Here is a 101,065-nt window from a genome sequence, read left to right as displayed (position 1 = left end):
TTTGAATTTAACATGTGAATAAAAAAATCGCAACGACTTATAAGATAAAATGGTTTAAATCCAAGATATAGATTCATGATGTGACACAAAGATGCTAAAAGAACTGATATAATTTAAGAAAAAATTTCAACTATATACATATTAATTCCCTCAAAAAAACTATATACATATTAGAAACTTATCGAGGTGGAACACAAAGATGAAATACATATAGAGTAATTGGTAATATAGATTACAAAGTATCTAAATATATATTGCGTGGGAAATGGATACTGAGAGTAAAAATAATCAATTTCGATTACTTATATAACTGAATTTATCTAAAATTGAAAAACTCAACTCAATATCGCCAAGTAACAAACTTCTGTTAGTGCATAGAAACTCCACGCCATTGCAATCCTGATTTGGTCAGATGAAAACCACCTTTATTTTGCCCTTCTCCCCTCATGATTGAACTGCTTCTGTAGAGCGTACAAGTTTGTTGATCACATCCAACCAGCTGAGCATCGTGAACAGATCGAAGCAGGGCAGACAAGGATGTACTGAAAGAGATGTCCACGATGAGCCACCAGCACCTAGCTAGCGTATAGTGCCTAGTCAATCGATCGGTCGTGCGTGACTTTCAGAGTCTCCAGCTGTTGCCAAAAGACGCCATCGCACTAACGGCCGCCGGCATCACAGTGCTCACTGGGTCACTGGTGGCAGCAAATTATAAGTGAGAGAATAATATAATCGGACGATAGGACTGACAAAGCCATATGTAAGAGGTTGATTTGCGTCTTCTTTCGCTACCTAAAACGTACGAGATTATCAGACAATTGACTATTCAATGCTGTTAACTTGGTCTTCTTTAATTTTGATTTTGTTATTGTTACTAATCTCTCTTAGCTCGCATGCCACACGTGCAAAAAACAAAAAACTTTTGTTCTTACCTATTGTAGTCCACGTGGCATGCCAAACTAGTGGTTCTTTCTTGAGAATGTATCCGTGTGCTCCCACCTCCTTAGGTGCTCCTATAGACCATTCTCAAAAATACATCAAAACATTATTTAAAAAATTCAAAAAAAATACTGATGGATAAATAATGAAAAGATGCATTTGAGACGACAAAATTATGTGCAAGGAGGAAACAAGAAAACTCAGCTTGCAAGCGGGTCAGATTTACTCTTGGTGTGGATCCACAACCACACCAAGTAACAAGCTGCATCTCTCTTTTGTAAATCGTAGATTTTGCATGAGCATTCATTTTTGCATGATCTATCCATCCATATTTCATTGAAATTTTCAAGCACTTTCTATTGTATTTTTTAAAATAGCAGCATGGGACCACCTAACAAAGTGAGAGCGACGATACCTTCTCATGCTTACTTGTTAGTTTAAAAAAAGAGTAAATTGCATGTCTGGTCTTAAATATTATGCGATTCTCGTTTGGGCCCCAAAACTATGAAACCGTCCCTTTAGCTCTCTATTCTGAACTACTAATCTACCCTTATTTTTATCGTTAAGTCTACCCTATAAGCCTCTCCCACTGAGATATCCCACATCCGCACAAAAACAGTACCCAGAAAAAATATCATAGAAATCAACCGTCTAGATTGCTTGAGTCTACTTTCTTGTTATTCACTCAAATCTAATGGATAGGATCATGTGTAGTGTCCTCGGTATAGTGGCAGAGAGAGGGAGGGGATGAGGGGGCCTACACACTAACACACCACCAACATGTGAGTGCCTCCACAGTGCTCCTTCCTTAATTAGCTAGTTTTTTAAAAGCAATCATTAAATTAGCAAGGTAATAATGCTAATTAGTACTTAAATTGGTTATTTTTTCTAATAATCTAGGATTAGTCTTTTTATTTGTTTTTATTTTTCCTATATGGTACAATTCAATAGCTAGTTAACAAATATAGTTAATACTTTACTTGTTTGTTCTTTCTTCATGTACCTCCAACTGCATCTATATTATTTAGGACTAGTCTTTATATTCTCTTTCGTATCTTCTTTGTTTCTATTATTGCCGTGATATTTTTCTAAAGTTAGAGACCAAGTGCTAATTAAATTTTGTTCCCTTTATCTTTGTAATATTCAATGATTTTTTAGCTTTTATGTATATTGTAAAATAAAATTTTGTTTATACTATCTATGCTATTGTGTTATATGTATTTCATCATGTATGATCATTGTGGGATTAAATAGGCCCTCTATTCCTCTATGCTCAAATTCTGGCTCCGCCCCTGCCTCGGCCTCTCATCGTATTGCATCCTCTCCCCACGCGCAGCTCCTCCTCTCCTCAAGTGTGACCCTCTCCTTACATCTAACCCTCAGCCATGATCCTCCCTGCCTCCAACGTGTGATTGTCTCCCCCATACGCAGCTCTAGCCGACAGGACAATGGCTACTGTTGCAGCGCTCCCGCCAGGACAAGGCGGGGCATCGCCTTTGTGGCCCTAGAGGACACGAGCTCCGCCACTACAAGTGGGAAGGCCAAGACGCATGAACACCCTTACGGTAGCCCATGGCCACGCTGCCACCACACGGACCCAATGCGCCAAACCCTAGAGGTGCATAATGATAATTTCTCAGGTGTGATCTTTTTTGATAATAGTGTTTTTACGGTTCTTGGACTAGATATTCACCTGGTTGCTTATTCTTTTTAATCATTGTCTTAGCCAACGGGTTCTAAATAATAATCAATGCTCAAAGAAGCTATTGATCCAAACTGCCTAAGTATCATTAACATAATGGTATTGCCATACTTTCTCACACACACGCAATTTTTCTCACACACACGCAATGTAATGCTTACATTGTTTTGATTCCCTATTACTTGTAATGGCTAATCCCATATTGTAATGATTATATCCTTTGGTTTATTTTTCTATTAATGACTAATCATCATTGCTTTGATCATAACATAGTGAATTAAAAAATGTTTGAAGAGAGCATCCTTATTTTCTAACTAGACAAACCTATAAGGTCATATAAAATTGGTGATTTGTTTTTGCTTAAAAAGCAAGCCTACAAGGTCATATAAAATTGGTGATTTGTTTTTGCTTAAAAAGCATCATTCTACTGTGGTTGTATGGTGGAGAGGTTTCTCTTTAGCTTCAACTAAATTCATCTTGCCTTCTGCCTTCTGAGGGGGTGTCTTTGCTTTTTATAGGCCGGTGGGATGAACCGTGACCCTTAGATCAAACCGATTTAAAAGGATTGTGGAGATTGAAAACTTAGGTTAGTGGAACATTGTGAGAGGAGGCCGCTGCCATGTGGGGCCAGGCTAGGGCGGTGGACCTGGGTGGCTTCCAGGTGAGCCCTGCCTTTAGGGGTCGTATTCTGGTCCCTTCTAGAATATTCTCCTTCCCACGCTGTCGTGGAATATGCTTTTTGCATCGACATTGTCCATTTATTTCGTTATTTTCTGGATAACACTCTACATAACACAGATTCACCAAAACCTGTGAAACTCTGTCAGCTAAACAACTATTACTACATTGTATTTCATTATTTATCCTTTTTCTTGGTTGATTGTTGGTTTGAAATGGATGGTTGACAACCATCAACAGCGATCCGGACACTTATAGAAGATACGATCCTTGTTGGGAATTGGGATACTTCTTCCTCACTTGATACTCCTGCACAATCTTCCCACACTTACTGGCACCGCACCCAATGAGAGCGAGGTCTGGCCTTAGTCGCTTTGGAACCCGATGAGAGGCCAAGGATCCAGAAGCAGTTGCCATCTTCCCTCTATATATATACTCATTTTTGTAAACTACTGTAAATTTCTCTTTTTTTCTCTATTTCCTCGAAACCATGAAATGTGCAATGCATACAAGCAATGAAAGCTGATTACTAGTTTTGATGAACTACTTTAAGCTTCCTTTCATCCAAATATGCAACTAATTGTCTTAGACATTGTCTTAGACTTTGTGATACAGTTTGCATACTGAATTACACCATCTGTGCTTGATGCCACCGTATCTTTGCTTTTGCACCCGCCGATGCAGGCGCGTACAATCCAGCAGGCCAACCAAACGGCTTGCTCTGCGCCTGCCTTGGTGTGGCCAGCGAAGCTCTGTGGCCTGTTCATGGGTTGGTCTCTTGGATGCCCAGTAGTGCCTAAACCTTGTAATTTGGGCCCAATACGAGCTTTTGGCCTTGTAGCACCTATTTGTGTCTTTGTTTCATGGTCCGACAGCAACATAGCCAATTTTTCTCAATGGCTAGCACTATCCTTTTTTATGGTTGAGAGCTTGCTTAAAAGAAATCAGGGTTAAAATCTGGTTACCCTATTGGTCATTTAGCTTGGCTTTTGCATTGATTGGAATCTCAGGTTTTGTTTGAGTGAATTTATCAAAACTAATTTAATTTGCACGGAACGAAACATAACTGCTAAAAGAAAAACACACACACATATAGAGGCTCACATGTATTCCCTAATATAAAAATAATAAGGACACACATATACTTACTTTGTGCAGACATCAAAGAGACTGGACCAGTAGATTTTGCAATTAATAGGATTAATTCAAAGAACAGTTACTCCCTCTATATAGAATTTAGAAGTCGTTTTGGACAATGTTTAGATCAAACGTTGTGAATATAAATCATCAATAATTTCTAAACTGTTGAGTTTGTAAATATAAAAATTATATGAATAGATTGTTTTGAAAATACTTTCATAAAAATATACATATATCATTTTTTCTAAATATTTTTATAAAAATAAGAGGTCAAAGTTGTGTTTTGAAGATCTTGTCGCTGTCCTAAACGTCTTCTAAATCTTATACGGAGAGAAGCAAATAATATTAATGTGAACACCATTACCGAATCAACAACTCTAACCTAGGTCGTTTTTACCAGAAGGAACGTAACCTCAGCTTGCAAGAATTGATCACATTTGGATGGAGAACAAACAAATCTGGATTTACCTCTTCTAACACAGGCATTCGAGAAGTTGAGACTTCAAACTGATGTGGGAGGAGAAAATCAATATCAATTGATTGTGGTGTCTCCAGTCTCCTGCAGAACTTCTCCACTACGTCGGGGACTTACCGCCAATCTGTCACAGTGCCAATCCCCTCTTTCACGTTAGCGTGATACTGAAATGGTCACACTGGCATCACCTTGAACATCAGCACCAGGCCTTGTTTACTTCCCGAAAATTTTTACAAAATGTTCAAAATTTTCCGTCACATCAAATTTTGCGGCACATACATAAAACATTAAATATAGATAAAATAAAATAACTAATTATATAGTTCGCATGTAATTTGCTAGACGGATCTTTTAAGACTAGTTAATCTATAATTCGATAATAATTATCAAATACAAACGAAAATATTATAATAGTATTTTGTAAAATTTTTCAAGAAGTAAACAAGACCCAACTAGTAGTCACACCATAATGGTTTTGTTTCTTGGACCAGCGAGAAAGAGGCTCAAATTCACCGAGGCACCAAGGCCGTGTTTTATTCGTGAAGAGAAAAATTTCGTCACACTATAACAGTTTCGTTTGTTTATGGTAATTATTATTCAACCATGGACTAACTAGGCTCAAATAATTTGTCTCGTAAATTTTGACCAAATTATGTAATTAGTTTTTATTTTTATCTATATTTAATACTCCATGCATGTGTTTAAAGATTTAATATGATAAGAAATTTTGAAAAATTTAGATTTTGAGGTGGAAGTAAACAAGACCCAAGGAGACCGGACACTGGAGACCTCACTTCTGACTTCCCCAGGTCCAGATCCGTGTGTGCACGGTTCTCCTGGTAGGTAAGGAAAAATTCATGGACCCGGGCCAATCTGTTGCTGTTGCTAGTCCAAGCCCAATTCGAAAAGCAACCAGGGCTCCACCACGGGAACTAGTCGCCCATGATGGCGACCGGAGTGGGAGAGAACAAGAGGAATTCCACTCGCCCCCTCCTCCACTACAGAAAAAAGAAACGAGAAATATCACGGCCATGGCCCTCGCAAGTCAAGGGTCCCGACTCCCGAGTCCCGACGAGGACGAAGGCAAGCGGCCGCCCGCGCTTGACGATTCCGCCGCTCAGGACACCAGCCGAACACAGGTGAGGTGACTAGCGCGGCATCCCCGCGCATATATCAACCCACATCGATTTGCAACTTGCTTTAGCCACCAGTCCACCACCACCACCACCAACCCGCGCGTCCCGTGCCGCGCCTATCCACAGCGAAAAGCCACGATGCGGCGGCGGCCGCCGCCGCCAGCGCTGAGGCTGAGCGCGCTGTTGCTGCTGCTGTTCTTCCTCTGCCTGTGCGCGTTCCCCGCGCCGGCGCGGTCGCAGAACACGACCGCGGCCACGGCGGCGCCGGCGTCCGTCGAGGGGTTCAACTGCTCCGCCAACCGCACGTACCCGTGCCAGGCGTACGCGCTCTACCGCGCCGGCTTCGCGAGCGTGCCGCTCGATCTGGCCGCCATCGGCGACCTCTTCGCCGTCAGCCGCTTCATGGTCGCGCACGCCAACAACCTCTCCACCGCCGCCGTGCCGGCCAACGGGGAGCCGCTGCTCGTGCCGCTCCAGTGCGGGTGTCCCTCCGGGTCACCCAACTCGTACGCGCCGATGCAGTACCAGATCGCCCCGGGGGACACCTACTGGATCATCTCCACCACCAAGCTGCAGAACCTCACGCAGTACCAGGCCGTGGAGCGCGTGAACCCCACGCTCGTGCCCACCAACCTCGACGTCGGCACCATGGTCACGTTCCCCATCTTCTGCCAGTGCCCGGCCAAAGACGACAACGCCACCGCGCTCGTCACCTACGTCATGCAGCCCGGGGACACCTACTCGTCCATTGCCGCCGACTTCTCCGTCGACACCCAGTCGCTCGTCTCCCTCAACGGGCCCGAGCCCAGGACGCAGCAGTTCGCCGAGATACTCGTGCCGCTCCGCCGCCAGGTGCCGAATTGGCTGCCCCCAATCGTGCTCCGGAACAACGCCTCCACGACGCCAGCGTCCCCGCCGCCCTCGGCCTCTCCCAACGCGACCGTGGTGAGCGACGACCGGAACGGGGTGGTCACCGGCCTTGCCGTCGGGCTGGGCATCGTCGGCGCGCTCTGGCTGCTGCAGATGCTGCTGCTGGTCTGCTTGTGCAGACGGCTCAAGGCGAAGGGACGACGAGGTGACTCGGTGGCAAGCGGCGACGGCGTCGAGGGCGGCAGGTTCGCTAAGAACTCGTCCGCCGGCGGCGGCGGCGGCGTTGGCGGGGAGAGATTCCTGGTCAGCGACATATCTGAGTGGCTGGACAAGTACAGGGTGTTCAAGGTGGAGGAGCTGGAGCGTGGCACCGGGGGATTCGACGACGCGCACCTCGTCAACGGCAGCGTGTACAAGGCCAACATCGACGGCGTGGTGTTCGCCGTGAAGAAGATGAAGTGGGACGCCTGCGAGGAGCTCAAGATCCTGCAAAAGGTACGTCCCCCTGTTCCTTCCCCAAGTGAATTGCTAGCTTCGGCTTCAGTGCTGTCACAACTCATAATACAAAATTGCTTTGAATTATGTCTGTTCTCACTAACTAAGAAACTGCTAATCGCTAAGGCTTGCTGACCTATTGATTATTGGTCTGATGACCATTACAATTTGTGTGTTTCTGATTGGGACAGTATGATTTAAAGAACGTTTGTGCTGATATCTATTTTTTTGGTAAATGCACGCACTTCTATAAATATTCTCTTCCAAATTATGGATCGCAGTGGTTAGTTAAGTGAACTAACAACAGCCAACAGAACTAGTCGAAGTAGTGATGTAGCAGTATTTTGAAGTCCTGTTTGTGCCTGAGTTTCCCTTTCTAAGGCATGGGTCGTTGGTTTGGAATCTTGCTACTGACACTGACATCAACTAGCAAGAGTGCATCTCTCTATTGGTTGATGCGTCTTTGTTTTGGTTGATTGAAGACATAAGCCAAATTATTGATGGTAGTGCCGCAGTGGGTTTAGGAAATTCAATTTTAGATTTGTAGCTGAGAGTGTCATCAGATGCCTTGCACTGAAACCGTTCTGCAGGGCAGCACATGGCAGCGGTGGTACTAAAGGATCGACGAGCCATACAAAAGTACAAGAACATCCAACCATACATCAGCAAACAACTTGATAAGAGTATTTGTTTGATTATCCTTATCCCTTTAATGGAGAGGTCCAGTTGTTGTTGTTTTTCCTGAGCGGCAGGTCCATTTGTTTTGGTTATGGTCTTCTCATAATACTATCCTAATGGACCTACAACCTGTAGACGTATAGTGTAGGGTCACGACGTATGAATGGGATGGTGCAGACTGCAGATGGTTGACTGCCAAGCGTGGGCGGGTCTCGATCACCACCTCCGTCTCAAAAAGATATCATTACAACTTAGTGTTAATTCTCTTAATTTAATCTTAGATCAAACTAGGGCCCTGTTTGGTTCCCCTTGCTAAATTTTAGTTAGCTAAACTTTAGTCACTTTAGTAGCTAAAGTTCCAAACACATTGACTAAAAGGAGCTAAAATAGTTTAGTTCCATTAGTCATTCAAAAGTAGCTAAAATAATTTTAACTAGCTAAAATTTAACAAGGGGAACAAACAGGCCCTAAATCTACATCTTTTTGAGACGGGTGTATTATTTCTCACGTTTCCTATAGTCCAGATGCTTGAAATCAAGGATTGAGATAGATCGAGAGAGGAAGAGAAAGAAGATGTATAGTGCATTAGTGCTAGTAGTTTTCTAGATAGAGAGATTAAGATCTAATTGGTACTGTTCATCGTCTGAAAATAACATAAAATCCATTTGAGAAATAGCAGCCTCCATTATTTCTTTTTTTTAAAAAAAAAGATAATTCGATAGATTGATCACCATCCTCGCAAGTAATAATATTGCTCGTCACTTCATCAGTCACCACCCACCAGCCAGCCACCCTAGGGCAAGCCACGACATAGTCAAGTACATTGCGTTTGGTTGGCGTTTTTGCTCTGCCCCTCGATCACATGCGCGACTAATGACGCCGAGCACCTACACGGTAGCATCACTACATGAGTCTTCTCACGCTGATGTACGACGTTGAACTATTCTCCAATTTTCAACGAAGTCTGCTGTCCTGACAGAGCGGACACGTAGAGGTGCAGTGACTAGGTTGTTGAATTTTTCTTCGAATCAGCATCATCACCAACTCGTCAACCCTTGACGGTTTGTGGCAAACATGGATGAGTGGCATGCGTCTGTGTGAACATTTTGCCATAGATGCAAACACTGCAGGATTTTTTTGTTTTTTTGCAACATGTTTAATTGTATATTTCGTTCGCAGGTGAACCACAGCAACCTGGTGAAGCTAGAGGGGTTCTGCATCAACTCGGCGACGGGCGACTGCTACCTGGTGTACGAATACGTGGAGAACGGGTCGCTTGACCTGTGGCTGCTGGACCGCGACCGCGCGCAGCGCCTGAACTGGCGCGCGCGCCTGCACATCGCGCTCGACCTCGCCCACGGCCTGCAGTACATCCACGAGCACACCTGGCCGCGCGTGGTGCACAAGGACATCAAGAGCAGCAACGTCCTCCTGGACGCCCGCATGCGCGCCAAGATCGCCAACTTCGGCCTCGCCAAGACGGGCCACAACGCCGTCACCACACACATCGTGGGCACCCAGGGGTACATCGCGCCCGAGTACCTCGCCGACGGCCTCGTCACCACCAAGATGGACGTGTTCGCCTACGGGGTCGTCCTGCTGGAGCTGGTGTCCGGGCGCGAGGCCGCGGACGAGAGCGGCGAGCCGCTGTGGGCGGACGCCGAGGACAGGGTGTTCCGGGGCCGCGACGAGAGGCTGGAGGCCCGCGTCGCGGCGTGGATGGACCCGGCGCTCGCGGAGCAGACGTGCCCGCCGGGGAGCGTGGCCAGCGTGGTCAGCGTGGCCAGGGCGTGCCTGCACAAGGACCCGTCCAAGCGCCCCAGCATGGTGGACGTAGCCTACACGCTGTCCAAGGCGGACGAGCACTTCGCCGACTACTCCGGTGAGAGCGTGTCGGTTGACGGCAGCGGCGACATCGCTGCTCGGTGAACCATCCTTCGTTTGGCTAGCACTCCTACTCACTAGTAATAGGTTTCTTAGTCATCAGTTCGCGTTGTACAGTAAATGTTAAAGGTCTAGCGTCTAGCGAGCGGGGGACGAGTCAGCAGTGAGTATATTGAATAATAACGCCGGCATTCTGCGAGCCTGCGAGGTTCGTGAAATCTATCGACTTGATGTGTATATATACTCTTATATAGTACTATTATGTAAATGAGGATTAATCCGTGTCTTTTTTTTGCGATTAGGATGAATCCGTGTGTCTGTGTGTGTAACAAAATGGGTTACCGACGAAACCAACCGATGCCTTGGTGTCGTACTGTCGTATGTCATGTTTTAGGTGTTTACCGTTTTATAAACCATAATTAGCGTACTTTAGTGGCAAAATAGCGACAAAATTATGCATGAACGTAAATAGCGGCACAATTTTTTTCAAGCTATTTCGGGCTATAGCGACAAAAATAGCGGGCTATTTTTTTTTTATGGTCGTATGTTACATTGGCGACGGATGGTGTTTGGGAAGCGAACATCGTCGCTCGTGGACGTCTAGCCCATTTTTCCGGATTCCTGAATTGGGCCGTCCGAAAGCAGCTACCAGCATTGCAGCCCACTTCCTCACAAAAAAAATAAAGGAAAAAGTCACTTTTCCTCCCTTTAACTTTCATCAAAGTCCACTTTTCCTACCTCAACTCTAAAACCGAACAAATCATCTTTCTCAACTTTTCAAACCGTGTATTTTACCTCCCTAGAGTGGTTTCAAAGACGGTTGTCCTATAGTGAATAGTGGTTTTGCTATAGTGATAGTAGTTTTGTCTTTTTGTTTTAAAATTATTTTGGCTAAATCTTTGAAAAATTATAATAAATCACAAAAAATCTTAAAATCCAATTTTGTTGGATTCTACATAAGTAGATCTACACAATGAACATATAATATGGTATGCTTTAATACAAAGTTTTTACTATAAAGGTTTTGTCTTTTTCTTTTTTATTTATTTCGGCTAAATATTTGAAAAATCATAGTAAATTACAGAAAAATCATAAAATATAAATTATAATTTTGTTAGACTCCACATGAGCATATCTACACATTAATATATAATATAGTATGCTTTAGTATAATTTTTTTGTAGCTTTTAGATCTATGCTTTTCTGTAATTAATTGAAATAATTCATAGTTGCAGCTTATATAATTATTTTATGTACTAAAACATACATATATTATATGTTCATTGTGTATATATACTCATATGGAGTCTAAAAAATTAGATTTTCTATTTTATTATTTCATCCAAAGGTCGTGCCTTGGACCGAAGGCCAGACACGAAGCCCGTAGAAACACGGACCGCTAGGCACGATGGCCCGTAGCGGTCCAACGACCTGTGGCACGGCACAACGTTGGGCCATGCCAACCCAGCCCGGCTCGTTGGACATATATAAGTACGGAGGTTTTACACGTAGGTACTAAAATTTAGTAGATGTTTGGATAGGGTATTGCGTGGGGTATTTGGATAGTAATAAAAAACACATCATAGAAGTTCTCAGTTATCCACGAGATGAATTTATAACTTTAATTAAGCCATCAATAGTATATGTTTATTATAGCACCACATTATCAAATTATAGACTAATTAGTTTTAAAATTTCATCTTTGCAAATTAGTCTCAGTGTGTGCATTTGGTTTCATAAATACTAATCTATATTTTATACTCCATGCATATTTTAAATATCTGATAAGACAACGACTAAAGTTTAGAAGGTGTAATGTGAAACACCCTCTTACATGACAGTGCCAGTGGAGCACTGAACTAGTGCAACAGCAAGGTCGGTCAGCTCACTCTTCAGCTGTTGCTCTACTCCAACTTTTATGTGGGGCTCAATTAACGCGCTCGCGTTGACAAACTTTTTTGCCTTTGCGTTGCTCGGTGCATAACTGGGTGCCCACGCATGCGCCGCCGATCAGCAAATTAAGAAACGATTGTCAGGCGCCTATCATACTATTTGTGTTGATCTTGTACATGTCCATACAAATTCGCTCGATCTGGCAAACGAGACGCAGCACAGCAACCAGCTAGGACTACCAGCCTATACCGCAGAGATCATGTCAACGTCCCTTTTTGAGACATCACGCATGCTCCGGTGGTGCTGCATCGTCGACGAAGATTTTAAGATTTTTTTTTCAACTTAAACGAAGAATTTAAGATTCGACACGATCGATTTGAAATCACCAATGGGTGATCTAGGCGGTGTCCTTTCTTGATTCGAGGAGGAACCAGAGGAGCATATATAATTCCCGTCGGTTAGGTTCGACCGTGAAGTAGGCAGGCTGCGGCCTTTAGACGAACCGCTAGGTCCAAAAGAACACGTTAAAAACGTTTTTCTGAGAAAAAGAGTTTTGGGCACGTCGTAAATGCATTTTGCTGCCTCGCTCGCTCACGCTACATTCGCTGGCGGTCTTCCTTGTGCTCTTGAAAAAAGAGCATTCGCTCACGGAGGGAAAACGTGTCAGCTAGCGCGCTGATTCCGCGTTTTACACGTTATCACCCTTGCGCCCCCCGCGCATATGCCCACCGTGTTTTCGAGCCTCACCACGAGACGGCCGGGTAGTGTTTTGCACAAACATGAGGAGGCAACCCCCAGTAACTCATAAGCACGGATGCTGTCCGAGCTGTGTCCAGGCGGGCTAAGGCACATCGGCGAGGTGCAAAGAAACTAATAAAAATAAATATTATATTTTAGGTAAATATATTGTATAATAAAATTTAACCAAGTTGATAACCTCGTCATTGTTTTTTTAATTAAGTAATAACTAGTAAAAGTTTGACACGAATTTAAAAATTGAAGTCTTCAAGACAGAGGGAGTATATAAGAAACATTGTTCTCTATATATAAGAAATACTTTTCTTCTAATCTGCACTCAAGGATTGGGGAAGAGCTGAAGAGGTATGGAGCTGCGTTGTCACCATACACGCTTTGAGAAGCTGCGTGGCAGTGCCATCCCAGTCACATATTCCCCACCATTGTCGCCTTGGATTGTCAGTGGTAATTTTTTCTTACCCTGTTGCATGGGCACTAGGGAAGCTCAACGTAGCTTCGCCCCTGCGTAGATCTGCAGCTCTGGTCTAATCCATCACATGAAACCAACCTAGGCGTAAATACGTTCTCACTCTGAGAGTCTAATGTTTTTAACTTTAATCAAATACATACAAGAAAAAAATTAATACTATATAAACTTATTTGGTGTTGTTGAATTTTTCTATAAATTTAGTTAAACTAAAAAAACATTGACTGATACAAATACCATAACGACATTTATTTTGGTAGGGAGAGAGTAGAAAAGAATACAAAACGGTGGCACTAAATGTGAGAAAGTCGTGACTTGTAGAGCTATGCTGATGTGGTCATATACTCCTATGTGTCTGCAATGATTGAATTTATGACTTGATTGAAGTTTTCGCCCATTGCACTTAAACTTCTCAGCCCGGGTTATTAGCCATGGTAGAATGTTTTTGTCTCACAACAAAATAGCATGATCAGACTTATCAACGTTTAATGGTTTTGAAAATTTTGAATTGTTATTGAGATTCGAGATATTCATCGAGTGAAATTTTGCGCCCAACGACTTTTGATCCCAAACAGCCCCGTCGGGCGACCCTAGGGCTTGAGACTGAGGACGAGTTTAGTTTCTGAAGTGAAAATTTTCGTGACATTGTAGCACTTTCGTTTGTTTATGGTAATTATTGTCCAACTATGAACTAACTAGGCTCAAAAGATTTGTCTCGTAAATTTTGACCAAACTATACAATTAGTTTTTATTTTCATCTATATTTAATACTCCATGCATGCGTATAAATATTCAATGTGACAAAAATTTTTGAAAATTTTTGGATTTTTGGGTGGAACTAAACAAGGCCTGAGATACTGTAGGAGAGAGTGCTGAGATCCGGCGAGCTAGTCAGTGCTCACGTCTAAGCACGCCGGGGTACGAGGTTACATTTTTTTTTTTTGACAAGGTAACGACGTTAGTTGGATAGTCCGACAAGATATGAAGGGACTTGTCACCAAAAGCGCCCATACCATGGGCCTGCATGTCAGGAAACCACAGGTCAAGGGACGCGGTCGCAGTGTTTAGGACCTGAACTGCTAGTACAGTAGAGAAACTCAGCGTTGAGAGCAAAGGATCGTTCATCTCTTGAATATCCTGATGTATTTTTCGTGTGTGGAACACGCGATATATCCCATTCAATCAGCGTCAGCAGTGATGTTACCTAACTATTTACGTTAACAAGGAAACAAAGCTATTCAGTATTCTACTTTGTGGTACCTAAGATCACAGTTAGGTTTAAGCAGGTGAGAACGCCTGAAGGAAAGCGAGCGCCCGATACGCGATTGCCAGGCTCTGTTGCCGGGCGCGCTACAGGCGCGAGACCGATGGGAGGTTGACTGGATTGTTTAACAGAAAACAACACCAGCAAGGCAGCAGCCAGCAGCATGGCAACAAGTAGCCACGCATCCAAATCGAGCCCACAGTGTTGTCAAAAAGGATTAAAAAAAAAAATCGAGCCCACAGCCACAGGAGAGAGATTCGGATAGAACCACGAATGATGCAAACAATTACTACTACAATATTCAACTACCATTGGCCGTAAAGAATTTAGAGAGATTATTACAAGGTCTTGGATGCACAACGGCTGTTCCTGATGTACTCTGATGGACTGGTGGTGGTAACAATGCTGTAACCGGGAGCTGATGAGCTCATCGTCACCAGGCGTGCTACGCTTAACGCCAGGCGGAGGCGACGGTGACCACGCGCCCCTTCCAGCCGACCCCGAGCCGGCCGCTGTCGAGCTTCACGTCGAACCCCGGACGTAGCCGTGCCTTGACGCGGTCGGCGATGCCCTGCCCAATCGCCACGGGCCGCAGCCCCGCCATGCCGAACCGTGCGCGCCACTTGCCGAACACCTCGCACCGCTCCACCCGGTCGGGGCCCTCCCGCGCCACGGCGTTGGCCGCCTTGTTCGCCAGGGCCGCCTCGCCGCGGGCCCTCTGCGCGCTGTCACGGGCCAGGGTCGCGTCCAGCGACTCCAGCACCGCGCCGTAGTGCGCGCACGCGTCGGCGAACCGCGCCGCCAGAGGCGCCGTGTTGGCGTTGAGCTCCTGCTCTACGAGCGTCACCACGCGCGGGCACAGCGCGCGCACGCCGCGGAGGAGCTCGTCGCGCGGGTTCGCCGGGGACACGCTCTCGTCCGGGACGCGCGAGAGAACGAACGCCAGGTTCACCACCAGCGCCTCCCCTCCTCCTGGCTCGCACCCGAGCCTCGACGCCTCAATCTCTCCAGCGACGCAGCTGACTGCTTTGAACCGGAACTCCAGTCCTGCCTGCTGGGCGTGCCTCTTGAGCCGCTGCTCCGTGGCCGGGAGCGCCTGCGCTAGAGCCGGCGTGAACGGCGACGTGGGGTCGGCGACGGCCGTGACCTTGAGACATGTGCCGGCAACGCGGCGGCTGGAGAGGGCTTCGATGAGGGCGAGATGCTGCGCGATGCTTACGTCGAAGTCGATCAGGTGGATGACGCGCTGGTCCGCCACGGCGTCGAGGATGGCGAGGTTTGCACCGTGGAGGGCGAGGTCGAAGCAGGGGGAGACGGCGTGCAGCAGCTGCCACGCCGCACGCTGCTCAGCGCCGCATAGGCCCGCGAGGTGGTGTTGAGGCGCGGGCGGTCGTCCGATGCGGGAGGACAGGGCGGACGCCATCATGGCCACCAGCCTCTGTTCCGCGTCCCCGCGCGGGTTCGCGGCAGTCTTCAGGACCGCGAGCTGAGCGGCCCCCGCTGCGTGGTTGCCGTCGGCGATGGCGGCGGCCGCCTCGGAGAGCAGCTGCCGCGACGAGGCTGTCGAGGTCGGCGGCGAGCTGGACGCTGCCGACGAAGCCGTGGACGACGAGGAGTTCGACGGAGACCTTATTGACACGGCAGGCGCGGTGTTGTGGTTGTTGGGAAGAGACGCCAGAGGCGCGGCGGTGATGGAATTGAGCTCCTGTATCGTGTCCCCCCACGCAGAGCTGGTGACCGTGGAGCCGCATGCACTCCCCGTCGCATCTGCCTCGCCATCGTCGTCGTCGCCGAGTAGGTGCTTCTCCAGCTCCTGCAACAGCACCAGCTCTCTGGCCGCGGAGCGACCCGCAGCCGGCACCCTGGCCACGGCCTGCGGAGGCGCGGACGGCGCGGCCACCATCTGCCGCTGCAACAGCGGCAGCATATGCGACGGCGGCGTCTCCAAGTGCGACGCGGTGGTGAGCGACGACAGCGTCGACGACGGCTGCGGCGAGAGGCCGGCAAAGCTCGACGAAGGCGGCCTGGAGGAACCCGGGGCCCGCGAGACGACGGCCCCCGCCAGGACGGACCCGATGTCGATCGGCGGGTGCGCGATCTGCGACTGCGCCGCGACGCGCTGCCTCACCTCGCGCAGGTACAGCGCCTGCTGCCACCTCTCCACCTCGCCATGGCTCCTCTTAAGCACCCCGCCGCTCGCCACGGCCGCAACGTCCTGTCGCGGCGGCAGCAGCGGCCGCGGTTGCCTCTTCAGCGCCGGCGCCTGCGCGGCCGATCCGGCGCCGTAGGCGTAGGCGTACCCACGGCGAGGGTCGCACCACGGCGCGCCAGCGGGGTCCATGCCGCCGGAGAAGCCCAGAGCAAAGCAAGAGCTGCGTAGACACCGCCGCACGGGAGCAGGCAGGGAAAGCGCGAGACGAGAGAGAAGGATGACAAGAGGATGGGACGAATCTACCGTGCAGGAGGAGGAAATAAGGCCTTGTTTAGTTCTCAAAAACTACCAAAAATTTTCAAGATTCCCCGTCACATCGAATCTTAGGACACATGCATGAAGCATTAAATATGGATAAAAATATAAACTAATTACACAGTTTACCTGTAAATCGCGAGAAGAATCTTTTGACCCTAGTTAGTCTATGATTGGAGAATATTTGCCACAAACAAACGAAAGTGCTACGGTACTCGAAGCCAAAATTTTTCGCAAACTGAACAAGGCCTAATATGGAATCCCGGGTAGCGAAAACCCGGCCGTGCACATTCAATTCCTTGCTCCGCTAATAAAGCGCCTGCCTTTCGCAGCCCACACCTGACGACGGTATACTTTCCCCCGGTGCGAACCAGAGCGGACTCTGCGCTTTGCTTGGGATCCGACGCCAACGCAACGCCGGTGCGGCAGTAGTCAGTGACGCTGACGGCGCGACCGTGGCCGTGGCCGTGGCAGCGTGCGCCTGCGCGGTTGGGGGAATTGACCGATCGGTGGGTCTGGGGCGGGCCAGGCTTTTACCATGGACGAGGAGGAATCGAATCGTCGGTCGACGCGGTCATCAATCCGTGTTTGGGCCAGGTTTTGATGCGAAAATACGGTCGGGGATGCTGAGGCTGCCGGTTACGCATGTATGTAGCAATGACGCGGTGCGTTTCATCTCAAGGGGAAAAAAATGACGAGGACGTGGCAGGTGATGAGGTGGTGCGGTGAAGGGATGTGGAAACGGGGAGCGAGAGAGAGAGAGAGACGTCGCATCAAGCCATGATCCCCGTCGGGACGCCGCCGTCTCTACGGGCGCCCACAACACCTGCCGGTGACGGTGCTCTAAAGTCCAAACGCCACGCCACCGGCTAAGGTTGGAGAAAACTTGATTAGAGACACAGACGACACACACTAAGAAGGTTATTATCAGATAACCTTCCTTACGTCTCGTCTGGATCTTTTTATTTTGGCTAAATTAAAATCTACTCCCCAAATTAATCAAGCTATTGGCTTAGGATTTAACATTCTAAAAATTTATAAACTTTACCTATGAGTCTATCTTAAATTCATGAGGTTGGAGATTCTGTAGCCCACACACTCTATTTTCGCTCACCAGCTTGTACCATGTTATTTAGCTTGCTCATTTATAACAACAATTCAGCAAACAAGTATTTCCCCCCATATGGCCACTAGCAACACACAAGTACGTTCCGCATGTGTCCATGTTAACTTGATGGATACTCCCTCTGTCATGTAATATAATATAATGTATTTTAGAATTTTAAGACAAATTAAGAGAGAACATAAAAAACACATTGTCTGGGTACCTTGATCAAGAGAATAAAAAGGCCAAAGCTTACCGCCTAAAAGCCAGGTTGGGCCGGGACTGTTCCTTCTTGGCCCAACAACCAAATCTAGTAGGGTAATGCGTCACCCACGACTCGCTCGAGTCTTGGCCCAGACGATTACTCTAACTCGCCCGAGCCCAGGTCTCGGTTCGTTGCTCCGACCCATCTGAGCCCAGGTCTCGGTTTGTTGCTCCGACTCGCCCAAGCCCTGGCCTCGGGCGAAATCTACGCCTCGCCCGAGCCCAAGCCTCGGCTCGGGCCACCTGTTCCCCGGCTTCCTGCGCACGATATCTACGTCGCGGATGGGACGCCAAAGCACGCCTTCACCCATGATGCAGCAGGGAATAGTGCCCACTATGCTACCTGCCCCCTCTCCTATTACGCCTTACCTCCATTACTGTGTGTACGACCAGTCAAGGGGACGATGGGAGATGTCAAATCCCGACACTGCCGCCATGAGAAAGTATTGCTACCCCGTAACGCAGGTCCGGACGAGAGGCCTCAGAAAAGATGGCCACGCCTCCAAACAGGATCTAGCAAGGGGAAAATAGGACAGGCGTCAGATCCACTACATCAGGGATGGCTCTGCACGATCAACAAGGAGGACCACACTGTGATCGTCACTCTGAGGGTAGAATGCCCTGCTGTTATAGTCACACACCGCCTATGTATACTAGGAGTAAAAAATAGCATTTACACACGTAAAACCCCACCTTCTCTTGAGACTATAAAACGGGAGGCGGGGCACCAGCGAACACAACAGTCACACTAGAACTCACTTGAGCACTCATCCACCTCCAAGGTCGAGACCTAGGACTCCTTCTCTCTGTCGTAGCCTGCTTGTAACCCCTACTATGAGCACTTTGGGTGCAAGATAATATAAGATATGACCCTCACACTGGACGTATGACATCGTTGGCCCGAACCAGTATAAATCTATTGTGTGCTTCTTGCATCACCATCTGGGTCTAGGGGCATGCAGACTCACACTCACTTGTTTGTGCTTGGATCACGAGTCCAGACAGCGACACACATGTACCCATATTTTATTTCCTAATTAGATGCTATCATTAACGTGATTAATGGTGATTGGTTGATAAATAGAAAGTATTTAATATAAAATTTGGGTTTTGACCTCTAGAATGTATTATATTTGAGAACAAATTTTGAATGTCAGAATGCTTAATTATGATGTGAAATAGTTATTTCATAGTTCTAAATTTTTGTTCATGAGGGGTTTGCTTTGTAAAACAACCATCTCTTTCTCTCAGCTTTCTCTCTCTCCTTCATATCATAAATAAAATACCGGCTATTGCATGAGATGACCTTTTGTGACGACTGATATTTAGCAATATACTTGTCCTTATTATATGAGGGTATAGTCATTATATTCTTTTGCGTGGGACACCTGTGAACTGTGATAAAAAAATACTATTAGTCTATAACCATTAGTATTAACAAATTTTGAGTGACGGTCTGTGCATTCAATTGGCATAATCTAGGTCCGCTCTTGAGTCTAATTGCTTGTTTTAATTCTCCAAAATAGCACTCACTGGTCACTTTCACTGCTAGTATGAAGAACTAAAGACGTGGTAGAACAATAACTTAGTCAATGCAAAATAATATTCTTTTGGGCGAGTTAATCCCCTCTGGAGGTTGCTTGTTGTGTTGGATGTATTGGACTTACTTTCCAACTACCTATCAGACTGTCTCCCTTTCGAATTCCTCGAGTGTCATTCCACGTAATACATTTGACACGGCTATGTTTTTACAAAATAACATGTTGTTTTCACGTAATCAGCTAAGATTCATAAGCTATATTTTGGAGGGGAAAGCGTATCAAGCATAATATATATTAGCATCTTTTGTTATTTAAGTCGAATCCAAAGAGCTCTAAAATATTAAAGAGTACGTTGTGAATGTCATTGTCCATGTGTTCTCTACAAGACGACTGGTGCATGGACTATCTGGATGACAATGTTCTGATCCGATGCTTTGGCACACCACTTGTGTATAATATGTGTTAGGAATAAAAATGGACACATTAATTTCTTGAGTGTTACAACTAAGTAAGGGTATATTTGGATAACATGTATTGGTTTGTTAGTCTAACTAAAGCTTAGGTCAAAGTTTGATGGCTAAAGTTTAGAAGATTGAAATTGAGTCTTATGTTGTTTGGATACATGGACTACTAAGAGAAACTAACAATTAGTTACTTTAAACTAAAAACTTAGCCCATCCTTTTCGCACCCGTTTGGATTGTATAGGACTAAACTTTAATTTAATCCAGTGATTACAAACTCTAATGTTAGTTCTATAGTACTTCTTCTTAAGCTTACAATTCTCGAGAGTATCACTGCTTTATGGAAGAATCCAAACAAGCCATCTAATTCTCTTGCATTCGTGCATGGTGGTTTATATTGACATCATTGGTGACCTATATTTGACATATTAAATTAATATGTCCACTATTCTCACCAGAAACTTCATACGAGTCTACACTCGTCTAGTGTGGATTTAGGTTGTGTATCCATACATAATTATCTAACACACGAGAGAGTTTGTCTCTCTTTATAATTTTATGAAGCACTCTCATATGTCGTGAATTTGCGGCAAACATCCATTACTACCATAGAGGGGCTGCACCGACAAAAAAAAAATTCCTCAAAAAACTAGCGACGAGTGAGGGTCTATTTGATAGAACTTCTCTTCGATTCTAGCTCCTGCCAAACATTTTGCCATAGAAACCGTTTTTCAGCGAACAAGCATTATGCATCTGAACTTTCCCCACACAAGGCGTGTCGTTGCTACGTAAGCCGCCAATGACTTGTGGGTCCCTATATTATTGGACCTGAGTCGCGAACGGCGTGTATTTTTCTGGACAACGAGAACGGCGTGTACTCCCTCCATATCATAAAAGTAGACGTTTAGGACATGATTGTGGTAACCAAGGAGTGATTAGTTAGAGATTAATTTTCCATCTTTACCCTTATTAAATAGCAGTGTGCGTGCTATCTAAACAACAAACTATCCTAGCTCAGTTGGCTTGCATTGCGTAGCTCGAGGCTGGTGTCCCTGGTTCGAACCCCTTGGGCAACATAATTTTTTGCATGCATTATGCATGGCACTGTAGCTCGTGCACTCGGCCGTTCACAGGCGCTGTTGCTGCTGGTTTTTGCTTCCCGTGCTGCTGCTTTCACTTTCGCGCGCGGCGCTGCTGCTCTTTGCTTTGCCGCCGGCGCATGCATTATGCATGGCACTGTAGCTCGTGCACTTGGCCGTTCACAGGCGCTGTTGCTGCTGGTTTTTGCTTCGCGCGCTGCTGCTTTCACTTTCGCGCGCGGCGCTGCTGCTCTTTGCTTTGCCGCCGGCGCTCGCCATTTTCAATTTAGAATTTCGGCTTTGAGTAGCGTGCGGCGAGCGGCCATCGCGCGGCGAGCAGCCAGCACGCGGCGAGCGCGATCACAGGCAAGGGAGCCATCAGTGGACCACCAAGAATAGCAGAGGAAGATGGAGAGCGCGCGCGAGCAGCCAGCGTGCGGCGAGCGGCGTGCTTAGCTTTGAATGCTGGGCAAGAACCGATGAGTGCATGCATGTATTAATGCTGCGTCGAAGCTGAACAGCCGGGGGCAAACAAGTCCGGTTTTGATCTCCCACACTCAGAACGTCAACTAACGTGAAATTAGCACCAAAGCCTAAAACGTCTACCTTCATGATATGGAGGGAGTATTGATCGGGCGAGTGGTCAACGCCTCCAATTCTGTGGCACCGGCCCGGTGGCCCCACCTCGAGCGCGCATGTATGCTGGGTCCTGGAATCCATCGCTGGCTGGCTAGGCTTTGTTGCTTGTCGTATTCGGTTTTCGTTTTGCCCTTCCCTCGTTGGCGTGGCGCTACCACTATGGACGGGTTCAGTTTGTGAAATTTTTTGGATTTTGCTATTGTAGCACTTTCGTTTGTTTGTGGTAATATTATCCAATCATAGACTAACTAGGGTCAAAAGATTCGTCTCGCGATTTACAGGTAAACTGTGTAATTAGTTTTTGTTTTCGTCTATATTTAATGCTTCATGCATGTGCCGGAAGATTCGATGTGACGGGAAATCTTGAAAATTTTTGGAAACTAAACAAGGCCTATTTTAGTTCTCAGAAAATTTTGCAAAATTTTTCAGATTCTCCGTCACATCGAATCTTTAGATGCATACATGGAGTATTAAACATAGACGAAAATAAAAACTAATTGCACAGTTTGGTCGAAATTGACGAGACGAATCTTTTAATTCTAGTTAATCCATGATTGAACGAAATTTGTCAAATACAAACGAAAGTACTACAGTGCCGATTTCCCAAAAAATTTTGGAGAAGTGCCATCAACAGAGCCGAGTAGCTGACCACACACGCACCAAGACAACCAGGTCGCAACGTACGTGTCGTCCATGGATGATTCCTACCACGCACGTAGTACAGCTGCTAGTTTTGGTCTGAAACGATGAAACGAAGACACTTCATACTTGGACAAAACGCACAGGCACGGCTGTGGTTTTGGTCCAGCTCCAGCAGGAAGCTGATCGTAGTTACCAGTGATCCTTCCCCTTACAAAAGGTGCTGACAACAAGAAGAAACAAACGTAACGCCTCCGGTCACCGCGTGGCGGCAGCGCTGCTCCCGTTCGGCTGCGGCCTGCGGGCGGTTCGTCAACATGAAATCTGAAGTCGGTGGGTGCCCGAGCACGAGCAGAGTGGTCAGCTGCAACCTGCAAGCCTCAGCCACCGTTGCCCTGCATGTTCTCTACCTTTCCAGGCGTCGGTACTACCTATCGACACCGTTGGATTTGGACTACTAGGTTTCCCTTATTGTTATTATTGTTGTTGTTATTGTTGCTGTTATTATTGCTGTTATTGTTATTATTATTATTGTTATTATTATTTCCTTTTTTTGAGTGGTGAGTTCTGGCTTTATGGCGTGTGCAAGATACGTTGCTTTCGCTTGGGTCAGACGGCAGCCAGTTCGCATGCAAAAATGAACAAGCAGCAATATGAACACAAAGTCAACTCAAGCTCCAACTACAGTCTACGTACAGGCCTTGGTCTGGGTAATAATGGTTACTGCTAGTACATCACGCAATAAATCCTTGTGGTTTCGGGTCATTTTGGTGGAGAACAGAGCAACCTCGGTGTGGTGGTGAGTTCAGTTTGCAGAAAGCATCCTATACGTACATATATAAGACAAGGTAGACGACAGCGTCGCATCCACCGTCGTCGGAGAGGAGAACAAGGAATCCTCCGCATGTGGACGGCTCTTTTGCAGGCCGTGTGTCCCTAGTGTCGGACGATGTTACGTCGCCACTCGCGCAGCCAAGTGCTCGCTGAGGCAACCCACACTGCATGAACCCTGAGAAGCTGGCGCCAAACAAAGCAAGAGAGAATCCCATCTGACTATATGAGCCACAGCCCACAGCCACTTCGTAATCCATGATGCTTGTGCTACTTGGTTGGCTTAGGTGGCCTGCCACAACTAGCAGCTCGTACCTGATCGATCGTCCTGATCCTGTGTAGGAGCACCGTATACGTTTGTACTATTTATTAATTTGCTGTGAAAACACTGCTGACTGGTACAAAGATGATAGACGAATTGAATTCCACTTGCATGCCCAGCCGCCTCCAAAGAATCCAAATGCGAATCTGCGGAGGATGACGGCAGGGTTACCGTCCCCAGTGTGCGGCGGCGGAGGCGATAGACGATAGTAATGAGCTGCTAGTTTCGGCCGGCAGCACCTGGGCCTTGGCTGCTAGTTTCGACCGGCAGCACCTGGGCCTTGTTTAAGGTCCTGAAAACCGAAAACTTTTCAAGATTTCCCGTCACATCAAATCTCAAATCTTGGACCACATGCATGAAGCATTAGATATAGACGAAAATAAAAACTAATTGCACAGTTTACCTGTAAATCATGAGATGAATCTTTTGAGCCTAGTTAATTCGTGATTGGATAACATTTGTCAAATAAAAACAAAAATGATACAGTGCCGAAATCTGAAATTTTTTTGGAACTAAACAAGGCCTAAGCCAAGCTTAGCAGTCGTTAGCTAGCTAGCTTATGATCAAGGCCGATGCTTTGCTGCATAAGGCGCGTCAATTATCAGTGGCAAAGCACAACTCGATCGCTACCACCGTTCTCTAATGACGAGCGAGGTAAAAACAAAAGCCGCGCCCGACGAGTGGCATCGCACCCGGCGGCGGCGGTACTCGCTAGTGGCTTTGCCTTGCCTGGAATTCAATGGATTTTCTAGCTGGAGCCTGGAAACCTGGCGCCGCAGTCCACGGAGGAGAAAATCCTCTTCTGTTAGCCCGCGGGCACAGGCAAAATTAACGGCAGAAGCGAGGCGAAATTGTGGTGCCGGCCGTCTGAATAATGACAGGCAAACTACGCAAGGCGAGGCGAGGTCAAAGCCCGGTCATTCCGTCTGTAACTTCAGGCCGCTAGTGGAGTGCATGTCCACGACCACAGTAATTTGGTTATCAACCATTCAGCAGTGTTTTTCTTTTACAATAAATTAGCCAACAGTAATTTCTGTCATGATTTATCAGCCAAACGAACAAAGCTGTATGGTCGTGTTTTGCTTTGCAATTGCAAAGTCCGGGTGACGTCACGTGCCACTCTGGCGATCGTTTGCATTGCAGAGACCTGATAAGATTAGGCGGCTAGAGAGGTTAGAGATGCGACAACGCACCCGGAATTTTACGATTTTTCTCCCCTTTATTGTTTTGCCTGTCCGCCGCCGTTGCACGACGACGAAGACAGGAAGTTAACAAAACGCAGAGACAGACAAGTAGCATCGATGTGCATAGACGAATGAACGAAGGATAGTGCAGTGCTGCAGTGGTCCAGTCCAGTACTGCACTAGACCACTAGTAATTGTGTAGTGCCTACCATTAGTTTAAGGTTGTATTTGGAATGCGTGACTGCCAAAACACCGAATAGAAAAAAAAATATAGAATTATGATAGGAATCCATATGCAAGATAGAGAATTAGAAAATGTAGGAATTCCGATCCGTTGGAGAATCTACCTCGATCCTAACACAAGAGAGAGAAAGATCTTAAAGTGGATTCTTTTTTTTTTGCCCCTGTACTTTCCCTCTTATGTCTGTTCCAAATCCCAATCCTATAAATCAAAAAAAAATGACGAACAGTATATTATCTCTACTATAATTGAAATCTTCTCCAGGCAAATCCCACCTGCAAGATCAACGACTCACAACATATGTCCTACAGATTTGACGGTCCAGATTAGAAGTATGATCACGACTTACACACGCAGTATGTCCAGGCCGTCGCCACACTGGGGCTCGCCGCAGCGGAAGCGATCGGGCAGTCGGGAGAGGAGCGGTACCGGGAGCGAGAGCCGGAGGGCCAGCCGGTCCCCCGGGAGACGCGCGGATGGCGCTGCGACTTCTGTGGCCACGGCGGGCTCCGGCGGCGGTGACCGCGCGAGGCAGCAGCAGCCCGAGAAGATGGTGTCCGTGCCCGCGAGGGAGAAGGCGCGCACGTCGTCGGCCGTGGCCGCGTCGTGGAAGAGGTGCACATCGCCGAGATCGAGCTCTCCCGCAAGGATGGCCGCGTCCGGGAATGAGAATGCTGGTGCGGCGGGGCTGACGCCGGTGCTCAGCCGGAGCTCGTCCAGGAAGAACGAGCAGTCTCCGTACAGGCGCAACCCCATGGCCGAGCTCGATGAGAACTCTCTCCGTAACAACAGCAACCACAGTGCCAGGCCGTAGAAGGTAAACATCAGACATAACTCGAATTTTACCCCAGTAATTAGTGCAATTGTATCGTACCACTCGCTGAAACGTTTACTGTGACTCTAGAAATCCACTCAGACTACCGTCGCCGCCACTCCCAAGAAGGCTACGGGGCGTGGAAAGGAGCCGACGGAGGTGCCAAGCAGCTACTCCGGGAAGGAAAAGCCGAAGATCGCAGAGGAGGCCGCCGTTGCCGTTGCTAGGGCGCGATGCCGGAGCGCGGCCATTCGCGTCACAAGCGGCCAAGGCACGACGTCCGAGAGCGCCAGGGTGTGACGCCGGATCACGAACATACCAGACGAAGAACGCCGTGACAAACGCAGTAAGTATACTTGCTTCTCGATTCTATTGCTGACCATCTGCACATGGAGTGTATTCTAGGTTATATTATATGAATGATCATATGCAATTGTGTGAGACTAAACACTATGAAAATATTATCATTGTTTCATGGAAAGGTTTTTAAGTACATCCTTAGAATGAATCCGTAGCGTTAGTACGGGCACTATACTAGTACTATATAGGAATCTAATTCTTGTGAATTTCCTACGTTTCTCCTATAATCTCCATCAAGGTGTACCGGACTGATCTGCATCTTGCACATGATGAGTGGCTGACAGATCATCCCTAACTCTATCTGTCAACTTGTGCAATCATAATTTTATCACCGTCTCCTTGTTTTCTTCTCTCACCGATTAGGTCCAACTCCGGTTCAGTCAAATGCCGTCGCTTCAGTTCGAAGAGAACGGTGCGCGAGAGCAAGGCGCGCGTCCATGCATGATCGTCAGCCGTCGCGACTCACGTCACGTGATACGACGACGCCGGCCTATACTACATCCGACGGATGCTGCTACACGTTTGGACTGAAAGGAGAAGCCCAGGAAGCAAGGCCCATGTCGTCGTAATCTGCTGGGCCTCGCTGAGAAGTACTCGGTCCTGCTTTTCCGTAAACATTCCATGGCAGATATTTTAGCTCCCAATGGCCAGCCCAAAACTCGCAACGAAACCGTACGTGCAGAGCCTCCCTGACCCGGATGAACCAACAGCTGCTGGGCTCCATCTCTATGCTATGACGCTACTATCACCAAATAGGAGCTATGCCAACTCCGGCGAGGCATGGCTTTTACTGGGATGTCGACGCGACGCATTTCCTTCCGGCCAACTGTGCGTGCACCAGCAAAAGATTAGAGTGGTTGTGGACTGTGGTGTGGCTCAACAGGCACGGACTATGGCCAATAGGGCGCGCACACATGAACCCATCGTACGGGTATGTTGCTTCAGCGATCGCGTTGAATTACCAACAGTGCCAGTACGTGCCATGTATAATTGGACAGCCCCGACTCTCAAGGAAGCTAGTACTAAGCGCTTGCAGGCTTTATTATCTTGTAACGAGCTAGCACGTGCACCTGATCGATCTACTAGCTAGCTTGTGCGTGCCTTGCTTTTACACAGGGACTGATGGTGTTTTTCTTACTATCTTATATAATATATCTTGCTTAGCTTGGGGGCAAAATTCGAAATGAATAACAAGCAAATCATGCATGATCCAAGCAAAAGACCGTGCATGCAACTGGCATCTGAACATATATTGTGAAACTGGAGATATATGCACATGCACCGAAGGAAAAGGTGGTTGTATGCAGTATGCTAAGAAAATATCAATTTTCACTTGGTAGTAATTGGTTATGAATCCTTTTGCAAGACCATCTCCATTAGGCCATCATGAGGAATAGAGATGTCGCATGATGGAGACTGTGGCTATGGAAATTTTCGCCAAGCATGGATGATCGTCGCTGAAAAGACTTAGCTCTTAGCGCTCAATCAATTTTACTTTGTTTGGTTTTGCTTTTTGAGAGGTTGATTCTGTAATAAGAATTGGTTGTGTACAAAACTCTTGCAGAGACCGGAATAAAATTTCCTTTTTCTAAAAAACGTGGGTTAGGGCTAGGTGCAACTTCCATGAACATGCTTATTATCTGCACCCTAAGCTTGAGAAGAAAACATGCCCTAGGTGGAATGCGTGCGAATCTAGTGGAAATCATCACTCATCTCCAAACTCGATGCATGCCCCCTAAACCCAAAGCAAAAAAAGTTTTTGGTTAACTCCAATCCGAGGAGATTAAGAGTGGATTGAGGGGGATTTACCTTGTAAGTCAAAAAAAACATCCTCACTCTCCTCTGAACCCCTTGGATTATTGACTAACTGAACAAGCCTATAGGGAGTTGAGGTCGTGACTCTTGGTTGTGGTAGATGAGGTCGAGGGCTTGCAACATGTCAGCATCATCAACATCACCTACATTAGGTCAGATCTTGGCGACAATGACTGAGATCAAGCAATGATGAACGGAGTCTACGTGTCAAATCCTAGTACACGAGGCTAAGATAAGCGAAGTTAGCATGCAAGATTCTCATGGACGATGCCAAGCGCGGCAGGCAACAAGCAGAGTTAGCATTACAAGAATATCAAGGACTAGGTCGAGTGCTAGTAGGGAAGCTTCATAAAGTAGCGGATCATCACAAAGGTGCTAGAGTGGTTGGGAGGTAGGGGGAAGAGGAAAGGCCGAAGGGGAATGGGGGCTTGGTTTGGAGGAGGATCAACAATGACTGAGCAAGAGTTAGTTGCTAGTGCGTAAGAAAGGAAAAGAGGTGGGGACAACAAAAGGGGCTGAGAAGTTGACTAGGTGTCGGCTTAGAGAGAAGATAAAGCGAGGTGGGCTAGTGATTAGCTTTAGGCTCCCATGGCTATATTTATTAAGAGAAAGTAACCAATGTGGATAAATCGGATCCTGTAAGCACCTGCAAGGGTTATGAAAACAAACTGTCAACACCGGGTCCAAAACCTACGGGCCTTAGCCCTTAGTGTCTGTTTGGATCACAATTGGATTATTATAATTTGGATTCATAGTATTATTATAATCATGATTATGAATTATAATAATCAGAGTGTATGATAATCATGGTTCTAGTAATCATCTATCATATAATTAATCCTCTTTAAATTAAAATTTGATTATATAATCTGATTATAATAATTAGAGGTATCTAAACAGGGTCTTAGAGTTATATATATATACACACACACGGTAGCGCTATTCTACACCCTAGGCAAGTCAAAACTGAGCAGAAAAAATACTGAGCAATACTGAACAACGTTCAGTATCATCCAGTTATACACCCAGGACAACAAAATACTGAATAATACTACAACACGGGTACTGAACAATACTAAATTCTGTTCAGTATAACACTTTAGTGTAGAATAGTATTCTACACCTGGGGTGTGGTAGCGCTATTCTACATAGGTGTAGAATATTATTCTATATCGCAAGTCAAAACTAAATAGAAAAAATACTGAGCAGTACTGGAGAGTGTTTAGTATATGTAACATCCCAGATTTTTACGTAAACCAAAAATGCGAGATTTTTAAAAAATTTTCCTGTAATCGTGTGAAGCATATAGCTTTTAGGTCTAACTCGATCCTAACCCGCTAACAAATCGTGGCATACATACAGATCTGTTTCTAGGCGAGTGTTTTTGTCGTGAGTCGGTTTGGAGTTTAGTCTTGTTTAGGGTTTTGAGTTTCTTTTGGAGTGCACAAATCCGTAGCAGAGTCTTCTCGAATCTTCGCTGAGCCTATCTCAAAGGCGAAGCGAATCCCTTCTCAACCTTTTCGTTGGAGTATGTCTCAAACTCCTTTGAATTCTTTTGAACTCTTCCCGGAATTCCCCTCTCAATCCCCTCTTTAAAAATCCTTTGAACCTAATCACAGATTCCTTTATCCATAAATAGGAAACCCTTTTTCCTTTTCCCTTTGGGCCAGCCTCCCTCTCTCTTGGCCCAGCTCGCAGATAGGAGCCAGTCGGCCCGCTTCCCTTCCCCGCCCGCGCGGCCCAAGCTCCCTAACCGGCCCAGCGACACAGCACCTCGGCCCGCAGCGCGTTCCCTCCCCCCCTTTGCCGCGGCCCAGCCAGGTCGGCCCGCTCGCTCCCCCTGCCTTCCCTCCCAGGCCCAGCTGCGAAGCCTCCTCGCGGCCCACCCTAACGCCTGGCCCAAGACCCCTACCCGTGGAACCCTACACGCGAACCCCGCCTGCTGGACAGAGCCGCCGCCGCCGCTCCGAGTCAGGAGATCGCGCCTCGCGCCCTGGACGTCTGTGCCCCCCCCCCCCCCCCCGCAATCCGCGCCGCGTGCCCCGTCCTCGACACGGACGCCGAGGATGGACGGGCATCCCCAAAACCCTAGCCCGCGCCCCTATAAAGGAGGAGCCGCGCGCGCCCCTGCTCCATCCCCAGCCGCCGCCGTCTCCCTCCCCATCTACAGCCTCGTCGAGCCCCGACGCGTCCGCGCCCTCGACCTCGCCGCGCCAAGACGCCGTGCGCCCTCGCCCTCGCCCTCGACCCCGGGAACCCGCCGCGACGCCGAGCAGGAGCTCCGCGCCCTCGCCGCGCCGAGCCCCGACCCCGCGACGCCGTCGTGCGCAAGCCGCCACCGCGCCGTGGAAACTGCGTCCATGCCGACCGTGGTGACCGCGACCGCGACCCCGATGTCGGTCTGCGCCACCACGACGACGCCATGCTCGTGCCCCGTCGCCCCCGCGTCGACCTCGTCCCCGGAGCGCGTCCTCGTCAACAACGCGAGCGCCGAGCCATCCACGACGCCGGCAGCAGCAGAACCGCGACCCTGTCCGGCGTCCACGGCCCCGTCCTCGCCGTGAAGCTGAGCCACCGCGACGCCGTGTCCTCACCGTGTTCTGCTCCGAGCCGACCACCGCGACCTGCACCTGGACGTGCCCTGCTCCAAGCCACAGACGCCGTGCTGCCCACGACGACGCTGCACCAGAGCCACCCGCCACGTCAAGCTTCGCCCTGCTTCGACCCCTGCAGCCGCGACGCCACCCGGTGCTCCATCGACCTCATCCACGTTCATGCCTTGCCGCGGTCGCCACCTCCGCCCGACTCCAGGGAGCCCCCACATCGACACGTGCGCCTGTTTCTGCCTCGACGACGAGCATAGCACAACGAGCAGCGACCGTGACCCAAAGCCTGCCAACTGCAAGGTCGAAACCCCCCTAAACCCTAGTCGACATATATCTGTTCTTACATCATTTTGTTATCTATACTTGTCGATGCATGATCTATCTATTCTATGCCTGTGCCGTGCCTTCGCGCCGGTCTACTATATCTTCTCTTGGTGCTATGGAAATGTGCAACTCTAATTTGTCATCGTTGTCAAGTTGTGGTACTTGCGGTTTGTGTGTGGTTCTTGTCGCTGTGGACCGTGCCTTCGAGCCGGTCGAGGGAATCGTGGTACGTTCGAACATTCGGTCGTGGGATTCTTCCCGCCATGGCTATGATGTTGTACGTAGCTCGAACTCTCGTTCTAGTTGACTTCGTAGTGCCATGTCCGCTGCCCTCCCGAACGGCTCTAGGATGTGGTCACCTTAGGCTTGATATTAGTGTGCTTCCTACCCACACGTGACAAGCCTATCTTGACCTAGTCTGTAGAGACGAGCTAGGGGACAACTCTCGTGGGGCAGTTGAAAGCCAACTCGTAGGTGGAGCTCATGGTCGCGAGTTTGCCTCGCCATGGCCATCGGGCTTAACCCATTTTCTTGTGCATTTATCTTATCCGTCTTATATGTTTATGCCACCTAGACTCGGGCATTTCCGTAGTTTCCGCGGTGACAACCGCATTGCCAGGAACTATAGAAATGACCTTGTGCCGATTCAGAAGCACCTAGGTCGCGAAATGATATGAGTTGGTGTAGTTCGTGGGGTCGCGTTTATTTCTCCAACTGTCGTTTGTTCCATGGCAAGTTGGTTGAAAGAGTGTGGTTTTGTTCTTCTTCTCTCTTGTCCTTAATCCTCGTCGATCTAGTAAGATGTGGATTAAGCCCCCTTTTTCTTGTTAGATGTTTTGTTTCCAATCCCGCGATTCCCGTCGTTGCTATGGCGAGCGGATCAATGGAAAGTGAAACCCGTGTCTTTTCTTGCCTTTTTGGATTCTTCGTGCTTAAACTCTTGTATGCTTGTACCTATTCGACCGTAGCATTTCTTTGGTTCTTGCGGTGACAACCGCACTGCTAAGAACCCTAGCAATGTCTTAGTGCATTCAGTGTACGTAGGTCGTGGTACCCTACAAGTAGTTTAAGCACTCATGTTCTTGTGTGTCACTCTTTCTGATACCCCATCTCTTACCATGGCAAGTGGATTGGAAGGAGTAGACCACTCCCCTTTTCTTTTCTCTTTGTTCCACCCTCTCTTGGCTCTCGCCAACCTACAATGGCGTATGGATTGAGAGAGACCGGAACTTCTCGTGCTCATAGTCATTTCGATTCCTATCGATCTCTATGACACTTGGATCGAAAGACCGTAAGTTGTGGTGTTTGCTTAGAATGAGTAGAGTCTAAGCCATTTATTAAAGCCGTACAGGTTGACTCAGTTGACCTGGGAAGTACCGGCTAGGCTAAGACTCTGACTTGTACTTAGTGAACAGCCATTCCTATTTCTTCTAGCCCAGGGATCGGACATCCGCCGAGAGGGCTAAGTCGTTATCCTTTCGGTGCTCTTTCACTGTAGTTGTCCTTCAGTGTTTTGTCGCCTCTTTTCACAGTCTTTCTAGGGCTAGTGGTTTGATTGTTTCGTCTTGTTTGTCACTTTCGAGGTAGTTGCTTCGGTTAGCGTGGATCGGATCGGGACCCGTTGAAGAAAGGACATGCGGAAAGGAGGATCTGGGATGAGTACAACTACAAGTGAACTGAGGATCTTGGAAATGTCACTCGACAGGTGCCACGTCCCACCCAACCTCGTAGAATCCTATTAGACATGCAATAATGTAGATGCTAGTGCTTTACTTTTATGCAAATGAATTGAGATAGGTTGCATGGTAGAAATGCTTGTGAGCCATTGCCTTGTTGCAACCTATAACCCTCGCACACCCGCTGTTAGGTTAGACGCTTGCATACTACTTGCTACTGCTTCTACTACGCATTATATCTGTGATGTGATGCATTGTGGAGGATTGGATGTGAGTGGATAAGGCACGTGGTGCTGATAACTGGATAAGAAATGGATAATGGACTTGGGGAGATCTTGGCGTGTGTCTTGGGTGTGTGGTGAGGGTCGAGTCGACCGAGAAGGATCTACGACGAGTCCTGGGGACAAGTCTTGCCGGAGGACGCTACCTGGGCATTCTCCACGAGAGATACCTGTGGCGGGTACATGTGACAGGGAGAGGTCCCGGAGTGGAGTGTCTTCGTGGGACGAAGCACCGGGATGGGAGGTGCTGTATAGCACGGGGTAGCCGGGTGTCCCGTCGAGAGGGGCATCGGCTGGCCCCTCGTGAAGATGTCCTGTTCGGTCACCCTAAGGACTGAGATGTTCTGAGAACCGGTTCGTAGGAAGCCTTACACGCCACTCGCCTTATTATGGTGCGGGACGGATGTTCGACCAGCTAGTGCGGTGCCACTACTACTAGGTTGATAGCGGATAGTGTAGGGAGGTACGGGCATGAGGACCCACACCCTCCTAAGACAGCGTAGTGACCTTTGGGGGCCCGGTACTACGCCTCACAGTCTCAGCATGCCGGTGGTACTCCGGTATGGCCCCAGTCCTGAGTGGTAGGGTGGCATCGTATTTAGTTGGAAGGCAGCCCGGTATCAGCCTAGACGAGCCGGTTCGTCGATGATGGTGATCTTGTGGTTAGTGTAAACCTCTGCAGAGTTTGGTTGATCGATCGATACATATGCCGTCTTCTCGGCTATGGACCTTTCCTATGTCCCGCTTCGCTTGACTAGTGAGAGGAGTCCTTTCTACCTTTCCCTGGGTTTGTGTTGGATCCGGCGTTGGCCGTTGAGGCAAGGCACGAGCGGGAGTCGTACTTGCCGTCTAGAGAGTGAGAGTGTGGCGAGATGTGTATGATGGGATGGATGGATGGATGTGTGGATGAGATGGAATAAAACTTGATGAATTATTATTATAAAATATTGATGAACTTGCATAGGAAAGACTACAGCCATATACATAGGCCTTTGATATACCCTTTGCATTTCCACCTACCACAAAGCTACGCAAAAGCATAGGGTGGGAGCCAGTGGCCAGTACAAATCGTACTGAAAATTGTTTAGCAGGTTTTGAACGTGGTCTATGATGATAACTACGGAGATTAGAAGGATTAGGTGGTCTCGTTCCTGCGCTCAAGTTTGGTTCGGAGATGAAGGCTACGCCCGCTGATAAACTACGCCGACTCTGATGATTGCCCGTGAAGGAGGAGCCTTCACCGTTGACGTGCTATATCGACTCTGATAAAGACCCGTGTGTGTTTCCGTTAGAAAAACGATGTAATAGGCTTGTTGACCAAGAGTTGTAAAGCAAATGTGTTGTAATCTTGTTTCTCACGATGTATGACTACGATAACAGCTGATATATGATAATTTGATGGTTCAATTTTTGAGTTATCATATTATAATTCGAATATGTGGATTTTTCCCTTTGTGGAAAAATCTAGGTCGTTTCAGTATCATTATGTCCAATACCTAGGACCACGAAATACTACGGAGAGAATACATGCATACCATATCAAAATATGACATGTTTTGATAGTTATATGGGTGAGACGGAAGTTTGTGTGCGTGCCTGCACCCAGCGTGCAGTAATACGTTGTTTAGTTCACCCCAAAAAGCAAAAAGTTTTCAAGATTCTCCGTCACATCGAATCTTGCGGCACATGCATGAAGTATTAAATATAGACGAAAGCAAAAACTAATTACACAGTTAAGCTGGAAATCGCGAGACGAATCTTTTGATCCTAGTTAGTCCATAATTGGATAATATTTGTCACAAACAAACGAAAGTGCTACATTACCGAAATCCGAAATCTTTTCGGAACTAAACAAGGCAGTATACTCGGTTTCGTTGGTTAAGTTAGTCCTGGCTGAAGTGAAGACCATGCCCCCAGCTCCAGTCCCTAGAGCTAGCTAGCGAAGACTACATGCACCCATCATCGCCTACGTGAAGAGATATACACGTACACAGCTATATAAAAGAACGACATACAGTATATAGATAGGAGAGATTCGAACAAGGCCTTGTCTAGGTCTTGTTTAGTTCACCTTAAAAACCAAAAACTTTTCAAAAATTTTCGTCATATCGAATTTTGCGATACATACATAGAACACTAAATATAGATGAAAATAAAAACTAATTACACAGTTTGTCTGTAAATAGCGAGACGAATCTTTTAAGCCTAGTTACTCTATAATTGGACAATGTTTGTCAAATAAAAACGAAATTGCTACATCGTCGTTTCCCCCAAAAAAAATTGAACTAAACATGGTGAAAAAGTTTAGGTCATTATATCATTTTCGTTTGTATTTGGTAATTATTGGCTAACCATATGGACTAATAAACTTAAAAGATTCGTCTTGTAAATTAGAGACAAACTGTGCTATTAGTTATTATTTTATCTATATTTAATACTCTATTCATGTGCCGTAAAATTTGACGTGACAGAAAATCTTGAAATTTTTTGGTTTTTGAGTGTAACTAAACAAGGCCTAATTGCACGTGGACCAAACCTTGTCTTTCTCTAGTCTTGTTTGGATGTATGTGTATTCACTTCAATTCACATATATTGGAATGAATTAAAATAAAATTTAGTTTAATTTTTATTTTAACACATATAATTTGAGATGAATACATGTCTATCCAAACAAATACATAGACCTCCATAAATATATCTATACACAAATCGAAACATATCTATCTAGATCGTGCCTATGTGTTCCTCTCTCTCTCTCCACGCCAGCGTTACACTGCTATCTATCAATCAGCAAGTCAAATCGTGAGTGATATAGCTCAGCTAGCCACGGCGGCAACGAAAGGAAATATATGCATGCTAGCTAAGCTAGGGCTTTATTTAGTTCTAAATTTTTTTGAAACATAAACAACATAACATTTTTATTTGTATTTAACAAATATTATTTAATTATATATTAACTAGGCTTAAAGATTCATCTCAAAATTACATTAACTATGCAATTAGTTATTTTTTATTTATATTATTAATACTTTATGTATGTACCATAAGATTTAATATAACGGAGAATTAAAAAAAAATTACAGAATTTTTTGAAAACTGAACAAGGCCGGGATGATGCTGATATTTCGTGCTGCATGCCTACAGTGAGTCGACATATGCATGCATACGCTCACAGACCTGACGTATGTCGCGCAAATTCTGCCCAGGAAATGAGGGATTCGGCCCCTGTCACGCGCCTCCTAGCTACATGCAATTCCAATAGGAGCGAGACACGCTGCTCTCTCCTTAATGTTTGCTTTAAGATTTTTCACAAATCTGATCTGATAATAAATAGAGTAACCTATTTGGCTGACAAACTGACTGATAAGGGCCACAACAGCCTTCATCAAAGGGAGGTAATTTTTGGAAGGGGTTTATTCTGCATAAGGTCTTGTTTAGTTCCCAAAAAATTTGCAAACTTTTTCAGATTTCCTGTCACATCGAATCTTTAGACACATGTATGAAGTATTAAATATAGACAAAAATAAAAACTAATTGCACAGTTTGGTCGAAATTGACGAGACGAATCTTTTAAGCCTAGTTAGTCCATAATTGAACAATATTTGTCAAATACAAACGAAAGAGCTACAATGTCGATTTTGCAAAATATTTTGGAACTAAACAAGGCCTAAGTCGAGAAGGAAGAAACAGAAAGAGGTTATTTTCAAGATTGATTTTGAGAAAGAAGTGACGAGGAGAGAAGGTTTTGAAACCAAATAATTGACTAGATCATGCCAGTTTGACAGTGTCAGGGGAGGAAAGATATGTACCAACATAAATAGGGCATTTGCTTCTATTTTAATATGGGATTGATACATATTAATTTAATAGTCAATTTTTGCCCTAGGACAACGAAAAACATGTAATTGGATAATTCACACTGTCAACATCGAAATTTGCTAGATACTACTACAAAATCACCGCAATTTGCCATAAGACACCACGCTCGATATCTTATTTGTTTCTTAGTTCCAGAGATAGAGAAAAGAGGGATGAAATGACCCTTTTGCCCTTGTCTTCAACCTTTAGATGCTGTCGTTGCCGCAGTTTGTGCTCATGACCCTCTATCTGCATATGCTCATGACCCACTATTGCAGGTGCCTGTCCTCCCCATTGCAGTAGAACTCAACGCGAAAACAACCTCCCCAGGTTGCACTTCACTCCCTCCGGCGTCATGAACATGGCCTCAACTTCGTCCTCAGCTTCGGCAGTGTTGCCTCACCCGAGGATGTAGGGAATCACACCGATAAGAGAAGATGGAGCTCGGTCGTCACTGAAGTCATGCTCGCCCTGTAGGAGAAGACGAAGTTGGGGGCAAGGTGTAGGGTCAGGCCTTAGGGGCCACACCGCTAGGGCCGGTGTGAGGGGGCAAGGGGTCACATCATTAGGGCCGTACCGACGGGGCTGGAGTGCAGGGGCCACGCGCACTAGGGCTGGTGCTACCGAGGCCACGCCACCAGACGGATGAGAAGGACGGTGATGAATCTAGAGCCATAGAAGGACGCAGATGGAGAAGTCATCTGGACCCACGGTTGGACACGTTGCAGCAGCTAACAAGCGCTCGAGAAGGACGATGATGAATTTATAGCGGCGATGTATTACGACATATATTAGGGAAGAGCCGGAGGTTGAATATACAAGGGTAGTTTGGACATCCCCCACCTCCTCGCTCTCCAAAACTAAGAAATAAATAAAATATTGAGCACGGTGTTGTATGGCAAATAGCCACGATTTTAAGTGCTACTCAACAAATTTCGATGTTGGCAGTGTGAATTGGCCATGTCCCAGATCAAAAGTCGCCTTTTTAAGACCACTACTATTGTTATTCACTAATGATGTCCAATATCACTATAAACCTGATCCTGATATACATATAATTAGCATTTTTTTTGTTTTAAAAACTCACGGGGAAAACCTCAGACCAACAGACAAAGGATAGGGATATGCCACGGTAGTATCGGCCGGTGTGGGCTATTGAAATCAGTCGTAGCTTTGGTTCTTCATCTGTATTCATGTTCAGGCTTAAGCTTGGTCTATTGGTAGTGGTTGTTGCATCAGCACATCTTTGGAGAAGTGTCGAATTAAGTTCACTTGCTTACAGAGCAAACATGAGAAAAGAATCACATGATGTTACATTATGAGGTCAGCGTTAGCGCTGAGCATTGGCGTAGGCATGTATTCGGCAAGCTCTGACAGCTGCCGTACCTAAAAATTTTAACAAATACATAATAATTTTTAGCTGGTATATTGGTTCTTATATAAACTCTACCACACCTAAAAATCTTTCCCTGCCTCCGCCACTGGCGCTAAGTGCCAGAAACCTACTTAAAAAAGATAAAATGTTTGTTAAATATTATAATAAGGTTAGTGTAAACAACGCCAATGCAACAATGCTGCTCCCTCTAGATTAGTAAAAAGGTCATTTTGGACAATAAAGCGGTCTCCAAAGCATAACTTTTACTTCTTGTTTTTATAAATATTTATTAAAAAGTGATATGTATATATTTTTATAAAAGTATATTTCAAGATAAATCTATTTATATGGTTTTCACATTTTCAAACTCAACAACTTAAAAATTATTTATGATTTATATCCCAATGTTTGATCCAAATAACTTTTTTACCAACCTAGAGGGAGTATTGCTTAGCTTTCCCTTTAGGTCACCAATTTGCTTATCATAGATAATTTGTAAGAAGTGAAATATCTCGACGTGCCTTGCATCCACAAAAAAGTGAGAACTCACATGTATATATGGCCATGCAGCCCGTGGCCCAGTGGCCTGGAGATTTGGACCGGCCCGAGCATGGCCTGGCTCGAGCCGAGGGATTGGTCGTGCCTAGGCTGCCACTCAGGCACGTGGCATGGCACGGTCATGACCCGTTCCAATGGTCGCCCTAGTAGCAGCCCAATGAAAATAAACTATTGTGTAGCTGTGATTTGTATACATGTGTTGTTAATTATTATACTGATGAAAACAATGAATAATTGTTGAAAATGATGAAATATTTCAGCACTTGATGAAAATAAGCTGTTTTTAGCTTGACAAGCCATGGGCTGGCATGACATGAAAAAATCGCCGTGCTTGACAGGTCGCACGACATGGAAACCGGCCCACGGGTCATGCCTTGGGCTGAAGACCAAAAGCCCTAGAGGCACGACGACCCGTAGTGCCCTGGCGATCTGCGTCATGGCACGACACGACACCGGGCCGGGCCAGCCCGGCCTATTGGACATATATACTCAGATGTTGCAAACTTGCTAACTACTACTGCTACTGCTGACAGGAAAATAGACATATAGACTCTCTCCACACAATGTGCAGCAAAATCGTACCCACCATTAAGTAGCTTTATTTTCATGTAGACCCAGCAACATATGCGCCAAATGTATAGTACTCCTATTAAACTATTAGTCTCTCCATCTCAAATTATAAGTCATTATAAGAATCTTGGAAAGTCAAATTATTTTAGGTTTAACTAAATTTATATTATATAATAAAATAATAATTATTATATTACCAAGTAAGTATCGTTGAATTCTTTCTTAATTATATTTTTAAAGTATACTCACTTTATATTACAAAATTTAGTATTTTTTTAAAAATTTTGGTCAAACTTTAAAATACTTTGATTCTTTAAGATTATTTTAATGATTTATAATTTGGAATGGTGAGAGTAGTACACGTACGCGTCGTCAGCCATTTGCTGGTGTAACTTTCGCGGGTCGGGCCTACCCTAATTGTGCACGAAAAGATCTTGAGTTAATTATATTGCCGGCGACACCGCGCGCTTGCTCTTTTTTTTTTGAGACGCCAGGCCACCGCCACCCACCCAATACGAACGTCTTAATTAATTTCCTACGGAGGCCAGGTGGGTGCATCTCGCCCTCGCTCTAGCAATTCGCTTGGCGGCGGCCCCGGCCGGCCCTTTGCCGCGCGCGCCCGTTTCCGTTTGCAACAAATCTCTATGCGATCTAGCCTTTCCCCATTTGCTCGATCGGCACTCCCTTCTCTTCGGCGGGCGGTGGACTAGCTAGGAGGAGGACTCGTCGTGCAGCCAAGCACGATTCAGGGCACGATTCAAAGCAGCGCAGAGAGCGTGCACATGCGCCCGGCAAAATGGAAGCTGTGCGTGCAGCTAGGGCAAAGGAGTATTGACGCTTTTGGGCCGGGTGCGGCCGGGCATGCAGTATGCCTGCCAGCATGGCAAGGTGGCATTGGCAAATTAAACGCAAATTAAAGCAGGCAGGCCGAGGGCGACGATGCACGCACGGCGCGATTTCCCGTTCTAGCTGGTGGGGGTGGTGGTACCGGCGCGCGGCCGGGCAGATGCAGAGCGTACTACGTGTTTGCCCAATTGCCTGCCCCGGCGACGAGTACGTACGTGACGAGATCATCATAAATATTGCTTTGGTACGTTCTCCGGCACTGCCGGTACGTGGTTCGCGCGATTCGTGTTGGTGTGCCGTGGCGGCCGGATTTGCATATATAGTACTGTGTGGTAGTAGGTAGCTGTGTGCTAGCTACTAGACCGGCCGTTCCCGCCGCCATGCATGGGCATGGGTACGTGCACACACACGGCCGGAACGGAACTACTTGACGCCTTTGCCTCGGGCGCCTCACCAATTCGGATCGATACGACAGTGGACACCCATGTCCTCCAAAGAAAACTCTCGTGCATTTGATATCACTGTATATCGCGGCGACGTCGACGCGCGCATATACACTGTATTACTACCCGGCCGTATACTCGTACTATATATTAGACCGGCGCTGTGCCTGCGCGCGTTGTTGGTGCAAAAATGCTCCATCATGGCTCATGGCTGCCTCGCTATAGCCTACCTCAAAACTGGCCGGCCGGCCGGCTGGTGCGCGCGCGCGTACCCGGTAAATATAATGCGCGTGTCAGCGAGCAGCAGGCAGCAATGGACGAGTGATAGTACCACACGGTCCAGGGGAAGAGAAAACCATTGCCGCCCGGGCGGCCGAGCATGCATCTGCATCATCTGCTGGCTACGCGCGCGACGTGGATGAGGTCCTGCTCCTAGCCACTAGCTAGCCTCTTCTCCCTCCTACTAGCTAGAACGGGTGTCAGGGGGAGTTTATGGCCGGCCCGGCGGAGCCCGGCCGAATCCCCGGCGCGGCCTCTCCATCCACATCTCCTCGCTCGCGCGTTTGCAGGCGCTGCTGCATAGGTGCAGCAGCTCATTTCTCGCGAGGGAAATCCGCGTACTGCCCGTTGCAATTGCGCGCTCGCCCTGCCCCTGACTTCGGCACGGCACGTTCAGGCGTACCACTCCACGTGCCTGCCATGCCGTCGTCTCGATCGCGATCGCGCTGCTGGCCAATGGCCAGGGAGCTAGGTTAAGCTCGCAGTCGCATGTCATGGATGCGTGACTTGCTGGTCCGGTCCGGCGGGCCGGTCGAGTCGTGACTCGTGAGGGAGACCGATCGAAGCGGACGAGGACAGCTGGAAAGGAAAATGTGAGCCGAAATTCATGAAAGGAAGTCCATAGCGCCAGTCCACAGCCGACACGTATCGCACAGCCTATGGTGGTGTCTCACCTATATATGAGGTACGGAATACTGGCCAGGTCCTCTCTCTCTCTCTCTCTCTCTCTCTCTCTCTCTCTCTCTCTCTCTCTCTCTCTCTCTCTCTCTCTTCTGTACTGTATGGCACATTGACAAGTCTCTCTCCTCCCGTTGGTGTGTATGTGACATCCTTGCTGTATCATTAGAAAGCCGCTCTCTTCGGACCAGGTTATGTAAACAATGGAGGAGAATAATTACAGGTGATTATGGATGTCGTGTACTCCTCTGTGTCATGTAAATACTGCATTTTATAAATTTTAAGACAAATAAAAAAAGAATATAATAAAATAATAAAAGATACATGTACTCTCATTTATAAAATCAACCTGATTAATCATGACTCGTTGATAAATGGAAAATACTTAATATAAAATTAGTTTTTTGTCCTTTAAAATGTATTGCATTTAAAAACAAACTTTGAATGGTAGAATGCACTGTATTATGGGAATGAGGGATTGGACACCTTAACATTCAGTCAGTCATGCCCAAAAATGCATCCCTTTGGTCAATATTTGTCACATGTAATTTTGGTGGTGCTCCATTAGTACCTTTGACCAATTTCTATTTTTAGAGACGAAAGAAGAATTATATTAAAATATAGCAACCACACTGGAATACAATGCATATACCCATATACTATTCTTCATTTGTATTGTATCCATGCTTTGTTTTCTTCCAGTTCTTAGACTTTATGAGATTTTGCAAGTATATTTGAATACAAACCACGCATAACTTACATGTTTCTAAACTAAATAATTTTAATGTTACTTCAGTTTGCAGTTTTAAGGTTTGACCATTTTTTGTTCTACACGACATGTTTTTTAGCAGAGGAAGTTAGAGATCACATAAATATTCAAAAGTGAATAGAAAATACAAAGGAACAGTTCTCACAGGAATTGAAAAAGGTCATAATGTATATTTTAGATTTACTATTAATAAACAGTTTTCTTTTGGGTTCATACTTGTACAGTTTATTTCATAAATCTTTTTCCTAATTAAGTCGTGTACAAAAGAAAGATAAATAAACTATATTAAAAAGACAAAACAATCGGCCATCATATTATCACATAGCCTGTTTTTTAGTTCTAGTGCAGCATACTGATTATTATTTACTCATATATATGCCAATGCCTTACGTTGAATATAGTAAAAACACAAGAATGGTCCCTGATCTTGTCCTTCAGTGTCATTTAGGTCCTCAAACTTTCAAAAAACATGAGTAGTCCTTTGTTGACCAAAAACTCTTTGATTTATATAAGTTATTTGTTCCTTGCAAATATTTTGCAGGGACCAACAAATTTGGGAAGGAGACCAAAATAAGAATTTGGGATGTGTTCCCCCATTTCCAAATGGGCCTTTTCAAATTTAATGACACGAGTTCAAAAAAGTTAGTTCTTTCACCATATTTGTTTAAAAATTAAATATAGTTGTTGTATGATGTGCCGACTATACATGGGAAATGAATTAGCAGCCGCACAACTAGAATCTATAGCTTCTCCTAGCTATATGGAATTCTCCCAGTGTGTAGCATTCAATATTGAGTATGAGTTTTTCCCTACCAAATGTCTCATAGAGAGGATTCTCATGTGTTAGGACTGGTGTAGTATTCTTATTAGTACTTAAAACACTAGGAGAACTCTACCATTTTAGTGGTGCTTGCTGTATGTCCTTTTTTTTTCAAAAGAAAGCATAACTATGAATGCTGCCATGCATGAACTAGCTAGTAGCTGGTGGGAGGTCCAACCAAAAAGGCCAACTATATATTGATAGCAATGTTTTTACTAACAAATCAAGTCGATCAGGGAGTCACTAAAGCAGGTTCTAACTCCTGCACCCAAGTTATTAGAATGCTGCCCCAAAATCAAACTGTGACGAAATATGCACAGATTAAAGCGAGAAGCCGAGTCGTCGCCAAAAATGCCACGCCGCTACTTGATCATTCAATTCGCTATCTAAATTTCTCATCTCTCATCTCATATCATGTAATGGCAGCATGCATGGATCTCATGATCTCAATGATGTGTGTTGTCGTCGTCATCGCCGTCCCATACATGCCTACAGAAATCTGGCACAAAGGCGGGCGGCTCACGTACTAGCATATACGCTACAGGCAGCACACATGCAAGTCGTACTAGCATGCAACCAAGGGAAAATTGGCAATTGGGGTTATGGAATCAAACAGGGATCTATATTTTTGGGCAGCCTGCCTCCACCGGTCGGATCGGAGAAGGGTTGGATCATATCGGAGGCGCGCGGCGTGGCCCAAAGCGAAAGCAACGGCGCAGGGCTGCAGGGTTGAGAGCCTGCTGGGACCCAGGAGGTGTGTGAGGTGCATGGCGACCTGCATGGTTTGGGTTAGGCCTAGGAGGTTCTCTCTCCAATGGGTAGCTCGCACCCTTTGGCCGCCGTTCTCGTGTATGCCATATGCCATCATGCTATGCTTCGCGCCGTGTATATTTGTGGCGTGGGAGCCGCCGCATCGGAGCGCCCCCGTTTCGGCACGGGTCTCCCAGTTAGGGTAAACCAGGGGCAGTGGGTAAAACTGCCCAGCTCCACTCCAAATTTACCCTCCGGCCTCTCTCCTTTAATTTAAAGCTAGCTCTGAGAGATAGATGGGAGTGCAGAGTGGGGGAGATAGATGGATGGATGGAGACGCGTGAAAAAGATGCGATGCGAGAGAAGAGACCGGCAGCGTGCTACAGGGCAGCCACACAGTGACGCTGCCCTTTTTCCCGGTTCTCTCCACTGATATTCCGCTCCTGTCCTGCCCCGGCGACCCATTATATCGTCGCGCACAATGCAAAACTTAGCACTTGTGGGCGGCCTTGTTTTGTGGGGAGTCGTCGCCTAGCTAGCAGCGGATAAGCAGGCAGCAGCAGAAGAGCGAGCAGAGAGAGCGGCTGAGTGAGAGAGAGAACAGCGAGCTCTCGGAGGAGAAGGAGATCGTCATGGGGAGGGGACGAGTTGAGCTGAAGCGGATCGAGAACAAGATCAACCGCCAGGTCACCTTCTCCAAGCGCCGCAACGGCCTGCTCAAGAAGGCGTACGAGCTCTCCGTGCTCTGCGACGCCGAGGTCGCGCTCATCATCTTCTCCAGCCGCGGCAAGCTCTACGAGTTCGGCAGCGCCGGGTAGGCGATCCGATCCGATCGATCCATCAACACACGCACAGCCCTCGCGCCGCAGCCACTAATCCATCTTAATTCTCGACTCCTGCAAGCAGCAGATCTGCTAGCAGCTGCTGCCTTTTCCTTGACAAAGAGATCCGCTGATGATGCTTTACTTGCTCAATTGCTGCCTTTATTTTTCCCTTTTATTATCTCCGATCCTGCTGTGTTGGCTTTGTGCCCTTTTTCCTTTCTCTGTGATTTCATGTTTTTTAGCAGAAGCATGGAAGAAAGCCGGTAGCCAAGCTACTAAAAAACTGTAGTTCCTGGCCTTGGCGCGAGGCAGCATGTTATTTTATTCCTGCCTGCTATCCGCGTGTGTATCTGTGCGTGTGTGTAGGGGCATGGCGGTGTTCATATAAACCGGGGGTGGGTGGATGTGGTGTGGATCCCTAACTGGCATGAGACATCCTTTCAGCAGATCTACTAGCCCTACGCTTTGCCTCTTTCTCCCAGCTTCTCCGGGCACTTGAAGTAGTCGCCCGGTCCATCTTCTCGGCCGGGTATCTGGAGTTGGCCATCTTTCGTGTGCTGGGGGCGTGTGCGTGTCAGAGACACGCCCGGTTTGCTCGATTGCTGAGCTAATAGGGGTTCGTCGTCGTTGGGTGGAAGAGGGTAGAGAGTTAACACCGATGTGGTCTGAGAGGGGAAAGGGTGGTATGTTCTTTCCTTTTTTGATCCAGCTCCGGCTTATATGAAAAACCCCTGCTGCCCACAGACTTGTCCTGGCACTTGTTTTGTTCTGGGCTCTGGCTACCTCCATCTTTATTTCCTGACCTCGATCTCTTGTTCGATTATTGCTCCTTATTGCTTCTTCTTCTTCTTTAATTTTCTCTTCCCTTACGATTTCCTGTCACTTTGCTCGACAATACAAATTTAGTTCTTTTATTACGTTTGCTCCATACTTGATTTAGATCTGCTTGAGATTTTCAGGAGGCCTCAACATTTCAAGTTGAAAGCTCAAAGCATGATGAAAAACTTTCTGTTTTGCGGCCCTTGTCTTTTCACCGGCCTCCTCCCTTGTTTCTAGTTGTTTTTGTGTCCCTTTCATTTCCTAACTGGTGTTTGATGTCTAGAGAGAGATTATTCTTTGTTTGTTCTTAAGGTACGGTATATATATGGCCGGAAGACAATTTCTGTTTTGCTCTTTTCTTTGTTCTCATTTTATGCGTATGCATCAGAGTACTACTCAGCCATGAACGGTCACTCATTTGCCTTTATTGATAGTGTATGTTGCTTGCACGCACTTCGTTCATGTATTTCGCACTTCTTGCTTTGACTTCCCCTGCTGCTTAAAGATCTTTTTTTTACCTTACCCCTATTTCTTCATGTGACAGATCTAGACTAATAATTAATAAAACGAAGTTATCTCTTTCTTATGTTTCTACTTCCAAAAAGAAAATTTTCGTAGACTGCAACTACATATGATCATTTTTAATTCTTTTTTGAAGTGTTATCTGTTCAATTCACTTGTAACATGAATTATGAAATTGTTTCCTTTCGTTTGAGAATAAATATCTAAGGTTCGAACTTCCAATATAATTTGCTCTAGGCTTGTATACGTTGTTCATACTTGGAACCTCTCCACTAAACATTGCATTTTTACCATTTTTCTATGATATATGGGAGAGATATCTTATATTATGCATCTTTAATTTGTGTGATGTGGATCTATTTTATGATTGAAGTATAGCATTATTTTGTAGTAGGAAAGTGATCAAATTGCCTTGTGTTTAGGTACTTTGAGTTTAATTTCTTGAAAAAAATGTTTTAGTTTAACGAAGAAAGTGCTAAAACGATTCACCACCAATTTACTAGGGATCTAAACTTCTAATGCATCATAGAACTAGTCTGCTTTCAAGGTATTTACCACTACATATTATAATACCACTACATATTGTAATGGGGATCTGAAAATTTCCATCTTATAATACCACTACATATTGTAATTAATGTTCATACAAGAAATTTAAGTCCAATGGGGATCTGAAAATTTCCATCTTGTACCACTACATATTATAATATGCATGCATGCTTTATTAATTTTCTTCTTTTTATATATTAGTTTCATGACAAAAACATGGATTTAGTAATTATATGACATCTATGGGGCAACAAGTTATTTGCTTTAGATATATTTAGATTTGGTTTTAGTGTTGGAAATAAATTTTCATGCAGTATAAGCACAATACTAAAATATAAAAAGCTTTGTCTACGTCAAGGCAGGAATTAAAGAGCCATAGCTACATCACAAAGGATTCATGTAGTAATTGTAATTCTTATAGGGCATATATGTAGCATAAGTGCATAACTATAAGATAATCATGAATTTCACAAAGTATTTTCAACTTTAGCTTTCTATAGATGGAAGCTCCCAAATAATGTTCTATAAACTACGAGTTCAATCTCATCTATCATGTCACAGGAGCACACGCTCCTACGCTAGTGTGGTTCACTTATAAGCCAAATCCACATGAAATCAGACTTCTTATATAAGAAGGAATATATGTTAATGTTAGTAAATAGCTATGTATGTATATATAAACAGGGCAACCTGTGCATACACCAATACATTCCTCAGCAGCATCTTTGCCATTCTAGATTCTAGAAGTCATTTTCAGCATATTTTGTAGTTAATCAGACAAGTCCCTTTACATATAACTTTCTGTGCAGCATAACTAAAACACTAGAAAGGTATCAACATTGCTGCTACAACGCTCAAGATTCCAATGGTGCACTCTCTGAAACTCAGGTATGGCATCAAATGTAGCTTATGATAACCTCTTCATTAAAATTATTTCTCCTTAAAAACTAAATATGTTCCCTCTTTATATTGTTGGGTGAATTTTTATATTTAGTCTGCTACCATAGTACAACCATAAACGAGAGCAAGAAGAGTGTATACCAATTATCGATCTTATTATGATGGTGATATTACATCGGAGCATAAAAGTTTTTGTTGTGTTCTCAGTGCTTAGCTATATATCATTCAACTTTTCACATATTTTTAATTTACCAACAAAGGAGCCATTTCAAATGAAAATAACTTTTAATGTTTTCTTGGTACAACCATAGACAAGCAAAGAGAGAATTTATTACTGCTGTGAAACTGAATTCATTTTCAGAACCGAAGTCATTGGTGTTTTTTCTTTCTTTTTAAGGAAAGTTTTTTCTTCCTTCTAATTGATCCAACAATATTTTTTTCATATATTAATGCACTTAGCTCTACATTATATCTGCTAAGTGCTATACATATACAATTCCAGGAAGAGGTAGCGTGTGTTGTATATTGTTCATCTGTTGACATGACATACAAGTCGGTACCTATTAGTAATAGTAAAGAAGCTCCTACAACACTGTGATCTTAGGCACTATTTCTAGAATTTAGTAACATTTCTACAGCATAGACCCCCCCCCCCCCCCCTCCCCCCTATTTGACATTGTAAAGTGGCTATTCCTGCTGTTTTTGAATGGTAGCAGGGTACTGTGTGTAATAAAGGTCGATCCCAACATAGGCCGAGGATAACTAACAATAGAATGCAGTGAATTTTCGGCAACCTAGAATGCCTTTTTTTTTTGTGCTAGTCATTTTTAAAAGGTCGTCCCTCATCTCATTGTGTTCTCGAATGCATTAAAACCTGCTGATAAGAGCTCACAGTTGTCATGCAATTGAACTGATGAGGTTGTGCATAATTATATTCTGTTTAGAGCTGGTACCAGGAAATGTCAAAACTGAGGGCAAAATTTGAAGCCTTGCAGCGCACTCAGAGGTTGGTTTGTCATACTTTCACATGTGATAATATAGTATAGTGTCTCTAAAATAAGATTTTTTCTAAAGCATTTAATGCAAATACATACTTTCTACAATATATTTGAATACACTGTACATGTTAATGTGACCACAAAATTGACTTATTACTTTTCTATGTTATATAACTTGGGAAAGCAGGCACTTGCTCGGGGAGGACCTTGGCCCACTGAGTGTTAAGGAATTGCAGCAGCTAGAGAAACAGCTAGAATGTGCTTTGTCACAGGCAAGACAGAGAAAGGTAATTCATATATCCCAGTCTTCCCTTATATGTTATGAAAAGAACCCTTCTGTTTCAGAGCTAATTAAGTAGCTAATAAATACATAGGAATCGTGCAACCATAGAATTTATACAAGCTGTTAGGAAAGGAATACTATGTTGTCTGCAATGGAATGCGCTTGTAATAATATATGCCCACCTGGCCACCTACTAGTGGTAGGACTAGTGACTTACATTAACTTCGTGTAAGATAGCAATAATCAATGTATTTCCTTCTTTTATGGAGATGGATAATTAATTCATTAAACAACAATGCTTCTTCCAAGTATTTGAAAGAAACTGCAGGCAAGGATGATTAAACACTTTAATTAGTAGGTTATAATATGGGTCACCAACAAACGGGGTCATTAAAACTGATCTTATTTTTTATTAGCTTTAAAATGTCAGGCATGTATGAAGTCGTACAACATCTTTTGTAATTACCAATGTTAGCTTCCGTACGAAAGGTCAATATAGCCACCTATAGCATGCTAGCCACAATAAAGCAAGCGCATCCTAGCATTTTTGTTGCCATGCCTGTGAAAATTTTACCTTAAAATATGCTCCCACATTTATTTTTTCTGCTATATCTTTATTTCCTATGAAAGTTAGTAAAAAAATGAAAATAACATCATTACTATCTAATGCATAGAAAGAGGTCGCTAGAAGCTCATATACTACTCCCTTCGTTCCAAACTACAAATCGCTTTGACTTTTTAGGTTTATCCATTTTGCTATGTACTATCTAGACATATTATTTTATTTAAATGCATGAAAAAATAATATAGAAAATTCAAAGCGACTTATAATTGGAACAGATGGAGTAGATGAAATTATTAGCAAAACTCGAACGGTAGTTCCAATGACGATTTAATTAACATATGTGTCAAAACTTCAATACAGTCTGTATTCCCTAAATCACCAACCATATACAGCCCAATATGAGCCAAAGCCAGAAGAAACCATACAGAAAAAAAATAGTGTAACAATATGAAAATCAGCTTAATTTGTTGATTTATTCAGTTTACTTATAAATGAAAAAAATGAAAATATATGTACATACTTCTCTATTTATTTCTTACGACTAATTACGCCTCAAAATTGTTGGCAGACACAACTTATGATGGAGCAAGTGGAAGAGCTTCGCAGAAAGGTACGTATTTTATATACTAGACTTTGTTTACAATAGTAATACTCTACGGCACAGCTCGGGCATATACTCTATCTTATGCACACTAGGGATCCTATGCATGCTCTTTAGCTGAAAAACTAGCTAGAACTGTAGATAGTTATGCATAGGTGTCTTCCTTGTACTCTTTTGTACACGAGTCAACCGTTCATCCATGTCTAAAATATTCTTGGACTGTTGCATGCGCAGGAGCGTCACCTGGGAGAAATGAACAGGCAACTCAAACACAAGGTCCTTATCTGTTTCCTATATATAGTAGAATGACAGCTATATGAATTAGAGCTGTATATACTCCTATATTCATTTGATCTTTTTTGTTTTTTTTTTCGAAAGATCTGATCTTTTTTGTTTTAACATGGACAGTGTTTCTTTGTTTACTATGTTATATGTTGTCCAATTCTACAGCTTGAAGCTGAAGGTTCTAGCAACTACAGAACCTTGCAGCATGCCGCCGCCTGGCCAGCTCCCGGCGGCACCATCGTGGAGCATGACGGCGCCACGTATCATGTTCATCCACCTGCTCACTCAGTTGCTATAGACTGTGAACCCACTCTGCAAATTGGGTATAATACCTGGTCGATCGTAATTCAAGAAAAACAAATGCAGACTCATCATTGCAGTGTACTAACAGAACAAAACTGACTATCTGTTTCCAGGTACCCTCATCACCAGTTTCTGCCTTCTGATCAGGCAGCCAATAATATCCCAAGGAACGCCCCCGGAGGCGAGAACAACTTCATGCTGGGATGGGTTCTTTGAGTTGTTCTCTCAATCCATCCATCAGATGGGCAATCATGTTGAAACAAATAAAAGGCATTCAGTGTTGTATATGCATGCATATTCATGCTCAAGTGCTTGATTTGCTACGATGGGATATCTTTTAAATTTATCGTTCTGGTGTGTAATAACTAATTAAGAACGGCACCTTCATTCTGTGTGGTTGTGGTGTGGCACTTCTATGTTTTTTTTTTTCATTTGGACCATGAATCTTGTAATTTGTAAAAATACATCTATGCTGGTGGTGCATAGGATCCAAAATTATCTGCAACGGTACTTATATGCTGATGCAAGATTCAGCACCATTTGGATCATTTTTCTGCTTCATTTGTCCCTTTCTTCTGGCCCAGGCACATCTTAGGCCTTGTTCAGTTCACAAATTTTTTTGGCTTCAGGTACTATAGCAATTTCGTTTGTATTTGACAAAGATTGTCCAATCATGAACTAACTAGGCTCAAAAGATTCGTCTCGCAAATTACAGACAAACTGTGCAATTAGTATCTATTTTTGTCTATATTTAATGCTCCATGCATGCGCCGTAAGATTCGATGTGACAGGGAATCTTTAAATTTTTTGGCACCTTTTTGGGAACTAAACAAGGCCTTAAGCAAAGAGACAGATATAATAAAAGCTATCATCAATTAATTTGGACCGCAGCAGACCAAAATGCAATATATATATGTACTTTGAGTATACCTATGATTTTAAATTTCTATGACATATCTTTGTTTTGCGAAGACATATCTTCACCTTTCTTTTTCATAACAGAAAATTTAAAGTGCAATGCTGTCATCGCCAGAAGCTGAGAACCTCGTTTCAAGTATAGACAGTCTAGTTGTCCAATGATGAATTGATGACAATGACATGTCACTATGTCAGAGTATGAGCAGCTGGTTTCTTTGCACGAATTTGTGTAGGGCGGCCGGGTCATGGGAGCGAATAATTATGCTGTTTTGCATCATGGAATCTAATCTTGCCAGAATCGGTTGTCAGTTAGAATGTCGTTTGCACTCATTAATTGGTTTACAGGATTTCTGTAGATTGCAAAGAGAGAGTTGTGTGGTTTGCATTATCTTCAGCTTGTACAGGAGTGTAGTAGGGGCTGAACAAGCCATGCATGTGCTTGCCCATCAGGCCATGTCGCTAAGATTCATTATTGGTGGTTTCATATGGGGCCGAAGCACACTTTGCTTTTGCATCACACTACATGATGAAGATGGTACAAAGAGTTGCTTAGCGGTCAATTATTCTGTCGCAGGATTGTGTATTTCTGCAATGCAATGGCTAGTTTTTGGACGTCTACTATGCTTCCCCATTTTTTACAGGTAAAGGTATGATGACCAGTATTTGACATGCTTGACTACTGAAGTACTGATTTGGTGTGTCAATGGGGTCAACATTGCCGACTTTGAATTTTCTAGGTAAGCGCCATTCAATTTAGTGTGGAATATGACAAGTACCTTCAGAACCTTCGCCGTTGCAATTTGACGAAGAACGACAAAAAGGTCTGATCAGATTATGTCAGTACTTTATTGACACCAGCTCATGTTAGCAAACGGTTCCCAAGACGAGACGATCCATCAGCATTCAAGTTGGCTGCTAAATTATTCAGTATCAGTTCCACAAGCTTGCTGCTTACCAAATTTCACAAAAAGTTGATGAACTAATTTGACTTTTTATATGATCGAAAAGAGAGAGAACTTTATGTACAATGAATATGGCTAGCTGTTAGCAGCACTATCAAGCAATTAGCTGCCGTATACTCCTTTAACATCCGTATTAGCTAGTATCTTTACAAAAATATCAACTGTCAGGCGCCGGATGGAGACAATCAGCTGCTCGAATTAAGCCCCCATTGATGAGCAGTTGGCTGATGGCAGAGCAGCTGTTATATACCACCCGGCGGCCCGGTCGCCGTCGTTCACCTGCCCTCGCCATTCCGGCACCACCGCGTTGGGCTTGGAAAAGACAAAACTGCCTCCGAGACGACGGTCCTCACCAAACGCGCGTGAGACGTCTGGCGAGCCGACCCAGCCTGGCCCGGACCGGCGGGCGGGGCAGGAGGTCGGAGCGGCACAGCGGGCACGTCGCCCGGCCGAGGTCGATCCAGCGGTCGATGCAGGCCCGGTGGAAGGCGTGCGCGCAGTTGCCCAGCCGCCGCACCTCGTCCGTCGCCTCCAGCGTCTCCAGGCACACGATGCACGCCGGCGCGTCCTCGCCGCCGCCTTCGTGGTCGCGGCACTGCTGGCACGCCGTGTGGGCGCCGGCGGACGACGACAACGCCGGCTGCTGCTGCTCGGCCAGGAGCTGGGCGTACTCCACGGCGGGGAGCCGGCTCTTCACCTCCTCGGGCTGGTGGTGTGCGGCGTCCGCCGTGCCGCGCCCGCGCGCGGCGGCGTCGACGTGCGGGAAGCGGCAGAGTCCCACGACGGCGAGCATCAGCAGGACGGCGTCCCTGATGGTGCTGAGCACCCTGCAGAAGACGATGATCGGCTTCGGGATCGGGAGGCAGTAGCACACCAGCGGGAACCCCATGATCGATCGGCCGAATGAACGAAGCAGAGAGAGTTGTTGTCTGACACGAAAGCAGGGCGTGGGTGATCTCTTCTTTGTGGATAGATACAACTTTCGCGGGACGAAGACGAAGCAACGAGCGCCCAGGGCGGAGCGAAGAGGATATGGTGGACAAGTCAGAGCGAGCTCTGAAGCGGCCCGCTGGTTATATAGAGGGACTGAGGGAGGGAGCTCAGGGAGGCGGAGAGAGCAGCCGGGACGGACGGGCAGGCGGCGCGCCGCGGCCCGTGGTGTGCGAAGTGCATGCGAAACGGTGGTTGTTTTCACGTGGTATAGTTGGTGGCAGTGGGATGGTGCGATTCGGCCGGTGAGAAAGGTGCGTGCACCTGCCGTGCCCGCTGCCTGTGCGTGTACGCGGGGGTGGAACGGGCCGGCGCGGACGGCAGCCTGTGCCCTGTGGTGTGGAACGTGACGACTGACGACCTGGCTCCCGCTGTCAACGAGGCTGGTCTGGTACCGCCCGTCGCCGCCAGGGGGACTAGCGTGCCGATCGAGGTAAAGTACGTCGTCCGTGCGAGTCCATGGGCGGGGCGGTGGAGCATGCGAGGGTCGGGGGACCAGATCAATGCAACCCGCGTGCGCGTTGTTGACGACTCGGGATGTTCGATCGCCTTGGACTGGTGGACAGGTGAAGACACCGTCTGGCGTCTGCGTCGACGTCGGTCCGGCGCTTTCGTCACCCGGACGTGGAATACAGAATACTAGTAGTAGTAGTAGTTTCGATCGTTAGAGGTGTCGCTTGCATCGTTTACTCCCGCGGCTCAGTACCGCACATTTTCTGCGTGATAAACGTGTGACGAAAGTAACGCGCACTACTACTTCCTCAAAACAAACAAAAAAAAAGTAACGCGCGCTGAGAACGACGCTGCTGCGCGTGTTTTACCTCCTCGGCTATAATGAAGTACTGTAGGAATCTGTAGTACTCCAGGGCTTTAATTAATTTGTGTGATTGTGTCACACACACGTGCTCGATCATGCACGTGGAAACGTTGCCCAGTCTTGAGAGAAAGTTGTATGGGCCCGTTTGCTTGACCCGTATGGTCGAGTAGAGAACTAGAGACAAGCTTAGCGATCTGTACATGTTTGGTTTCCATGGCGGAGGCAATTCAGTTTCTGGTAAAACCCCACTCGCGCCACGAGCGGAAACAGAAAATCAACTACAGTTTTTCAATAGGAGCAGTATACATAGGTAAGGGTGTATCAATGCCCGTATGTACATGTACCACTCCTAGTCCCCAAATCGTGCCACCGTAGTCGGTGCTACTGTGCTAGATGTTGCGTTTGCGACTGACGAACCAATGCGCAAGCCCATGTGATGAGCGCGCGGAGCCACTCCAACGAGTGGTGCGGTGGTGCCCCGTCGCCCGTCGGCATGCCAGATGCTAGTGTGTACTACTACTACTAGCCACTAATCATCGCTTGGCACTTACCCGAAGCCAAGCTTTTCGGTAAGCCATCGGCCGTCACGATGGGGCGCACGTCTCAGTTGGCGCGCGCGGGCACATCGCTTGGGTTAGCCGAGCGGTCCCTTTCGCGGCGTAGCCTCTGTGCAAGTGCGTCCACGTTTGGAGTCGGCTGCTGCCGGCCGTTCGTGTCCGAAACCAAATTGGGTCCTCCGAGTCTCGAATCTCCGGACAGGAAGAGTTTGGCAGCGTCGCCGCGCCGCGCCCATGGATCGGAAGAGTCAGGAGTATGAGCAAGTAATTGGATCGGGTCATGCTTATCCATGAGGGAACGAATGAAACCGTGTTCTGTCAGCTGGGACGCGAGAAAACTCGGAATGGATACGGGACGCGTTCAGGCCCACGGTGTTCAGTAGATGGCAATGCAGGAAGACATGCTGCGTAAGGATACAGGCCGGTGGTTGTTCGGAACTCAAGGACAAGATAACAATACAATTCTGTATATCGCTCAAATCATCTTAAGTCTTTATTATTTTTTAGGCACAAATGTCAACACCAAATACATACAGTATATGCTATAAATACTCATTAAAAATTATAAATATTAGTATTTTTATATAAAAAATAAACTTACTCCAACTTTAGGTCCTGTTAGATTAGCTGGCTAATGGCTCATATTAACTAGCTAATTATTAGCTACCTATTAGGTGAATGATGTTTGGATGCACAGTTAATAAAAAAAGACTAATTGAGATAGTTATTATTTAGAGGTCTAGCTGACAATTAGCTATTTTATTAATTGCACCTGGTTGGATCCAAAAGAGATAACTATTAATAAATAACTATTATTTTATGGCCTGTTTAGTTCTATTTTTTTTTTTTGCAAAATGGTCAATGTAGCATTCTCACTTGTATTTAACAAATATTGTCCGATCATAGACTAATTAGGCTCAAAAGATTCGTCTCGTAAAATACAGGCTAACTGTGCAGTTAGTTATTTTTTGTATATATATTTAATGCTTCATGCATGTGCCACGAGATTCGATGCGACAAGAAATTTTAAAAATTTTGTAAAATTTTTTAGAAACTAAACAAGGCCTATATGGATCCAAACATGCCTTAATATGTAAGGACTTAGGAGAAACTATAATTGAATTCGTTCTACACGGGGAATATATATTTTTACAATTCTTTGTCCTTTTATAGATATAGATAGACTGCAACTATATATATATATATATATATATATATATATATATATATATATATATATCAGTTGATTAGACAATACCTGTTATAACTGTTTAACAAAATCTATTTTCTCTTAAGAAAAATGGGCTAAATGCCGATCGCAAAAAAGAAGATTCGACAATGCGTGGACAAAATCCAGCGTGTTATCTGAAAGTTCGGCGGCCCACCGAAGCAAGCCACGTTTAGTGCGGATTTTCTCCTATATACAAGAATTCCAGTATTACACTGTGGCCTCAGAAAATCCTGTAAAATTCCACAACATTTCTTTCTACATTATTAGTAGAAAATTCCGCCTTTTAAGAAGGTCAGATTTCACCCCATGAGGCTATGATCCGATTACAGTACAGTACTACGCTTCACATGTTACTGCTAACAGGGGGTTTCAGTTTTTCAACAGTTGATCTTCAACATCAAATTTCAGCTTTCAATTACTAGCTTCATAACCGTAATCCATCACAAATTATAAAACATTTGATTTTTTTAACACTAAGTTTAACTACTCGCCTTATTTAAAAAATTATACAAAATATCAATTCTTCTAGCATGCCTTAGTTTATTAATAAAAGCTCTTCAAAAATAACTTAAATTTGACTATATTTACACAAATTTTTTGAACAAGACAAGCGGTCAAACTTGAAGTAAAAAAAGTCAAACATCTTATAATTTGGGATAAAGGGATTTTTTTTTAATTGAAAGGTCTTGCGTACCTCATACATAAGGGCACGTAAAAACAGCTTAAAGATAGACTATGATACATCGGCATTAAATTGTCTCAAGATCAAACCTATGGTACATGACAGTTTATCTCGAAGGGATCGTCTATTAAATCAAGATTACATGAAATTACATGAGGAGAACACTATGATACAAGACCAGTTTACTTGCCCCTAAAACTTAAGGAGTTTCATTCATGGCTATAAACTGAGAAAGTAACGGACCAAACTGGACTACTGGAGAACAGAACAAGGCCAAAACAATGAGAATGGCCAAATTATGTTCTAACCCATTTTGGGCCATTGCGGCAGTGAGTCAAAGCTAGTACCTCTATAAATTTCTACATTCACAGGAAGTTCAGAGATAAATCTGCTAGCACATGTAGATTTTTTGCTGAGATTTAAGACGACTTCATTCGCGAGACAAAGAGGTAGCACCCTAGAACAGATATGGTTCCTTTGCTTGCCGGAGCTCAGCAGAATGGCTGCTTCTGGGGTTTATGGTGTAGCAATTATGTCAAGAGGTTTGTCAACAGACTCAACACAAGATGAATACAAGCAGATGGTTTCCAAGTCCCAGGGCTCCAGATAATCAAGCTTTCTTCAGAAAATTTCTGCATCACAAGAAGGAGCTTTTTCATGTGAAATATATGGGGTATCAATCAGCGACACCATTTCTTTAGGAGCACTAAGGCAAAGGATAGCTCAATATAAGTTCTTAAGAAGAACTATTTAAAATGCCTGGCAGCTGAAAGAACAATGTTCAATCTTGTGAAAGTTGATTGCCATACTATAAATGTCAATAGTGATTGCTGTTTTCAGTGAAACAAATTAAAATGCCAATGGAAACACCTGGTAATACGAAAGTTTGGCAACAGTACAGTAACTATAACTAAAAGGTAAAGAACATGTAAATGCAATATCATATAACAATAATGTGCGATAGAGAAGAACAAGCTAACCTAGGAATTAATAGTAAAAATCTTATGTTCAGAGCAAAGGACACCAGATGATTGAATTCCGTAAGACAACAGAGGACTAGGCTCAGGATTTTGTAATTATAATCTTCTGTAAGAGAAGGAAGATTATAGCCTCAAATGGGACAGTCCTGACAAAACATTTTCATTGCTGGGAAAGTGGGAACTACACTCAGAAATGAAGATGAGAAGGCCAAAGGGAAATGGTTGTTTTTGAAAATTTCCTTTACAATTTCCATAAGTCCCAGAGCTGTAGTTGTATTTTTAGAATGTTTCAGTGTCGTTTATCTAATCTGATCATGAACAGACGCTGGAATTTCAAGTTAACACTAAAAAAGTTTCCACGTTATCCTATCCAGTGTTAAGAGACAGCCATTTTGCTGTAGAAGAAGGGGCAGAGGATAGTGAGACAGCAACAGCTACAGTATGCAATGTGCAAAGGCAGGGTGTCTGTTGAAGTGCTTTCATACTAATTCACATTATGGCTCACCTATTGATGGAACCATTTACCTTCGTTCAGCTAGCACAAAACTAGCCTGGACCTCCTTGGTGAAAACTGGACCTTTTTCTTAAGTCCACAAAAAGAGGGTTCAATTCAGGACTGCATGTTTGTATTGGAAAGTGACAACATAGCTCACCAATTATCTACTATCAATTTGTCTTAAGTTCTAGTTAATTCCCAAATAAAGATGAGCTTATTCTAAATTCCTCATACATGCATTTACTAAATATACTGTATTTAGCACTTATAATCAGCACATAGAGAAAACAGAAGCAGCTTGTGGCCTTGTGGGTAGTTCATGATAAATTGCATGGATGCACAGATATTAGCAACTTCCAGGCTTCATAGGACTAAAAAAATTAGGCTACTTTTAAATATTATATATGGTAACACTGACCGAGTCAGCTCTGTATGATTCTTCAGTTAAATTGAACAATTACACTATCTCGTACCAATGTGTATGATTTTTTAGTTAAGTTGTACAATTACACTACCTCATACCAATGTGCACGATCGTCTTTAGTTAAGTTCCAAACGTATTGGCATAATCAACAGAAACTATATAGAAATAAATAAAAAGCATCAAACCAAAGATCACCATGGTACCAACCTTGTCAGACCCTAAGAAGCTGGACCTTGTTCTCAAAGGCGATGGCCATCCAGTCCGGGTGGGCGGCCGCCCACTGAAGTTGGTTTATTTCGGCACCTGCGTCGTACACTAGCACAGGATCAATCCCCTCGGCGGGCACAGCCGCCGCTGCCCGCCGCCGTCTCGGGCAGTTCCCAGATCAGTGCCTGCCCGTCGTCCCCAGCCGAGCAGAGGTGCCTAGTGGCCTGCGGCGCCCACGCGACTGCGTTGGCGCACGCCCGGTGCCGGTGCAGCTCGGCCACCGGCACCCCGGGCGCACGTATGTCGAGCACGACGACGGCGCTGCTGTCCATGAGCAGCGCGGCCATATAGCGGAGGTCAGAGCGGTTCCACGCCAGCCTGAGGAGCGGCGTGTCGGGGCGGGGGCTCTCGTAGACGATGGTGGAGTGTTCCTTGTCCCGGAGGTCGAAGACGCGGACGGAGCCGTCGGCCGACACGGAGGCGAAGACCCCGGCCTCCCCCCAGGCGATGTCGTGGACGGCCTTGTCGTGCGCGATGAGCTGCGTCTCCACGACGCCGAGATCGATGTCCCAGACGGTGCAGGTGGTGTCGATGGAGGCGGTCCCGATACGGCGGGGCTCGACCTCGTTCCAATCGAAGGAGGTGAGGGGCGCGCAGAACTCGGAGGCGGCCTTGCGGTTGTCGAGAACGGAGCGGAGCTCGGGCGCGGAGGCGGTGGCGGAGAGGTCGTCGAGCGGGGCGTGCCAGATGCGGAGCGTGTCGGCGGAGGAGGCGAGGAGGGACGGCGCGGCGGCGCGCGGGTTGAACTGGAGCTTGGTGGGTGGGTAGGGGTGGTCGAAGGAGAGCGCCGGGAGGGCGCGGAAGGAGGCGGCGGAGGGGCGGACGGGGTCGAAGGAGAGCAGGGAGACGCGGTTGTGGAGGTCCTCGAGGAAGCTGCCGGAGGCGAGGACGGGCGCGCCGGGGGAGAAGGCGAGCGCGTAGATCGAGTGCGGGAGCTCGCAGGTGAAGGCGTGCGGGTTCGGCGTCTCCGCCCCCGACGACGAGGCGGCCGTCGACGGCGGCTTGGGTAGGTCCATGGGGTGGAGAAATCGGGGTGGATAGATTTGGGGGCGGAGCTGCGCTGAGGCCGATCCTGCTGGGACTCGAGAGAGGTGATAAAAGGAGGGAGAGGGACGCGCGCGTGCGAACGGCGGGTAAACGACGGCCGGGCACGGGGGTTGAACGATGCGGGCGGCGCCGACGCCGGCTGAGGTTGGTGGCAGTGGAACGTGGGATGGGGACTTCGTCACTCCCCAGGAGCCCAAGACCCGCGACGGGTCAGCCGTCGAGTGGTCAAAGTTTGTTGCTGTGTGAACTTGCACCAGCGGTTCCGTGGCCCCGTGGATCTGGTCCGTATCAAAAAAAAAAACAAAAATTTTTAGGATTGCTTGTCATGTCAAATTGTTTGACATGCTGGTATTAAATATAGATAAAAAATAACTAATTATAATTTACAATATGAATCTTTAAGTTTAGTTAGTCTATGATTAATAATAGTTACCAAATACAAACGAAAGTGTTACAGTATCAAAATAAAAAAATCTAAACAAGACCTGAGTGTATCAGGACTCTCTTGTTTGGTTCCTTGAACACAGGTAGTCTGGTTCAAAATAAACGTTGTTTGATTGTCCACATAGGTATAAATTATGTAACATAATATATCAAAATAAATACTAAAATTTTAATTATTTATGATATTATGTCATAATAAAATTTAATTTACCTTATACAACCTTAATTTATTTTAAAATCACTTAATATTCACCAACTATGTGCTAATAATGTTATTAGTTATGTTGATTCTGCATGGCGTGAGCCTGACTTGCCACATATGCTCGATTTATGGCTTATTTAGGCCTTGTTTACTTCCCAGAAAATTTTGCAAAATTTTTCACATTCCCCGTCACATCGAATCTTTAGACGCATGCATAGAGTATTAAATATAGACGAAAATAAAAACTAATTGCACAGTTTGGTCGAAATTGACGAGACGAATCTTTTGAGTCTAGTTAGTCCACGATTGGACAATATTTGTCAAATACAAACGAAAGTGATACAGTGTCCGTTTTCCAAAATTTTTCGGAACTAAACAAGGCCTTAGAGCATCCCTAACCGTTTTGCATAATTGGTTTGACAAATGAGAGAGTTTGCCAAGTCTCAAAAAATATGGCAAAGATGAAAAGAGGCAATCTCCAATGGTTTGGCATTAATCACTTCGCGCTAATTTACCAATGCCAAGTGTGAACAGGTTTGGCATATATGCCAATCCTTCCTCTCTTTTTGCCAAGTTAACAAAATTGCAAAGTCTAAATGTCAAACCGTTAGATAAGTGTTTTAAATTTTTTTTACAAATACAGGAATGTAAAGCTTATTTGCAAAACGGTTGGGGATGCTCTTACCTATGACATCTGGACAACCAAATAGGCTCCACCTTGCATGGCGAGTGGCGCCGATCACCGGAAGCGGAGAGCCGGACGATCGTTCGCTTCATGCGTTTGGGAGGGCTTCACGTTCTCTTGCATATGTTTTGAATCTAGATTCTCTCCAGAAATATTTTGAGGCTACGAATTAGAACCACTTCGTGAGAACCACCTAGTAAAACCGCTTGATTAGTAGATTGTTTCTGACTCATAAGAGAAGAGATTCTTTTAGAAAACTTTTAGATGATAAGCCATGGTAGAAAGTACTGTTGGTTGATAAAATACTGCTGAATAACTAGCAGATTCGGCTGATAAACCCAAACGAACAAGGCGGATAATAGAATCACACGAACAAGGCGGATAATAGAATCACTTTGTGAAACCGTTTAGTTTAGTAGACACAGCATTTGGCTTGTAGATTATATTCCAATTTATAAGAGAAGAGAGGTCTATATTCTAATTCATAACTCATAATAGAAGGGACGCCAAGAAACGGAACTAAATCTGGCAAAACTAGCGTACACGGAAATGTTTCCTGCTTTCATCATTGTATGCTGAAATGTTTCATGCTTTCACTGTTTGAAAGTGATGTATCGTTAAGAGAAACTCGTACCATTACGGGTGCTCTAATATCGACGAATAAGACCACATCGCCCGGGACATTTGCGATTGCGAAGGCTTGGGGAACAAACAAGCACAATAAGCATGTATCGTTAAGGGAAACAAACCGCACGATGTAATAACATCTGAGCCACTTAAATTGAGCACGTTTCTCCTTTGCTACTAAAGCAGAGAGGCTTACAAGAAAAGCCCGAGTCTATAAGCGGTCTTCTTTGAAGAATCAAGCACCAAATGTCATTGTATTCTGACAAGTCAAAAATCTCATGGGGTCATCACTCTCACGAGCGATCTTTGAAATCGTCTCTCCTTGTTCATGTGGACTTCAGCGCTGGGAACTGAACAGAGCGCGGCTGACAATACCAGTGGCCTCAATGTAGCGGTCAACACAACGTGATATGCAGCTGCTCTCGCTTCCACTCAAGCTTGATCCTGGCTTGGTCACGCACTTTTCAAAGCACTTGTTCCCGACGGTCTGCAAGACAGATCAACACACCTGTGAGTTTAAGACATACCACTATATGAAATGACAAGGAAATTTCCTTGATTCATCCTTTTGCGCTTTCGTGTGTAATCTTTGTTTCCTTAAGTTTGTTGAGGCAATCAACACCATCCTATCTGCTTAAGAAAAAAATATAGCACCATGTGAAAGACAGGCAATTTCCTAGACACATCGTTTTGGTCTCTCAGGGTTGTGAATCTTCCAAAGCAACTAAATAGCTTTCAAACTCCCTGATGTGACCCCAAAGAAAAACTAGTCAATTGATCGGACTCATTGCACATGACCCAAAGCCAAAGAAATTAATAGTGGTGGCAAAGAAACAAGAAGGTAGAAACTTCCAAGATAATTGGCTAATTGCATATATACTTCTTTAAGTCATATTTAGACTCTAAGTCCACATTGTTCGAGGTAATAAATAACTTTAGACTCTATAATAGAGTCTGCATTGTGAGTGCCCTTAGGGCACTATGCAAGACTCTATCACAGAGTCCAAGACATTTAATTACATTTACTCACAATGCAAGACTCTATCACAGAGTCCAAGACATTTAATCACAATGCAAGACTCTATTATGTCATCCTTTCAGGCTGAAAGTACTGCCTCAAAAAAAATTACATCTACTCCATTATTAAACACATCTCGAAGAAGAATCACCCTTGGCCAAAAAAAGGTAAACAAGTTGAGATCAGAAGGATAAAGGCATACAGAATCAATGAATCATAAATGCCTTCGATTAGGACTGGGAATGAATATCAGGAGCTGACTTGTGGGACAATCGGTTACAGAATAGATTTGGGATCTCATAAAACTTGGGTTTGTTTTTATTTCCAGGTATTGTGTGGGCACTTTGGAAGATGCAGAACAAAATGTCAACTGGAATTGAAAACCTAACACCATGAAAGTTTAGGCTGTTCACCCTGATTTTGGTTATTGCTGTGGCCTTGCCATCCTGTTGACCTTAACTTAGTTTTGACCTAAGTCATCACGCAGGATGCGTTACCCAAATACAAGGATACAGATACACAATCTGGCACTATCGTGACACAGGATTTTAGATACTAGGATATATGTATAATGTATAATGTATAATGTATAATAAAAATCTTAAAAAGACATTGCTTGAAAGGTCACAGCACAACTTTATTTGCTCACTGTTGACTTAATAAGTCTCGAAATATATCTGATTATTTTCTCCTATGTATTGTTGGGAACAAATGGGGTGTTGTGCAGTGGGTGGGTTCATGGAGGTAATAATGGTTCAGGATTCAGAGGTGTGCAATGAATCTAATCTAAGAGTAAGGGGTGTCAACAAAAGTATCAGAAGTATTTTATACTATTATTTATTAAAAAATCATGAAATGTGGTACATGTCTGAGTATCTTTGCCTGACAAGTATTGGAGGAGTATCAATGTGCGAGAGTTTGGAAGTATCCGCATATCATAGATGTTAGTCAAACGGTGAAGGTTCCTAGATTTAGCTAATTTTCTCACTGCAGCACTTCTCTAGTTCTCTTGTACTTCTTGTAACAGCAATCGAAGTGGACAAAAGTTGCCGTTTCTCTGGAATGGAAGTGGCCAAAAGTTGCCGTTTCTCTGGAACAGAAGTGACCAAATGCTGCCGTTTCTCTGGACTGGAAATGGCCAAATGGGGCAAGGTTCGGTTCGGAAAAATGAAGGGTGCCAATTTTTTTTAAAAAAAATTATAATAAACCAATTGATGTTATATTCTCTTGGGTATTGTTTCTGCAGAAGTGGAAGGCACTGCTCAAAATAAGCAAAACATAGGTAAAAAAAGATCATCGTGCCACCACTACACTGGATGAATGATTTTGCGTCAAATGCGAGTTGATGTGTGGCCATCTACCTTAACTTGTTGGTTTTTGTTTTATGCTAATGGGAGCTTCCTAAAATGTCTGATGCTACTAACAAGCTAGTAATCCAAGCAGCATGTAAAAAGGATGTTATAAAACTCCTTATAGGCTTTCAATATAAACCGAGAAATATCATATTCCTAAAACAATGTTGGCATAAAAAACCCAGCATGGTGTAAAAATGATGCTGCAGAACTCTTTATTGCCTTTCAATATAAGCAAGAATTTTAAAAAATGGAGGCACACAGAGGTAGAACAAAACCGTGCGTTTAAGTATGTATTAGAAAACAAACAGCATGCAGAACATCAACATATTTGAGGTACGGCAAGTACATGGATGAAGCACTTGAATGTATGATAAAGCTAAAATATGTAATCTAAATGGTAAGTAAATTTAGTCCAGCCAATTAATCCAGCTTACCTGATGCCAACTGGGTGCTATAATATGTATTTCAACACATGTCTATGGAAAATGGATGATAAGGTATTATTATCGACCCTTACATTTGCAGGTCATGCAGCCACATCCCTCATGCATTATTTGGACTTGGTGCAATCATATATAGGTTGTATCTGAAACTCCAAAAGATTACGGGGCTAATGCAGTGCCAACAATGCTTTGTGCAAAGTGCTGACCTTAAGAGGGTGGTGAGGTGCACCTAGGCATCAACAAGGTTGGTTAGGCAGGGCCCTAGGTTGCTTAGACAATAGACATGAAGGTGACACCATGTGCCTAGGCAAGCTGGGGGATTTAAAAATAATAATAAAGTTTATGTATGACTCTAAGTGCTGTGTTGGGCCTTTTTTTAGCAAGCGCTAGTTGCACTAAGTTCAAAGTTAAATGTTTGTGAGAAAAATGAGAGGAAACTGGAAAATTGACTGGAATTGGACCAGAAACCAGCTGTTACTTGTTCAATTACCAGCTGCCAACCTAGTTCTGGTTACCATCAACAGTCACTATAGCATATAAGCATTGCTTCACCGTTTTTACCCTAAACAAGATCACCCTGTCAATTAGGTTTTCAATCCAATAAAATCACCCCAATTAACATCTTGACTACTTAACTTGAATGAGAGACCCACTGCTCATCAGAAACTTAGAGGTTGAATGTTCTCCCTGCGTGCATAACAGGGTATGTCTTTTTTTTTCATCTCGCTAAACCTCTATCAAGCTCAATCGCTCCATCCAATCTAACAACCTTAAGGTAGTTCAATGTTTGAGCTATCAATTACAGTATAATAATTGTATAAACAAGGAACCCCAAATCGCCCCCCTCAAGCAAAGCAAAGGTAGCATATGCGAAATCAAGAATCACAACCCATCAGTCACCAAGCACAATCTAAGCATCCATTACATATTAGGAGTAGCAAAGTGTCATCAACAGAAGAAAAAGAACGCAAGAGATTTGACCTCAAGAAACTCCTGCGCGTAAGCCTGCGCGAGCTGCGCCTTGATCTGTTCCATAACAGCGTCCGGGTTGGCGCCGGCACCTGACGACGGCAGCGAGGACGAGAAGGAATCCATGGCCAGCCGCTTCGCCTCTGCCTTGCTTGCTCCCCAAGTCTTGCGCGGTCGATCGGTGGCTGGGTTGGTTGGTTACTGCACGCTCGCTCTCCGCCGAGGAGGATTTTTGCCGGGACGGCTGGTTATACTGCGCAGGGGCGGCGGAGGAGCAGCGGTGTAAAACCCTAGCAAGGTGGTCTGGTTTCCTTGTGACAAAAGAAAGGTCCGGCCCATCTTCGCAAAGAAGGCGTGGCCCAATAGATATGCAAGACCACAAGTCCTATGGACTTGGGTACGTTTCAACTATGAGCAGGCCGACTTATTCAGATGTACAATGGGCCGTCCCGTTTGCACGCTGTCAGTCTGTCTCCTTATCTTCTCCTTCTTCAATCAGTCTGAATATTCTGAGGTCTGAGCAGTTTTATAACAAGGGGATTTGTTTTCTCACAAGAAATAAATCAGTACAAGAATTGTAGAGGATGAACAGATTGAAAACAAATCAGCTGAATAAGCTGCTACTAAACTATAATTATCGCCTGCCTTTGGATGGGCTCAATGGTTTATGACGACGGTCTCTACTCTCATCAGTGCCTGTGCCTCGATCCATTGCATCAGCAGGTGCAGTGAAGTACGGAGTAAAAGCGATAAGCAAAGGAAGACACGCAGAAACGCGCGCATGCATGAGTACACACTGGTGGGCTAACACGACGGCTGCAGCCTGTCGATCGCCTGCCTGCGCTCTGCCAACTCGAGCCGGCCAAATGCATCGCTCAAGCGTCCCGTACGTGCAGCTGGGTGTGGTAGGGCGCTAGTAGGCAGATGAGCATATATGCACGGGGACGGACGGAGGACGTCGTCTCCGGCCGGTCCCCTCGTCTCATCATGGGCAGGCACAGGCAGCAAACACGCACCCACCTACGCACGGGTCGCCGTTGCCACTTGCCACCCAGGCGCAGCGCAGCCGGCGACAGTTACACCTCCTCGTCACAGCCATGACCTGCGATTGCGAGACGGCAGCGAGGCGACGAGGACGCTGTGGCGCTGCGCGCCGCGCAGGTCCCAGCGCCAGCGTGGTGGCCTGCTGTGCTGCTGGTGGGCTTCCGCTGCAGCACTGGGCTGGGCCGGCCTGCCCCGCTTCTTCTGCCGATAGGCCCGCCGGATAAATGTCCCATGCTCATTGTCACATCGACGATAGGAGTACGGCCTGGTGGCCCTCCACTCGTGCCACCGCCCGGCGGAGCCGTCGTTGTCGAACGAACCCACGCAATGTCACAAAGGCAAAACGGAAGGGAGCTTCGGTTCGGATCTCTCTCTCTCTCTCTCTCTCTCTCTCAGTCAGTTTTCCACTCGAACGGCCAGCAGCCAGCTTCCTTGGCGCCCAAACCAAACGACCGGATCCCTTTAGCTTTTTCATCTTTCTTCGATTCGACCACCAGCGCGTGACGAGGCGGCCGGCGCCATCATCATGCCGTTCGTGCGCTCGCTCGTAGCTAGGACAGAGACTCTGCAAGTGCACTTGTCAGCATCTCACAGCATGGTCTATCATATGGTGCGCGTGCATGAATGTCCGTGTCGACCATATGCATTGCATGATGGGTTCTGTCTCCTGTTGTGAATGCCGCTATGCAGCTACCACATGTCCAATCAAGGAACGGATGGATGAATCAAAAGGCGACCAAAGCGGACACCGTCCACGTCCCCCCTCCTACCTTCGCCAGCGACTCTTGCCGGCCGGCCCGTCCGGCCACCCGCGCGCCACCAGCCTTCCCCTGCGCCTGCATGCAGTCTGGACTGGATCACTGTGGACGGCACCTCGTAGTGGTAGTAGTACAACGCATCGATGGCATGGGCAAATAAAGTTCGTGGATAGTCTGGGCGTACGTGGAAACAAAAGCATGGGCAGGTTTTTGCATGCATGCGACGTTCTGCAGATCTGCCGCTGCGCGCGCCGGCGCCGCGCGGACAGGCGCAACTGGCTGCTCGCTCTGTAAGGCTGCGCTGCGTGCGAGAGCCTGCGCTCGAGACTACCTGTCGTCGTTGACAAGCACTGACACCCTCCTTCGTTTTTTGCAGCGTTGGTTTCTCCTTTTTCGTTTTATCTTTAAGGGCAACTTCTGGCCAGGCCAGCCGGTTATTATTATTATTATTACTACAAGGTCGATCTGTGTGTTGTAAGGTAAGGACTCCATCGTCAGTGAAAAAAAAGATGTGCTAATCATGCTAACTACTGAAAAGGTGGTAAATGGTCGTCCAGCAGGAATGGAAGTCCTCCCATTGGGGGGCCGAGTGCTTCAACCTCTATGCTCACGGAGAATCAACGTGGTTCCGCAGATCCTCCACCGAAGTCGTTAGATGATCGCACGGAGGTCGTCCGCTCGGTGCGGCTAGTCGTGCTCTGCGAGAGCGCCTACGTCATGCGTCAAACGCACCCGCCGTGGGTGTGTTGCGTCGACTGAAGAAGTCGGGGCTGCCTATGTCACCATGGTCTGATGGGGATGCCGGTGTTTTGTCGATCCAGGACAGACGATGATGCAGCAACTCTTCAAAACTTATTTGAATTTTTTTAAAAAAAAAACAATGGAGTTTTTACATTCAATGGTCCAGCACAAACTTAAGACCTCCTCCTATAGGGTTGGGGTTTAGAGGGGGGTCGAGTGCTTGAACCTTCATGCGCAGGGAATGAACGTCGTTGTGCAAATCCTACACGTGCGTGGAGAAGGGCGCCAATGTTGTTCCGATTGGATTGGACTGGACTGGACGCCAACATAGAAATTGATCGCTTGGAGCGGCTAGTTGTGGTCCGTGACAGTGCCATACCCACCCGACAGAGACCTTTCACCCAGCAGAAGCAGACGAGGCTGCCTGTGTCGCCATGGTCAGATGAGCATGCCGGTGTCTTCTAGACAATTTAGGGCAGAAGTTGCAACAACTCTTCAAAATTTATTTAAATTTCAAGAAAATATCAGTGTAGTTTTCGCATTCATAAGGGGAATGATCCCCTGCTCGCAACCTTCCCACCGCCATTTGTCTCGGTCCTTGTGTGCAGTTGTCTTCAGTTTTGTCTTCTTCATTGTTTTACACAACGACATGAAACTCCCCACTAAGACTAGTCTTATGTCAATTGCTCTAAAAATTGGTGAGTTTTATGGATGAATGACTAAGTCAACCAACCCTAGAAATCTATCTTTTAGGGAAGTCAACTATCCTTGAAATTAGTTGGCAAACAAATAAATTCATAATTTTCAAATAAAGTCTTATAAATACAAATTTTATACCAAAAGTATAGAGACCGGCGTGATCTAAAACTTTATAGCTGATGGATTTTTTGTTTGAGATTGTTTGGAGATTGAGATATATATACCTTTTTAAGTTCTCATAATTTTTTGAAAGCGTCGGCAGGGAGCCCCCTAACTTTTTTTTTGTTTTCATCATTAATAAAAGGAATGACAAACAAATACATATGTACAATGGAAGAACAGAAAAAAGGAAGTGGGGAATAGAAAAAGGCAAAAGTGACACCCCCTACTCCAAGTTATAGTGTTCGATGAGATCTAAACTTTGAAGTTCAAATTATCATTTGAGATCGTTTATGATCCAAAATATTCAATACAATATTTGTATGTGTTTACATAAACTTGTTGCAAGTGATTATGTAGTATGATGGTAGGAGTGGTGCACTTGAATGTCACTTTTGACTATGTAGGTTGATCAGGCAAGAGGGAAATTAATCTATCGACCAAGCACATGAATGTATTTTTCTGGTTTTTTAAGATTTATAAAAAATGATAAACAATCTAAAAAACATTTAGGTAAAATCAATTTTCAGGTAGGTGGAGATTTAGAGGACGGTTACAAAATATAATCTCTAAAAATTCCTTTTATTTCTCTATTGGTTTTAAAAACTATCTAAATATCGATTTTGATCATCTATAAAAATCCCCAATTCCATTCTTACGGTCGTTCAGTAGTTTTCAATTCAGCGAACGATCCGACAGCTAATGCACGCCGGTCTCCTACCCTCCTCCCCCACTTCCCTTTCCCTCTGCTTTTGACGTCATCATAAAAAAAAAGCAAAATATTTATTTTAAATTACTATAACTTTTGAATGATGTATCTATTTTTAATTTCATCTTTACCGGTGTGTTCAACGTGACGAGACGAACAAAATTAGACCCCACTTCTATATGTTTCGAAGATTTTTATTTTTCTAGTAGCAATTTATGTATATTAACTTATAACATATAAGTTATATTGCTAACTTATTCTGCTAAGTTATGCTGCTAACCTATTCTGCTAAGTTGTATTGTATAACTTCTTTTTGTGTATAATAACTGCATAACTTTCTATATACACTGGTGTATTAGTTATGTAACTTATGTACATAAATTGTATTGTGTAACTTATGTCTCCCTCTATTTCAAATTATAAAATGTTTTGATATTTCTACATATATTAATTTTGCTATGTGTATACATATATAGTTGTGTCTGGATACATACTAAATTCAATTTAGAAAAGTCAATTTGAAATAGTGGGAGTAAACTTATGTACATAAGTTATATCCTATAACTTTTTTTTGAGAACGACTAAGTTAGCAATGTTGAGTTATTCCTCGAACTTATGTTATCTAGAAGCACTTCTAAGTTAGTACTGTTAAGTTTATCATGAAAGTTATGCTTTTTAATTCCATTTTATAAGTTATGAGCACATGCTTCTTAAAAAAATATAAAAAATATTAAAGGGCGGGTGATCTAGCAAAAGAAAGTGAAAAGAGAATCAAATGCCTCAAAAGAGAAAGAGAAACGATTCTTGTTCTGTCTAAAAAATAGAAAGTAACGTATGTACTTTCCAAAAAAAAGAAAAAAAAATTGACCGTTGCTTTCGTTTTCACTAAACATTCGTGAAATAGTGGCGTCGATAAAAATCATGTGTACTCCCTCCGTCTTTTTTAAGTGACATATTTGGTTTGTCCTAAGTCCAATAATGTACCTTTGACCAACCATTTTTAAAAATTCTTGTAGTTTGACAATATTTGAATTATATGTTATGATAGTATTTCTCGTGATAAATTTAAAAATATAAATCTTATGATATGAAACTATTTTTTTTAAATCAATGGTCAAAGATACACGTTTGACTTGGGACAAACAAAACGTCACACTTTAAAATATAACAGAGGAAGTATGTGTATACGGTAAGGATGGTTGGTGCGGTGGATGCTTTTTCTGGGCAACAAGAATATTTGCTGCTGGATAATTATTTTGCAAGGAAAAAGGACAAACATTGAATGTGGCAAGGCAAAGGGAAGCATTGCTTTGCATCATGCATAGTTTTAACATATGTACGACGCTTATTCTTGCTTTACTACTCATTGGAATAAAGAAGCTAGCACACTAATGAGACGTCCCCTCTCTAATTAAGTGATCTGGAATAATGCATGTGGTATTATATATGCTTTATGTTCGTGCGTAACAGGAATCGATACCATACCCAGGAACCTGAAAAAAAAAGAATATTGTTTTAAATGTCAATCCACAAAGTACTAGTATTTCGACTAAATTAACACTCAAATACTGAACGCTATTTTAGGACGTCGTATCGATCTACAAGTAGTCATGTATGCATGCTGCTCCTTTACAGCTTTACTTGTGTCCACGGACCACCCGGCGAATAGAAGCTTCAGAAGCTCTTGTCCACGCTAAACAGTACATATATACGTGTCCATATAACGTGATCTATGGACTAAATGTAACTTTTACATATACATCAAATGATCAAAACAATCGTGCTTTGCACATGTTAGTGTGGAATGATAAATGAAGACAAAGTGATATCGGGGACACATCATTAATTATTCAGTCGCCGTGTATACAGTGCTAGAAAGACATTTATATAGTAAGACTGTAAGAGTACTTGGCCTATACAACCATCTATTACCATTTTACCACTCCCCTTGACCAATTTTTACATAGGTTCCTGGCATATTCCAAGTCATTTTAGTCTTCCTAATTGAAAAGCTTTCTAAATGGACAAAAGCTTATCATGTAGTTTAAGTGATTAAGTGCAATGTGAGACTAACCCCATATTTGGTGATCGATGATTTGTTTGATATACCTTGTACTTCTTCTATGTTTATTAAACTAACCTTGTAGAGGAGAATCGAATAAAGAGCTCAAGAATCAGATCAATAAATTGATTGACAAACCGAAAAGATGCTATAATTGATCGAAGAGCTTCGGGGGCTGTTTGCCCTGCGCCTTAGCATGCCGTAACCTAGCAGAGGCATTGCCAAATTTACGACGAGGAAAATATATAGGAGCCGAATATTTGGTGAGAGAAACGAAAGAAATGATCTGAATGACTACGGTGAGCCTGCGGCGTGCTGTAGCTGTAGTACTAAAGCAAACACCTGCGAAAAGTGCGGTGCGATGAGGCGCAGTGTGGCAACCATCCAAACAGGCCCTTGATATGTTAAGTTGTTGAAGAATAATCAAAGAATCCTTGATGATGAAAGTGGACTTGGATTCTATTCCTTGATGAATCTATTCCAAGAAGAAGGAAAATTATCGATTGAAGCACAATAGATGGCCTCGGATCGTTTTACCATCTCAATTTACTTAAACGTTGTCAATTTTGCATTGTCCCTCTAATAAATTCTTTCTTTTTAGTTTCTCTCCTTACGAGAGTTGAGTATGTTAAAAAAACTGTATCGTGATGAACTCATATCATATATCAGAATAATGCTTTACATACATTTTGCTATTTATAGGGTTAAATAAAGTAGCATTAGGCGCTTACGGCCAATGAAAATTTAACAGAAATCCTTATTATTTGTGTAACACTGGTTATGAACATTTTCATACTTGAACTTTAAGCTTAATCTGTATAAAAAAGAGGCATTTCTAGATTTTTTTTCAACATTCTCTGAGTGTTCTTTGTGACCAAATGATGATTTTTGGTGTTCTTTGAAAAATTCTCAATTTTCCAAGGATCTTTTAGTGTAACTGGGACATTTTGGGCATGTTTTTATTCACAATGTTTAACAGTGATCCTTGGTTTGAGGTTATATATGTCCCCTAGGGGATTGCCTAAATTAGACTAGAAAACCATTGGGAATTTGAGAGAAAAATGATTAAGAGGAATAGTAAACCTTTGGCTAATTTTAGGAAAACACTCAAAAAAGCTGCATGTGTTGTATTATTAAGGGGTACATTTGGATCAATTTAACTAGCTAGTTTCGGGGACTTAGATGACCAAACATTTAGAGTGGCAGATAGGAAATTCTTCTGTATTATTTTTTTCAAAAAACTTTCTTGTATTTTAGATACACGCGCAGGGAAGCCATGACCACATATAATCATAATACTATAATGACGATGTGATTAATTGGTCCTATGATCACTGTTTGAAATAACGCCTTGCTTCATTGCACCGCAAACATATATAAAGTTCTCACAGCGCTATATACTACTCCATAAAGATGCTGTCTCACAGCTACTACCAGCAAAGCCCAGTGCGCGCGGCGTCGTTCAGAGAAAATGCCACTGCCCTGGTGCACTGCACTGTTGCTGCAGCAAAAGAGACAACTGCGCAGTGTGCGAGCACAAGCGGCTCACAGTAACTCGGTCGGCTGCACGGGCGAGCGGGGTACAGTGTTTGGTTGCGTTTGGTTGTGTTGTTAAACTTTAATAGATATTATAGTATTTTTGTTTTATTTAATAATTCGTATTTAATTATAAATTAATTAGTTTAAAAAATTCATCTCTCAAATTACTCTATAGTCATATTTTTAGTTTCGTAAATAATCTATATTTAGTACTCCATAGATATGTTTAAACATTCAATATAATGGACGATAAATTTAAATTTTAACTGACACAACCAAACTGGGTCTAAGTAATTCTCTGCACGTTCGCTAGGCAAATAAGACATAAGGAAAAGTATTATTTGTTAGTTTAGTATAAGAAAAAATACTACTGGATGACTTGGTCTGTAAAATTAAACTTAATTAAATTTATAATAAATAATATATTAGTATTTATGCTTTTAAATAAATTTATTATAAAATATATTTATGACTAATTTAATGATGTTTGTTTTGTACCGTAAATGTTATAGGGAGTAGTAGTTCAACTTCAAAGGCGCCGGTCAGATCGAGATACAGAGAGGGATTCGTGTACTAGTCGTCGTACTCGTTCGTCGTATACGTTGTCGTTATACACGCGTTGGCAAGCCGCATCGCATAGTTCCCAAAAATTTTATAAAATTTTTCAGATTTTCCGTCACATCGAATCTTTAGACGTATGCATGGAGTATTAAATATAGATAAAAATAAAAACTAATTACATAGCTTGGTCGAAATTGACGAGACGAATCTTTTGAACCTAGTTAGTCTATAATTAGATAATATTTATCAAATATAAACGAAAGTACTACTATTTCTATTTTATAAAATTTTTTAGAAGTAAACAAGTCCATGGCACAACAGCACCAAACGGTCGTCCGATCGACGAGCGCCGTACCGTACCAGACAGCAGACATCAGTAGCAGAGGTCAGCAGCGTTATAATAATTGCAGGCACAGCACAGTAAAATCGGACGAGGCAGACAGACGCCTGTGGTAGACTGGTAGCTCTGGAGGCCGGGAAGAAGCATCTGCAGGGGCGCCATGCATGCATGAGCTCATCATTCTTGCATGCATGCATGCATGCTTGTATGACATGGACTGCCAGTCAGGAAAACTGGGCTCCAACTTTATAATACTAAAAAAAATACAAGTGTTTTTTTTTTCATTCATGTTATTCCTGCGTGTATGAGTCCATGTTCGGGCGTTCTCTTCCTTCGGTGCCTGCAAGTCAAACTCCGATAGTATCACGGAGAGTGGTCAACGACTTATTATTGTTACTTGTTAGCACAAAAGTGATAAATGGTCTAAGAAGCGTGAAATAGGCCGGTGGCAGTCTCTAAGCTCGTCTAAGGGTGTGTTGATTCAGTTTTTCAACCTACCATTTCGTAGTTTCATGTCCCTAAACATGCTCAATAGTTCACCATTCCAAAGTCTAAATCTTATGGTACAATCCTATAATCTTAGAGCAACTCCGAGAGACTCTCTAAATCCTTTCTAAATACTAGGAATAGAGCTTTTGTTGAAAAACTATCCTTCAACAAATTTTCTAAATGGTTATCCAAATATAGTCATTTTCTATTTTAGATTTCTCGATAGCTAAGAATAGAAGACAAGAATAATTCTTTAAAGTGTGTATGAGATTTAGAAAGACTCTTGGAGAATGAAAAGATATAGAAATAAAGCGGTTTTATGCAAGTGACTATCTAAACGATGATTTAGAGAGTGAGATTTAGAAAGATTCTTGGAGATGCTCTTATAAAGCTAAACCTTACTAGATAATTTCTATCTTGTCTACATCATTTCCCACTAAGTATTCCACTAACTTTCAATCCTTTCAGGCAAACTATCCATATCATCCCTTATTAATTACAAAAAATCCATATCATCTCTATTACATGCAATCAAAGTTTAAGAAGGCACTAGGTGGTTTCTAGGCGCTAACCCATAGCCTAGAGCCTAGGCAAGCCCTACGTAGACTAGGCGTTTCACACGGTTTCCAAGGCAGCAGCTAATATATACAGTGGATAGAATGTGGGAGAAAGAGGAAAAGGTCCAGAAGGCCCCACTTAATGCCCAACTCTCCTTCCACAGCCCTCACTAAAGTCTTATCCCCTCCCTTGCTCTATTTCATTTTCTCTCCCTCCCAACTCTCTACACCAGCCGCTCGACTGCGTTATCCGCCCGCGCATCCACTAGCGCCCGACGTTGCCTCCTTCGCCACCAGTCGTTCCCTCCTCCATTGACGTTAACTCCTCCCCCACTGTCGCGTGTCTCTTCTAACCTCTTCCTTTCTACCGCCCCTAGATCCACACCATCGGCCTTCTCCCTGTCGCCTCCACCACAACTTGCCTCTTTTGAGCCCGCCTACCACCTCAACTGCCACCGCTTCCTTCTTCTCCTCCTCCTCATCCATCGCCTGATGTCCCTGCCTCCTCCTCTGCTATCGGGCCTCTCTGGTGCGCCTCATCCTCGAGTCGCTGGATCTGCACGTGGGGACACCGAAGCATTACCCTGTCCATCTCCCCCACTAGCGCTATCGACGAGAAGCCGCCACCTAGGGGTTCGCCTACCCCCATAGGCCAGGCAAACACCTCCGACTAGCACCTAGTCACGCCTAGGTGCGCCTAAGACGTCGCCTTTTTGAACCTTGTGCGCAATAATTTCAATCTTTAATATATTAAAGTAATCTAAATGTGCTAATTATTTCATCACATATTCTTTTATAATGTGATCAAATATTCTATTAGTTTTTCTGCATGTCTAGGCGTATGCAGAATGTCATATAGCAATGCCAAAATATATTCATTTTAAAAAAAATCTTGCGACAACACGTGGTGTATGCTTTGTAGTTAGTAAATAATTGAAGACTTCATATTAATCCTCATGTGTGCTAGAAAAAAAAAAGATAAACCCTTAAGCTTTCTCACAAAAATTACCCACTCTTCGTTTATGATAGATAATCTAAGTAAACCCTTAAGATTGCACGTAAAGTTATTCAGCAAACTAAAAAAATAAACTAACAAGATATCACTTTAGATCTCCATTTGAATTATCAACATACGCTATTATGCAAAAATTTTAAAAGCCATAGATTACGTCTATATATGTTGATGAAGTACCAATTATATTATTACTATTAATATATTAAAACTATTTAAAGCAAACATATAAGTTATACCATCTTACAGCTAAAGTATGCATGCATGCATGATCAAAAAATATATATAATATGTTTAAGTAATAAAAAATGTTTCCTTCTTGACTCATATACCAATGACACTAACAAACTATTAAAACTATATCAAGTTGTTACTTTATATAAAATTGTATATTTTACATATCTATATTGATTTTATGGTTGTACTATTTTATAAAAGATATTACTACACATATAGTTTTTAATAATAAAATTCAATATCTTGAATAGTGGAGGAGGTTAGTGCATAAGAAAGCTAACCATGGTTTGATATTTCTATGTAGAAACAATGATTATTGGACTTAGATCGAAAAATATATTTTCTCAAGATTAGCACCCTTGCCCCAGCGACCCAGCCCCTCCTAGATTTCACATCAAGGCCTTGTTTAGTTCCAAAGTTTTTTGGGAAATCGACACTGTAACAATTTCGTTTGTATTTGACAAATATTGTCCAATCATAGACTAACTAGGCTCAAAAGATTCGTCTCGTCAATTTCGAGCAAACTGTGTAATTAGTTTTTATTTTCGCCTATATTTAATACTCCATGCATACGTCTAAAGATTCGACATGACGGAGAATCTAAAAAATTTTGCAAAATTTTTTGGGAACTAAACAAGGCCCAAACTGTATCATCTAGAGCATTGTGGTGTGGCTAAAACACGATGGCGGAGCTAGAATTTTATATGACCATAGTCATTGCGATGCTATTTTATCTACGAGAAATAGAGTTTTACAATGGAGGATTGTAATGGAATAACATAGCTCTACCCCACCTTAAGTTACCGCTTATAACATCGTACTAATAAGAGTGAAGGGTACGACCTAAAATCTTTATTTCTAGTAACATGCCAAATAAGAATTTTGAATTAATGGTGCAACCAACAATCACGATAGTTCTAATTAACTTGAGTATAATTTTTTTCACAAACATGCATAATCACTTGTGCACCACCATATCATAGAGAACATGTCTTTCCATGGATATATATGCACCATCATGTAAAATTAGGTGGCCACACATTGCACTCCCATTAATAGTGTTTCAACTATATGTTTATATGATATATGATGTTACACATTAAATTGGTGTTCGTGTTAACTTATGGTCTTCATCTAATGGTTGCAACAAGAACATGGTATTATATACTCCTCCGTCCTCCCCCCCCCCCAAAAAAAAAACAATCTAGATATGGGATAAGTCATTTTTTATGTTGTTTACTATGAAAATATATTCTATAATTATCTTTATGGTGTTTATTGGGTATTACAAATGTTAATTCTTTTTATGTATATTTTGTCAAACTTAAAATTGTTTGACTGCTTGGGAAGCAAGAGTTTTATTCTTTCGAGACGGAAAAAACTACGATTTCTAATATGTTTTTAAATTTAGGTGTTATTGCAATTAAAGTAACCAACATGTGCATAATACTAATTACTTTGTTTTTTTTTGCAAAAATTATTTAATGACATACCATCATATGAATTATTTCATTGTGGTACCCTAACCCACTCTTGTTTGCCGATTAAATTTGTTAGATGAAATTAAGAATAGAGATAGCTACCTAGGACTAGGGCACTCCCAACCCGTAAACTAGGATAGTTTCCATGTTCATTTATTAGAGTTCCAATTGAGAGAGAGATGATTTCTTAGGTAGTTTAATTTTATGACATTTTTTCCAAGACTGTCACATCATCTTTTGTAGTGGTACCTGAAATGAAACTCTACTAAACTCTCTCTCTCTCTCTCTCAAGTCATCAAATTTGTTGATGTGTTATAATATTAAACATAAATAAAACTTAGATGAAACCCCCACAGAGGATGGCCTTAGATAAGGAACTATATATTTATACAAAAAGCAAGATGAGATAGGTAGACGATGGAGAGAGAAGAAATATGATTAAATAAAAATACTTTGAATAAATTATCAATTTGGAATATGGTTTCTATGTGTAGATTTGGTGATATAGAAACTATATCTTAGTTTCTGGGTTGGGACTGTCTTAGGACAAAATCCTAGTGCTCTATACCACTTTGGATAGTGGAGCTTCTTGATAAATTACTTTGACTAATAAAATTAATAGAAGTATTCACGTTATACACATAGAAGATCATTAACATTACATCTATATTGGATTACCTATATATACTAATAAGCAAGTATAGAAAAGTCTAATATGTCATACCATGTGTATAATAAAATAAATACTTCTGCTTATTCCAAATATTTCAAATGTAAGTTGTTTAGGATATCAAGATGCTGGCCAATATGAAACTCCTACATGTATTTTTTTATAAAAACTATCTAAAAAGAGAAAATTATATGCCATATGAAAATATTTTCCATGATGAATCCAATAACATCGAGCATGTTTTATCAATATATTAGCATTTATAAATTGATGGTCCAAATAATTGGAAAGGTTTACCTAACTAGAATCCTAAAAACGAAATATATTTAGAATTCAAGGGATCGAGTAATACTTTATATATATTTGAGCTATATATATACTCCCTCCAATTCAAATTATAAGATGTTTTGGTTTTTCTAGATATATTATTTTCCTATGCATTTAGATATACACAATGTCCAGATATATGCATCTAAAAAAATTCAAAACACCTTTTAATTTGAAAACAATGGAGTGTCATACATTCATACCAATAACGTACTATATATTCTGGATACTGTCATTTGCCCAAAGAGACAGTAAAAAGAGTGTATTTTCCACGACGTTGAAGGTTGTGCCTCTCTACAGGAATTGTACTGTGTAAGCTCGGCCAGGGATCGGAGCAAGTAGATATGGACAAAAATAATAATAATATGCACCCGCATTGTCCTTTCACTTTTAACAACAAAGATGTTTAATCTGAATGTTTGGCTAAATACCATGTCATTAGCTCCATACATTATACGATTAATTAGAACCTATAGTTTAACAGATCGATGCACCAGAAGTTAAATAAAAAATATTTTAAAAAATGTTGACACAGATTTTTAATATCCAGAGTCATATTCAAATCCATCTTTCAGCTACTGCCTCCGTTCTAAATTGTAAGTTGCTTTGACTTTTTTATTTATTCACTTTGCTATATATCTAGACAAATTTATTTATCTGGATACATAGTAAAATAGATGTACCAAAAAAGTTAAAGCGACTTATAATTTAGAACGGAGGGAGTATTATTTTGACATATGAAAAATCATTAACACCAGTGTAGGTAGATTGAGCATACATCATATATCCGGTTCATCTGTTATATCAATCAGAGCACAGTGATATACTGGAACAATGTCACATTTTGATCTGATAATATTAAGATTATTAACCCATAGTTACATGTCCAAAATGTGGGTTGATAGTGCTGTGTTTAGGCTGGCAAATACTTCTCCCTCACAGTAAGAAAGACACTTCTGAAGCAGTAAATTTGTGACGGAGTAAAATCTATTACAAAAGGCTATGGGCAGCAATACACGCATCAGAGATTAAAAGGCACGTGTAACCTGAAGTTACTAACAAAGCCATTAGCTACACTCGGTCAGCAAGCAAATTCGTAAGTAAAAAATAAAAAAAACCTTTTACCCTTTCAAAAGTAAAGAAAACAGTGTGATGATTACATAAGTATAAAAACGGAATAAGGAACAGTATGATGATGTATAGCCTAACATATATATGCACGGAGTTATAGATACTTTTTATTTGTATTCTATAGAATAAGCTAGCCAGACATTAATTATTAGTGAATTTCCATTTTTCATCGAATATAAGCTATATAGCTAGGTTCCCCAAAACAGGACCTATAAGCATCTCTACGTTTCAAGGCCTAGTCCAAAAATCATGATCTGGACTTTTCAGCCTCCTGTTCTGATGTAAGTTTTGAGACTTGGCCTAGTCCTATACATATATAGGGATTCTAAATTTCTACTAAGCTACCTGATATAGAAGCATGTAAAAGAGGACTGGTTCGCCAGAAGAAAGGCATTAATCCATCTAAATCAAGCTATAGCCCTACTACTAGAGATAACGATGGAATCATAAGGTTGCAGTTGCAGTATAGCATGCATAGCATGGAGCCATGGACTGATGAGTTTGGACTCTGGAAAGAAATTACATACATGCTGAACACAACAAGGGACGAAGGATAAGAGTGAGCAGGATCTCCATATAAGTCCATATATATGAGAGGCTTCCATCCAATCCATCCTTTGTGAAGAAGGCCACATCAAGATGATGATGGCCTTCCCCTTTTCACCTTCCCAATCCCTTGTAAATCCCTCTTGCCCCCCTTTCCCATTCTTTCAGTAAGACCAAAGGCACTTTTCTTGCAAGGTTCAGTACCCCATCCCTTCTAAGTTTCCGACCCATCCCATTGCAAAAAGAATTGCACCCATGCCCTACAGATTGCTAGGTAGTTAGTGAAATCTATCCAAAGCCGGCTGAGCTGACGAGAGGCCGGTACGTACGTGGCCTCTTTTCCTCCCACACCACAAACGCCCAGGCCAGCGCAGTACTCGCATCGCAGGCTGGTGCAGTAAAAAGGGGGAAGGGATCGAGCGAGCGAGCTAGCAATAGCATCGATGGAAGCAACACTACACATCGCACAAGGAGGAGGCAAGAGCTGGCAACACATGCAGGCTTCTGAGGCAGCCATCAGGTTTGTACACCTACGCACTGTTGCTACTCCTACTGCAACAGTGCATAGCTAGGTTCGTACGCCGATCGTCCTCCTCATCACCCTCACCCCCATGAATTCCTGGCAGGAGTACCATGGTGTTATGACCAGCAGGGTGGCACCGTTGTTGGCAATGCCCACTAACTTTTTACAGATCACTGGCAGGGGATCATAAAGAAATCTCTCTCTATCTCTATAGCTAGCATGGAGACCCAGCTCGAACTGTGCATATGTATGTATATGCAGTGTACAGTCGAGGCCAAGACAATCCAAACTATACGTAAGTTGGACCACAGATGAGTTATTTCTGTGTCCCCGGCCCTTTCGTAGCAAGAAAAAGGAGGAGTCCTTGTTTATTCTTGCTGCCGTATAGCCTTCTATGCTCTATACATGTATGATACGCAGAGGAGAAGAACACAAGTACAGAGGTAGTAGTACAATAAAAGGATGTGTCCAAGCCTCTCCATAGATATGAGATGTGATGAGATAGAAGGTACCGAATGTGGGAGGAATTTTAAGATCGCACCTGCAATTTGTTGCTTCGATCAGCTGGCTTTGTCATCTCTGTTGTGAATGCGCGATCAATATGTCCTCCGTCCATCCGTGCTAGCTTCTGCAGCTGCGAGACAATTTGTTCTAGAAGACCTACAAGATCATTACAAAGATCGTCGATGCTACAAGCTTTTTCAACTGCACTCACTGCATATAGTTCTTCTGACGGAGATCTTAAAATCTAGATATACGTTAGGAGATAATAGACAGATTTGCAGATGCATGTTATCATATGTAGGGAGGGATTCAACATGAGAATTTCCGATCAAATGGGGGCAAGTACGTACTCAAGTACAGATGGACGGATGTAACAGCGCGAGAAAAATCATATAGTGAGTGCTGAACGAACGAAGAACATGACACGGATTTGGGAAAAACATTGATCGATTTTCCTAGTGTTTATATGTATCTTCTCATCAAACCAATAACTCATCAAAAAGTGAAGAGCCAAAAAAACAAGGATATTAAAACGTCAAATTCTAGCTCCTATCATCAAAAGTTATAATTGATTAATCAAAAGAGAAGAAGAAGAAGAAGAAGAAGAAGAAGAAGAAGAAGAAGAAGAAGGTAGTAATATAAGCAGAACCGAAACAAGCAGAAAGAAAGAATTGTAGAACTTTCCTTTGATTTTGCCTTTAGGTCACAGATCGAGATCCAAAGCTGAACGCGCCTCCCTCTTGGAGGAAGACGACGACGACGGAGACGATGCCGCGGAGGATTCCGCGGCGCCATGACGAGGCAATTCTAGTAGCCTTAGAGTTGGAGTCGTCCTTTGCTGCCACCCGGGCATCTGCAACGACAATGCATTGCCCTGATGGCTAGCCTCGCCGACGCCGCCGTCTGGTTCTGACAGCGGGTTATTGTCCAGATTGACGCCGAACAGCCGCACGCGCTTCGCGGCGGTCGTCGGGCTCTCAATGACTGGCACCGAGTCGAGAACGACCGGCCGTGACGCGGCGGTAACGCCGGCGGCGGCGCTCGGTTGCACCGTGAAGTGATGCAGCGGCAGCGACAGCGGGCGCGGCTGGGGCGCTGGCGCGTGATGAGGAGGCATCCTGGCCGAGCCGAAAAACAGGAGCTGCTGCCTTCCCACGGTCGGCGCGGGGTAGTTCGTCATGCTGCGGAAGTCGAGGCCCTGTCTGAGGCGGTGCTCGTAGAGCGTGGCGGGCGGCGAGGGCGGCATGAAGAACCCCCCTCCTCCTCCGCCGCCGCCGACGCCGCCGATGCCGAAGCCCCACGGGCTGTAGTGGTGGGGGCCGTAGTGCGACGCCAGCGGCATCGGCAGCGCGAGGCCGGAGAAGCGAAGCGGGCCGCGGGTGTCGACCCGACGCTTCCAGTCGATGAACAGCCGGTGGCGCGCGTCCTCGGCGGCGGCGCGGGAGAAGGAGACGGTGTCCCCGGCGACGAGGCGCTTCTCCTTGACGAAGCGGCTCCATCCTTTGGTCATGACGTAGCTCTGGCTGCTGTTCCAGTAGGAGTAGCGGAAGCGCCAGTGCTTGCCGGCGCTGTCCTCGAAGCTGAGGAGGAGGCCCTTCTCGTTGGCCGCCGCGTCCAGCGGGAAGTACTTCTCGGCGTACTGCTTCGGGATCACCAGCCGGTTGAGCTTGCCCACGTCGCTCGGCGTCACCACCTTGTCGAACATGTGCTCCTTCTCCACCGCCTCCACGTCCGCCGCCGCGCCGCCGCCGCCACCGCTCCCCGACGCTCCGGCGGCATCCCCCGACGCGGAGCGGAAGGGGGCGGCGGCGCTGCTGCTTCCCGAGGCCGCAGACGCGGATGCGCTGGTGGAGGCGGCGGAAGCGGCCGCCGAAGATGACGGCGCGGTCCCTGCCGCAGCCGCCGCCGGCATGAAAGAGATCTCGCGCATGGAATTGGACGCGTCCTCCTGCTCCTCGTCCGCCTCCTCCTCTCTAGAGAATCTCCCGCTCGCGGCGAACTGGTCCATATAGCTACTACCACTTACCCGAAGCAGTTAGAGCTGTACCTCTACTCGACTGCGCTTGCTTGCTTCCTCTGGTATTTCTTGCTCCTCCCTAGCTTGGTTCCGCCACCTGCTTCTTCGATTCACTCCTCTCCACCGGCCGGCTGCTACCTAGCTGGGTAGCTCGGTTCCGCTGATGCGATGACAGCCGCTGGAGGTTGCTGGGCGGAGAAGGGACTGTTGCCCAGCGCAAACGACGACGACGACGGCACGACGCCACTATAGGGCAGGGGCAGTAGAGCGGGATCGGATCTACCTATGTATGCGTGTACGCAGGCTTGGCGTTGCTGTTGCTTGCTACTCTGGCTCTGTGGAGGGAGGGGGAAGAAGGACGGGAGATCAGGCAGCAGCTAGCTAGCTAGACGGGAAGAAGAATTAGGCCGCGCGCCCGCCCGCCCGAAGGCGTCCGCATTGACGGCTGCACAGCGCGGCGGACGTCGCCTTTGGGATGTGGCCAGATGGATGGGGATCGGGATGGGGATAGCGACGGAGACGCGGCCGGATAGATCGATCAGATAGATGGTGGTGCTAGCGCTGCTCGTTAGTTGCTGCCTGCCTGCCTTCTTTCCCTGGGTGTGGTGGTGATCAGCGAGCGATCGAGGTTAATTTGTGGCTGTGGCTGTGGCTAAGCGCGCTGCTGCCTGCCCTCCTGCACAGCAACAGCAGCAGCACCAGTGTGGTGTGGTGTGGTGTGGTGTGGGTGTGTGTTCCTTTCGCACGGGTAGGGGGGAGAGGGTGACTGCGCAAGAAGATTCCTAGAAGGCGACGAGCGAGCGAGAGTGCTGCCTAGTAGTAGACTGCTGGCCGGGAGGAGGATCGAGGACTGGGACTGGGAGTGTGGTAGCTGCTGCAGTGCCGACTTTGCCGTATTTTTCTCCGCGAGCTTCTTCCCCCATTCGGTTGCATCCATCACTGTGCCGCTACAACTAGTCAGCTACAGTACAGGCTTCCAGCAATAAGTGATTTTCCATTTTTATTTATTTATTTATTATTAGTATCTCTCACTGGATGGAAAACGTACGTACGTCGCTGCTCGTGGAGAAGGAAACACTAGTCAGGCGTAGAGTAGAGAGAGACGGACGGAGCAGGGAAAGTGGGGTGTACTGTAGATAGCTAGCTTTATAAAGGGAATGGAATGGAGCTACGGGGTGGGGGGCCCATGGGCTTGGTTCCGCTTGCTGGCTGGGGGTTGGGCTCATGTGAGCGATCGTCCTTGTCACCATGCATATATACGGGTATCAAATATCGCACGCCACGCCTGCCTACGGGCTTTGCCTGCCCGAGGGATATATACCCGCTGCTGCCCTAGGGCGTAGAGACCTAGCTCCTAGGCTGGACCCTCGCCCACAAGGCAACAAATACCATCTCCATCGAGGGGATTTCCAAGAGCCCACTTGCACGGTCCGATGTGTATCGAAAGGGGTGGCTTCGACGGCCTGGATGAGTAGAAAAGGTTTTTCCTCCCCTGCCAAATTCTTCAAGCAACAATTAATACCGAGTTTGCGACAGCAGGTGGCACCAATGAGATGGTGCGCTCCCGTGTACTCTCGTCGTAATTCAAGAATTTTAAAGAGTTAAAATATCTCAAATTTAATCATAAAAAAATTAATAATATTTAGTTAGTATTATAAATGTTAGTATTTTATATCTCGTATGATTTAATTAAACTTGATATGCTTTGACTTTTTAAGATTCTTAGAAAAACTTATTTAAGATAGAGTACATATATACCATGGGGTCCCAATAGACTACGGCATACTAACATTTTATGAATTTCGTGGCACGACTATAGTGAAAATAACACTACTATAAAAACAGCTTTCCCCCATTTTTAATCGATCCATACGGGTTGGAGTGGGTGATCAAAAGTTCACTTCAATACATGTAGATGGAAGTAAATACGAATACGTTCAAATAAGGCCATCTTAGGTGTATTTTGGCGATAAAAACTCTAAAACATTTGGTTTGAAGTATCATAACACGAGGATTGTTACCTTGAAGAACACTGAGACGTTCTAAATAACGTCCTTGTGTACAAATTTGGGGACATATCTTTTTCTGATAATTTTGGAGAAAATATCGTTTACAAAACAAGTTTTTTTATTGAGGGCTTATTATCGAGCATGCATGGTTGATGAGTGGTAGTGTGTCTAGTTGTATTATTGGCACATTAAATAATCTATTAGATTTTTTCTCCTAACTTTTATAAATACTCCATATATTAAGGGCTTATTTGGCATGGCTCAGCTTTTCCAAAACGGTTCTAGCTCCTGCTTGTTACTTATTAAAAACTGTTTCTCCTGGAAAACGTTTGATAGGGCTCCTCTGAGTAGCCGGAGCCGGAGCCGAAGAAAAGCTCTGCCAAACAGGGCCTAAGATACACTCCATGTTGAGGCTTCATAGAGAGTTGGTTTTAAATAAAACTCAATAATAAACAAATAAGCAGTACTACAACTAAAAGCCCGGCCCGACCGTTATTAGATATATTTACTCGATCGGTAGATCTTTTTAGGTCTTTGCTTCAAGTTAATTGATAGTAGTCCGTATATTTCTCTTCTGCTAGCTGCTTTAGTTTCTCATGAATATTTCTCTTCTGCTAGCTGCTTTAGTTTCTCATGTTAATCCACACAGATTTAGTCCACGCATGAATGTACGTCTTCCTCTCCAGCAGGAGTACCTTTCGCCTTTTCCATTCATAACTGCATTATTAATGCTCCAAAGTCCAACTAAACAACACAACTAGGCTAAACATGCATGAGGGGGAGGATCCTCCGGACGTAGTATACGTGTAGCTTAGTTAGTACATTAGACGTACAATCACCATCTCACGGTTCACATAACTATATAGTCCAGCGTAGGATGTCTCTGTTTGAGAGTAAATCCTGGAGATCCAATCAGATACTCATCGGTTTGGAAGAAAAACGCATTTGCCATCTACATGTCGCCTTCTTTCTTTTTTGTTGACATTAAATTTTGTTTTACACGTCTCACCATCCAACTACTATATCCGGACTCCGGCATGCGTACGTGTCTCGGTGGCTTGTTGGAGCCATCATCATCTTTCTGGTGTTAGGTATAAACCCATGGTGCCACCTGCGTAGAAGTATGAACAGTGTTTCAACTTCTTTGAGTAGAGTGGTCAAGAGGCATCTCCATCCCCATCAGACAAACCCTAATTGTACACTGCAAAGGCTGGAGGTTCATCCTTTCCCTCCTCAACATTGGGGTCCATTTAGTGCGCATGCCGTGGCCTGTTGGACAGAGAGAAAAGATGTGGGAGAAATGGATGCTGTAAGAAAACATGCATACACAAGAGAGGGTTAGGGGGAGGAGGGCAGTCTTCTCCTGGACCCCAACCCAAGCTGATCACCTATATAGGACTTTGGGCAGAGACCAAAAAGATGCCTGCCTCTCAACTCTCTCAAGACTTGAGCAGGGGGTTGGTAAGTAACATGCATGCTTGGCATATGGTGATTCGAAATGACAATGACAAGGAAATAAAGCAGCATGAGTTGAGGTGCCCACTTTGCCAACATGGGATCTAATACTCTAGGCTAAGCTAAACTACACCAAGAAGTTATCTTCACGTGCTTTCAGAAAGGATCTTCCCGCATTCGTCTAGAGGGTCTAAAAATTTATGAAACTAGACGATTCTCCGTTGCTGCGGAATTTTGTAGATTTTAAAGGAGGATTTAACTGAGTGAAAAGTGAAGTCATAAAAATAAAAGTTCCCTCACTACTTGATTTTGGCTTCTTATGCAGTCAAGAAAATATGTGAATAATCTAAGATAGACCTGAATTACACATGGTAGTGGACAGTTCGGATCATACATACGTATATATGTACCTGTGAAGGCCTCGCCTACTCTCTGTGCTTCCGTGTCCTTGTCTAAATATTTTTCTCACATGACAATTTCTATTGTGTACGTGTCAGCATCTTTTGATTGTGGTTCTTGGGGCTTGGTGTTGTGATGTTGTCCTTTCCTGGTTGTGCAACACCAATACAAAATGCATCGAAAGAACTCTTGGATTTAACTCGGTCTGTCTCATTTTTTCTTGGTATATCGGACAATTGATTTGTCAATTTCATAAGTTAATAGTAATAGATGAAGCTATGATGACCACTATCTCTTCATGCACCTAGCTCTTCATTTTTGTTTTCTTGTTGCATAAAAGGGGGACGGCTGCTCTAGCTCGTTCGTTCTTCTTCCTGTTACTTCCTGATGACTTGGGGTGATCAACAATACAATCCACAACATCCGAGCGGGTCAACTACATCTCGACAACCGCTATGTCAACTAGCATTGACTCTGGTGCCGCTAGGTATGCTCTTACAATTCATCCTTTGTTTTCTATTATTAAAATCATAAAGCTTAATATAATCTCGTGTGCACATGTCTAATGTCACAAACATGTTATTTATATTTTTTTGGAATTAAATTGGTACTAAATTTGTGTAACACCCTAAAATTTGCTCCTTTCAAAATAGATGAAAATCTATTTAGTTTTGTATTTCTATGCTCATGAAAATATAGTAAAATGAAATTTTCTTAAATTAAAATTCATCACAGGGTTTAGCAACATTGTTGTGCATACATACTGGTACATATGTTTTATGTGATGTTTGTTTGTTGCTCCTTTGTGTGTTGAGAGTGAACAAAGTTTTTAAAATGCGTTTAGTAGATTCGATCTTCCTTAACCGGTACATCTCTATCTTTATCACCGATCAAATTCCTTGTTGCTCAGCTCAAGTTTTTATTAGGAGCTTCCTAAAATCTTTTCTTTGTCACCCAAATCACTCCTTTCAATCCCTCATTCATCAATCAATCTCTACAAACTTTTCGAAAATCTTTCCAACCTTTTCTGAACTTGTTCCTATTTTTTTAAGCAGAATCTAATTTTGAGATACTGCAAATTATCTCATCATGAGCTCCAAATACTTTATTTGGGTTCCTCACGTTCCATAATATTTCTGATAACTTTCCTCGAATTTTCGGAGCTCTTGGAGTTTTTTTTTCGCGGCTTAAAAAGTAATTCTGGATTTTCTAAAATTATTTTAATTCTGAAGTTAATTTATTTCGAAAATAATTAATCCTAAACCTAATCTAAGTCGGCCACAATGCATATAAATATATGTCATGAATCTGTAAACCCAGTCCCAAACCTGTCCCTGGTCATCGCGCCGCCGCCGTCCAGATCAATCTATACTCGGCGACTTCTTTACGTGACGTCCATGTTATCGGTGAATCAGTGTTTCTCACGTTTGAATCCAAGGTGTAGTTGGACGACGGTGCTGCATGGTTGCGTTGTCGTCGAGTTCAGATCGGAGACGGAGAATTCGCCAGATCAAATCTCTCCTGCTGCCCTGTTCCCTGACAGAGACACTGCCGTGCTGTCTGATCATTGGAGGCCTCTCTCGTTGTTTCCTGTTGTTAGCTGTTGCCGAGCAGCAATCGTATCATCGTGTGCACCGCTCGCTTCGATCGAACTCGTAGGCGTGGGGATCTTTGTCGAGACGAGCCTTGAATCCCTGTTTGAGTCGTGCTGCAATTCCCCGGCCTGCTCTTGCCGCGTCTGCCATGGCCAACGTCCAGTTCTGGTAGCCGGTGAGTCCACGTTCTTCCCTGTCTTTTCTGCTACACGCTAATAGGAGTGTTACATGCTAGAGTGAACTAAAATATTAATTTAATTGATATTTATGCAACTTGCTTTATGACTAAAAGTAAGGTACGTTGTATATACTCCGGTGCTATATGTAAAAAAAATATTAATATGCATAATCAATAACAATGATATGCTTTTGAATTATAAATTTGTTTAGTTTAAATATGTATATATAGTGAATTTGTATAGATGTATATACTCATATGTTAATTTGTTCTCTTGCAAATAAAGTTTACAATGACTAATTTATATTTCAACTAATCTAAATTAATATTATTTATTTGGTTTTGTTAATTAAAATAAAACAAACATATAGTCTTTACTCTTGTAAATCTTTCGGTAGTTGTTCTTTTTATACCGTAGATCCGATTAGTGTGCTTTTTGTGTCTGCGTGATTGTAGCTGTGCGTATATTTGTTTTTAATTTTTTTATTGATTGGTGTATTGTTCTAAATTTATTATGTTTGCTATGCATGTTTGTTCGGATGCTTGTGTGGTATGATCCTATCTAGTCGATGAGTTTTATGTGGTGATCAAGTAAGACCAGCAGGACTAAAAGGATCAGCAAGAGCAAATGGATCAAGGCAAGTATAGCATTTGGATTTTATTTCTGTGACCATGATCCTGTGACTAGATTAATGTTAAGTAATAAATGATAAAAATGACTTTTTAGCAACTTGATGATTTATCTGTACGTGATCACCCGGGATAACAGTGCAACCATGAGGGCTATATGGCTCTGGCTTTAGCCCAGTATGAGGACCTTTTTCTAGCTTCTTAGCGGTTACCTTAAATGGCGTAAGAATGGCTAGACACGTTGGGTATAGTGTCGCCTCTGTCCGTGTGTATAGGCTGCGGGTTATGTGCCATGGAAGGGGGGCTCTATATCTGCCTGCCGAGTGAATCTAATGGCCCTAACTTGTTAGACGAAACCTTTGAAAGGCTTCATAGTGATCCCTGCCGACCTTCCTTGGTAGTGGGTTAAGAGGCTGATCACCTCGGGCGAAAGGGTAAATCACGACTCATGGGTAAAGATGTACAACCTCTGCAGAGTGTAAAACTGGTATACTAGCCGAGCTCACGGTCAGGAGCGGCCTTGGGGACATCTACATTAAGGGTGATGATTCTTGTGTGTTAAATATACTCATTGTTTATTATTTAATACTTTACATTACTTATGTCACATTGATCATGAGATTGTGGGACAATCTAGTTGCTATACTTGTGGAGTTCGACATGGACTCACTCTTGCTATTTTCCCCAAACCTCAGGAGAAGTTTAGGCTTGTGATCAACCAGTCAGTTGGATCCTGTATAGAGAAGTTAATACCCGAAGTTTGGAGTTGTCTATCCGCTGTTTGTTATCAAAGGTTATCTCTTTTATACTAAGTACGTTATATATTTATGCATTGTTTTTTGATATTACCTCTTATTTGTAGCTATATGTGAGATTTGACCTCTAAAACTCACATATGGTGCATATCTGGTTTTGTCCTTAAAATCGGGTATTACAATTTGTCTAAAACTCTAACAATCGAAAAACCAGCTGACAGGCATTTTTTTAGCTAGATTTACGAGTATGCTGAAACCAAATATTTTTTAGGGCACACATTACAAGAGGTGACATTAGAGATGAATATTAGTTGACTTGACTGCTATGTATTACTCTTTTGTTGTCGAACCTAAATTAGTTGGACTGCATACTCCCGAGGAGGAGCGTGTGTTCCAAGACACAGATACTACGTTCAAGGGGGGAAGAATCAACGTGCTAGCAGATTCCATTGTTGATGCATATGTGACTTTGTCCATTGGAAAAAAAATATGAGATCTACTTCAGGCTAAATATGGAGTTTCTAACACCGCCCGAAGATCAACATGGGTACCGAGCTTTGGATTTTCCACACGGGTTTCAACATCGCGTGTATTACTGGTTCATGCGCCTCAGGCAATAAAATAGATTCAGGACTATGAGTGTTAGGTGCATTTTTATAGAAAATTCACTAAAAATATAGCATCTCTAAATTTCATAATTGTACTGATATTTATATCAGGTATTTCCGATTTTATTATTAAAAAACTATAATCTACACTGTCAATAGCATACACAATAAACGATTTTTGGTCCAAGCTTTCGCTTTTTATTTATTGGCACATTCACCTTTGCTAAATAACACCATATTCATAGGTAAGAAAGAATTAATCTCTTCTTCTCTCGTTCTCAAATAGTGTAATTTCTTTGTTATATGTGCACACTCTATTCGGAACATGACACGCTATCAAAATTGTCTCATCCAACCATTTCTTAGATAGTTGAAGGGTCGAGATGGCGGACTAGAGGGGGGTGAATAGTCCTTTCTAAAACTTACTATGCCGGCTTAACCGAAACTAATGCGGAATTAAAACTATCGGTCTAGCCAAGACTACACCCCTCTATCTAAGTTCTCTAACACCTTGTAAAAGATCCTAAACAAGAAAACAAGGTGCTACCTTAACAAGAGCTCACCTAACCAAATCTAGAAGCAAAGTCACACAAACCTATACAACTGGTACTTTGCAAACCGGGGAGCTTCTACACAAACTAGTGAGGCAAAGCGCACAAAGCCTAAGCTCACTAGCAAGCTCAATAACAAGGCAACTAATGCCAAATTAGAGAGCTCAACTTACTTAGCTACACAAACTAAGCAATGTGACTAACAAAGTTACACAAACTGAATTAGCCACGCACGGGAAACTACTTCTAGCTACACAAGCAAGAAGGTAACTAGCAAGCTACACAAGCTTAACTAATTACAAGAGCAACTACACAAGCACAAGTATATAAAGAATGTAAATACAAGCTCGTGTATAGCGAATGCAAACCACCGAGAAGAGTAGACAAGTTGACACGGTGATTTTTACCGAGGTTCACTTGGTTGCCACCAAGCTACGTCCTCGTTGTGGCGATACACCCACTTGATGGATCACGAGCTAATTGGCATTCCAAAGCCAAACCCTCAGCGGGTGCCGCACGTCCACTCTCAAGATGGGGATCCTCCAAGCCACAAGCAATCCACTAGAGTTGCTCTTCGCGATCCCCGCGGGGTGAGCACCGTACCCCTCACAATCTCTTCTTCGGAGCACCGCACAATCTCCTTGTGTGCTTCGACGGAGTCACAAGCCACCAAGCCGTCTAGGAGGTGGCAACCTCCAAGAGTAACAAGCACCACCAGCTTGCAACACGAACACCTAGTGCCACTCGATGCAATCTCTCAATGCAACGCACTAGAATCACTCGCTCACACAGTCGGATAATCACTATCAAGCATATGTGAGTTAGAGGCTTTACTAGCACTCCCCAAGCATGGACACTAAGTCCCAAGGGTGCTCAGCACCAGCCAAGGCCGGTCACAACTTCTATTTATAGCCCCAAGGGCTAAACTAGCCGTTGCCCCTTTACTGGGCAAAACACGAGGGCACCGGACGCTCACAGGGAGCCACCGGACGCTCAACTCTCAGCGTCCGGTGCTCAGGCGTCAGCCACGTGTCACTAGCCGTTTGAAGTCGACCGTTGCCGCCAACGGCTACTGTGCACGTGCGCCTTTCACAGCACCACCAGACGCTCTACTGCGTCACACCGGACGTGTCCGGTGCACACCGGACTCGTGCGCAAAGAGCTCCGCAGACCTGCAGGATCACCGGACGCTAAGCACCGGTAGCGTCCGGTGCTCACCGGACCCATGCGCAGAGAGGGACACAAAACATCCTCACACCGGATGCACCCCACCGGACGCACTTAGAGAGCGTCCGGTGCTCAACCCTAGCAGGGTCAAGCACACCGGACTCTGAAGCCAGCGTCTGGTGCGTCCGCACTCAGCGTCCGGTGAGTGTTTCTCAGTGAGAAAACACTCCCGCGACTTCTCCAAATTTCCCACTGGCGCAATAGAAAATATACACTTAATTTTCTCAAAAGCGCCGAATCCCGCCTCGCAAGCTCGGCGGGAGGGAGAGAGGAACCCACACCCCTCTCAACCCTAGGAACTCCACCTCCTTTGTAAATGTGCCAACACCACCAAGTGTACACCATCTTGTGCAAGTGTGTTAGCTTTTCACAAACATTTTCCCAAAGGAGTTAGCCTCTTGCCGTGCCACTCTATCCTAACACGTATGCAAAGTTAGATCGCTCAAGTGGCACTAGATGACCGATATGCAAACAAGTTTCCCCTCTTGATAGTACGGCCATCTATCCTAAATCCGGTCATAAACTTCTCTACACACCTATGACCAGTGAAATGGAAATGCCCTAGGTTATACCTTTGCCTTGCGCATTCCATTCCGTCTCCTCCAATGTTGATGCAACACATGCACCAACCAATCACCAAATGATATGATCCACTTCATATCATCACGTGACCGTATTGGTTCATCGATCTTGACCTCACTTGCTCTTCACCGTTGTCTCGGTCCATCGGCGCCAAGTCTTGCTCAAGCTTCACCGTCACACGCGGTCCCTCGCTTCAAAGCCTCTGACTTGCCCTTCACTCTTGCAACCGGTCCATCGAGCCAAGCCTCATCTTGATCTTCTCCACCTTGGTCACATGACTCCATGTCATGTCTCATGTGCAATGAGCTCCTCCATCATCACATCATCACCTGTGGACTAATCTCCTGTGTATCTCACATAAACACCATTAGTAAACCTAAGTTGTCACTCAATTACCAAAACCAAACAAAGACCTTTCAATAGTCTCGTTGTTTCTAATAACATGGCAATAACCAATTCATTTAGAGTGTAGAATTATTCTTTCAATGATTCCATCATACTGTGGTGGCGGTGTCTTCTCATGAATAACTCCTTGCTTCGTGAAAAACTTAGAAAAATTATTTGAGAAATATTCTCTTGCAATCAGATCATAATTGTTTAATTTTCTTCTCAAATTGGTTTCTGCTAACCTCAACTTTATAGATCTTGAATAATGCAATACTTCACTTTTTATTTTAATAAACACATAGCAAAATCTAGTGCATAGATCTCAAATTGGTTTCTACCTCAGCTATTTATAGATCTTGAATAATGCATTGCTTCATTTTTTTCATCTATAAATGTTATGAATTATTTTCTGTAACATTAGTCAACTCGCTATTCATTTCACATAGATTGGAATGGATTAGTTCTAACGATGCCAAGTTCCTTGCTGCAGTAGCCTTGTGAGGATTGTGAGGTTGCTTCGATTGAACCAAATCAGTTTTCAAAATTAAATTCGTACTCGGTCATACAACCAAAATTTATGCCAAACATTTGTCTCATTACCATGGTTCACATAGTTCACAAAATTAAAACAAGCATCAGTTAAAGACAAGCGAAAACAAGCCTCCAATCACAACCAATACCCACAATAGTTCCATACTCAGAAAGTATACACTTATTCAACTCAAACACAAGTTTATATCCATCTTGCACAACAATAAACCACTAATTAAAATTTTCCCTATTGAGAGGACATGTTGCATGTTCTTTAGTTGCATGGTCTTTCTCAAAGTAAGCTTCAGATCGATGGTACAAAAATCACGAATAGCCACATACCCACACGCTCTCCATTCCCCATCAACAAGGAGGAACCATCCTGACCGAATAAGATAAAAATAAAAAATATCAGCATGCACATGAATATTGGCACCTGTGTCAACCAGCTGTTAAGGTGATGACAAACTGAAAGAAATATGAGTAATAAATTACCGTGTACCCCAATGTTCCTTCAGTTTCAATCATGTCTGTTGATTTACTTTTAGGCTTCCACTTTCTCTCCTCACACTCCCTAGCATAATGTCCGAGCTTGCAGCAGGTGTAGCAATTTCCCTTTTCTTGTTCTTCTTCTTCTTCTCATCCTTAAATGTAGTGTTCTTTTGAGCTTTTGTGAAAAATTTAAGGATTTTTCCGCACTACATTTAAGGATGTCCTTAGCTCTTGCCTTCTCTTCAATATCTAAAGAGCCAGTAAGGTTGGCAATGACAAAATCTTATCTCTTATGTTTTAGAGAAGTAGCAAAGTCTATCCAAGTCCATAGCAGCTTAGCAATAATACAGCCTACCACAAACTTTGCTAGCAACACACAACCAAAATTCTTAAGTTCTTTCACAAGTGTTTGTATCTCATAAGCTTGTTCTAGTACAGAATAGCCATCGAGCATTATATAGTCATGAAATTTCTCCATGACATACAACTCACTAGCAGCACCAGGAACTCCATATTTGGCCTCAAGTGCATACCATATTTCTTTTAGAGTAGGCAAAGTAATATATGTATCTACTATGGAGTCCCCTACCATCCTGATTATTGTCCCCCTTCCTCATAGTATCAGCGCCTTGGAACACACGCTCCTCTTAAGGAGCATGTTGTCCAACTAATCTAGGTTTGACTATACAAAATAGCAATGCACAACAATCAACCATAATATGCATCTCTGGCACCACCTCTTGTCTTGTGCGCCCTTAAAAACATTTAGTTTCAACATGTTCACAAAGCCAACTACCTAAAATTGCCTATCAAGTTTTGGATTGTTGGAAATTAGGAAAATTTAGTACCAATTTAATAAAAAAAACATATTAACATTGTATTGTGATATTAGACATTTTCACATCATACACTTAACACTCATCAAACCATAAGTTACACCACATAAAGGACTCATGCATATTACACCTAGAATTTACTATAGTCTTGGAATTTTCATTGATTTAAGTGTTGAATAGAAATTGGACAAACCCAATTAAATCCAACAAAGCCTAGAAGAGGGGAGGAGGATAAGGCTAAGGAGAGAGCTAGGTCTAGATATGAGTAGAGAATTAGAGAATATTAAATTAGATGAGTTCAAATTTAAAGTAAGAGAAGTTTCATCTCCTTGCGACTCACCCTTGGGTATCATGACTCGGAGCACCGTCGTTGTCGCCGTCACTGGTCCCCCTCTCTCCCCTCTCCAGCATATCACTAGAGGCTGGAGGGAGTAGGATCTATCGTTTTTAATAAGTCTTTCTAGTAGATCGAGTTCTTAGGGTTCGGTCTCCATGCCAAGTTTTTTTTTGGTATTTGGGATTTATCTCCTCCTTCTCCTCTCCATCGACGGCAAGCCGAGGGGGCATGGTGGAATCATTTTCTCCATGGCGGCTCTATTTAGAAGATGAGGGCGACAACTATGGTGTCAGCATCTCCACCGGTATGGAGACATAGAGACTTTTATTTCCAGACGACGACATCAAGGCAGAGATGGTGAGGCTGTCATGAAATAATTTTCTCCAGTCACTTCTTTGTTTTAATTATTATGGTTAGATCTGGCCACGATGAAGGACTGAGAATAATTGTCAGATCAGGCTTCTTTATTTTTCGATGGTAGAAAGAAGAAGAAGGAAAACACCAAAAAGAAAAAGTTTCTCAACTCCGCCAGCATGAATGTTGGACGTCGTTCATTGGACATCTATTCTCAGACCTCTTTGCTTAGTTTTTTCTATGCAGTCGTCCATATTATAAAGTGTCTTACAAGTTTAGTTTTGAGATCTAGAGCTTTTCACAGCGTAGGTACAATTTAGATGAAAGTCAATTTCTGAATATTTCCAATGTGATCCAAAGTGCTTGTAACGTGTCTTTGTCGAAAAAAAAGGAATTTCACCACCCAAGATCTCAATATTTTCACCGCTAGTCCGTGTTGTAGAAAAAAAAAAGTAGTGTACGTAGTGACTACGGGCTACTCGTGGACTGCACTAATAACATTGAAAAGTGAAGATCGGTTACTTTTGCGCTGTTAGTATTTAGCTCATTTCAGGTAGCGTGTACAGCTCAAGTATATGTGTGTATACTGTAGCACCATACGATATTTATGCATGTCTTTTTCAGCCAGGCCTACACTGCATCAGGATGCGCTGCACCTTTGCGCAGATGTTATTCTGTCACCATGCACATCTGATAGTCGTAAAGAAAAAGTTATTTAAGAAAAACGTCCTTGGCTCACGAAGCAAAGAAACCATGAAGCTTTTTGCATGCCAGTTCTGTAGACTCAGCAATTTGCCATTTTGCAGTGATGAAGACACTGCGGACAATATAAGCTAAAGAAGGTACGTTAGCGCTATCTAAATGACCATCGCAGCATGGTCGTATGCTTGTCACTCAGAATTCCGATGCACTTGGTAATCACGGATTGATTATATGATTTCCGGATCAACAATGAAACGGAGCAGAGTTTTTCACGAGATAGTTTCAAACTTCAAAATAGGTACCATGCGCTTGCTCATCTACTGCAGAGAAGGCAAATTGTTTCTACAGAATGAAAGGAGCAGTGTGCGGTTCTGAGCTTCTGAATCCTTGGCGTGTACATAAATTTTGGTTGGAATTGCAAAGCTCGTCGAGATTGTATACGTACATATCCTCAAATACACACACCACAGGCTTTGAGAGCCTTTGACCATAGGAAAATACCAGTTATCCATGAAAAAGGACGCATCGTGTTGACCAAGACATCTTTACAAATTACAATACGATCCATTATTCCATAGGGAACGGAGCAGAGAGCGGCAGTTGGTTGCCAAAACTTCCCAGGGATGTATATAACGATGATGCGCAGCCTTCAATTTACTGTGCCTTGTCCTTCTTGATAAACGGCTACTAGTTGTTTTGTCCATGCATGTGTTACAGTAGTACAAATTCATTAACTTCAGGTATAAACGCGTGTGCTTCATATAATTCGAGTTTGTCATTTGGAGTTAGCTAGGATACTGCGCATGCTAGACTGGGGCTACATGTGCCACGCATTGCGCAAATTGCTGATGTACAGCACTGGGACAGCATTGCCCATTCTCATATATCCTGTTCAAGCTGACTGAAGGCCAGCAAATTGGAGCATCGTAGGCCGGTCTAGCTTTGGTCCCTGGAGATGACCATTGAATGGAAATCATGTGGTTTGCTTCTGCATATCATAGGTGCCATGTTTATATATCTCTCCAGAAATAATGTGATCATCGGCCGGTGCATTTTGCTTCTATACGATCCAAGAGATAGCAAAAGCTACAATATTATTAGCATGTGTGCGAATCTAGCCAGGATTGTGTGACCCCAATAAACTTCAGCAAATTCGTAGAGATCGAATTACTGATCAATGATTTTCATCACTGGTGTTAATCCTATTATTTTAATATAATAATGACCCCGGTGAGCTTTGTGGCTGCATTCACTACTGATTATTAGAAGGACCAGTTTCAAGGAGATCGGTGTATTTTGTCTTTTGCATTGTTCATAGATGCATCGTTCGATAGTTAACCTTATCGCCTCCAGTTAGCAGTTGCTACGATATATCTTCAGTGAAACAGTTGGTACGTAGGATGTGTGCGCCTAATGGCCTGTAGAATATAAAAGCCGGCAAAATGATAAGAATATTTTTTTACTATGTCCGTACTACTGGTGGGTCCGCACTAATAGGTAGCTATATATACAACAGGGGTTCGAATCCCATGAACGTAGGGGCAAGTTCATCAAGCATAGTTTAGTTTCTGCATAAAGTTCCTACTACATACAAAACCAGAATAATTTTGGGTGGGAGAGGGGGGTGTTGGGCAAGTGGGTAGCAACTTTCATAGTTATTGCTGATATAGAGTATAGACCCTAATTGTCCAGGAAACATTAAACATCATTCACTACTTGGTCATTGTATAATCTGATAGACATACAGATATGGTTTTTTACAGTGTTTGTATATACTAGTACAATAAATTACCATTATCTATATCTTTCAGTTTGAATATAGTATTTTTTGAATAATGTTAGAAAGATATTTGCAAAAACATGCAAGTTGAATTTATTTTATTATATATAACCAACAGTATGAAACTTGGTTGTGATGAACTAAATAGGTTGCCCTCACAAATTTCTAAAATTTAAAATAGGCTTCAATGCTTACAGAGGAGCACATAACGCTTTCATTATTATAGATAACATATGTTGCTCATGAAAAGAGATGATGCTTGAAAAACTACATCCTCCGACCCATTTCAAATTATAGTTCACTTTAGCTTTGTCCTAAGTCAAACTTCTTCAACTTTGACCAAGTCTAGTGAAAAAATCATCAACACCTACAATACCAAGTTAGCTTCATTTGATTCTCCTTGAAACATTTTTTGGTATTACATTTATTTGAACTTGTAGATTTTTTTTTTCTAATTAATGGTCACTCACGTGGAATAGATGGAGTACCTAGCAAGTCACTCTCGTTTTACCCAAACTAGTTATTTGTTTTCTAGCATTTAATTAACCATACAAATTTCACATGGTTTTATAGGTAGTAAGCTAAACACGGTTGATACTAGGAGATATATGGTGTTTTGAACCAGAGATGTCGTCAGGCTCATGCTTATTTCTAAGCACTATGCAGTTATTCTAATCTAAGCAATTCTAATTTTGATAAGGTCAAGAGCGCGTGGAGTGGTAAATAGAGGTATTTATAGTATGGGGCAGATCTACGCTAACGGTAACGGGTGTGTCTATATAACTTTATAAGCCGTTGATGTCGCGCACTAAACCAAAGGTAGAGACTAGAGAGAGAGATTCTTCTCTGGATGCATGCTTAGATCATCTGTTCCCGCGTATATATATAAAACAATATCTTTCTGTAGTATATGCGCCACATAGGGTACTTAGGCTGTACAAACGTGGTATAATAAAACCGAAACCTGTACGTCTTAGCAACGCTCATAATTGTCATGCATATATACGCAGTGAGCCAGCGATAGATCGAAAGTGAAGTCGTACAGGACCACCACTCCTGGCACTATGTCCTGACGCATGCACGGTTTTGTTAGTAAATTCAAAGCTGAACCGATTACACATAACAATGCTATCAGACGCTATCATGTCAGCCTATAGCAGAGAAGAAGATTCAAACAAACAGCAGAATCCAAGAAATTCATAGTATCAGATGTAGGGTCAGCATCTGCTGAACAGTACAGAGAATTTAATTAAGGTCTTACTAAAACTTGTAGATTCTGTAACTTTAGGATTTCACAGTACACCAGGATATTGATGAGAACAGCCTTGTGGTTAGGTCTAAGAAAACAGCTAGCCTTGCTTACTCCGCCTTGCTTACTCCTCTTCTCCTTCGTTTGCGCAAGCACATTGGTTACTCGATGAACCAACAAGCCAGTCAAGTAAACATAAATCATAAGTGTATGTTTTATTTCCTTCAATTTGACCAAACCCATTGCTTGCCTAGATCAACTTTGTGTTATATACTCCCTCTGTCCCAAATTATAAGTCATCCTAGTTTTCTTGGAGTGTCAAAGCATTTCAAGTTTGAACAAAATTAAATTAAAATTATCAGTATTGATATGTCATATGTTTCAGTCAAAATATACAAACTTATCTAAAGTACTAACTTAGAGAACTTATTGAGTATTAAACATAATTTAAATTGAATTGTTACGATCATTTGTATATGAGTTGTGTGAGGGAAAATTTATTATCATGGAGTATTAACATAATTTAAAGTGAATTGTTAATGTCATTTGTACATGATTTGTTGAGGA

At 43.8% G+C, this 101,065-nt stretch overlaps 9 protein-coding genes across 9 annotated transcripts; 3 read left to right on the top strand and 6 right to left on the bottom strand.

Annotated features, from left to right (window-relative positions):
- On the top strand, window positions 5,927-10,298 carry LOC110434900 (serine/threonine receptor-like kinase NFP). Its single transcript, XM_021459798.1, has 2 exons — window positions 5,927-7,435; window positions 9,293-10,298. Exons 1-2 carry the CDS (start codon window positions 6,209-6,211, stop codon window positions 10,040-10,042), a joined length of 1,977 nt encoding a protein of 658 aa, XP_021315473.1. The 5' UTR covers window positions 5,927-6,208; the 3' UTR covers window positions 10,043-10,298.
- LOC8073212 (scarecrow-like protein 8) lies at window positions 14,626-16,848 on the bottom strand. Its single transcript, XM_002452706.2, has one exon. It carries the CDS (start codon window positions 16,715-16,717, stop codon window positions 14,828-14,830), a length of 1,890 nt encoding a protein of 629 aa, XP_002452751.1. The 5' UTR covers window positions 16,718-16,848; the 3' UTR covers window positions 14,626-14,827.
- LOC110434846 lies at window positions 25,496-25,975 on the bottom strand. The gene has a single exon (XM_021459600.1). The coding sequence runs from the start codon at window positions 25,973-25,975 to the stop codon at window positions 25,496-25,498; it is 480 nt and encodes a 159-aa protein (XP_021315275.1).
- Window positions 30,206-30,703, top strand: LOC110434845 (mucin-7-like). Its single transcript, XM_021459599.1, has one exon. It carries the CDS (start codon window positions 30,206-30,208, stop codon window positions 30,701-30,703), a length of 498 nt encoding a protein of 165 aa, XP_021315274.1.
- Window positions 44,472-51,169, top strand: LOC8076029 (MADS-box transcription factor 6). The gene is made up of 8 exons (XM_002454427.2): window positions 44,472-44,786; window positions 47,496-47,574; window positions 48,531-48,592; window positions 48,772-48,871; window positions 50,001-50,042; window positions 50,268-50,309; window positions 50,484-50,641; window positions 50,735-51,169. The coding sequence occupies exons 1-8, from the start codon at window positions 44,605-44,607 to the stop codon at window positions 50,835-50,837; spliced, it is 768 nt and encodes a 255-aa protein (XP_002454472.1). The 5' UTR covers window positions 44,472-44,604; the 3' UTR covers window positions 50,838-51,169.
- Window positions 52,511-53,651, bottom strand: LOC8076028 (E3 ubiquitin-protein ligase RHA1B). The gene has a single exon (XM_002452705.2). The coding sequence runs from the start codon at window positions 53,388-53,390 to the stop codon at window positions 52,851-52,853; it is 540 nt and encodes a 179-aa protein (XP_002452750.1). The 5' UTR covers window positions 53,391-53,651; the 3' UTR covers window positions 52,511-52,850.
- On the bottom strand, window positions 56,783-60,214 carry LOC8076027 (protein TRANSPARENT TESTA GLABRA 1). The gene is given in 3 exon segments (XM_002452704.2): window positions 56,783-57,410; window positions 58,886-59,033; window positions 59,035-60,214. Coding segments are annotated over 2 exon segments (1,071 nt in total). The 5' UTR covers window positions 59,962-60,214; the 3' UTR covers window positions 56,783-57,410; window positions 58,886-58,889.
- Window positions 62,014-66,034, bottom strand: LOC8076026 (mitochondrial import inner membrane translocase subunit Tim13). Its single transcript, XM_002452703.2, has 2 exons — window positions 65,748-66,034; window positions 62,014-62,437 (listed from the first exon to the last, which is right to left on the bottom strand). The coding sequence occupies exons 1-2, from the start codon at window positions 65,859-65,861 to the stop codon at window positions 62,288-62,290; spliced, it is 264 nt and encodes an 87-aa protein (XP_002452748.1). The 5' UTR covers window positions 65,862-66,034; the 3' UTR covers window positions 62,014-62,287.
- LOC8073210 (B3 domain-containing protein Os02g0683500) lies at window positions 79,901-84,514 on the bottom strand. Its single transcript, XM_002452702.2, has one exon. It carries the CDS (start codon window positions 83,830-83,832, stop codon window positions 82,528-82,530), a length of 1,305 nt encoding a protein of 434 aa, XP_002452747.2. The 5' UTR covers window positions 83,833-84,514; the 3' UTR covers window positions 79,901-82,527.

This window comes from Sorghum bicolor, chromosome 4, assembly GCF_000003195.3.
Source record: "Sorghum bicolor cultivar BTx623 chromosome 4, Sorghum_bicolor_NCBIv3, whole genome shotgun sequence".
Taxonomy (NCBI): Eukaryota; Viridiplantae; Streptophyta; class Magnoliopsida; order Poales; family Poaceae; genus Sorghum; species Sorghum bicolor.
This window is presented reverse-complemented; position numbering and strand designations above follow the sequence as displayed.

Excerpts from the sequence above, each read along its gene's own strand:
- LOC8076029 (XM_002454427.2), top strand. The coding sequence starts at position 44,605 with ATGGGGAGGGGACGAGTTGAGCTGAAGCGGATCGAGAACAAGATCAAC. Across the intron at positions 48,872-50,000 it reads CACAGGCAAGACAGAGAAAG|ACACAACTTATGATGGAGCA; the intron begins GTAATTCATATA and ends AATTGTTGGCAG. Across the intron at positions 50,642-50,734 it reads GAACCCACTCTGCAAATTGG|GTACCCTCATCACCAGTTTC; the intron begins GTATAATACCTG and ends ATCTGTTTCCAG.
- LOC8073210 (XM_002452702.2), bottom strand. The coding sequence starts at position 83,832 with ATGGACCAGTTCGCCGCGAGCGGGAGATTCTCTAGAGAGGAGGAGGCG.
- LOC8076028 (XM_002452705.2), bottom strand. The coding sequence starts at position 53,390 with ATGGGGTTCCCGCTGGTGTGCTACTGCCTCCCGATCCCGAAGCCGATC.
- LOC110434845 (XM_021459599.1), top strand. The coding sequence starts at position 30,206 with ATGGACGGGCATCCCCAAAACCCTAGCCCGCGCCCCTATAAAGGAGGA.
- LOC8076026 (XM_002452703.2), bottom strand. The coding sequence starts at position 65,861 with ATGGATTCCTTCTCGTCCTCGCTGCCGTCGTCAGGTGCCGGCGCCAAC. Across the intron at positions 62,438-65,747 it reads ACGCGCAGGAGTTTCTTGAG|ACCGTCGGGAACAAGTGCTT; the intron begins GTCAAATCTCTT and ends TCTGTCTTGCAG.
- LOC110434900 (XM_021459798.1), top strand. The coding sequence starts at position 6,209 with ATGCGGCGGCGGCCGCCGCCGCCAGCGCTGAGGCTGAGCGCGCTGTTG. Across the intron at positions 7,436-9,292 it reads AGCTCAAGATCCTGCAAAAG|GTGAACCACAGCAACCTGGT; the intron begins GTACGTCCCCCT and ends TTTCGTTCGCAG.
- LOC8073212 (XM_002452706.2), bottom strand. The coding sequence starts at position 16,717 with ATGGACCCCGCTGGCGCGCCGTGGTGCGACCCTCGCCGTGGGTACGCC.
- LOC110434846 (XM_021459600.1), bottom strand. The coding sequence starts at position 25,975 with ATGTTTACCTTCTACGGCCTGGCACTGTGGTTGCTGTTGTTACGGAGA.